Raw genomic sequence first — 130,338 nt, 5'->3', positions numbered from 1 at the left:
AACTTTTAAATCTTGATTTCAAAAGTTTACGTTTGAATGGATTTTATTTAGAATTTGACATTCTTATGCTGGAATATTGCCTAGTTCAAGGATGCATGGCTAACAATGTTAATATTGGTTCCATAACCCTAAATCACTAATAAGGGAAGGAACTATCGTTAAAGCGGTGAATTTCTTACATACAATTAATTTTACTACATATGTAGTACATCGTTTTGACTTAAAAAATTTTAGATTTCACTGGCTCAAAACGATCGTTGGTGAAAGACAGCTAAATACAGTGAATATAACTTGTACAATCATCAGTCACTATATTGATTTTATTTTCTATGTTACGAAGGAGGGATGATCTACTCTGAATCAGAGGCACCACCTACAGAAATAGTATAAGGCTGTATATTGTAAGTATAAAAGGAAGTAATCAATATTTCTTTTACAACTTCGTAATATAAAGCATAAGTACATGCAAAAATCTTTAAGAGGGAATTTCAAGTACAGTCAACATTGTTCATTACATATAAAGATTGTCTTATTATACTGCCTTTCTATATTTTGCAGCTTCGAGGACGTATTACGTTATTCAATGGCAGATTTAAGAAGTGCACCTGGCGCGTGATCCCCTAAAGCTGTCAAACGCAAGATAAATCTTGTTTTAATGAAAAGAAATGAATTATAGGGTAAAAGGCTTTATGTGAATATTCTTGAAAGGCGGGAGCTAATTTTGGGCTCTTGATTCCTATGACCTTAAAATATTCGTAGTTTTATGGATTCTGATCATTAATTATGACAAGAAATAGACGTAGAAATGTCTACTTGAAAGAATCCATTGTCCTACTCAATCTCTAGAATCCAAAAGCTTCCAAGACCCCCTGCATAATCACCTGGTGCCCTGTGAGCCCCCTTTTAAATTCCAATACTGGATCCAACCCTGGTACATTTACTTTTATATCATTTTAAGAACTATTGGTTTCTACTGAAATAAGGGTAAGGACACTTATAGACCTCGAAGTACATAAATCAAAATTCATGCATTCATATCAGTTCGTAATAATTGAAATTAAAACAAAATTGCAATGCAAACTCACCTGCATCTGATGACTGAGAGATCGGGATTTTTCGGCACCAGATGTTTGTCTACGGAAGGGAAACCACTGATTAAATAGCGTTAACATGCAACTATTAACTTAAAGGAAGAGAAAATATACTCGTGACCTACTTTTTCTTTAACGAATCGGCGAAGATTCGGCTTCTGTGAGCTGTTATCCTGCACGTTTACTCTCACAATGAAAAAAGACAATTGAAATCAGCTCTACATCATCATTTATAGCATAGTATAAAAGTGGATATTTCAGATACGCCCATGGATTGCAGAAAGTATAAAGAGTATTAATTTTATGCATGTCACGGACACTGAAAGTTAATGTAAATATTGAGTATGAGTGAAGATAACGTACAGTGAGTAACGATTTAAAAAAAAATCTACAAACAATAGAAATTTGTGAAAAGGGCATAAAACATAAACGGAAATTCCTGAGGTTGGATCAGGTACCTAGGAGGAGTTATCTACCCTGTGACCGATCACATCCCCATGAATCTTACGTATTGATCAGGTACACGGAACATTCCTTAGTCAAATTTAGTATAAAACAAAGGCCTAACTCTTGGTATGAAACAAGTCAGCCAAAATACTACCAAATGAAAGGTTATCTTTGCTACATGTAACAAGGTTAATATAATAACCAAAGAATTTACGAAATGCTGACTTTAAACGGGGTTGTTGAAATCCCTGTAACATCAACTTATCTGTTTATAGTTTGTATCTGTGTAAAATTGATTGTACTCAGAGAATGCTCACAGGACTCGACTTAAGGTTTGTTCGCTTGTTCGGTACCAGTGAAAATTTTTCACGACGTGACTATTGCTGTGCAGTTGTCTTTTTGGTGATTTCTCTGTGAAGAATTATTTTTTTAAAGTTGAAAGTGGATAACCAAAATCCTTGTGTCAAATTTTATCTGAAATTGAATATCAAAGCATGCAGTGCGTCAATAGTGAACTGCGATTCCGATCGTAGTATTGACGATCCTGGTACTCAAACTGTTACTATAAAGGCAGTACTTTCGATTTTAGTTGCATGCATGGATCTAAGAGAATTTGGGGTTTAGAAAGAAAGTTGTAACAAAAGAAAACAAGGATAATAAAAAAAAAAGATTAGATAAAAATGGCATATAAGCCTTTGACGTATTTTGTTGTTGTTGACATTTCTAATAATTGTACATATACCACTTCTTATGACCGGTCGCCCGCGTGGCGCAGTGGTTAGAGCGTTCGCTCTAGAATCGCGGAGTTAGGACTTAATCCTTACGCCGCGGGTTCGAATCCCACTGTGGGACGTGGAGACCGGTCCTTCGGATGAGACCGTATAAATCGAGGTCCCGTGTCGCAGTAGGTGCTAGCACGAAAAAGATCCCTCACTGCTTAATGGCCCTAAGTGCCGAGTATAGGTCAAAATTTGCAACTCTCCACCAGCAAGTGGTGGCGTCTCCATATGAGTGAAAAATTCTCGAGAGGGAAGTTAAACAATAAACAAACATACAAACAAAAACCTAGGACCGAATAATACAGTTTAGTTCATAATATGAAACATGTCAGAAACTCCTAAAAAGTTTCAGTTAATGTTTTATAGACCTTTCTTTGATTTAATACAATATTTTTCAAGTTGTAAAATAATTTTTTATTGAAACATTTTCGGACAAAAAAAAAGTTATGTTTGGACAAGTAAATTTCCAAGTTCAAATGACATGTAAGAAAAAAGCTAATGTAGAGTCCTATCGAATAAATTGACAGACGTTAACATCGTATGCAGGTGATAGCGGAATATTACCGCATAAATTAGGAAAGTTGACAATGGAAAAGTTGAAGTAATCTCGTTTGTGATACAATTTAGTTGTTGTTAGTCGTTTATAGTCAGTAAAACATCAAAATACTTGTATGAAACAGATGTAGCTGATTCTGTGGTGTCTTTTATTTAAAGTTCACTGGCATATATCGAGTTTACATATGAACGGATCCGGAAGTAAATTGTTAAATGATAAAACGTCGTCAGTATATCTGATTGTCGAGTTGAAAGCCATTTCAGATTTATTTCTTTTTATTTCGCTGAGGAGCATTTTTTTAATAAATTAAAGTCTGTCTCTTCATTAAATACTCAGAACTAGAATTTCTGTCATTTTTCGACAGAATACAAGTTCTTTACCTACCTGAGTAATGAATTCACAAGCACAGTTTACAGCGGTCGCCACTTTTGAATATTGTTATGTTGTACAGCTTTTAATTTTACAACTAAAATTTTACAAATTACAACTTAATTGGTACAGTCATGTAATGTTATGACATTCACAATACAAACCTTCAGAATTATTACACTGACAATTTTACCTAGCGGAAACCATAACATTCTTTTGTGTGATATGAAATCTAGATACATAAAACAATTGCGACTTGAAACGATAAGGTTCTATGAGTCCTTCGATAATTAATTTATTTGTAAAACAATGGCATCTTAACAATCCTACATATGTAATCTTAAGACCGCGGAACATTAACTGGCACAATTGGAAATATGCAGCTTACGTCATTTCCATCTGTTACAGTCAAATTAAAGCATTTAATGATCGACAATGAAATGGGCGGGTACAATTCCACAAATGATTGAAATTCTAGTTTGAAGTTCATTTTCAATCCACCTGAGCTGTTTTCAAACGTAAAGTGTGAATGTATGATCCAAAAGACAAATAATTTCAGTTCCCAAATTCATGCTGTTTGAAATTCATATTTATATGAGTTTTTTAGCGTATAATTTTCAGGACACGTAAAAGTATAGAAGGCAGAGATTATTTTTTCAGGGGACGGCCATTTGATTCTGGAAAGGGGAGGCTGTTAAAAATTGTGAAGTCAGATCATGCCTTCACATGACAATATATATTCTAGGATAGTGTGGTGGTCTTGAAGGTACTGGGCACGAATTGCCCTGCTACCTCCAACCACGTGGTACACGACACGCACCTGCTGTGACGTGTACCTATCCTCGCTCTCTTTTTCTGTTATCTGCTGCAGAGTGCAGACGTGTCTCTGTCAGCTCCGTCATTATTGTATTTGTAGTTATTATATAGTATATAGCGGGCACTAATAAATCGCGTATTTTATCATAGTGTTGTCTCTATTCCGCCATCACCGTACTTAGGTAATAAGTAGCATATAGTAGAGAAACGCTATAATGACAAGCGCTTTTTTTTTTGTTTTGGCTTCACTGAAAAATGTTTGACAAACAAAAACAGGGAGGGGTTGTCCAAACTTAAAGAAAACTAACTTTCTTATTTATTTCCAAGATAGTTCAGCACCCCACCCCCCAACACACACATACACATACCAAACAGAAATAAAAAGTTTGTCCCTTTATATTTCTTTAAAAAAAAAAACTGTGTCAGAATAATGTGTATTGGCTACTAATGATATAAATCGTAAAAAGTAAACATGAATTCGTTACAGAACATAATTTCTTTCTGTTCTAATTGTGATCAAATTAAAAAAAACTGTTGATTGACTGAAAAGGAAAGTCATTTAAAGGGACTTTACAATGAGTCGGAAGTCTGCTGTGTAAATTTTTTTTCATGATACTCAAGTTGTGAAGTACATGTATCTTTGGCTTGCATTAATTTTTTTAATGATACTCAAACTGTTAAGCTTCTTCCGTTTACCCACAAATTTTACAAAAGATATTAAATTAATATGTAACAATTTTTACACACAACATTATCATTTAAAATTAAAAGTGCATGTAATATTTTGTCAGAGAACGCGAACCTAGTTTCTACATGTTTTTTGCTATTTTGTCATATTTTACTTAGAGCTAATAAAAAAATAATAATTAAGTATGAAGAAAAATGTCATTTATATCCTCATACATTAAATTTTTTTTCTTTCTTTTCTGGACGTATTAAGCAAAAGAATAATGATTATGCAATTGTGACATTTTAAGCTTCTTCTCGGTAACAACTGGGCCATTTCAAGCAATTTGTATATTGCATTATAGGTTCAAAAGATCCCCCATTTTTTTCGAATTTAAATAGTCCCAGCCTTTTTGAAGCCTGAGGGTATGAACCAAAACCATCAAAATAAATGTAATGTTCAAAATTTTTTTTACTGGACTTCAAGCAGGTAGACTGATTCTCCTAATGATCAAGATGTAAACAATTCTTGATATTTGAGACTAGAAATCTTCTTTCGATACTTAGATGAATGTGAACAAAGTGGGCTCCTCTAGGAAATTTCCTTCACTGAAGTTTTGTCATCAGTTAAAACGGGTCAAGTCTTCTTGGATTAAGAGCACTTACATAAAAACTAGACGACCTTAGCTTAAGGTCATGAGATATCCAAAATCCGATGAAATTAAAGTGAGTTCTTATCATATCTTCCTGTAATATTGTGTTGTTTTTGAAAAGTGAATTTGTTACATGGTAACATAGAGTATATTTATTTTAGGAGAATTATTTTGCTTTCATTTTATTTACGTTGAATTTAATTATTATGTATGGTTACATAAAAGATGACTTTTGACTGGAACATTTGTGTAAAAAAGATATGAGTTTTTGCAATAATAAAGTCTGTGCAAACCGCCTTACAATTTCTAAAACATATGACTCTATTGAGTATCTTATACCCTTAAGATCAATGCTTCTGAAATACAAATCATGGTTAAAACACATTTTTGTACAGTGAACAACATATTGCACATTTATTTGTCATGTTAGAATAATTGGAATATTTTTTTTTTATAATTCTCTTTTAAGCTGCAGGACTCATATTCGATTCTTTTATGAGAAATATTTATAAAAACTTTTCAATTAGCTATTACATGTAGAAAAAATAATCACGATTAAAATTCATATGTTATATTATTATTATTTGTTGTTGTTTAGGTTCTTAATGATTTAAACAAGAGGGAATACACATACAGGTATTTTCAAACTAATGATTTAAACATGCAGAGAAAAAAGAGATATATAATTATATTTATGTCCTCTAATGCTAGGCAAGCTCACCGCAGCTAGTTTTTGCTAAATTTGTAAAAATCAAATAAAACACAATCATAGAGATGAATTATGTCATTTATTTAAAGGACGGTATAAATGTAAACAATTTAACACACAAGAAGGGGATCAGACTCACAAGCTCTGATTGTAAGTTACGTAAAATATGATAATGTCTGATCCCCCGAAAAACGAGTAGAATAAAGTACATATAAAACAAGACAAACAAAACATCACAAGAAAAAGTTAGCAAAAAGATGGCACATCAAAACAAAATGGGCCAAGTACCTATAAGAAAACAATCAAAACTTCGTAGGAAAAAAAAAAGAACATTAAGATGGCATATTAAAACAAAATGGCACATATAATATATTAATCATTAAAAGAGGGGTATGATTGAAGGGGTGGTGGTGGGTCTTCAAATTAGACGTGCCTCGTGTAAACGGTGGTCAGCGTGCGGGTATCAAAATACAACTGACTCGCTAAGCCGACCACGTGACGTTATACCATCCTTGGCTAGGCGAAATTAATTAGTACATTGGCCAAGGCGTGGATCTAAAAAAAATTTACAATAAAGGAAGTTTACAAGCATTTAAGTCTTATAGAATCCTCTACATAAATACCCGCATTAAATACATAAATACAATTATTATTCTAATAATTGTTGTTTTATGTCTTCTAATGCTAGGCAAGCTCACCGCAGCTAGTTTTTGCTAAATTTGTAAAAATCAAATAAAACACAATCATAGAGATGAATTATGTCATTTATTTTAATGACGGTATAAATGTAAACAATTTAACACACAAGAAGGGGATCAGACTCACAAGCTCTGATTGTAAGTTACGTAAAATATGATAATGTCTGATCCCCCGAAAAACGAGTAGAAAAAAGTACATATAAAACAAGACAAACAAAACATCACAAGAAAAAGTTAGCAAAGAGATGGCACATCAAAACAAAATGGGCCACAAGATGTGATATGCAAGTCACAACAATGCAAGATGTGAAATGCAGATCGCATCCGTGCCATCCAAGGTGAGCTTGAGCACAATGAAATTACATTATTCATATCCAATAACAATTCTGTACGGAAGCAGTTAATCACTGGCCTATCCATTTAATGCATCCGAAATAATTTATGAACACAATCCAAAACAACAAAAAGATAAACTGTATACTAAAATCTACCTTCTGTTATTCCATGGACAATAGTTATATACACGACTATGAGCCATAAATATCAATAAGAATATTACATTAACAGTAGCTAGACTAAGTATATATATATATATATATATATATAAATATATAAAAAGTGTTAAATGAGCCAGCAAGCAAGCTAAGTAAGGGAGATGCTAACAATCTTCGACAGCAGCTGTTCACTGACCTGTCTCCACCACTATAGGTCTTACTGGGAGTAGAACAAATAACAGCAGTTAAACACTGGTCTGTATTTGAATTGGGAGTAGAACAAAACAGCAGTTAAACACTGGTCTGTATTTGAATTGGGAGTAGAACAAAACAGCAGTTAAACACTAGTCTGTATTTGAATTGGGAGTAGAACAAAACAGCAGTTAAACACTGACCTGCATTTGAACTACCTACTAGTACTGACTATTCATTGGGAGTAGAACAAAACAGCAGTTAAACACTGACCTGCATTTGAACTACCTACTAGTACTGACTATTCATTGGGAGTAGAACAAAACAGCAGTTAAACACTGGCCTGTATTTGAACTGGGAATAGAACAGTTACATGTAAACACTAGTCTGTATTTCCACTACCTACTAGCAATTGACTGTTCATAGCGAGCAGAACAAGTCATCTGTTGAACACTGACCTGCATTAAAAACTACTAGTACCTACTAGCACTTGCCTGTCATTGGGAATAGAACAAACAGCGGTTAAACACTGACCAGCATTGAACTAACTACTAGCATCTGACTGTTCATTGGGAGTAAAACAAAAGAACAGTTGAACACTGATCCGCATATAAACTACACGTCAATTACCTAATATATGTATATTTATATAAGAAAGAAAAAAAAAACACGAATATCATAGTTAAAGTGATGAAAACCCAATAGATCTATGCAACACATTAGAACTGCAGCACCTAAAATGATTGATACAGATTTCAAATTTACTATGAGTGGCCGGGCTTAAACAAAATGTGCTTGCGAACCAACCTTGCAAGTTATATAGAAAAATGAGAAATGTTATGCGAGTGACATTGGGGCTGTCTATGCATCGAAGGTATTACTAAAATTTCATGAATTTAAGAACGCTTTATACCAGGTATCATTGTCCTAGTGATTGGTAATGGCATAGTTTTGAGAAAGTCATATTTCGGGGAATATGAGAGTGATGCAATGCTTATCGCATGTATGATTTTCCAAATGGATATTTGTTAAAACGAGGACAATTTCATGCGGGAAAATTTATTTAAAAATAAGAAATAAAATAATAAACAGATAAATAAAATAAAATTAAAATAAATAAATAAATAACCACTAAATAAGAAATACCAGAATTGTCCAACTCATAAAGTTACTTGTAATTTAAAGATGTAAACCCGAAACTAATACAATATAAACCATTTCAAGTTTTTACAGACCAACTTGTTCCAAATGGTAGGTGACCTCCATAATGCCTGCATAACTGCTCTTTCACTGTAGAACCGAGAAGGTATTAATCACAAATTTAACAGCATGCTATGAAATGCACTGTCCTGTAGAATCTTGCCATAAGGAATCTATTCCTTCAATTACAAATATGTGTTACGATGCTGTTAATATGTTGTTAAATAGAATCAGCATGATTTTCAGCAAAGAAAAAGGTATGAAAGACTCTAATTATTATATTATTTGAATTCTGTAAACAACGCCCTTGTGAAACACTGAAATCATGGAAATGGGGATGACAAAATTACATTAGTAAATCCCTTAGCAGAAAAATTGGCATTCAAATGCACGTTCATATCCTGAGGATGTTCAGAAATCTTTATATCATTACCATAGACATTATGAGAGCGTAGTTAATAAATAGGGATTTAAGAATCTAAAATTGTTTAAGCTATCGACTGAGATAATTTAAATTGCAAGTTACATAACCCTTAGGTTCATCTTCAAATGTTCTGTAGTCTCCCGCGTGGCGCAGTGGTTAGAGCATCTGCTCTAGGGTCGCGAAGTAAGGAGCTGATCCTTACGTTGCGGGTTCGAATCCCACTGCCGGACGCAGAGACCGGTCCTTCATACGAGACCGCATAAACCGAGGTCCCGTGTCGCAGTAGGTGCCGGCACGGAAAAGACCCCTCACTGCTCAATGGGCCCCATGCAGTGCCAAGGATAGGTCAAAATTTGTAGTCCTCCACCGGCAAGTGGTGGCGTCTCCATATGAGTGAAAAATTCTCGAGAGAGACGTTAAACAACAATCAATTAAATGTTCTTTATGGTGATTTATTGTTTAAGGGATAGGGACCTTTGTTTAATGATACGATTCAAAACTGGCATTTCCGGAGATACATGTACTAGAACCGAATTTCATTTTCCTAATTTGTAACTTCTTGAGGCAATATCAAAATTAAGAATACTTCTTTTTCTTTCTTACTGAATAAGCTTACACAGTAAATTTTATCTGTTGGAAGATATTGTCCCTTTTCAAAATATACATCATTAAGATGTAAAAGCAATTTAATTACATTGAAGTCTTGATTGCTGATGTCTAATGAAATTAAATTAACTTGTTCTTACTAAATATGCTAGGGGTCGTTTGTGAGAGAACAAAGTAGGTGCTGATCCACATAGTTTTACTCCTTCGGTCACCGTTGAACCGATAGATAATTGGACCTGCGTGTGCTTGCTGGGTGTGCTTGCTGACTCACCTATAAGAAATTGACTCTAGTGATCTGACTGGTATGGATGCTCTGACAACCAACAGTGGTGGGACATCTTTATTCGCTGGTTTAGGACATTATCCAACGGTGGCAACACTACTGCAATTTAGCTTGTAGATGCGGATCTTATGCAGTTTGTTGGATAAAACCTGTTGATGAGTCAATATTTTTTAAACAGTTCAGTAAAACAATAAACATATGATTTATTGCCATTAAATTCATGGCACACAACTCTGCTAGGCTCTCTGGGCTATGAATAATATAGCCATGTTCCCTCTACACTGGGGCTGCTAGCATGTGGCAAAGTTGCTCATTGGTAAGGATGGTTAGACTCTTTCTTATGTTTGTGTGTTCTCGCAAGTTCTTCAGAAGGTATCTGCTACTTAAAAATTAAAATTATATGAATATTTTTCCAAGTCTAAGGTGTCATATAACAAGAGGCCCAAGGGCCTTAACGGTCACCTGAGTATAATGCAACAATTTCGAAGTTAAGCCCTATAAAGCAAGAGAAGTAGGAAGATCAGGATCAACAAAATAATTAGTCTAGTATTCAGTATCAACTCATGAATTAAGTTCTAATCTGTCCCCCACTTAACACCATCACCATGCAGACTATTGACAAACTATTAGTGCTTCTGTACTATTTTTAAACCCATATTAAGACCTCTAGCATTGACCTCTCTTATGGTCTTTGAAGAACTTTTAATAAGATAAGTTATTTTTGTCTCATTTTTATTTATCTATTACTTACAGGTCTACCTGATTATTAAAACTAAGAAAGTACTTTTTTAATTATACAATAAACATTCCTGCATAATTATCTCATTCTATTAACCTTTCAAATACATTATTTACAGTGGTTAATTATCAAAGGTGAATGGAAAAGGGGAATAAATTCTCTCAGTAGAATACAAATTAATAGAGCCCTGTCCAGGATCAGAATGCTTAGACGAATGGTCCAGATGTTTGAAAATCTGGTAGAAATACACTTACTCATATCATTTAAACTTTTCCTCAGTTTGCTTCCGATATACCCAGAAGCAGAGAAGAATTTCACAGGTACAATGCATTTTCACTACAGATTCAACAAAGCCTTACCCTAACATCAGAACCCAAGACCAAGGGTCAAGAAATTTACAAATTTGGAAGAGTTACCCTCATCATCATAACTATGGACTTCAAAGAATTAACACTTCTCCACTATATTATCAGAAGCCCCCCCCCCCCATCGTTATGCCAGAACCCCTGACCCTAGGACCACAAGATTTAAAAATTCTCTTCAAAGCTCCCATTTTCATCATAGCTAAGCAATTTATTTATCAGCTCAACACTAGGAGCAGACAGGATTAATTAATGATTAATTAATAGAATTAATGCTTTTTCACTATATAATCAATAGACCCCCCCCTCCTCAAGAACCCTAAAAACTGAGGCCATATATTTAAAAATTTTGGAAGAGGCATCCTTGTCTATCATAATCATGTAATCATGCACTTAGTTTGTTTAAATAATCTCCAGTAGCAGAGAATAAGATTTTCAAAGAATCAATGCATTTTCACTATATAATCAATAGAGCCCCACCCTAACACCAGAGCCCCTGACCCTGGGGCCATGAAATTCACAATTTTTGAAAAGGCATCCTTATACATCATAATCATGCACTTAGTTTGTTTAAATAGTCTCCAGTAGCAGAGAAGAAGATTTTCAAAGAATCAATGCATTTTCACTATATAATCAATAGAGCCCCGCTCTAACACCAGAACCCCTGACCCTGGGGCCATGAATTTCACAATTTTGGAAGAGGCACTCTTTCTCATCATAACTATGTACTTAGTGACTTTATTTAATACCCAGGAGCAGAGAAGAAGATTTTCAAAGAATTAAAGCATTTTCACTATATAATCAATAGAGCCCCACCCTAACACCAGAACCCCTGACCCAGGGGCCATGGCTTTCACAATTCTGGAAGAGGCCCACCTCATCATAACTATGTACTTAGTTTATCACCTTAATGCCCAGGAGCAGAGGAGAAGATTTTCAAAGAAATAATGCATTTTCACTATATAGTTGATAGAGCCCCGCCCTAACACCAGAACCCCTGACCCTGGGGCCATGAATTTCACAATTTTGGAAAAGGTACTCTTGCTCATTATAACTATGTACTTAGTTACTTTATTAAATATCCAGAAGCAGAGAAGAAGATTTTCAATGAATTAATGCATTTTCACTATATAATCAATAGAGCCCCGCCCTAACACCAGAACCCCTGACCCTGGGGCCATGAATTTCACAGTTTTGAAAAGGCACTTTTGCTCATCATACCTATGTACTTAGTTCCTTTATTTAATACCCAGGAGCAGAGAAGAAGATTTTCAAAGAATTAATGCATTTTCACTATATAATCTATAGAGCCCCGCCCTAACACCAGAACCCCTGACCCTGGGGCCATGAATTTCACAGTTTTGAAAAGGCACTTTTGCTCATCATACCTATGTACTTAGTTCCTTTATTTAATACCCAGGAGCAGAGAAGAAGATTTTCAAAGAATTAATGCATTTTCACTATATAATCTATAGAGCCACGCCCTAACACCAGAACCCCTGACCCTGGGGCCATGAATTTCACAATTTTGTAAGAGGCACTCTTGCTCATCATAACTATGTACTTAGTTCCTTTATTTAATACCCAGGAGCAGAGAAGAAGATTTTCAAAGAATTAATGGATTTTCACTATATAATCAATAGAGCCCCGCCCTAACACCAGAGCCCCTGACCCTGGGGCCATGAATTTCAGAATTTTGTAAGAGGCACTCTTGCTCATCATAACTATGTACTTAGTTCCTTTATTTAATACCCAGGAGCAGAGAAGAAGATTTTCAAAGAATTAATGGATTTTCACTTAGTCTATATAATCAATAGAGCCCCGCCCTAACACCAGAACCCCTGACCCTGGGGCCATGAATTTCACAATATTGGAAGAGGCACTCTTGCTCATCATAACTATGTACTTAGTAACTTTATTTAATACCCAGGAGCAGAGAAGAAGATTTTCAAAGAAATAATGCACTTTCACTATATGATCTATATAGCCCCAACCCTGGGGCTAGAACCCCTGACCCTGGGGCCATGAATTTCACAATTTTGGTAGAGGGCTCAATGCTTATCACAATGATGCCAACAGTTTGACTGCTTGATGTCCAGGAGAAAAGAAGAAGATTTTTAAAGATTGCATTATTTTTGGTGGTTTTAGCCCCACCCCTCAGGCCCCTGGGGGGCAGGGACCATGAAATTCACAATTTTTGTTCCCCTTCACCTATAGATGCTATATACCAAATTTGGTTGAAATTGGTTGAGCGGTTCTAGAGAAGAAGTTAAAAATGTTCAAAAGTTAACGCACGACGGACGACGCACGATGCACGACGACGGACGAAAACAGATAGCAATAGGTCACCTGAGTGACTCAGGTGACCTAAAAAGAGGACGCCACAAACCAACAACTGAGTAGTAAACAAACATCTACATCATCATGATCATCAAAATAAATGCAACAGCATTGAACAAAAAGAGTAAACTTCCTATCTTAGACTAACCTTGTTAGCAAAATATTAAAAACATATTGATAATAATAAATTATTAAAACAATGAGAGGATCTGCTTTGACTAAATTGGCAGAGCTCTACCCATTTGACCAATAGAAAATTAAATAAATATTGATAAATCAGAGGTAATCTATTTACTCCATTACAAAAGAATAGAATGTCACCCGTGTTAAAGTAACCCACTATTTGGAACACATACTTTGTAGCAAATGGGGGAAATATCATTATACTCTACTTAATATAAACTTTAATCACCATGAAATGAATTGTTACCACATAAAGAGGTAATAGAGCATATAAACTTTAAACCAAACCAGTAAAAATATGGATAGCTTCGACCCATATGCCAACATATACACTCCGTACAAAACCATGAACAATACGGGTAACTCTGACCCATAGGTACGTAAAAACTCTAAACTAGATAAAATCATGCTACATAAGACGCAAATTATGTCGTTATGTTTAAAAACAATAGATAACTATGACTCCTTGGTATACATATAAATTTACAAATATAGCACCAAGAAACTCTTTTAACGTTAGTACGCCAAAGCATCACCTATTAAAACAATTGATCATGGTAAATTCCATTCATCTGACCACAGTTAAAATAACTTGATAAACAAACTCCAACTCAAAACGTCCAGAACGACCTAAACTCCGTTACTGGTACAAAGAAACACTAAACCCTGTACTTATTTTAAACATGTGGATAGGTACATAAAAACTATGAACCCAGATTCCCACACAATAAGTACAATTCAGGCCTAAACTCTGTACTATTGCTTAACAACGTGAGTAGGCACAAATATACTTTGTACCCAGACTCCCACATAATAAGTACGTATATACGGCCTAAACTCTGTACTATTGCTAAACAACGTAGGTAGGTACAGATATACTTTGTACCCAGACTCCCACACAAGAAGTACATATATACGGCCTAAACTCTGTACTATTGCTAAACAACGTGGGTAGGTACAGATATACTTTGTACCCAGACTCCCACACAATAAGTACATATATATACGGCCTACTCTGTACTATTGCTAAACAACGTGGGTAGGTACAGATAAACTTTGTACCCAGACTCCCACACAATAAGTACAAATAAGGCCTAAACTGTATTATCGTTAACAACGCGGGTAGGTTCATATATACACTTTGTACCTCTACTTCCACACGATAAGTACAGAAGGCCTAAACTCTATATCACGTATCAATAATAAACAAACTGGAATAAAAACTCTCTACCATAGTTCTCTACAAATTCTGTACCAAGATTAAACACTATGAGAAACTTTGATTCATATGGTACATATAGATCTGTATAACCATGTCTAAATGAATAATTACAACATAAGACGGAAACCATTGTCATTATGATAACCGAACAATAGAGCAATTTCTGTTTTATAAAATACTTTCCACAAAACTGCCTGCGTAATTATTAATATTTGGAAAATATTAAATGCTTGGCACAGAAATTCATATCCTTGCCTTTACTCGATAGCATTGGCTGACAAACTTTATCTATATGACCTTAATATTCATAGCTTAATCCAAGTATAAGCAACCCACTGTGCAATAAAATGGAATGTTATACTGGCCTTAATAATTAAGACGACTGCATTCCTTATACATCGAAGAAACTTCCGCAAGGGCTGGTCGTGCGAGGGGGTGCAGCACAGATGTCCACCATCTGGACCTGATAGCTCAAGTTCTTCCTGAAACCTTAGTGGCACCAAAACTGAATCCCTGATAAAGACTAGGTCAAGGTCTCCAGCTGCGTATTCGTTTTCACATCAACGCCATCCCGCAGACACTGGCAATTATTATCAAAACTCCTTGCCAAACAACTCCGTGTCGTCATTGATATTAATGTGTCCGGTTAAAGTCGTTCAATTATCAAATTCACTTATATTATTTCAAAATCTGGAGCAAAACTACGTTTGCCGGAAAAATTAAAATAACCACAGAATATTATCACGCGCCCTATGTGGGAATCTCCGTCCATCAAATTTCTGAAAGAGTGCCAGTCCGAAACACAACACAATATTAATCAAGTCCAATCATCAGAAAAATATACACCACATGGGTATTGAAATATCTGTACATACATGTCTGTATGATCCGCGCACATCTACCACCAATACTATCGGTCAAATAAACGATAAAATACACTCAAACAGTACAAACTGTGCCAGTACTCGACAGTATTTTGCTTTTCTTTTAACGTCAGGTACTCGACAGAATGAGAAAGCACGCCTCCTGGATGACTATAACGATCACAAAAAGTTGTAATGTCTTCAAATTAGACGTGCCTCGTGTAAACGGTGGTCAGCGTGCGGGTATCAAAATACAACTGACTCGCTAAGCTGACCACGTGACGTTATACCATCCTTGGCTAGGCGAAATTAATTAGTACATTGGCCAAGGCGTGGATCTAAAAAAATTTTACAATAAAGGAAGTTTACAAGCATTTAAGTCTTATAGAATCCTCTACATAAATACCCGCATTAAATACATAAATACAATTATTATTCTGATAATTGTTGTTTGAGTTTTCATATATTTCATAGGCAAAATAATGGTCTGTCAATTATCAAAATTGTTTTTCAAAAACATTTTGTCCTGCAACAACTTCATTGATATTCCGAAACCAAATGCTTCAATGCAGAATAGCACAGTTTGTTTCATGAAATGTGTCAATACACAGATTCAGCTAAATCCAGTTCTTCAAATGGCAGTTGGGTGCCACAGTTTAATGAGAGAGATATAGTTATTTGAATTTTCTTATTCATTGAATTTAGTTGCATGTGTAATTCTTCTTCAAGTTTGAAGTCATCCTCTTGATTCTGTTTTGCATTTAAATATTATCAGTGATATATTTTGAATCGTTGAACAAAGAAATTTGAAAGAATATTTATCTCTTTCGTATATTTATTTAGGCAATTAAATGGCTATTTTTTTTTTTTTTTTTTTTTTTTTTTTTTGGCTTTTATTGTATTTTTTTCATATTATGATAATAATAATAAACATGTAACATGCAATGTAAACTTACAGTTATATCAATCAGTATCATAAAAAACTGTATATCTCCCACAAATCATGAAATACATGTAACTTATACCATCTACTTGTATATATAAAATACATGGTTACTGTCTTGAAATATAAGCGATATTTGGGCGAGGGTAAGAAAACGTGATAGAGGGCGAGGCTTGCCGAGCCCTCTATCACGTTTTCGACCCGAGCCCAAATATCGCTTATATTTCAAGACAGTCTCCGTGTATTTTGTTTATCCTGCAACATATTTTTACATGACCTCCAAAACGAGCTATTTTCAACCGATTTAGGTACATCTCTACAGTTGAAACTAAGATGCCATGGCGTAAACATTGCAATATTCATGACGTCACAATGCTTTTAGAACGTCGGAATACATGCAGAGGCTTTATTAGGGCATTGACCGAATAAAGCTTTGGTTTATTAGGTTACCTTTATTAGGTCAATACAAAAGGTAGTTGCAGGATAAAAATAGATACATGTATTACATGTTCATTATTATGTCCAAATAAATAGATTAAAGCGATTGTTACTTTCTGATTAAGACTTTAAGTCTAATTTGATCACATAGTTCTATAAATAATGCAATTATAACTGTGAGTTTAGAGAAAATGATTACAATGCATCTACTGTTGGTTGCTATATCTAAATTACTATTAAAGAAATACAGAAATTTCTTAGTAAGCAATTTCTTTTCCAAAAAAAAAAAAAAAAAAAAAAAAAATTAAAAGGGCATGGAAACTTTATCATTTTTTAATAAAATCCAAATTCGATACAAATACTGAATACATGTATTTATAGAACTTAGACAGCCAGCAGAATACTGTAATTAAAGAAACAATGTATCACCTATCCCCTGTGTACCCAATACAATTTTTCGACAGTTTAACTTATCTAATTGAAGAATATATATGTTAATCATTCCATCATTTAAAAAGTTAAATTTCATTTTTAAAATTAGATTGCAAGAAATGGGTCAGTACAATTCTATGTCGGAAATGGCGAAACATTTTTCAAAGTATAATTCGATTTTTCGTCTGTTTATTTAGACGATGCCGTCGAGCCGAGTTTTCAATCACTCAGTTTGAAAAAATGGTGTTTGGATTAATCATGAATATGTTGAAAATTCTCGAATTTTGAAAATAACAATTTAAATGTAAATCTTTCCTATAATACTACACCAAAATGACGGCAGATAAAGGACAAATTAACACGATGGTAAAATGAACAGACCCGACAGCTAGAGATAACCTTGGAAACAGTATCAGGTCATTTAAATATTCCTTTTCCAATGAATAACCTTCACAAGACAATCACAATGATAAAACTTTCTTTTGTTTGTTGCTTCAGGACATACGCAACATAGTTCGAACTTAATTGTATTTTTCCCTGGAGTTGAAGAGTTCCAATACTTAAAGGAACTATGTGGTACATTTAAATGTCTACATGTAAATGTGCTATTGTACCTTCTTTTAAAACAAGTTTGGACAAACAAAACATCTAGATTATACGTTTAGTAATTTTTGTATATTTTTCTTTGAATTATACAAGAATTTTCATCAATTGATATTTAAATTAAGAATATCTTGAAAAATTATCAGTAGGTAAGGTACGTTGCGTATGTCCTTAACGTCCCTCACGAGAATTTTTCACTCATATGGAGACAACACCACTTGCCGGTGGAGGGCTGCAAATTTAGACCTATACTCGGCACTCAGGGCTATTGAGCAGTGAGAGATCTTTTTCGTGCCAGCATCTATTGCGATACGGGACCTCGATTTATACGGCCTCATCCGAAGGACCGGGGTCTCCACGTCTCGCAGTGGGACTCGAAACGGCCACGTAAGGATCAACTCCTTACTCCGCGACTCTAGAGCAGACGCTCTAGACTTACCACTGCGCCAAGCGGCTGACTTTACTCTCAAAAACTGGTAGCAGTTGTAGAGAAAAATAAAAATTACAACAAATACAAATGACAATGCGCATTGCGTGGCAGAATTTATCAGGAGAGCGAACTCATTTGATATGATAATGTTTCGATTCTTTTTCTTCACCGGTACTCAACACATGTCCAGAAATTTAAAAAAAAAAAAAACGAAAAATGGAGCGACGATTGACTGGGTTGACAATTTTGTCGAATGTTTTGCAAAGCTGGTTTTGATGTCCAAACAAATTTTCATCTGGAAGAAATGTTGGTTTGTGGAATGTCTTCAGATGAAATAAAACAGAAGAAATGGCTGCCCTCGGTGTCACTTCTGTTTCCAGACTGTGAAAGTAATGATAAAAATAATTTACATGTATCACAAGAATAACAATGCTCTTGACATATTTTCATTGACTTAAATGATTAATGCCATTTTATGTATTTCAGAGACACACCATCCAAGCGGTGGAAGGCCTGTTTTCCACGCAAGTTCCGTCGTTCAGAACACTTTCATGTGGTAAACAACAACTTCCCCCACCGCTTTTTTTTTTTAATTAATGTCTGATGAATCATGCAATACTGGCAAAAATTATGTAGATTTTTTTGACTAAGATTCAATTTTTTTGTGTACATATTAAAAGTCAAAATATGTTTCCGACTGAATACTTTTTGTAAGCAAATTGAACGTGCTTGCACTGGTTGAAACTTATTTTACTATAGTTGAATACGCTCCTGGAACATTTTTTGACCATGAGACAAGGACATGCCCCCTTTGTCCGAAAGGTCAATATCAACCAAACACTTGACAGGACTCGTGCATAGAATATGTCCGAAATCTCAAACAATGCGAAATAAAGGAGCACAGAATTTGAAAGAATACATACATGTAGGTACACTCAAATATTTCTAAATAAGTTTGAAAGTTTTTTGGGAGGTATAAGATTTGATATAAAATAAATCACATTTATCACTTTATTTTGTTTCAACCGTGTTTTAGATGTCATCTGTCAAAGGTGACTTGCTTTGAGCTTACCTTTTCAGAAAAATATATCTTAATTTGGATTTTATACATGAATTTAAAGCTAACATGACATGGCATACGCCATTTTCGATATTACTATCTACGATATCAGCACCGGGGTATACTCTTCGCATTCGTTACACCTGACTGCTTCATTGTCACAGGTATCGGCGTGGAATGGCGACCCGTGTTCGTGCTGGTTATCTTGCATTACCTTTGTTTACATTTTCTTGCAGTTTCGTGTATTTGTTTGTATACTGCACTGAGCTGTGCAACTGTTGTAAGTCCCTTTTGTATCTTACTTTCCTGCATTAGAAGTAAAAAAGTTATTTTTTTTGTCTCTACCGAGTGCCATATAGCATACGTTCGTCTACACCGGTGACGATTGATTACACTGACCAGTGACTAAGTGAGCGGCTCTTTATGAATAGGGGCCCTCAGATATAGCGAGAGTCCAATCGAATATGGCGGACAAATTTCTTTTACGAATCGTGTTCAGCTTTAATTTTCTACAGAGGAATGTGACCCTGGGAGTTGGTCTCTAGATGACACTCCAGCATGTTCTTTGTGCTTGGAGGGATACTACAGTGAGACATATGGTCAAGACCAATGTATAATGTGTCCAAATTCCCGGACTACACACCACGAGGGATCAAAGACATCAACCGATTGTAAAGCTAAAATTAAACGGCATTCTAATTGAATTTACAATTTCGAAATTTACAACTTCAGTATTTTATTTTTTCTGTCTTAGTATAAATGTTCCGTACACTGATACTCTTTTCATGGGTTGTAGATTTTGATATTGCCTTATTGCATAATACAAGCAAAATAACAAAAGAATTTGCTGTTTCCAAAACGGTCAAGGAATTTGTTTTGAAAATGTGGATAAATGTTACTGATGACAAAGCTCTATTATTAACTCTGGATAGTCAAAAACTTATCAATAAACTTCGAGATGGTACTGGATAAGAACCCTGCATGTATAGTATTTACTGGCTATTTGGACATTAGCAAATTGAAATCCCCCAAATAGCAACTATTTCCCGAGGCGCAGCCGAGAAAAACACTGTACATGTAGTTGCTGTCGAGGGGGACAATAAACTTCCTATTGTGCGAAAAGTCAGTAAATAAGTTTTTTAATTATTCCGAAGCAGACTCTAATTGTGTCATTCACAATCCGGATAAAATCAGAAGAGTTACGAGATGAAATGCAAGGGAAATGGATCCGGAAAGTTGTCGGTGAATTGACAATAGTTCGATGACAATACCACCATGGGCAAATATCACAAAACTATTCCACGGTAGGGGATGTTTACAAAAAAATGTTTACAAAAAAAAAAGCAGGTTTATTTTTCATACCTTTATTTTAACCCTTATTATAATCATATTTTTTATTACTGTTTTTATTTTATTCCCTATTTGAAAACAGAAGGTCAAGTTAAATAAAATCAATACAAGTTTCTTCTCTTGTCGAAAAACATCATTTTTTCTCTCTGATATACGTGTACCAGTCTGGTAACTATTTTTTTTCTCTAAAAGACTGTATCTTTTACAATTGATGTGTCATATAAATTTACCGATATATCACATATAGACTAATGCAGCAGCTGCAGTAGTCTCGCTTTCGACAGAATCTCGTACTCGAGATAATGACATTGTCCGACAAACCGGCCTTGAGAATTAACCTTGCGAGTTATCATTAGGATATATTCGATTGAATAAAAGAGTAAAGTTTATACCTACTTAGTATGTCAAGTTTTCTTCTCTTTGCCATTTGTCAGCAATTGACATCTGTAGCGTAGCGCATGACAAAATCCCTTATGGTGTGTAAATTCTAAAACACAATAATATGATTTTTCTAATATTGGTCTTCCTATCATCAAAGAAATTGTTATGATAATAATTATTCTGATTCTACACACAAGCACTCCGAGGTCGATATAAGATGCTGTAGTTTTTCATTGAAAATATCTATACAGTTTTTGGAGACCAGAATCATGCAACATCTTAAGCTTGAGTCAAAATCATTATGATGTACTAAAATGTTGTAGATGTCAAGCAGATCAAAATTAACATATTTATCAATTTTGGTTTACAAAAGTGTTGTTACGCATCTGCAAATTTTGAGATTAATTAAATAATTAATTGATAAGTCATTCTACAACCGATTGAAAAATTGATTTGAGTCTAAGTCCGTTTTATTAACTTGGGCCCTCTGCCAACAATATGTTGGAATCCCCATGGGAACTAACTGTGCCCCATTATAAGCAGATCTGTTTTTGTTCATATGAAGTAGATTTTATTCCAAAACTTCTACGTGAAAAAAAGTTTCTTGCTATGGCCTTCGATTCTACCTAATTATAAATTAATCGACAGGGACGGGGTTATTGAAATGAGTACTTGTAATTTACTGTATTTAAATACATTTTTTTTTCAAAGTAATTGAAAGTATCAGTGATTGAGTTTGCTTTCAATTACAAGTAATTGAATGTATTTAAATATATTGAAAAAATGTCATGTATTTTTCAATTACATTTTGATTACATTTCAAATACTTTATTTTTCAAGTTACATATTTTTAAAAAAAAAATGCTTTTAAAAATTATCATGATGCAAAGCAGTACCGTTTGGCATGAATTGTGTTTATTCAATAATTAAATGCATCTAGAATTATGTTTATACGGCATAAACACACTGCCTAGGGCAATAGGAAAGGTCAAATTTAATAATGTTGCTGCTTTAAAATATTCATGTATTTGTTGTTCAATTTTTTTGGAAATAAAACTAAAGTAATTGATAGGTATTTATCTACATTCTTCAAAGTAATCGAGAGAAATTAATTACATTTGTTAAAATCAATTAATTGTAATAATTACAAGTAATTGACAAAATTATCAAATGATGTATTTGAATGTATTTAATTACATTTCAAAGTAATCGACCCCAACCCTGTTTATCGACGACGTTTTATTATAAAATAATAAGCACTTTCATTACCTATGTTGCTTTGATATATCATATTGAACTTAAAATAAAAGACACCACAGAGTCTGACAAATCTGTTCAATAATTGAAAGCATTGATGACAATCGGACAACTAAACTTTATGACAAACGTGATGAATTCAACTTTTCTATTTAACGTCCCTTACTTATGTAGCAATTTACATGTACCATTATCACCTGCACATGGAGTTTGCATGTTTAACGTTCGAACAACTTCTAAAAAGAGGCAGGCTACATAAGGATAAAATACATAGTACAAAGGTTCAAAGTCATTTTGTTTATGATATCTTTTTATGTATATATAGAAAATTTTAATGCATTATGCTTTTAATTATTGGTCGGATGTACCGTAGAGAAGTTACTTTTAGAAATAAGTATGTCTAAATTTTTAAAAATCTCTAATCGTATGAGAGTAGCAGGCAAACTGTTTGTATGAATGATATATAGAAACTATCTTTGAAAAGTCAATATACAATATTACCACTTATACGAGCCTGGTCTCGGATAAGTGAGTTTATTTCAGTAACCCTAGTAATATTTATCTATTCCGTATAAGTTACGTACATTCGGATAAATATAGATTTTCACCCTTAGTCACAAGCTATCATTCCGGATAATTGAGGTCCATTCGTATATAGTCTAATAGTAAGTTCTCTTCTACCTCCTTTCTCAAAGAATCGATTAAACGGTAAGGTCATGGAAAATTTTTGGGAGTTAAATTGTGGCAATGTTTTAAATTTTACCCACCCACCCTCCTCTTGTTTTTAGAACAAATACTGCTGCTTTTTGTTATGTCATTGTAGCTGAAGACTGCTTGCTTCGTCCAGCTTCCACAAAAGCCTATGTCGCGGTGGTGGATTATGTGTGTTCGCATATTCCGTAAGGACAGCTTGCTTGGTCCAGCACCTACATCAGCCTACGTGGCGATGGTGAATTTTGTGTGTTTGCGTATTCCGTAAATACAGCCTGATTGATCCAGCGTCCACATCAGCCTATGTGAAGGTGGTGAAATCTGTGCGTTTGCGTATTCCGTGATGACTGCCTGCTGGGTACAGCGTCCACTTCAACCGATGTCGCGGTGGTAATTCTGTGTGTTTGCGTATTCCGTCGCACCTCAACGCAACTGGAGGAGTGCAACACATATTCTTACGCTCATTCCATTGTTTATCCTATTGCACATGTAAATTGAAATTCAGGATTTGAATTTGTGCATTGGCTTGTAATTGACAAGCAGTTGACTTGATTGATATTGAATTGATTGATTGATTGAATTTGATTGATTGATAATTGAATTGGTGACGTTCATGCACTTGTGACCTACCCAGTGCATGATCCGCCCGATTTGGGTCGTCACATTTGTTGTATTGATTGTTGATTGTGGGGCAGCCCTGTGGTAGCCCCAGCAAATTGATCACCGCGGCCAGAAGCGCCAAATTAAACAAGCAAAATAATATCTGTTGTTTGTTTGATTAATAGGGAATCTGCAATAAACAATGAGATAATAGCAAAATCTATCTTTCAGTTTGTTAGAATAATGCCACATGATTCAAAAGTCTCGGTGTTTGATAGAGTTTCAGCTGGTCATACTGTAGCCTGATACTGAAAAGGTAAGGAAAGAGAGCAACGATGATATATATTGTATATAGAATTAAAAGGACTACCATAAGCATTGGGTTAGCCATGTTTATACTGCCAATTCATCTCAGTTTCATTATTTTTTCGTATATTAAACGAGTTTCACAACATGTGCTCTTTTCCATTGTTATTGTCCTTTGTTAAACGTTCTTTCTCGGACACTCTGATAAACAAGGCGTTTGTTCTCACTCTGTTTATATTTTTCTTACCTACATCTCTAAGGGGTGTTATATTTTAACAATGCTAATGACCATCCGCACAAGATTCGTCATGATGACGATAATTGATACACGAACATATTTTTTGTTCCTATAGCACATATAATCTTTTTGTCCTGTTAGTCTCTTGACGTCCGAGGCACTTTGACTTTTTTTTCCACGGTCGTAGGAATGTCACGATATTAGTCAAAACGTTTGTCTGTATCTAGAAAATTACTTTTAATTTTACCCAGATTTTCAAATATCGCATATCAAAATGTAGTGATTTTCTCGAGGAATTTCTTTTTCTTTTAAGGAATTGAGTAAGAATATATAGATCCATTTAAAATATTTTGTTCTGAAATCAGCTTGTTCATAAAATTTTAAAGTCATATCATAATACAAGATGTGTTCCAGTCAGAGATCAATGTAAAGATTTGTTTCAGTCAGTGATCAATAAAGAATTAAGGGAGCGGACATTAAAAAGCAATAACGTTACCGAACGTCATAATAAATCACCGCTAACTGTGCCGGGTACATATATTATCTTTTATCTCATACGTGCGGTGGATACTACCCGTAGGATAAATCTATGCTTTATCAACGGGTATGTGCTTTATCAATAGTACTTCAGGTTTCGACATAATCACTCGGCCTCGCTTCAAGAATTAGATGTAAATTTATCGAAACTTCTAATTGTGAAAGTTCTGTGTTATCAAATGAATGCTAATAAGCAAAAATTTTCGTTAAAACAAGAACAAGATGCGTTTGTGAAACACTGATGCCCCCGTATGGCAGCTTATGGCGGAGGTTAAAGTTTCTCAAATGCAAGTCTAAATCCAGGCCAAAAGATAAAAAATGTTGGTACCCAAAGAAAGGTCTTGTGTCGAGGAATATACCTCTGAAATTTGAAAGCCCTAGCTGCAACAAAGTTATGGCAAAGGTTAAAGTTTTTTAAAGGAAAAAAAACGTCAAGGTCAAGGTCAAAGTTGTCGGTATCCACAAGAAGGTCTTGTCACAAGGATTACATATGTGACGTATGAAAGCCCTAGCACCAACCATTCAAAAAGTTATGGCCAATGTTAAGGTTTTCAAAAGTAGGTCAATCTCCTATGTCAAGGTCAAAGGGTCAAAGTGGTTGGTATCCAAAGGAAGGTCTTGTCACAAGGATTACATATGTGAAGTATGAAAGCCATAGCACCAATCATTCAAAAGGTACATGTATGGCCAAGGTTAAAGTTTTTCAAAGGTAGGTCAACCTTCTAGGTCATGGTCAAAAGGTCAAAGTGCTTGGTATCCAAAGGAAGGTCTTGTCAAAAGAATAACATATGTGAAGTATAAAAGCCCTAGCTCCAACCGTTCAAAAGTTATGGTCAAGGTTAAAGTTTTTCAAAAGTAGGTCAAACTCCTAGGTCAAGGGGTCAAAGAGGTTGAAATCCAAAGGAAGGTCTTGTCCATCTTCGCTAGCCAAGGGTTTCTGATACGCTACTCTCCTCATAAGCCCTTGGCATACGGTGTTAAAAAAAGTTGGGATTTTTTTCTCAAGTTGTGATTGGAGTTGATCGACATCGTTCGACCAATCAGAAGTTGTTTTTTGTAAATGACGATATTTGCGTTCTGGAAATATCTTGACTCTTTAATATCGGGAATGAAAAACGCAAGTAAACAACGATCCGTAAGATAACATGCCATTCTATGAATAGCTATATGGTGTCATCCAATATCTTAAGCTACGTGCAAAATATGTGATTAAGAATCTATACTGAATATGTAGATTTGCATTTTAACATGTTTAAATAACAATTAACATAACTTAATACCTTCTTGTTAATTATTCTTTAAAAATATTCTGTTTTTAAATACGCTTTTTATTTCTGTCGATGACGCAATCTGTGCGAACCTGGTAAGAATCGTGATCACGTGACGAAAACAATCCCGTCTTTTGTCAGCACCGTATGCCAAGGCTTTATGAGGAGAGTAGCGTATCAGAAACCTTTGGCTAGCGAAGATGGGTCTTGTCACAAAGAATACACATGTGAAGTTTGAAACCCCAAGCTCCAACTATTCAAAAGTTATGGCCAAGGTTAAAGTTTTTCAAAAGTAGGTCAAACTCCAAGGTCAAAAGGTCAAAGTTGTTGGTATCCAAAGGAAGGTCTTGTCACAAGAATACACATGTGAAGTTTGAAACCCCAAGCACCAACTGTTCAGAAGTTATGGCCAAGGTTAAAGTCTTATAAAATTTTGCAAAAGTGGGTCAAACTCCAAGGTCAAGGTCAAATATGATGGTACCCAAAGAGAGGTCTTGTCACAAGAAATACACATGTGAAATATGAAAGTCATAGCTCCAATCAATCAAAAGTTATGGGCAAGGTTAAAGTTGACAACAGACAGAAAACAGACAGACAGGACAAAAACAATATACCCCCGGGATCTTTCGATCCGGGGGCATAAAAGCAACTCATTACACTTCAGTGAAATGTCAAAATTTATCAACGTACTTGCTACAGCGATGGATGATTTTACCCCCCCCCCCCCAAAAAAAAAAACCCACACACACAGGACACGTTAGACCTAGCAGTTAAGTTGTAGATGGAATATTCCTTTGAACATGCAGGAAAGACTAGCTACTTTCAACAATGCTTTCTTACATTATACTACCTATGTAACTTACCATGGATCTATAAGTAGCCTAGCTAGAACTGCCGTACACAGAATGATTTCAGAGGACAAATCATGATGATTCTTGGTCCTTATTTACAAGACTGTAGTACTTCCAGTCAAAAGTTTGTATGAAATAAATCTTCAACAGACTGTCACATATGTTTTTAAAAGATTCCAAGATTTCATATTCTGTACAGTCATGATCTACAAACAGGCCTAACTTTCTTTGCATGTCAATGTCAACAGTGCGACGTCATCAATTTTCACGTCATCGATTTGCGTTGAAATCATTCAATGTTTCACAGGCATTATCTCAAAGTTTGTTAAAACCGAAAATTATGTAAGATAAATAGAACTTCTGTGTGTGTTTTGATATTTGCTTTCTCCATCTAGTTGTAATGGTGTATATTCGCTTGGCAAGCCTCGCGAATATATATATATATATATATATATATATATATATATATATATATATATATATATATATATATATATATATATATATGCATTCAACTCGTTGGATAAAGCAAATATCAAAACACATAATGTAATAATGTAAATATTCTCTATTTGTACTTCAACTGGCAAATAATCAAAGTATCAAGCTAAAACTACCAAGACTTCTGAGACTTTCGTTGTTTTAAGATTCTTATATATAATTTGGGATTACAGTCTACATACATGTAGTGTGAATCATATCGCTTCAGTCTACCAACTTTCTGATAATTCCTCGTATATACATTGTCATCTTCGCTAGCCAAGGGCTTCTGATACGCTACTCTCCTCATAAGTCCTTGGCATACGGTGTTAAAAAAAGTTGGGATTTTTAGGTCACCTGAGTCACTCAGGTGACCTATTGCTATCCGTTCTCGTCCGTCGGTGTGCGTCGTGCGTCGTGTGTTAACATTTGAACATTTTTAGCTTCTTCTCTGAAACCGCTTAACCAATTTCAACCAAATTTGGCATATAGCATCTATGGGTGAAGGGAACAAAAATTGTGAATTTCATGGTCCCTGCCCCCCTGGGGCCTGAGGCGTGGGGCTAAAACCACCAAAAATAATGCAATCTTTAAAAATCTTCTTCTTTACTCCAGGACATCAAGCAGTCAAACTGTTGGCATCATTGTAATAAGCAGTGAGCCTTCTACCAAAATTGTGAAATTCATGGCCCCAGGGTCAGGGGTTCTGGCCCCAGGGTGGGGCTATATAGATCATATAGTGAAAGTGCATTATTTCTTTGAAAATCTTCTTCTCTGTTCCTGGGTATTAAATAAAGTAACTAAGTACATAGTTATGAAGAGCAAGAGTGCCTCTTCCAAAATTGTGAAATTCATGGCCCCAGGGTCAGGGGTTCTGGTGTTAGGGCGGGGCTCTATTGATTATGTAGTGAAAATGCATTAATTCTTTGAAAATCTTCTTCTGTGCTCCTGGATATTAAATAAAGTAACTAAGTACATAGTTATGATGAGCAAGAGTGCCTCTTCAAAAATTGTGAAATTCATGGCCCCTGGGTCAGGGGTTTTGGCCCCAGGGTGGGGCTATATAGATCATATAGTGAAAGTGCATTAATTCTTTGAAAATCTTCTTCTCTGCTCCTGGGTATTAAATAAAGTAATTAAGTACATAGTTATAAATAGCAAGAGTGCCTCTTCCAAAATTGTGAAATTCATGGCCCCAGGGTCAGGGGTTCTGGTGTTAGGGCGGGGCTCTATTGATTATATAGTGAAAATGCATTAATTCTTTGAAAATCTTCTTCTGTGCTCCTGGATATTAAATAAAGTAACTAAGTACATAGTTATGATGAGCAAGAGTGCCTCTTCCGAAATTGTGAAATTCATGGCCCCTGGGTCAGGGGTTCTGGCCTCAGGGTGGAGCTATATAGATCATATAGTGAAAGTGCATTAATTCTTTTAAAATCCTCTTCTCTGCTCCTGGGTATTAAATAAAGTAACTAAGTACATAGTTATGAAGAGCAAGAGTGCCTCTTCCAAATTGAGAAATTCATGGCCCCAGGGTAAGGGGTTCTTGTGTAAGGGCGGGGCTCTATTGATTATGTAGTAAAAATGCATTAATTCTTTGAAAATCTTCTTCTCTGCTCCTGGGAATTGAATAAAGTAACTAGGTACATAGTTATGATGAGCAAGAGTGCTTCTACAAAAATTGTGAAATTCATGGCCCCAGGGTCAGGGGTTCTAGTGTTAGGGTGGGGCTCTATTGATTATCTAGAGAAAATGCATTAATTCTTTGAAAATCTTCTTCTCTGCTCCTGGGTATTAAATAAAGTAACTTAGTACATAGTTATGATGAGCAAAAGTGCCTTTTCGAAAATTTTGAATTTCATGGCTCCAGGGTCAGGGATTCTGGTGTTAGGGCGGGGCTCTATTGATTATATAGTGAAAATGCATTGATTCTTTGAAAATCGTCTTCTCTGCTACTGGAGATTATTTAAACAAACTAAGTGCATGGTTATGATGCATAAAGATGCCTTTTCAAAAATTGTGAATTTCATGGCCCCAGGGACAGGGGTTCTGGTGTTAGGACGAGACTCTTTTGATTATATAGTGAAAATGCATTGATTCTTTGAAAATCTTCTTCTCTGCTACTGGAGATTATTTAAACAAACTAAGTGCATGATTATGATAGGCAAGGATGCCTCTTCCAAAATTTTCAAATATATGGCCTCAGTTTTTGGGGTTCTTGAGGAAGGAGGGGGGGGGGGGGCTCTATTGATTATATAGTGAAAAAGCATTGATTCTGTTAATTAATAATTAATTAATCCTGTCTGCTCCTTAGCGTTGAGCTGATAAATAAATTGCTTAGCTATGATGAAAATGTGAGCTTCGAACAGAATTTTTAAATCTTGTGGTCCTAGGGTCAGGGGTTCTGGCATAACTGGGGGGGGGGGGGGCTTTTGATAATATAGTGGAAAAGTGTTAATTCTTTGAAGTCCATAGGTATGATGATGAGGGTAACTCTTCCAAATTTGTAAATTTCTTGACCCTTGGTCTTGGGTTCTGGTGTTAGGGTAAGGCTTTGTTGAATCTGTAGTGAAAATGCATTGTACCTGTGAAATTCTTCTCTGCTTCTTGGGATATTGGAAGAAAACTGAGTAAAAGTTTAAATGATATAAGTAAGCGTATTTCTACCAGATTTTTGAACATCTGGACCATTTGTCTAAGTATTCTAGTCCTGGGCAGGGCTCTATTAATTTGTATTCTACTGAGAGAAGTTATTCCCCTTTTCCATTCACCATTGATAATTAATCACTGTAAATAATGTATTTGAAAGGTTAATAGAATAAGATAATTATGCAAGAATGTTAATCATATAATTCAAAAAGTATTTTCTTAGTTTTAATAATCAGGTTGACCTGTAAGTAATAGATAAATAAAAATGAGACAAAAATAACTTATCTTATTAAAAGTTCTTCAAAGACCATAAGAGAGGTCAATGCTAGAGCTCTTAATATGGGTTTAAAAATAGTACTGAAGCACTAATAGTTTGTTAATAGTCTGCATGGTGATAGTGTTAAGTGGGGGACAGATTAGAACTTAATTTATGAGTTGATACTGAATACTAGACTAATTATTTTGTTGATCCTGATCTTCCTACTTCTCTTGCTTTAGGGCAACAAAGCTTCATCTATTAGTGTATTTAACTTCCAAATTGTTGTATTATACTCAGGTGACCGTTAAGGCCCTTGGGCCTCTTGTTTTCTCAAGTTGTGATTGGAGATGATCGACATCGTTCGACTAATCAGCAATTGTTTTTTGTAAATGACGATATTTGCGTTCGGGATATATCTTGACTCTTTAATATCGGGAATGTAAAACGCAAGTAAACAATGATCCGTAAGATAACATGCCATTCTATGAATAGCAATATGGTGTCATCCTGTTTCTAAAGCAACGTGCAAAATATGATACTGAAGATGTAGATTTGCATTTTTACATGTTTAAATAACAAATTAACATAACTCAATACCTTCTTGTTAATTATTCTTTAAAAACAATTTTTTTTAAATACGCTTTTTATTTCTGTCGATGACGCAATCTGTGCGTACCTGGTAAGAATCATGATCACGTGACAAAAACAATCCCGTCTTTTGTCACCACCGTATGCCAAGGGTTTAAGAGGAGAGTAGCGTATCCGAAACCCTTGGCTAGCGAAGATGATACATTGTATGTAAATGATTTTTCCCAATTCTGTTATAATTAATTACAAAGATTGTACATTGCTTCAAGGCTTTGAAATTTATTGAACAGTATTCTGGGGGTAAATCACACTGTGTTTTTTAATCATTAAATGAGTTTGAATACAGTACAGATTTTACCTTATATAATAAATTAGTTGAGTACAACATTAAACATGCCAAACAGAAACAAAGGAAAGAATAATTCTGTTGGTCTTGCAGATGATGTATCAGTTTTTATCATCATTTGTGCGATCTTACTCCAAGTCCCATTGTTTTCCTTTGGTTTTATTCCAAGAATATCACACATTATCTGATACAGTTCCACATTAGCTATCGGCTTGCTCACAAAATTCTTCCTGAATGCTGCAATGAGAATAAATTAAAACAAAATCATACTAATAAATGATCAGAATGCTTCAAAACAGGAGTGAACACTTGTACAAAGTATAAGAAAAGCTTTTTTCTCAAAATTAAAAAATAAACGTGTTGGTTTCAGTGGCGGATCCAGGATTCTTGAAAAGGGGGGGGGGGGGGAGGGCAGTTTGGGGTCGGGGTAGGGGCCCACAGCCACACCAAAACAAAAAATTGATTTATTAAATCTTTTGTAACTTTTGGACACAATAGGGGGACTCAGGCCCCCTGGCTCCCCCTCTAAATCCACCAATGGGTTTTAACTTAACTTACCCGGTCCTGTTGCTCTAAATATGGCTCTCATATCCGGATCAGTATTGTCATATCCGTGCATCCCTATGGATGTTGTTCCAGGTTTAAAATAACCCTTGTTTAACGATAGAAATTCAATTTTCACTTTCTTGGTGTAATAAAAGGAGAAAAAAATGCAAAACAAAAACATATATTTCCATTATAATTCTTAAAGCTATATAACCAGAGACCCTACTGGCTTGACCATTTATTGTAATTTCCACAAGAAATTATAAATTTTTAAATATATCAAGTATTATATAATATGTACTTTATTGGTCCTAGTTTTACATGTATTCCTGAAAAGTGACATTGTTTATTTCTTTTCAATTTACAAAAAAGTATCAATGCAAAAAACACTGAAAATTTTGACTATTTAAGGGTTATTCCTCTCTACCACATCTACAAAAACAAAACTTGATAAATAGGCTATAATATTTTTTTTATCCTAATAAAGCATACATTTGTATGAAATCGAAATGCAATTTACAGATGTTCATGTAACTTGTTTGTTAAAAGCAACCGAGAACTGTAAAACGATTAAATAAATATCATATTTTTTTTATTTTCATTTTTGTTTTTTGTTCGTTTTTTGTTTGTTTGTTTGGATTTTGTTGTTGTTGTTGTTGTTTTGTTGTTTTGTTTGTTTGTTGTTGTTTTTTTTCTTGTGATCATCTTCTGTCACGACGTACTACTTTGCTTTGAATTTGCAGCTTGCAAGAACTTTTCATGTTATAATCTTTTCTTCATTAGAGATTAAAGACGTTTGGCATATCGCTCTATAATTTAAATCACTGTAATTAAGTAAAATAAAAACGAAACTTTGGAAATTGTGAAAGAATTTAGCAGTATATCTTTATCAACAATATTGATACGAGTTATTGAAACTTAAAACTGATCAGATTTATGCATCTTAATGTCGTATGCAAATGTTATAAATTAAACAAGGATCAGACCAAATCTATTGCAGAATTTTAAGTCTTGTTGCTAATAACCATGTTTTAATCAATTTGTAACTGCCAATAGCAGTTTGAAAGAATTATAGAGATTATAGACTATTTTCAGTAACCCAGCAGTAACAGTTATCATTGTGTTAAAACATGGTTAGAGGAGTTTTATACATAGATTCTCCCCTTGAATGAAGCTTAAATGAAAAAAAATAAACCAGGAAATTCCGAAAACATAATTATCAAAAAGATGCTCAAATACGGACAGCTAGATAGATGACCAAATGGATTGATCGATGGACTACGGACACTTCACCATTGCATGTTCTCCCTGACCAGTACAGATACACATGTGTAATACATACTGCGCATTCGTTACATTTCCATGGTGCCACTATCGCTGTTCCACTATCGGCTTCTATCACAATTGGTGCTGTGCGTGGATGGTTTTTGAGACGATAACGGTCAGGAATTAATTCCTTTTTGTAAACTGTTACATTGGGCTTGTTAGCTGTTACTAAATCGTTGTAAACCTTGAATTTTAGTGAAATTATGCTCAAATCAACCAGTAATCAGAAAAAAATCAGTTCTTGGCAATAAATTATTAATATGTTACTGAATAAATGAAAATAATACATGTAAGTACAATGCAATACACTGTACATACTCTATTTTTATCAAAATCTAGTGACATGATGTTTTAGGAGAAATAAGATTCGGCTTTGATGTACGTCCTAATAATTACAACAAAAAAAACTTATTCCAAGTATACATTAATTTGTCTCCATTACATACTCCGTTAAACTTATCTATGATTTAAGGAACTTTTTCTCAATTGCACTTGTAGGATTTTCTACACGGTTGTTGTTTTGAACAAATCATTAAAACATTTCAAGATTTCAAGTGATTGGCCGCTCTCTCTTTTACCAGGTTTTTTCACATTTATTGAATAGCTTTTTATTGCAATGCTTCAATTTCAAAATACTTCGCAACTGAAAAGAATAATCATTATGTTACAAGTAAAGACGTATGGAAAGTAAAGTATCAATGTATAAAAGGATCATTTTCTATATAAAAGTTTTGATAAAATTGGCTCTATAAATAAAAATTTTTCCAGAGTAAACTCTACATTTTTACTTTTAATTTTAGAAAAATCATTTCTACTTTTCAATATACTGAAATAAAAATAAATCAATAAAAATCTAAGATTCATGTGTTTAAACTTGTGAGAAACAAGTGACTAAGCAGTGATTTTTTAAGGCCGATTTGGGGCCGAAATTCGGCCCCCGTCCCAATTAAAAATATGCCTGTATTTTCCCAAAATGTAGTGGAAGTTTTCCCAAAGAAAAACAAAATATGTGATCAAATTGAGTTTGTTTATTGCATGTTTTTCAGTGAAGTTCAAGCAGGTTTTGTTGTTCAGTCATGTTGGATTTCTTCATAATTAGATAATTCACAACACTATTGTTCTTGATGCAAGTAATTAGATAATTCATACCAAAAATAGTCTTGATTTGATATAACAATTGTTTGTTAAAGTAATACAAAGACAAAAACAAAGCTTTTTGACGATGCTTTTTAAGTGACTGGGTTTTCTGGGAGATTCCCAATTTAGCCTAATTGACGCTGAAATTCCCAAATCTGAGGGCCCCAGCCCCCATTCCCAAAGTACTGAAAAAAACACTGCTAAGTTAACTTGAGTGTATTACTTGTAGACATTGGGTCTTACTCATTCTACTCCGAGAGAAAGACCATTTTCTATTTTAATATATAGTGCATGCAAGTCATTCATGGATAACAAAATATTTGGTATAGTCCAACCCACACTTTGCAAAAGTTGTGTCCCTTTGCGGGGTCAATCAAAAGGTCATGAAGGGAAAGAATCAACATTTCTCCTCTTTATGCTTCCAAACATTTGGGCGTGCTCTGTTGAAACCACTGTGTTTAATTTTTTTATCTTTCAATGCATGGGTAGTCCCATCTTGGGGCAATCAGTACACAAAATGCAAAGCTTTTTACCAGTCAAATAACAAAGTTACAAACCTGAAAATTACAAAGGCTACATTGAAGATACTATGGGTTTTCCCCTAAGATGCCGGCCAAGGAACATAACTTTCGAAAAGTGTGGATTCAACTATTGTCAGGTATATAACAACACACTGTTTATATTATTATTAATTTTTGATATTCATAATGTAGAATAACGTAGTCTCAGTGATTTCATAACAATTCTTGAAATTTGCTTTTAATTTAAATTCCTGCAATTCCCAAAAAAAAGACTTTAGTTAATAAATCATAATACCTTCTCAAGCTTTCCATTCATTGGCCAGATACTGACATAGGGTACCTCAGACAAAATAACCTTAATATCCTGTAAGTCCAACACATCAGTTATGTTTACCATCTTTGTGATATTGGTCATCCCATGATCAGAAAAAATCATTATGTTGGCGTCATTTTGTAAATTAAGTGACGTCAGTCGTTGCCTAAAGCTCTGTAAACTGTTATCAATGTCTTGCAATAAAGTTGTTAAATTTTGAGAATCAACACCAAATTTATGTCCATAGTGGTCAGGGGCTTCCAGGTATATTCCTGTAATTTTAATTTTATACAACATTATACAAAGATCACATTCATACATGTTTTTTTTTTTAATAGAATTTTATTAATACAGTCCTACAAGTTCAGAAACTTGAAAATATTTATTGAATCATTATTTACCAAAAAAAAAAAAAAAAAAAGGTTTTCTATGTTTCTTTTTTTTTAATCTCTTTGGGTGATTATGTATTATATTTATGAATATTTTGTGGTGTATTTATTTTTCAATAATCATAAATTTATAAGGTATCAATTATGAAAAATGCAAATCGTAATGAAGTTGAGTTCATGTAATCAGCCTATTCTTATTGTAGCCTAGTATGAGGGCGTTCGCTTTGTGATCGGGCGACCCTGGTCCTATTCTTGTGCGCCATGCCATATACCTAAGATGTAAACATAGGCAGTGACTATTCCTTCGCCAAACGCACGGCATAAGAAGTGAGAATTGCGCCAGGTCTTTCTGATGAGGCCTTAAAAACCGAGATCCCGTGTCACGGTAGGCGTTTGCACGATAAAGAACCCTCACTGCTCAATGTCCCTGAGTGCCGATTAAAAGCCTAAATTTGAAGCTCTACACTGGTACATGGTGAAGTCTCTGAAAATTCTGGAATGGGACCTAAAACATCATTTAATCCGATTTTCTTACCTATAAGATCCGCTGTGTCGTTATGTAAGAGTTTTAAAGTTTCTTGCAGAGAATACTCAAATTCAGGTATAAGAGATAACTTGTAATCAACACAAAGTGTTGGTTTTCTGCCCCTTATTGTCACCTCACAGCCTGGCCAGTAGAAGAAATAAGATTTCTTTCCCTTAATTGAAAAAGAAAACATAAGGAATACATGTATATTTTTTACGAGTTTATCTTCGCAACAACTTTAAAAGATAGAGGGAGAGGAAGCGAGACAGAAAGTGATATACATGTATGTATCTTAATTACGATAAATTTTATACAATTCTTTTACATGTAAGAGCAGTTTTATAATAACAGCAGTACGAACTAAAGATGTTTCAATACTGTTATATTATGTAAACATGCAGTACATTTATTTGCATGCATGTCCTTAATTTCAATAGAAACTACTTTTAACTATTCAATTCATTGCTAAAGAATCGAGTTATATTTAAGAGTTGCTAGAATTTGTGTTCTGATTACATGTACTTACTGTATCCACATGCAGCACCAGGACAAAAATCAAATCATGTATGTATCCTCAATAAAAAATTAAATGCAAGTTTGATCAATTTGCTTAATATTGTTGAAATGAGTCTGCTTCCATACTGATCGCTCATCTAGAAATTGCACATGTAGGACACATGCAGCATCTGAGAGACCCTTTCGATATTAACGCATTTTTATGGTCTGTGTAAGATAAAAAAAACAAGATGTGTTTGTAAAACACTGATGCCCCCGTAAGGCAACTCATATCAAAGGTTAAACTTTCTCAAATGCAAATCAAATATGTTGGTACCCAAAGTAAGATCTAGTCTCGAGCAATATACCTGTGAAATACGAAAACCCTAGCAGCAACCATTAAATAGATGTGGAAAGTTTTTCAAACGTAAGACAAACATCAAGGTCAAGTTCAAATGGTCAAAATTAATGAAGGAAAGGTCTTCTCACAAGAAATACACATGTGAAATATGAAAGCCCTAGCACCAACCGTTCAAAAGTTATATCCAAGGTTAAAGTGTTTCAGAAGTAGGTCAAATTCCAAGGTCAAAAGTCAAAGTTGTTGGTATCCAAAGTAATTATAAGGTCTTATCACAAGGATTACGTATGTGAAGTATGAAAGCCCTAGCAACAATTATTCAAAAGTAATGGCCAAGGTTAAAGTTTTCCAAAAGTAGGTCAAAATCCAAGTTCAAGGTCAAAGGGTCAAAGATGTTGGTATCAAAAGGAAGGTCTTGTCACAAGGATTGCACACAAGAAGTATGAAAGCCCTAGCACTAACCGTTCAAAAGTTTTGGCCAAGGTTAAAGTTTTTAAAAAGTAGGTCAAATTCCAAGGTCAAGGTCAAAGCGTCTAATTTTTTTGGTATTTAAAGGAAGGTCTTGTCACCAGGATTACACATGTGACGTATGAAAGCCCTAGCACCAATTGTTCGAAAAGTCATGGCCAAGGTTAACGTTTTTTTTTCAAAAGTAGGTCAAACTCCAAGGTCAAAGTCATGGGGTCAAAGTCGTTGGTATCCGAAGGAAGGTCTTGTCACAAGGTATACCAATGTGAAGTTTGAAAGCTCTAGCACCAACTATTCAAAAGTTATGGCCAAGATTAAAGTCTGAAAAAAAAATTGCAAAAGTGGGTCAAACTCCAAGGTCAAGGTCAAAAGGTCAAATTTTATGGTACCCAAAGACATGTCTTGTCACAAGGAATACACAGGTGAAATATAAAAGACATAGCTCCAACCAATCAAAAAATATGGGCAAAGTTACAGTTTTTGCGGACAGACAGCTAGACAGACAGACGGACGGACAGGGCAAAAACTATATGCCCCCGAATCTTCAATTACGGGGGTATAAATATTCTAACAACTTTTCAATTTCAAACACTCTAGATCTCTATATCTTTCATTCTTGGTGATAACATCATAACGAGGCCTATCAATATACCTTGCAAGACTTGCAACAACGTCGGTATTGACTCGCTCGATAAAACAACATTTTGTCATCCAACCAAATATAGGCTATGTTCAGAATAATAAACATGACGAATGCAAACTTGTATAGGACTACAGACACTTGAAAATATTTACCACAATTTTTCTAGAAAATATACGCCATATCGAATACTTTATATTACATTTTATACAAACATCCTTAAAGGCATTATCATTGATGGAAGTTTGGTCGACATGGAGATTATGAGAATTAATCCTCTAAAAATGAGAAAGTAAAAAAATATATATGTCAAGTACAGCGTCTGATACCACTTTGCACACATGAATCTTTTGAATAATTTTTCTATGACGTTAATCAGTAACCAATAAAGTAATATAAAAGTAAAGCAAAGGACAAGTCTACATAAGAATCCCTACCATTATGACTTACGTGGCCTGGGGTAGAGGTTAAAATCTCGAAACCTTATTACATGTCTATATCACGAAACATATATGACAGAATCTGATGGACCCATTCTTATGCTGGCAAAATGTGTTTGGGTGGATACTTATCTCTATACATTTACAATGCATGTATTGCATTAAGGGAGGGAGATATGAAGATTTATTCAACGAAGTAAAATCATATTCCCCGAGGGGAATAAATCATTTCTTGGCTATATTAATTTCATGTTTCCCTAACTACAATAATCCTATACCAATTTTTGCCAAAATTGAAAAAAAATAATAATAATAATAAAATAATAATTACAATACAAACTTTTGAATTCTACACCGCCCTAAAATCTAAAAATTAAAATAATTCCAGACTGACTGCGAATTTAATCTAATTAGAATTTTGTTTTGATAGCTTTATTTCAAACCTCTTTTTCAGCAGTGATCCAAACAGGTTCTGCATCGTCCCACCAAATAGAGAGATTCTGGTCTGGATTTACACCAATTAGAAAATTCTTGTCATTGGTAACATCATGCATAAAATTTCCTACCATACCATGGGATTCACAATGTAATCCTGTTTCATAAGATAGGGAAAAACAAGATGTGTTTGTGAAACACTGATGCCCCCGTATGGCAACTTATAGCAAAGGTTAAATTTTCTCAAACGCAAATCAAATATGTTGCTACCCAAAGTAAGGTCTCGTCTCGAGAAATATACCTGTGAAATATGAAAGCCCTGGCAGCAACCATTGAATAGATATGGAAAAAGTTAAAGTTTTTCAAAAGTAAGTCAAACATGAAGGTCAAGGTCAAATGGTCAAAATTAATGGTGCCCAAGGAGAGGCCTTCTCACAAGAAAGACAAATGTGAAATATGAAAGCCGTAGCACAAATCGTTCAAAAGTTATGGCAAAGTTTTTCAAAAATAGGTCAAAATCCAAGGTCAAGATCAAAGGGTCAAAGTTGTTGGTATCCAAAGGAAGGTCTTGTCACAAGGATTACAAATGTGAAGTATGAAACCTGTAGCACCAATTGCAACCATTCAAAAAATATGGCCAAGGTAAAAGTTTTTCAAAAATAAGTCAAAATCCAAGATCAAGGTCAAAGGGTCAAAGTTGTTGGTATCCAAAGGAAGGTCTTGTCACAAGGATTACAAATTTGAAGTATGAAAGCTGTAGCACCAACCATTCAAAAAATATGGCCAATTTTAAAGTTTTTCAAAAGTAGGTCAAACTCCAAGGTCAAAGGGTCAAAGTTGTTGGTATCCAAAAGAAGGTCTTGTCACAAGGATTACATATATGAAGTATAAAAGCGCTAGCACAAACCATTCAAAAATTACGGCCAATGTTAAAGTTTTTGCAAAGCCGGGTCAAACTCCAAGGTCAAAGGGTCAAAGTTGTTTGTATCCAGATGAAGGTCTTGTCATAAGGATTACGTATGAGAAATATGAAAGCCCTAGCACCAACCATTCAAAAGTTATGGCCAAGGTTAACGTTTTCCAAAAGTAGGTCAAACTCCAAGGTCAAAGGGTCAAAGTAATTGATATCCAAAGGTGGTCTTGTCACAAGGATTACATATGTGAAGTATGAAAGCCCTAGCACCAACCGTTCAAAAGTTATGGTTAATGTTTAATTTTTGGAAAACTGAGTCAACCTCCAAAGTCAAGATCAAAGGGTCAAAGTTGTTGGTACATTGTATCCAAAGGAAGGTCTTGTCACAAGGATTACATATGTGAAGTATGAAAGCTCTAGCACAAACTGTTTAAAATTTATGGCCAATGTTAAAGTTTGGTAAACTTTTGCAAAACTGGGTCAAACTCCAAGGTCAAGGTCAATAGGTCAAATATGGTGGTACTCAAAGAAAGGTCTTGTCACAAGGAATACACATGTGAAATATGAAAGTTATAGCTCAAACCAATCAAAAGTTATGGACAATGTTAAAGTTTTTGCGGACAAACAGACAGAAAGGGCAAAAACTATATACCCCCGAATCTTCGATACGGGAGCATAAAAAGGAACATATTTATATATGTAAAATTTCAAATTCATTAACCAAAAATGAAATTTCACGGAAAAAATATCCAGGTAATTTTGAAAAAAAAAAGACTATATCCATTTGAAAGAACTATACTAAGTAACGTTGTAAGAACTAAACAGAATAATTTACCTGTCATGATGGAGTAATAATTTGGGTAAGATAAAGTAGGATAGTCTGACAACATGTACTCCGCCTTCACGCCTTCTTTCGCCATATTAGCAAAACCAGGCAGATTCACGTGGTCAAAATAATCCCATCGAAATCCGTCCATGAGGATAACAACAAGTTTAGAACATGTAGCAAAGTAAAATGTCGAAATGATGAGGAATACTTTTGTAGTACAATACATCATGTGTCCACAAAGTAAAACCTGGAGAAATGTGAAAAGAAACAATTGAAAGTAGTGAAAAATTGGTACATGTATTTTCCCGGCAAACTACATGCAGAAATCCGTCTCTTAGAAATCAGTAAAGAACTGCTCATAAGACTTTCAATTACTGGGAATTGATATCAAACATACGCCTTACCTTCTGTCAAAACTAGAACGGGGCCATCTGTCAGCGAAATAAAAATCAAAATACTCATCTTTGTACAGTTGAATTAAGCACAGTTTTTCCTTATCTATGGCACAATCGCTGACTAAAATCAGTGTTGTTCTAGAATATACATCGTTATAATTATAGTATTATTAAAATGACAAGATGGATCTTATTTACTTACCTTTTCGTAATAACTGGTTTTACTGCACGTGAAAAGTGTGAATGAGTTAACTTTATTTGGAAAACGCACTCCGATACTTGTTTCAGGTCAATGAGCATCGTAAATAACACTTCCATACATTGAAATAAAGTATGTGTTTATCTTTGTCTCTAGACATGTGTGAACAAATAAAATTAGGCCATTCCAAGTTTTTTCTATGTTTAGCGTCCACCCATCTTTCAAATACCTACCTACCTATTCGCAAAAAAACACACAAACCAAAGAGTAAAACACAAGTCTTTATAGTCATAAAAATGATGTCATCCAAAGGATTTGATTCAGTTTATCTATTTTTCTATATCTATTCTATAGAAACATCTATTCTTCAGCAAAATCAAGGTTTTAAATGCTTACAATATTCCAAATTTGACATATTGTAGACAAATACTTAGATTAATTCACAGAACTCAGTGATTTCAACCAGAATAAACAATTTCAGGACTCCTGATTTTGTTTGTTTTTTCTGATATGGGATGTCAAAAACCAAGGCGCACGCGGACGCTAAACATAGAAAAAACTTGGAATGGCCTTGTGTAAGGCCATTTTTAAAAAAAATCTTTATTTGCCCTCTCCCAACCGACTGGCTAAAAATGGCCCGACTCAATTTATTTTCTAACCTCCAGGAAATGATTTTTTTCTCTTTTCATTCCTGAATTTTCTCATCCCGTCAACAAGTTTTTTTTTTAAATCTTCTGGATTTTTTTCCCCACCAACCTACCTACCGAATTTCTTTTTACCCCGAGTCGGGATAGGGCTAACAGATGGCCTAATCTCTTCCAGTTTTTTACCTCTTCGGTTTCTTTTTTTATGCCCCCGTAATCGAAGATTCGGGGGCATATAGTTTTTGTGCTGTCCGTCCCTCTGTCTAGCTGTCTGTCTGTCTGTTTGTCCGGAAAAAACTTTAACCTTGCCCATAACTTTTGATTGGTTGGAGCTATGGCTTTCATATTTCACATGTATATTTCTTGTGACAAGACCTATCTTTGGGTACCATCATATTTGACCTTTTGACCTTGACCTTGGAGTTTGACCCACTTTTGCAAAATTTTATGAGACTATAACCTTGGCCATAACTTTTGAACAGTTGGTGCTTGGGCTTTCAAACTTCAACTGTGTAAACCTTGTGACAAGATCATTCTTTGGATACCAACAACTTTGACTCTTTGGCCTTGACCTCAGAGTTTGACCTACTTTTTAAAAAACTTTAACCTTAGACATAACTTTTGAACACTTGGATCTATGGCTTTCATACTTCACATGTGTATTCCTTAAGACAAGACCTTCCTTTGGATACCAACAACTTTGACCTTTTGACCTTGCAGTTTCACCTAGTTTAATTTTGAAAAATTTTACCCTTTCCCATAACTTTTGATTGGTTGGAGCTATGGCTTTCATATTTCACATGTGTATTTCTTTTGACAAGACCTATCTTCGGGTACCATCATATTTGACATTTTGACCTTGACCTTGGAGTTTGACCCACTATTGCAAAATTTTATGAGACTTTAACCTTGGCCATAACTTTTGAACAGTTGGTACTTGGGCTTTCAAACTTCACATGTGTTTATCTTGTGATTAGACCTTTCTTTGAATACCAACAACTTTGACCTTGACCTTGGAGTTCAACCTACTTTTGAAAAACTTTAACCTTGGCCATAACATTTGAATGTTTAGTTCTAGGGCTTTCTCATTTCATGAACATGTGTATCACTTGTGACAAGACCTTCCCTTGGGAACCATTTGACCTTTACTTTGACGTTTTACTTACTTTTAAAAAACTTGAACCTTCGCGATAACCTTTCAACAGTTAGGGCTAGGGCTTTCGTATTTCACAAGTATATTCCTTGGGACAAGGCCTTTCTTTGGGTACCAACATTTTTTATCTCTTGACCTGGAGTTTGACTTGCATTTGAGAAACTTTAACCTTCGCCATAAGCTGCCATACGGGGGCATCAGTATTTCACAAACACATCTTTTTTTTTCTCTTTTTTTACTTCCTTGTTTAACTGTTTAAGGCGCGATTCAGGGTGTAGCAACGGTTTTAAAAGCGAAGACTTCTTACGAAGTTTTAATAGTAAACTATACAATTTATGATGTTTATTTACATATGTATATTTTTTTAGATTTGAGGCTAGAGATATTCTTTTATTTTTAATTTTAAGTACAAATATGTAACCAAAAATAAAGAAAACAAAAAATTCTAAATAGTCCAACGCAATGCAAGAAATCGTCTTTTAATGCGGTTCTTGCAACAAAGAAATTAGATGAAACTTGAAGACAAGTATTTATAGACCATGTCTCATGTGTATGGTGTGGGTAGTCAAATAAACTGACGAAGGATGATACATTTCTAATCATAGACGAAAAGATGTTTAATATTGTATTTGTGTCTGGCACTGTCCGGAATGCATGATTATGATGTCTTGCATGCAAGTACAGAGACATGAGTACTTTACAACAATATTTCCGAGAAGTGGTGTAAATCAGATGTAGATACTTAAAAAACTCCAAGGAACTGCTCTGAAATCACAAAATTTTACGAAAATCAATAATATTCAAATGTACGACTGTTCAACACTTCATTAAACCATTCCCACAATAAATTAAAGTCCAGGCTTTTTTTTTACAATATAGACAGCCGCTTTTTCAATAACGATGGAACTCGTAAATATACTTACCTTGTCATTGGTCATTTGCAAAATTATAATTGTTAAAAAAACATTCTGATTGTACACACAAGTCCTCTGAAGTAGATATTAAAAATATGTGTGTGATGAGTTTCTATCTGAGTAGTTTTTGGAGATCAGGTCTTCTAACAATCTGTCAGAATTTCCATGGGTACTGATTGCGCCGGTTATTAGCCGAACTATTTTTGCATTCATATGAAGCAGAATTTATTCAAAAACGTATACATGAAAAGAAGACACTTGCTGTGGCCTTCAACGACGTCTTATCAATTAACAATACTTACTTCAATTCATATGTCGACTCGATACTTGTATATCCAAGTGAATTTAAAATAAAAGATACCATAGAGTCTGAGGCATCTGTTTCATATTTGGATATTTAATAGAAAAAGACGTTAGTGGTAACCTAACAACAAAACTTTTTTAACATGTTGACTTCAACTTTTCTATCCCCGACTTCCCTTACTTATGTAGTAATATACCTAATCACCTGCTTATCGGGTTTATATATCTCCCAGTTGATTTGTCACGCAAGGGCATGCTCCACGTACGAACAATTTATAAAATGGGGCAAGCTATTGACAAACAAGTTGATGAAACAAAGATAAAGTCTTCATTTCGCAAGTTCTATGGTAGATACAATGACCTCGTCAGCAAATACAATCTATCACTAAGTCGAATGTTGACTGACGTTTTCGTACTAATTGTTAGACCATTATTCAAACACTGGATTGTCTACGAATTTTTCCGTTATTTCCCGATCATGACAATAAGCACACGGCGGGTGTGACCGCTCGACAGGGGATGCTTATTCCTCCATAATTCCTGATCCCACCTCTAATTTTTTTTAGAGGTCCATGTTTACTCTGCTCCGGATTTGTATTGTTTCAATTGACTTTTGAACTTGATTACTGTTAATCATCTTTATATTTCATACATAAAAGAAATATGCATAACTAAGAGATGATTACGGAGAAGGGTAACATGTACAGTTACAAATGAAGAGATGAATTCCCATCAAATGACTATAGTATGCAAATGAGCTTTCGACACAACTGAGAATCCTCCATTTACACATTGCAACCTTATAAATGGGAAAAACACTGCACCAAAATTTCATAGCAGAGAATATTTGTGTAGTAAAGATAAGTCATGGGCGGATTCAGGATTTTTTTTTCCAAAATGGGGGGGGGGGGGAGTTTCCACACAAACTCAAGGAAATATCAGACTCGGAAATTTTTGGATAAGGCAAAAAAAAAAAAAAAAGCAAACAACTTGCTAAAACCTGAAAAAACTTATTTGTTGCGTGGGGTTGTGTTAGGAAAAATCACTTTCCTGAGTCAATTTTCTTCAGATACAGACCATTTTACGAGGGTTTGTGTTTCCTATTGGGATCCAAGGTCATTCTTTTGGTTAGTTTACATAGAAATTTAATAGCTGAAAATCGCAGGCGCGGGGAGTCAAAACCCCATCTAGTTTCAATTTTGGACACATCGGCTTCATATAGTATACAAATCTTATTCTAGTAACTTGATATATTGCTTGGCACAAGTGCTTTTGTATATGTAAAATAGAGGGTTACTGACCTTGTGACTTTGGAATTGACTTACTTTTCAAAATACATGAAGTTCATCAATTTAATATGCACAATATTTTCCATAATGCAAGAAAACATGTCACATTCTATAAAGAAATCGCCTTTATAGACAAAGCATTGATGAAGCAAGAAGATTCTTGACAATAAATGAATCAATGTTTCCGATGGTTGCTATGGAATCGTATCTCCATTTCAATGTAACATTCTCATCGTACATACTAAATCACTAAAGTATACGTAGAATCACGATGTTTTTTCTTTCTTTTCATACACATGCATGAAATATAATACACGTATAATATACTGTCTACTATATATAAAAAAAAGTCGAAAACACCTTTAAGTAATTTTATTTTTTAGGAAACGTGCGTTCCTAGGAACACTAAATAGTACACGTAGTTTAAACTTTGAATTTGGCGCACTTTAAACACTTTGGAACTCTCTAGTCGAAGAAGTTTAAATTGTTTTAATTAGGCTAATTAATGATCAATCAAAATGTAAAAATAACGGTATAATTATATTCTCTTCGTTCGTATTCCTTTTGATGATTGCTTTTATTTTAATTTTATTATAAGAAGGTTCAAGAACACACTCCACGTTTTTGACAGTATTATTTTTAATTAATTCCTTGTCAACAGCCTTCAAGATCAGGTATGTATAGAAAGTTATTTAGAGGTCATTTAACACGATTCAAAATAAGTGACAATTAATGAAGGTTTATCGAAGTTGTTATTAGAGATAAATTCTTAGCATTGTTTTTTAAAAGTAGATTGTGATGTACAGTTCATTTATGATTTCAGTAACTAACATTTCATGCATTAACTCCAACGGAAAAAACCTGGACAATTATTATTTACTGAGTGGAGTGGAGTATAGGCATGGTCATGGGCTTGTGGAATTATGTAGTACAGTGTATAATTATAGTTTCGGAGATAAAAATATAAATTTGTAAATTACCAGATTTTACAAGTTAGTTTTAGTCTTCCACTGTTTTACTTCAATTTCACAAAAGTTAACATTTTATCAAGCAATTTCACCTGCTTCATGTACCTTTTCCATATAGAGAACACTTTCACAATAGTTTAGATAACAATTTTTATTTATTTTGTGTGTGTGCGCGCGCGCGCGCGTGTGTGTGCGTGAAATACAGTTCATGTTTGGAGTTTTTTTTTAAGTTGAAAAAATCAGTTGGCTCTGACATCTTTCTCTGTAATTTTCTTCCACATAAATACAAAGTTAAGCACAATTCTAAATCGAAGGTCTTTAAATATGTAGTATATGTACATGTACATGTATATAACGATGCAGTTTTCTTATATCACACAATAGTGCCATTAGCTGGGCAAGAAATAGGACACTTGTTTTGTACTAAAGCAACTCTTAATCGTCTTAAAGTTTGAAAATTTGAATTAAATGATATGTAATTTACTGTAATTTACCATCTTTCAGCAAATAGTGAATTACTTTATCCAAATAAAAGTCGCATTCATGAACATTTTTATTCTGTACGATTAGTCTTGCCACTTATTGCCTAGGCCCCTTTATCAATTTTTACCTTGATCTCTTCGTCCTATAAAACTTATCATTGAAATTTGCTTGACCTAAACAAATATTGGAATGTTAAACTTGTCAGTTAACAACAGGATAGTAATTCCACCGACGGACATATCAACAAATGGTGAGTAGCATAGCCAGAGCGCATGAGTTTGGCATCGTTTTTCCAAAGAAGGATCTTAATACCATTGTATACAAAATACCGAAAAATGTTGGTGTTTGACTACCTCTCCTTTTATAAATATAGAGCTAAATAACTACGCATATATCAAGTTGATTTGATGTACATGTACATATGTGTTTCGGTTTGGACTAAATGTCAGCATGATGATAATTTTGTTAAAGTGGCACAGCACTACAGGTTTTTTTTTTATTTCAAGCTTTATTACTTGAAATGTTGCAAAAGCATTTGAAATAATGGAGACAAAAATTCCGAGTGCGCATTTAAATATATCGTAATGCATGTTTATCAGGACCAGGTAACGGAACATATGCTCACTACACATTTTAAATATGCAGCCCTGCATGTGTTTACATTAACATCATTCATCAAACGTGTAAATATAATGTATAACCATATTCGATACTTTTTTTAAACTACCTATTGTTATCAAACAAATAGTCTTTCACAGCTTTTCATCACTTTATGTAGACTCAAAGACAATTTTTTCACATACAGATTAAGATATTATATGAGACTTGTACATGTGAGGTAATAATGCAACACACAGAATAATCTAATGCCTATATATAGGAATCTTGGGGCATCAAATACTCATGTACATAACAAAGAGAAATACTTACCCACTCATGAATTCAACATGAATGTGTACAATATGTTTGTGCACATACGCAAGAGGTCCAAGGACCTTAACGGTCACATGATAATTGTTCTATCTCACGTATACGTATATGAATCTGTATTCATATGCATGTACGTATCAAGGTATGAGAGGAATCTCGATCTCGATGTGTGAAATATTTGGTAACATTTCAGAGGTTTCGTGTTTGGTTTTAACCTCGTTTATTGGGAAATAGGATATATAGTAATATTTTAAACATATCTAACACATGTCATGGTGCTCTACACCTATCTTTTTACGGGAAATTTAAGGTTCATAAACCCTCTGCTCACTCATATAAAATGTTTCTTTGACTCTTATGATTTTCCAAAAGAAATGCATTTGTTAAGTAAAACACAAAAAATTGACCAAAAAAAGACACTTCAACTTGACAAATTTATAAAGGAATATATTTGTGTCATTAAGAGTTATCTCTCTCATGAGAGTATCGATGAACCTTAAAAAAAAAGCTTTCAAATAAAATAAGGAAAACAAGTATGTATTTTCAAAAATAAAAAAAAATGTAACAGTTCAAAAATATTTTTCAGACCCCTTCCTTCTCTCTCTCTCTCTCAATATCAGGCTATTGTTTAATTCTCTGAATCTCTCTTTCAATATCAGGATATTTTATTGTTTCATTCTTGGATTAAACTTTGCCGGTAAAAACATATCCTCAGAGATCAAACATTTTAAGTGACTGAAAGTTTGTCTCCCTCAGACAGACATTTAGTGGTTTAACAAACCGTAGGACGGGGAAAGGGCGAGGCAGGAAAAAAGCAGAAATGACAAAGTGACCTAAACAAATTAAACTTTATCAACAAAATGTGCAGAAATTGACCAAACCTAAAAACCTATAACTGGGATGGGGTGGAGGTTCTGAGTTTCTTTTTTCCACAAAACATAATTCTGGGTAAGATTTGTCCACAGTGCAACAAAAATGGGGGGGGGGTTTCACTGAGAATTTCCATCCCCAGCTTCTTTTTTATAATCCTCTACATCATTTGATATCGCGTATTTAACATTCGTAGTTCTCAATAGAAGCTTTGGATAGCTGGGATTTTTGATTTTGATGAATACCTATGAAATTAAAATGATTACTGCTACATGTGTAAATTTTCTGCGGCAATTATGTGTTCAAAAGCAAATTATATAAATTCATTATTTTGTTTACATTGTAGAGAATTTTAAAAATGAACAGCCATAATCATGGGACGAAGCATTGGTCAGCATTATTTTCCTTCTTTATTTTGATTGGTTCAAACGTTTCGGGATCACGTCTACTTGTAATCTTACTCGACGGATTCAGATGGGACTACCTAGAACAAGATGGTCAAATGTTGCCTGGTTTCAATAGTATTTTTAAGCAAGGAGTGAAGGCCGAATACATGGTGCCAGTGTATCCAACACTGTCTTATCCTAATTATTACTCCATTATGACGGGTGAGGGTTCTATTACCTTGATTGTTTGTTATTAAGATAAAGACATCTCAACAATTTTTCGAAATCCTTAAAGTGCATTAATCTATTTCTAATACAGGTTAGTTAATTTACCCACCCACCCATTTGGGGGGGCAGGGAGGATCTTAAAATGTTTTATGTAAAGGTGTTCATAGTGAAGACCATGGATATGTATCCAATTTTATGTTCGATGAAAAACATGGACGAAACCTGTTCATGGACGATGGGTTGTTTCATCAGGAAAAGCACAATGCACACTGGTGGGATGATGCCGAACCTCTGTGGGTGACGGCAGAAAACCAGGTTAGTACATAAAACTGTGTCAAGTACATGTACATTACATTATTACATTGCATCAAGTACATTATTTTCCAAATAAAAATATCATAAAGGTTCTACTGAATAGATCTCAGGCATTAATCAGTATTAAACTTTTAATATATTTAATTTAATTTTTTTAAACGTTGGAATCAACCATGTGCTACATGTAGTTCTTCAGCCAGTTACATTAATTTTTATCGCTTATTTTCCTGCATATAAATCTCATTAAAGTTATAGCAATTTTGGTATTTATTCCTAAATTTTCAGTACATATTCTAAATTTCCAATGATTTTAATTTTCAGGGTAAAAAGACTTATTTCTTTTACTGGAGAGAGTGCGATGTTGCTATAAGGGGAGTTAAGCCAACCTTTTGCATACCAAGAAGAAGTATAACTGGAATTCCGGAAATGCAGTTTTCCATCAATGAATCACTTAATCTCTTACAAAATCACACTGCAGATTTAATAGGTATGTGTTGTGCTTACCTCTACCAACAAAAATGAAAGTAAACTATTGTTTTGTGCAAGTGCTCAAATACACTAAGTCTTTTATTTTCTGCGTCCAAGAAAATATAAATTTGCGTGTTAATCAAGATATTTTGTCATGTAATTAACATTGCACAATTGTTTTCCTTCAAATTCTTCTTATTGATTCTATTTCATGCAAAATGATACATCAAAGTGCCAGTTTAGTAAACCATTATGAATAATTCATTAAAATAGATTTAAAAGAAAACAAGTAGTAAAAAATGTTAATACAATCTTACAATATCTTATTAAAAATGTCAATTTTGCATGCAGTTTACACAAAGTGTGCCCAAATATTTTCATATCATGCTTAATAAATTCAATTGTTTTCACTGTTACACATGATTTTACAAGATGAGCATTCAATTCGTAGATATGCATGCATGTAGTTGCATCTATATCACTTAACTTGTGTTTAGTTTAACCACATAAAGAAATTTTTAAAAATGATTTCTGCACTAGGTATATACATTGAAGTAGTGGACCATTATGGACACAGATACGGTGTCGGTTCCAAAGAGCTGAAAGAGATAATCAAAGAAGTTGACCGAGAAATTTACACACTCAAAGAACAAATGACATCATTAGGATTAGATGACGTCAGTCTTATGATATTTTCTGATCATGGAATGGCGAACATTAAAGAAACAGTAGATTTGAGCGATAAAATTGATATGAATGATATATCTGTATTAATCCCAGAAGGAGCGAATATCAAAATCTGGCCTAAGGATGGGGCTATTGATAAGGTAAGAGATTTTTATTATTACTAAAATTCCTATTTCATTCTCATACAGAGCTATAAAATAATACCCTGTATATAAATCTTAGCATCTTCGCTAGCCAAGGGATTTCGGTCCACTCCGCTCCCCATAGTTTATGGGGAGCGGAGTGGACCTGAAACCCATGGCTAGCAAAGATGAAATCTTAGATGATTGTCGCATTCATATTGATGCAGAAATACATTCAAACAATTCTTTCAGTGTCGATTCCTTTTTTCTGGATGCATGTATTATTTTAGAATAGAGATGTATTGAAGATAAGTTCAGAATAATCCAAAAATGAGATAAATTACATGTATGTGCCTATCAATGTTATAATTAGTATAATTTGTTTTTGTTTTTTTACTTTTGCTAGTCAAAATATACACGAGCTTTCTGAAAAAAAAAATATAATGGAACAAGAACATTAACTTTTTGCAACCACAGTAAACCATTTGTTACTCAAAAGTTTGACTGTAAAAAAAGCTGAATATATATCTATTTAATGAAGTTCTGGGAACATACCCGTATTATTACACAGACGGACAAAAGGGACAGAATATGGACAAGACCCAGTCGATATGTGGTGTGGCATCAGAAATAACTGACATAGTTTTAATCAGGTTTACGATGCTCTTCAAGCGGTAGCTGAAGGGGAAAAAATCACTGTATACAGAAAGGACAATATTCCAGAACGTTACAACCTTAAAAGACATTATCGAGTGTCACCAATATTCATAGAGGCGGATGATGGTGTGTACATCACCTTGCCCTGTAAATGTATACGCTGCTCACCTTGTGTAAGTTGCACAGCTCTAAATCCTGATGTGTAAATTCACAGCTTGTTAGACTGAAACACTGTACGTGTATATTTGTATTTCTACAGTTATAATTTGTTAATCTTAAACTTTAATCTTGAAGATTATATCGTGTATTTCTTGACTTTTTATATTTCGGTGGAAATACAACATACAATTTTCATTCAAACAAATTGTTTGACGCGATTACCCTCCATATATATTGTAATATGAATCTACAAGAACATCATCATTATGCTATTTTTACGGTATTGTGTTCAACACAATGATACTTCACTATAATTCAATGACTGAATAACATTATGCATATTTTACAGTTTATGGATTTAATCAATTTGTATTCAATGACTACATGTATAAAGTTTAAATTTTGGAAATATGATATCAATGTTTCAATCATTTTGTTGTAGACTATACCTTTTGCTAACATTGTTAAATATGAGGGGACTGGGGAAATGAGAGGGATGCATGGCTATGACAACACTGATGCCGATATGCGAGCGATATTTTTGGCCTCTGGACCAGGTAACTGTACATGTGCATGTATAAACCTGTAGCATGTTTATCTGTACGATATATTATTTTCGGGTATAACTGCAAATGTATATCAAAACTATTTTAATCCAAAAAAATCACTTTTATGACAATTCCTCTGCATGTCTCAGGCGTTAAATGAAAATAATTTTAATATCATGGAAAGTAAGCTACAATGTATATTTAAAATATGTACCAAATTTATTATAAATTTACAATATGTGAAAATTTAAGCTGAAGAACTGTAGCGTTATGGTTTTATATTTTAGTCTTTGATCAAGACTAAAATATAAAACCATAACGCTACAGTTCTGCAGCTAGTCGAAATTAATTGTAGTTATATTGATCATGCATACTAGGTATTATGATTGGTATTTAAGGAGGGATTCTTGTCTGGTTTCTGACTAGATGAAATATTCAAAGTATATTTGGTTATATGTCTTATATAATTAGATGTAAGAGATTTAGAAGATCATATTTTTCTTTCCTCATCGAAATTGTACAACTTTAAATTGAAATGGTAAACTGAGTTTGAAATCTAGCAGTGACTATCTTTTTGGCGGAAAGGCGGCGTATGAAAATATCTCCTTTTCCGCTTCTCAAAATTACTAATAGAACAATGAATTTAGTTTAAAATTTTAAACAATCAAAGACTAAAAGAAAATTTCAAATGTAAGTAAAATTAAAAATAATGGACTGAAGTTTTAAAATAAATCAAATTAATATGATTTTCCAAACAAACTACAATTTTGTTAACTTTTAAAAGCGTCCGATCCAAGCACAGATTTGAGCCAAAAATCAGTAAAAAATGTTTTTTCTCTCTTAGTAAACGGTCAAAACTCTTTGTTTTTGTATCAATTTGTATCTTTATATGACTACTTTACCATATGTGAAAATAAGAAAAAATTAAATATACGAAGCATATAAAAATAACTAATATAGCCTACAAATCTAAGAAAAATAGAGGAAATTCGGATTAGCCAATATCTATTTTAGTTAAATTATTTATGTCAATTTGGTAGTATCATTTGATAGACCCTATAATGGTAATATCTTTTTATGCAAAAAGAAAAACATTTAATCTTTTGAAATAGAAGTAGGCATTGCATGATTGGCAACAGTATTTTTTATTCCTAAGGTCAAGGTAAAAGGTAATGACCTTGCTTTTAAAATAAAACGGTCAAATCTAATCTAATTGATACCATTACTTAATAATAATGTCGTCTTGAATCTATGAAAATTTCATTAATTTTTAAATACAAGAAATGTGAGAAGAATCCCTCCTTAATTCTCTAAATCTTGAACATGATATTGAGCTTTATATTTGAATCATAATTTTTAGAAACTGTTGTAAAAACTGAACTGATTTTTAGCTCACCTGAGCTGAAATTCAAGTGAGCTTTTCTGATCACATTTTGTCTGGCGTCCGTCTAGCTGTCTGTCTGTCTGGCTGTCCGTCCGTAAAACTTTTCACATTTTCGACCTCTTCTCAAGAACCACTGGACCAATTTTGACCAAACTTGCCACAAAGCATTCTTGGGTGAAGGGGATTCAAGTTTGTTCAAATAAAGGACCATGCCCCATTTCAAGGGAAGATAATTAAGAATTAGTGAAAATTAGGTGTCATCTTTCAAAAATCTTCTTCTCAAGAACCATTAACCCAGAAAAGTTGAAACTTATGTGAAACCTTCATGATATAGTGTAGATTCAATTTTGTTCAAATCATGACCCCGGTGGGTAGGGTGGGGCCACAATAGGGGATCAAAAGTTTACATAGGAATACATAGGAAATTTTTTTTAAAAAAAATCTTCTCAAGAACAACAAAGCTGTGATCAGTCATATTGATATGGAAGCATCATCAGGTAGTGTAGATTCAAAATTGCTCAAATCGTGACCCCTGAGGGTAGGGTGGGGCCAAAATGGGGGATCAAAGTTTTACATAGGAATATATAGGGAAAATGTTTAAAAATCTTCTCAAGACCAGCAAAGCCATTATTAGTCATTTTGATATGGAAGCATACTCAGGTAGTGTAGATTCAAGTTTGTTCAAATCATGACCCCCATGGGGCCACAATGGGGGATCAAAGTTTTACATAGGAATATATAGGAAAAATTTCAAAAATCTTCTCAAGACCAGCAAAGCCATTATTAATCATTTTGATATGGAAGCATTCTCAGGTAGTGTAGATTCAAGTTCGTTCAAATGATGATCCCTGGGGGTATGGTGGGGCCACAATGGGGGATCAAAGATTTACAAAAGAATATATGAAAAAATCTTTTCCTCTAGAACAGCAAAGCCATGATTAGTCATATTGATAAAGGAGCATACTCAGGTAGTGTAGGTTCAAGTTTGTTCAAATCATGATCCCCAGGGGTAGCATGGGGCCACAATGGGGGATCAAAGTTTTACGTAGGAATATACAGGAAAAAATCTTCTTCTCAGGAACAGAAAAGCCATGTTTAGTCTTATTGATATTGAAGCATCCTCAGGTAGTAAAGATTCAAGTTTGTTCAAATGATGACCCTTGGGGGTAGGATGGGGCCACAATGGGGGGTCAAAGTTTTACATGGGAATATTTAGGCAAAAATTTTCTTCTCAAGAACAGAAAAGCCATGTTTAGTCTTGTTGATATGGAAGCATCCTCAGGTAGTGTAGATTCAAGTTTGTACAAATGATGACCACTGGGGATAGGGAGGGGCCACAATGGGGGATCAAATTTTTGCAAATGAATACACAAGAAAAAATCTTATGCCCAAGAATAGCAAAGCCCTTTGTTATACTGATATGGAAGCATTCTCAGGTAGTTTTAAATTCAAGTCTCCCCCACCCCCTCCATTTTCAATACTGAACTGATTTGTGCTTTTTCCTAGCCAATTTGCTCAGGTGAGCGATGTTGCCCATGGGCCTCTTGTTACACCAATCAATTCTTTTTCAGAGTTTAAGAAAAATTATACCAGCAAGCCATTCTATAATGTAGAATTATACCAGTTGATGTGCAAGATTCTTCAAGTTAATCCAAATCATCATAATGGTACGTGGTCAAATGTATCACCAATGTTGTCACAGCAAGACACATTGCCTTATGGTTCTATAACTGATGAATTGTGATAGTTTAAAACATACTTTACTAAATTAATGCAGCTGTGATACTGTTCAGAATGTATTTGACTTCAAATGATTGATCAAATTTTTGTCTTGGTATTTTTAATGGCTGGCTAGATCACACTGTCTGTGCTTGCTTGAAGTAGTTGCTATGTTGATTTAACAGTTCCAACTCAAATAATATTGAAAGAATTACGATTAAAACAAATAACAATTATTCTCTTTTTTATTGTTTAACAGAATAAGGGATTATTAAACAGTTCAGGATGATAAGCATTCGGCACCCCTATGTGTCATAATTTGAACTTGAATCCTGAATCTTGCATATACATATATATATATATATATACCGAGTACACCCGATAGACCGGACGCAATTCATAGCGCTCCGGATTTCTTTGTTCACAACTGTTTATAAACTCCAAATTAAACATGTAACCTTTTAAATATTTAGTGTTTGGTAGTTTAGTATTAGTGCTAGTTGTTTTTGCTTCTCTATTTCCTTTGTTTTTATGACTTCTTAACTTTTTTCTTTGTCCTGAGGAAGGGACAGGTTGTCCCAAAAATTTGACAATTATTATTGTTCGTGTCGTTGGTCATTTTTAGTGCTTTATATAAATTTCCATCCGTGACCTTGTATCTACTTAGTAGATCCGACACTTAGGATATACAGTGTTGTTGGTTTTTAGTGCTTTATATATATATATGACTTAACATGACTTTGAATATCTGAGGAAGACTATATGGTCTATATATGACTATATTTTACCTATAAATTCTTTCGTAAAAATTTGATTGGCCATTGAGGCCCAAATTCTCTACCCGGGGGTCATGATTTAATTAAACAAATTACAATTAAAGTAAAACAAAACAGATTTAAACACACATATAAAACATTTTTTCTTAGTATTCAGATATGTTAGGATTGTTACACGGCCTGACGAGGGTGCAGTTTGTGCGCCCGTGCAACCGTGTATTAACCCACTTGTTGCATGGATCTTGGTTTCTTGATTGAATTTATTGAGTAGGATTGCTAGAGCCTCTGGGTAGGTAAACACTAACCCATTATAAAATGATGAATCTAATGATTAATCAATTTACAATTCCCATTCAAAACGACCCGTGCTGGCATTGGTGTTATTCCACTAGCAATGAAGTGGAAATTTTGCAGTCAGTAGTAAGAGTAGAACCATGCAACAGCAACAACCACTGATATACTAGGGTAGATGTGTGTAATAAATAAGAAAATACACGTATTCACTGAATGTTTTTATGCTTTTACACATTATTCTGAGGATGAGGTAATAAAAAAATGAAATGTTCATGAATAACTGATGAAAAGGAGAGCCTTTTCACTGACAAACGCTATATACATGGTATAAAAACGATAAATATCAGACTAATTATCAAAAGGAAGGTTAAATGGAACTTCGGAGGGCGGGTTGATCTTATTGTTACGAAGAGTATGTAAATAAAAATTAAAAAAATTACTATCAAATTCCACGTTCACTTGATGAACTTCTACATCCTTGATAAAAAGTAGCTGACATGCATTGTTTTATTTTTGATGCGCCACATATTCTACAAATCAACAATGGTGTTACAGTATTTAATTTCAGCTACTGTGCCTGGAAAACCATGCTTAAATGATAACAAGATGCAATCGAATATTCTCACGTGCAGTTCAGATGGATGACAATTAAATGAATGCATAATATTTTATTCCGATTCAAGCTGTAGGCAGAGGACAATCTACTTTGCATCTTCAGAGCAGAGGATGAAAACGAATAGCAATTTATATTTGGCACAAAATACGGTGTTCTTCGTAGAACACTTTATCGGAATCAGTTTTAACTACTAGTATCGGCTGTAAATTTTCTAGTGGATGGAGACATCAATTAAGAAAGTGAAATTATTGTTATAATATATTATGTTAAATAATATAATATATTTATATTGTTCTACAGCTATAATTTGTTGGAGATGGACAAGACTTCACAAAAAAGAAAAAAAAAAAACAAAACAAAAAAACACTGATCGATGGGCGTTTTTTTTTAACTTGTCCTATATACCGTATTCACCGAGATATTTGAACCTCCCTGATTATTTTTTAATATATATACTGATATTAATTTCCAGTTCCAATATCCTAATAAAGAATGTTTAAGTATGACAACTTGTTTATCAGATTCTTTAATTATTTTAGCTATTTCCCCTTAATTTGATAACTATCATGTTTGATGTGAAAATTGAAAAATTATTAATTTTTCATATCCGAACACCTCCAAAGTCTTTTGAGGCGTAATGATCTATTACTCTCCCATTATTCATTTACGGTGAATTCAACGAAGGATCTATAATAACGTGACTTCCATTTCTTTTAAATCAGACTTTGATTATAATTCTTCAGTGTATATTCATTATCACTCAGAAGTACATGTATTGGGAATTGACGCATGGAACTGATTTCTCCTACGCATCTAATTACAAAAGCTATTCTGTATTAACAATTTTTACTTTAATTATCATGATGACTATGTTGAACACGCCAGAAAGCAAGTTCATGGCATATCTTGTAATTATGCGTTGACACATCATAGTGTGCATTTATTGATATTTTAAGCTCTAATTAGTATGTGTGAGCAGATTTTTTTACCTATCTTACTTTTTTCAATATTTTGTGGTGTTATCTTTACGTGAATATAAAGTTTAAAACACATTTATTAAAAGAAGGGAAATATCTCAGTTATTTTTCAGAAAATTAAGTTGGCAATATTTGATGTTTCTTGAAAAAAAAAAATATTTAAAGGCTTATAAACCTTTTGTTAAATTATGTTGTTTTGATAGAAACAAGTGTAAGCACCACAGTTCTCATTTTCAATTGAATAAGCATATAAGTTTACTTTGCTTATAATCTTTGACGCAAAGATTTTATTGGAATAAATACCAATATGCAAAGGCTCGTAGCAACGGTTTTTAAAAAGGGGATCTTATCAAAAAACTGACATAAAAAACAATAATTTGACAAGACAAAAAAAATTATTAACTGTCAAATCTTGGAATTTTCCAGTGCTCGACTTAACACGGCAAAAGATTTGGGGAGGGGGGACCAGCATCTAAAGGATAATTTGCTATAGCAAAATACTATACTCAGAATATAGTGAAGCCCCCCCCCCCTCCCCCCGTGTTATACGGGCCTGATTCAAACGGAATTTATTTATCGATAGCGTCATATACATTTTGACTTTTTAAAGTTAACTTTGTGTAAAGTTTTCTTGTTGGGTTGGTTGGTTGTTTAACGTCTCTTCTAGGTAATTTAAAACCTGTACTCGGTACTTTATACGGCCTTTGAGCACTAAAGGATCTTTTTCGTGCCAGCACCTACTGCTACATGGGACCTCGGTCTATGAGGTTTCATCCGAAGAACTGGTATTCACGTCGTACAATGGATTCGAACCCGCGTCGTAAGGATCAACTACTATAGAGCAAATCTTACCACTGCACAACGTGGGAGACTCCATTTGGAGTGAAACTACAGGAAATTAAATAGGAAAAGAAGACGAATCTGACATATGCTGTAGTCTTATATGTCAAATCTGTATTCATAATTCCAATATTCATGTTGTTAGCAAGAGCATCACTCAGAATTTCAAGGTTGCTGACAAAATATTTATCTTGTTACTTGGACTATTTAAAGAAGCTAATGTAAGCCCATGGTTAGATTATTCAAATGTAGAATACAAGCTGGTGTGTGTGATTCTGGATGTTGCCCAGCATTGGCTCTTTAAGTCGCCACGTGTATCGGACGATTATAATTTCGATCCAACCCGTCCATTCCTAAAACTGAAATTTGCTAACAAAGAAATAGATGCTGTGACCATTAGTAACATTCTTAATCATAAAAAAGTTCAGTTTTGCATTTCACGCTATTTGAAGTTTTGATAGCCATTGGTGTCGGAAGCAAATTGAAAGTGGGGGGCTAATTGAAAGAAAAAAAATTCGAACCTGAAAAAACTTGACAAGCAAAAAAAAAAAAAAAAAAAATAAAAATAAAAAGAAAATTAGTAATTGTCTAGATGCGAAAATCCTATTTCGGGGGTGGGGGGGGGGGGGGGACAAACTTCTTTCAGTACCATTTTTTTTCCCAAATCCTAGTACTTACCCTTCTTTGACTACACTGCAACCTGTGCCTCTTGAAGGTGGGGGGGGGGGGGAACCTACGCTCCAATGTTCAATGCCTATATTATGTCTATCTTTGCAAAAACAAGTGGGGGTCAAAGCCCCCCCCCCCCCCGGTTCCGACGCCTATCATAGCAAATATAACTTAACAATGGGTCGGGTTTTTTTTACTACAAATTGTTAGACCTTTGTTTTTATACTAAATTTGACTGTGTGTCTATATTCCATCTACCTGATCAGTACACAGGGCTCACAGCGGGTGTGACCAGTCGACAGTGGATGCTAGGCACCTAATCCCATCTCTGTGTTTTCCGGGGGATCCATGTTTTATTCCCTGATTACAGATTTGTATTTGTAGGTTTTTTTTTTAGATAGATCACACGGACATTCCGTCCTATGGCTGATATTGGTGTCTCGGGCTGATACATGCCGAGATATATAGAAAATGGCATATATTATTCCCATGTTAATGTACATGTATATGAGGGTACATGAGATTTGCACTGGTTAAGTGTACAGTACACCATGTACATTGTCATATCCAAAGACCATGCCTTACTCTTCTATAACAGATTAATTGTGATATGTCAAGAACATTAAATTGTTTTACATGTACATGTACTAGACTGTTCTTCCAAAATAAATGAATTTGGATTTAAATGAATGTCTTTTGCAGTTGCAGGACGGAAAAACTTAATTTTTTTGTCATATTTACAATACTATAACCAATGCCAAAATATAGCCTTTGTCACATTCTCTGAGATTCTTTAACAATATTTTATATTTTCAGTATTTATTGTTAACAGGAAAAAGCTAGTTTAGCATAACAAGTAGTATAACAAATATTTTTTCTAAAAAAAAAAATATGTTTGAAGTATTAATAGTTCGTCATTATGTGACGTCATTCCAGATTGATTAATGAGAACTCTCAATTCAAGCTTTTGCATTGGTCGGTACACATCGCATGCTTAACTGGTCCTCTAACTTATCTGGTCCTCTAAGCTTTAGCTGCATCTGATATATCCGAATCTTTATTCTTTTTCATTAAACAACAAGCTGATATGATGCCAATTAACTAAAAAGAAAATAAATAATGATTATATTTTGCTGATTTTTAATATCCATAAAAACATTTGCTAAAGTATAGCTAAGGAAATCGTTTAATAATTTAATTATAAATTGTTTCTAGTCGTTTAGAAATAAAAGTATTTCATGCTACTCTACATTTTTAGTGGTAAAAAATGTATATTTTATAATATATACATGTACCTCTAATGCGCCGACGCCTGCTGCTATTCCTATAAGAATGTACAGATAAGCCTCAAACTTTGACTGTAATTGATCGTAGCATCCCTGAAGCAAAATCATTCGAAAATTGTTTCTTAATTTTTTTTTTCTCTGAAGTTAATAAATTTATCAACTACCAGGTCATCAATTGAAAAAATTAAACATAATGAAGCACAAAACGAAAGTTCGTTGTATTTCTCACATGTGTGGTTACTAAAAACTTACATGTATGATTATAATTAAACTTCATATGTAGTGCAAATTTTACCTGGTTGTAATATGAGTTGGCCGCATTGATTGGACACTGGTTATTTGTCATGGAATTGTAAAATGTGACGGGATCGGACGGGAATGCGTCCTTGTTGGTGAACTCACAGCAAGTCGGCGGTATTACTGCCGTGGCTGTGGTATAGCTTCCTCCGGACTGATAGACATAAGTCGTATTCCAGTTCGTTGCAGTGGAATTAAATTCCAAGCCGGACTCAATTCCACAACATTCCAGCTACATGTAGATCGCACCGATATAATACAAATACACAGAATTACTAAAATACATGTATGTAGTGTTAAAGGAAATGTTAAATCTATAACCGTAGTTTAATTCATAAAAAATTGTCTATATTTATATTTTATTCGTTCTCCTGAATATGCTACACTTACAATGATGAATGCTAGATCTAAAGCCAAGCTGATGGCATCAGAGGTGTCATATGGTCCTTTGTATCTCGTTTCCAACAAGGTATTAAGGTTGCTTTTGGCGTATTTGTCAAACTGCATATAATATAAAAAAGAAAAATTCCATTAAAAATGTATTTAAAAAGAGATTTTTAATAAAATATTCTTATTTTCTACTTTGAAACTGTACTTACATCACTTTTGTAAACGACTGCCAAGATACATGCCGATGCCTCCACAGCGAAAATCAATCCCACGATAATTGAATACTGAAAGTGTTATTATTATACAAAAATATATATCTAGTGATTAAACACAATGAATTAAAAAAAAAAAATTAAAAAAACAACAACAACAACAAAATTCTTTTTTTTTCTCAAGAATTTCCTAACTTAAGTATTAATAGTTAAAGTTCCAAAGTAAATATATTTCCTTACAAAAATGTTACATGTACATGACCTTTGTTGAGAATTAGTCAATTTAATATTATGATATTACGCTGATAGCTAACAGGAAACAAAATGAAAATGGTTATTTTTTTGTAACATATAAGGAATTCTTTGCATAGTACTACTAGCATACATTTTTGTCACCACAATTGTTTCTATAAACATTAAGTATACCACGTTTTCTAGATGCGTCATGGTAGTCGACCCAAAATGTTACAGACACAAAAGAAATGATTCTTAAATTTTGAAAACATGTGAAGAAAAGAGTTAGGAAGAACACAACACGTGTCTATAATGTACTTTATGTTCTTGAAACATACCACAAGAAGCATGCATTTGTTTTTCATGATGGCACCACAGCATCCTAAGAAAGCCACGAAAAAGATGAACCCCCCTCCGGCAATGAGGGCATAAGCAGCTGATTCTAGAAGGGAGGGTACATCTAGACTGCTTGTATCCACACTGCGGGTCAGGACCAAAATTTCATTCTTATCCACCAGGACAAAAATTCCTAAGCCGAGGCATGCTCCTCCAAAAAGCTTTAATGAAATCATATTTTGTTATAACAAGAGTTTAATGGATTGCATCAAGTTTCAAAATTCTCGAACTTCAATATCAAAGCTTATAATATTTTACCGTTGTTTTATTTTCATTGAAGGGAAAAGTTAAAGGAATATGATACGTAAAATCGTTTTCCTGTGTATGATTTCATTAAATAAAGTGTATTTACCAGAAATATCATGTTGAAAACAACAAGAAAAAACTTCGAACAGCAATCACCACAGCCCATGTTCTTTTTCTATCTGCATAAAGTCAAATACATGTATAAATATTAAAGCGTATATAGATACAAAAGAAAATTCACATGTTAGGAAAATTCTTGACAGAAAGGGTCAGTGATTTAAACTTATCATTCACTTGGTAAACATAAGTCGTTAATAAACTTTAACAACAGTATTATAAACGAATCAGTCTATCCATACATTAGTTTCAAAATAAATATTACCTTGGGTTTCAATATTAAAGACAATTTCAAGTTATTATGAAATCACACTCTAAGTTCAACAAACAAGAAATTATTAAGACTTTTAAGAATAAAAAGGATGTTTTAAACGTCTATGGAAAACCCTTTAATCCATATGTTAATAACTACTCTCGGCCCATAAATTCTTTTTATTTATTTTAAATTGACAGTACATGTACATGTAATATATTTTATGTAAATTCTATCTGATTTAATAATAATTGTTCAATCAGTTTTACGAAAATTTCATCCCTATCTCCCGTCTTCTTCAATTATTAATATTCAACCATAACTGATTATGATTCATCAAAATCATAAAAGATACTAATTATGCGGTCGTAATTAACCTACCTTAATTTCCTCGAGCCACCTCTATACTGTCCCACAGTTAAACCGTAAAGTTTTCAGTGTATAATTTTTGGTATGTGTCGTAAAGGATTAAGGAAGACAATACTGTAGGTACGTAGGAAGCGCCTTTAAAGGGCTAATAGATATAATGGTACTTAACTGGGTGTATCAATATTTTTAGAAAGATTTACAATGTTGAATTTTTTTTCTAGTAATACCTGATAGGTAACAGTGAGCCAGTTTTATTGTCAGGTCATTTAAAATTTTTTTTCGATTGTGACTGAGAGCTTAAAGCGAAGAGTGTAACACAATGCAAAGTCATGTATTTAATCTACATGTAGTTCATAAATTCATTTTTTTTCTAATGCTCCTTTAATGAGTGTTTATAATGTTAATTTATATATACGAGGATTGATCCAAAAATAATGTGACAACTGGTATAATTCTCAAAAAATCGAAAAATATCAACAAAAATTCATATACATGTACTTATACCTTTATCTTTTTATTTTTGCCTTTAAATTTCATTCAGATATATGCGATACTTTTTAAAACATTAAAATAAACACATCTTTATAGGTTTTGTCTATCGCCACAGTCAAGAATGATACCGAACGTTGTTATGACGTTACTTTTCGGCACTCATTTTCGTCATCCATAAATCTTTTAATTCTCTAACATATACATTTAATTATTTTATGTACACTCCCAACTTGTGCTAAATCGTCTAGTTTTGAGCTACATGTATTTCAAAAAAAAAAAAAAAAAAAAAAAATTTAACTTTGCACAGTGCATGCATTCTGTTGTGAATACACATAGAACTAGCGAAGCGGCGGGTTTAAGAAAGTGAAAGGTTATCTTCCATGCATGTTCTTCTTCCAAGCATCTGTCCATCCTTTGACTTCTTTTTACACTGGTATTTTTGCAACTTTTGTATCTATATAATATTAATTATTTCACTTAATTTGGACGTCAAGTCTGGCGTTATGTAAGGTATCAACCTTGTCAACATTTCCATTGACGAAGAAGAATTCAAAGTGATTGGACGATCAGTCAACCTTTATTGTCACTTGAGGCTGACGTTACATATGATCTACGCAAAAGTAATAGATACAGAAATAATATTTGGATAAAGTTGAAATCGTTTTAAAACTACAACTTTAAACATGTGAGAGGTTATGAAGATTTCGCGGATAAAAAGAAAACCAGAGCCGAAATGTAACGTCATAAGGACAACGGTAACATTTTTGCCATGCGGCATATACAAACTTTATTTTTATATGCATATAACTGAATGAAAAAAGGCAATAGTCAAAATAGAAAGGGTATTAATATGTAAAATTTTATTGATAACATTTGATTATTAAAGATTGTAAAACAATTAAATCTGTGACTTTACTTTTGCATCAACCCACGTGTATGCGACATGCATACATTGTGTTTTTAAATACTCGGGACGTTTTTTTTCCGCATGGTATTATACATGTAATTAAGTACAGACGATACAAACAAAAAAATAGATGTGTAGACTGGTATATATTTTTTGGACCTATTTTGGTTGGAAATGTTTCAAATAATAAATTTCTAGATTATTAAGAAGTTGTAAACTTTCTATGATGTTCAAAATTTTACCTTTCTGCAACAGTCCGTATAAATCTATACAATTTTTTGTCACTTGAATCCTATTGTGAAACTTTGATTGAAAACAAACTAAAGTCTATGCGGTTAAACTTATTCATCTTATTTATATAAATATGACTAAAATTGTTATTTTTTTTCAATAATTTTCATAAAAGTTTGTTTGTATCACCTGTCCTTAATTTACGCTATATACACTCTGTCTGTCACTTTTCGTGGAAATTTGTAACAGGGCACATGTACTTAAAGTGCGATCAAGGCGAAAAATTGCAATCCAGGAAATCCGCTTATCAATTTAGTGATTTTTAAAATGCTCCATGTTGCATATAAATTGAAGTTGAAACAAAAAATTGGATTAAAATTAGATACTTCTTCTCTATTCTCCCAAAAGAACACGCAAATATATTTGCCGACTAGCCCAGGAAGCATATCAAGGAGCTGGAAGTTTATTACAGTACATTCGACAACTATAACACATATTAAATAACAATACAAATGTATATATGAATAACACATAACATGGTGTATAACTGATGTGAAACTTGATTGACCAGGATAAGAACCAGAGATAAAAAAAAAAAAAAAACTTAAGGTTTTTGGAGAAAAAAACCCCTCTGGAAACCTTTGCCCTATAATATACAATAGACTCTAAAAAAAATCTTAAACAAGTACCTAGTATATAATTAAAATTATATTTTAATAATCAAGTTTGATGTGTCATCTTTGGAAGACGGGCTATAGAACTAATTTCTCGTGCTATTCGAACACTTCTCATAGACTCAAAGCACGTGACTCCAATTTCATTGGATAACTTATTTCCGAATCTATGTGACAATTATTTTCTGCTAATCTCCGTACCGCGCAAAATACATGTATTAATTATAATCTTTAAACTGAGATGGAGATATTACCCCGACCGGCATCCTCGAACTTTTTTTTAATCTTTTGACCAATCTACGGTTATGAGCTATGCAGCGGGCAGGTGCCCCTCTTATTTTAAGTTTCAAGAAAGAACCCACAACTCTCTCTTAGAATATTTATAAAACTGTCTTGAAACCCTTTATTAAAAACATATTTTTTAAAGAATCTTCTTATTGCACTTAAGGACGTAATTTGAACTTTATTGTCTTTTTCCCTGGAGTTGAAGAGTTCCAAATACTTAAAGGAACTGTGTGCTACATTTTACTTTGTTCAACCCTCAAGTGAACACCATTATATGATACCATTTGAAATAACCGCCAGAAACACATGCCTTGACCAATTTCTTTGATTTTTGTCTCAGTTATTAGTTGAATTAATACAATTTATAGCAGCAACAAATTGCGGGAAAATGTCTCGCTTAATTGGAATTGTGATGTCACAAATTTACATCATAATATTGCTAAAAAACTGCCGTTGAATAAAAATGGATTTACCAAAAGAGCGAGCTACCCTCATTTTAAAACTATATTACCAAACCCAGTCTCCAGTTACTGTTATAAGAATATTAAGAAGAGATTTTCCAAAAGAAAAACGAGTTACTAAGCAGCAAATATTAAGAATAGTAAGAAAGCTTGAGCAAACAGGATCTATTCAAGACAAGAGACGGAGCAATGGAGGCAGACCAAAGTCAGTGAGGATTTCAGAGATAATTCAACAGGTGCAACAAGTCATAGAGGAAACGCCACAAAAATCTGTGAGGAAAGTTTTAAGTGATGTGAGTAACGCTATGTCATCTAGCCGATCCAGTGTTCACAGAATTTTAAGATTTGACCTACACTTAAGCCTTATAGAATATCTGTAATGCAGCACCTTAAGCAAAGTGACATTGACAGCCGTCTTACTTTTGCGAAATGGATGAAGGAGCATGACGATATAGTCAATGACATTTTGTTTTCCGATGAAGCTCATTTCTACTTAAACGGGATAGTAAACAAGAGAAGTTCTCGATACTGGGGTAGCAAAAAACCAAATCTTTATCCGGAGAAACCTGTTCATGGAGAAAAATAACTGTTTGGGCTGCCATGAGCTCTAAAGGGATAATTGGGCCTATTTCTTTTGAAGATGAAGAAGGAGAATCTCAGACTGTTAACAGTACTCGTTATCTGGAACTTTTGAAGAAGTTTCTACCATGTTTAATTCGAAGGGGTTTTAATCCTAAAGAAGACATGGTTCCAACAGGACGGAGCTTCGCCTCACACAACTCGAAATGTTACGGACTGGCTACACGAAGAATTGAATGGAAAGTTCATCTCTTTCAAAACTGCACACATTTGACCTCTTCATTCCCCAGATCTAAGTCCTCTAGATTTCTTTTTATGGGGATACCTAAAAGACAATGTGTACAAACCAGAGCTTGAATCCTTAGCAGACTTAGAATGTGCATTTTCGGAGGGAAACCCGGAAGATAACCAACGAGACATGTGCTGCTGTCGTACGGAATCTTATGCAACGTCTCAAATCGACACTACCCAGAAAGGACGTCACGTGGAGCACAAAAAACTGTATCATAGTTCAAACTGTCCTAATTTCGTTTTCTTTTTAATGCCTATCGAATTATGTAAATGACAAGAGGTCCAAGGGCCTTGAATCGCTCTACATAAACTGTACAACCTATCACATCTATTTGAAGCCTCTAAGTATCCTGTATATTTAGATAAAGCCTTGAAATTCCAAAGGTAGGTCATCATGACCTATATTTTAGATGAAACACTCTGAGAACTCAAGAAGATTCTAAGCCAATTAGTACCTGAGAGTTGGTCACGGTGACCTACTTATCACATGTCATTCTCTGAGGACCCAAGATGCAACTAAGTTTGATGATTCTAAGCCAATTAATACCTAAAATATTTTTAAAATTATAACCATAAAATTTCAAAGGTAGGTCACAGTGACCTACTTTTCAGATGACATACTTTGAGGACCCAAGATGCATCAACTGACAAATTAAAGTTTGATGATTCTAAGCCAATAAGTACCTGATATATTTAAATAAAGCCATAAAATTTCAAAAATAGGTCACAGTGACCTCCTTTTCAGTCGACTAACTCTGTCACCCATCTTCTTTAAAAAAGAAAGTTAGGAAAGTTATCGTGGAAATAGATAGTTTGATCTGTTACGAAATCTTCGCATTCATTTGATGTACCGGCTTCCTATGAAATAGGAAAGGGAATAATTTTCCCGATGCTGCGGACTCAAGATGCATCAACTGACAAACTTTGATGATTCTAAGCCAATTAGTACCTGAAATATCTAATTGAAGCCATAAATTTTCAAAAGTAGGACATGGTGATCTACTTTTCAGTCGACCTACTCCGAAGACCCAAGATGCATCAACTGCCAAAGTTTGATGATTCTTATGCAGTAAGTACCCGAAATATTTAATTATAGTCATATAAATTGAAAAGTAGGTCATGGTGACCTACTTTTCAGTCGACCTACTCCGAGGACCCAAGATATATCAACTGACAAATTTTGATGATCTTAAGCCAAATAGTACCCTAAGATATTAAATACAGCCATAAAATTTCAAAAGTAGGTCATGGTGACCTACTTATTAGTTGTCGTACTCCGAGGACCCAAAATGAATCAACTGACAAAGTTTGATGATTCTAAACCAATTAGTTCCTGAATATTTAATTAAAGCCATAAATTTTCAAAAGTAGGTCAAGGTGACCTACTTTTCAGTCGACTTACTCCAAAGACCCAAGATGCATCAACTGACAAAGTTTGATGATTATAAGCCAATAAGTACCCGAAATATTTAATTATAGTCATATAAATTGAAAAGTAGGTCAAGGTGACCTACTTTTCAGTCGACCTACTTCGAGGACGCAAGATATATCAACTGACAAATTCTGATGATTCTAAGCCAAATAGTACCCGAAAATATTAAATACAGCCATAAAATTTTAAAATTAGGTCACAGTGACCTACTTCTCAGTTGTTGTACTCCGAGGACCCAAGATGCATCAACTGACAAAGTTTAATGATTCTAAGCCAATTAGTAATATTTAATTAAAGTCATAAATTTTCAAAAGTAGGTCACGGTGACCTACTTTTCAGTTGACCTACTCCGAAGACCCAAGATGCACCAACTGACAAAGTTTGATGATTCTAAGCCAATTAGTAATATTTAATTAAAGCCATAAATTTTTAAATGCACAATGTAGGTCACGGTGACCTACTTTTCAATTTACGTTTTTTGAGGACCCAAAATACATCAACTTACAAAGTTTTATGATCATAGGCCTTAAAATGTCCAAATTATGGCTCTAAAACGCTTTTAAGTCGAATGCCTGCAAAGTTCAAAAGGTAGGCCACTGTACTAGTATGTTTTATGACCCCAAGATGCATAATCTTACAAGATTTAATGATTCTAAACCTCTCAGTATTCAAATAAATGACCTTAATTGTTTTGAAAAAGATGAGTCATAAAATTAAAAAAGTAGGTCAAGGTGACCTACTTTTTAGTTGTTGTACTCCGAGGAACCAAGATACATCAACTGACAAAAGTTGAGGACCATAGTCCTTAAATTGTTCAAAATATGCCTCTAAATATCATTTTGAAAAAGAATGGCCGCAAAATAAAAAAAAGTAGGTCACCGTGACCTACTTTTGAGTCAACATGATATGAGGTCCTTAGATACATCAACTGACAAGACTTGATGATCCTAGTCCTAATAGTAAGCAAAACGTCAACATTTTAATAAAAAGTAATTTTTGGTCAACTTTGAAGTAACCTTGACACCACGCCCTTTGTCCCAGGGTAAATGCCCGTGCAAATTTTAATCTACAACATATCCTCATCCTATTGTGTAAGTTTGGTGATAATCTGCCCAGTCTGAGTGGTTCTTGAGAAGAAGATTTTTTACATGTAGTGACCAGTACTTTTGTTTCTATTTTCCTAATTATCTCCCCTTGTTTAAGGGTCACAACCCTAGTTTTAGTATAAACAGGAGCCCTTGGGCTAAGGATACCCTGACAGATTTGACAAGGGGTTCTTGAGTTATGGCCCATATTTTAAAATGTTTACGCACACCGCACAAATGGCCATAGCATCAGCTCTTTGAGCCTTTGGCTCAGAAGAGCTAAAAATGGACAATATACATCTGGTTTACAATGTATTTGTTTTAATTCAATATTCATTAAACTGTGTTTTATTCAAACAAGAAATGGTATCATATATTCTGTATATCGTTCTGCATTTGAATTTTATATAATGATTTTTATTTTCAGATAAACATTCAGTACCAATATAAAAGCAACATTTTGTAAATAAAAAAATAACCATGAACAATTTCTCCAATAAACAACTTAATTTTTTAAACTCAAATTACATTTTAAAATGATACTTTATAACTTTATTATTTCAAATTAGCATCTCGTTATACCAATCAAATATGTAATTGGTACAATATTAAATCAAATCAGAATTTCGAATCACACTCATTGGAAGTGTATGTTGTGAAACGGAGATTTTTTTAACATCCAAGATGCACTGAAAATTAATTCAAACTTATCATTTACAATGATAGTAAATAATAAACAAAAAGCATTAACAATCGATATACATAACAAAAAGCATCCATCTGTATTCATTTAAATCCTTTATTCAAAATAAAAATATATTACACATAAAAATATTTGAATTGTGACAGCCATGGTTTAAAACTGTATAAATCTCAAATCAAGTTGCACATGGTTTTGCTGTTAAAATACACATTTCTTCAATACATTTATGATTTTAGTTTAGTATAAAATAAAGCTACCTGGAGATAAGCTGACATGTTGTACTCTTGAAAGCTTATATTTCTTTTTATCAACAACTGTTATGTTGCTTACAGTTACAAAGGTACTCTGAGCAATTTCTAAATAAATAAAGATAACTATGGACATTCTAGATAACAGCATGTCTTTGTGGAATGTGGATTTTTAGAAAAATGTAAAAAAAGTAAATATACATATCCAAATATGACAATGTGAGGATAAATTATATTCAATATGATGTGAAAAAAACTTGGTTATAATTTAATGTACTTAAGTACACACTGTTTTGCTTGGCAATGGCATCTTCATATTGCAATATACCCCTGATGATCCGTGAAATAGATTTTTAAAAGCTCTTTCAAACAATTATTATATAATTATTTTTTCTTATAAATCACACGTAATTAATGTCACTTACACACTTAGGGATTTAGAGTTGTACAAAATGATGGTGATTATGAACATACAAGTAAAACATATACAGAAAAATATTTAAATATAAATCATAATTATGAAGAGCCAATCTTAAAAGCTCATATCACAGATCCAACTTCGATCCATGTTTCTACGTCTTTCTGCTCTACAGCATAAGGTCAAACGTCACTTCCTCTCTGCACGGTCGTGCGCATCTGTATGCGCATTCATATGTGTAATTTTCCATTTCTTCATCCAAGGACCTTGAATTGTGGTGTCAAATTCTTCATCAACTATCACCTGTTCAAAAAGAATCAGTTATAGTTAGAAAGTTAACAACACAGTTCAGATTTTTAGAAGTTTTGTCTTTCAATAGTCTGTGAGAATTGTTTGTAGTCTGTTCAAATATAAGGCTTTTGTGTATATTATTATATTATATTATATATATTACATGAATGTTTACCATGGACTTTTGCTACAGTTTCACTAATAAATTATATTGTATGCATTTACTTTTGTAACATGTATCTTTAAGTTAGTTCTCTATTTCCTTCAAGCCCATACCAAACTTAAAAAAGAAGTTTCTTGATTTATTGTAACACTTATCTCAAAATTTAAAAAAAAATCATTATACCAGATCTTTCATTTTACTTCCTAGTCGGTCTGTAGCATATTTGATAATGTTGTTTGAGATTCAAAACTTCAACGTCTTGAAGACTACACTCTCTTTAAAACTCAGCAAAATTAATACTTGTTTGTTTGTTTGTTTGTTTTTAATCTTCGAAAATTTTTCACTCATATTGTGACGCCACCACTTGGTGGTGGAGGGCTGCAAATTTAGACCTGTACTCGGCACTGACGGCCATTGAGCAGTGAGGGATCTTTTTCGTGTCAGCACCTACAGTGACACTGGGCCTCAGTTGATACGGTCTCATCCGAAGGACCGGTCTCCACGTCACAGAGTGGATTCAAACCCGTGACGTAAGGATCAACTCCTTACTCCGCGACTTCATAGCAAACGCTCAACCACTGAGCCACGCGGGCGACAAATCAATTGAGCAAATGTGTACTAACATCAACAAAGCCTTCTACGGATTTCTTTTGTTCAATGGTTCTGTCCACGGACTCGAATTTCTCCCAGTCTCGCTCAACGTTTTTGCCGTCTTTGCGCAGAACAAGTCCGTCCTTTAGGTTAAACAACCCATATGGCTGGTCAGGTCGCTGCCATCGGAGATCAAGTGCCCACCGAATTTGATTAGAAATGTTAGGAAGACTGAAATATGAATACAGAAGCTTAGAAATAAAGAATTCGTCAACTTATACATAAATATCAATATAGTTAATTATATAAATTATTACTGTATGCGTGTACTTTTGATATTTAGTTTGATTTCTTGATCCTGTTAATTGCAGATATCAGTTTTCCTGAGAAACACAAATTTGTAGCATCATGACTTTTTTAAGTCTCTCATTTTCAATGAAAACAGTTTGCAAGTCCCATTCATTGATTTACCTTTGATGTGCGTATATATTATAAAGCATTAATGAAACAATTTCCCTTACTTTGAAATCGTGTTTCGTTTAATTCGTAAGCAATTTTCCTTTTTTGAAATCGTGTTTCGTTTAATTCATGCTTTTCAGTTTCTCAACTACGCGTTTTTTTGCAAACAAAACTGACTTTCAACCTACGTATATTACTTACCTACGATGAGGAGTCAGGTTATTAAACAGAAGCATCCCTCCGTATGGCACCGGACATGTAATGACGTCATTCTCCAAGTCCACTCCTTAATTTAACAAAATATCAGTCAAAATTAATTACTTTTTTTTCCTGGTACAAGAGTTGAGATCGACATTAACACGATTTTCCACCCTTTACAGTCAGAAAAATATTTCTTTATTTGTTTCCTACGACTCAGAATGACATACGTTGTCAACGCTGGACTAATTAAATTCCTAGCAGTACACTATATATTTTCCGTAAATCATTGTGTCCGCGAACTCTTCTAACAACCCTCGTATATTAAAAAATAATTAGGGAGGTACAAATATCGTACACAAAAAGTTTTTTTTCACGTGCAAGACGGCTAGAAGTCTCTTTTTCTTCCCAATTACATTTCATATTATAGAAGATACTGATAGACAAGTATATATATATATATCTATTTTAGGTGCATAAATAATTCTATTGTTACAACGTACTGGTTCTTCAAAATATGGGCCAAGATCTTCAATATAATGAACGCTGATAAACACTGGCATTCACATTTAAATAAATCATAATCTAAACAGATGACATCTGGTGATCTTTCACTACACACAGCATCCAATTCTTTATTTCTCTAAGAAACATTGTGAAATAATAATAATCATCATCGTAATAATAATAATAATAAAAAACACCGTCTAAATTTATTTTACATGTATTTCAAATTCCAAAAGCGTAAACATTTTTTTTTAAAATGTGTGAAAAATCACGAATTAATCCATCCTTTTTTTTATTTAAAAAAATCTATATGTGTGAAGAGAGTGATCGATCATTAAACTAACGTAGGCAACTTTAAGAATTATCAAAAACACAAGAGTTTAAAAAAATCGATTTCTAAATAAGAAAAATTAGCATTGTAAACACTGTAAAACTTTTTTTGGTTAAATATCATTGACTTTGCTTTTTTCCCCATTACTTTTTAAAATGGATCTACTAGAGTCCCAATGTGAAAAGAATTGATAACTTTCGATTAAATTTTTACTGCACGTATCAAATTTCACAAACCTAGCGTTTTCTGCATTTCTTCCTCTTCAAGCATAACATACCAGGTGTTTCCCCAGCAACACTGATGCGTTGCTACTTTCCCAGAGCGGTGACCCCTTTTAGCCACCTTAAGAACAAGGTAAACACCATTAATTTTGCTAATAAATATGACAAATAATATGGCTGAAATATTGCCGACTCGGCGTTAAACAATAATAATCAATCACAATAAAATCCGGAAAGATGTGTCAAATCAATGCTGAGAATTTTATGATCCTGATGATTTTTTTTTTTTTTACATCTCGAGTTATTCTCCCACCACCTCATGTACATCTTTAATTACTTTTTACATTATAGTTCATCTGTTATAAAAGAAATTAGATTTTTTTTTATTTACAAGCATAAAAATCAGATTATAAGGTATGTCAGCAAAAATTAATTTGTGTCTTCTTGTATCTTTATGACCAAAGAGAGAATCTTCAATCAAAGAATGAACTTAATACGAATGTTCAATATGAAATTCATAAAAATGTTTTTAAAACATTTCCTTGTGAATGTTACAGAAAATCAGAAGCTAGCATGTTGTTTTGCAATCATATTATTTAAGAATTTTATGCATATTTCAATAGTTTACTACAATTCAATTACTCCTAAACATACTTGCATTCCTCCATTGAAATCATCGGTATTAAGTAAAGGTATCCAGGCCGTGGGTATCATAACTTTGTATGACTGATTGTCAAAATATCCACTATCTAGAATTCCAAAAAAAAAAATCAGCTTGAAAGTGAGAATGCAATGTAGATTAAAATATATTAACAGAAATATATATATACTTAATGACAATGTAAGCATGATCACAGAGGTTGTACATGTTTACCTACATGTATACTTGTAAATGTGTATCGAGCTTTCAGATACAAAAAATCAACACAACAGTGATAAAGAGCTCTTATAGGTGTGAAGGTTCTTTTTGTGTTTCTGAAAATCTCTACATTTTTTGAATAAACCACCAACCAAGCTAACTTTTTTTAATTATATGATTGAATAATTCCCATCTCTCTGATTGGCTGAGATCCAACATTGTAGAAAAAAAAATACGTTATGTTCACCTGCACGTAACCTTCCAGGTGAACATTATAAGGATTTATTTTTCCTTCATGGGACTTCAAATAGATTGGGAAATTCCAAACTGAAAACAAATAGTTTTGGAAAGTTATTTCACTAGCACCCTACTTCAACACAATTAACATAACATTCAGGCGCAAAGAATGGGTGGGGATGCAGGGGGTATGTCCCCTTCCACACACTTTTTTCTTCGCATAAATTTTTACATTTACTTTAGTATTTCATTGAAAGGGTGCCCCTTCAATTAATCCACCCTAACATCCCCTTACCCCCCCCACCCCCACCCCAATTAATAAAATTTGGAATTTGTAGAAATTTCTTCGAGGGGCAGTGGGCTACTGAAAGATTTTTTTCTGATGTTTTCAATTTTTTTTTCTTATAATGTCTCCCATTAGAAAATTTATCCTACTTGTACTGTTTGATATTTATTTTTTCTACACCGCACTTTAACCAGATTAAATAATTCCAATAAATTAGAACTGGTTATATTTATTTTATACCCGCTTCTCTCATGGCGTTTGGTTACAGCTTCAGCAAATGTCTAGACAAGACAGTATGGATTGTTTTACGAGTTTGTATCATTTTATTTTGAATTATACAATAAAACAATTACTGTACAGCTGTTTTTTTCAGTCAATACGATGATTTTTCCACCGTCGAAGTATATACATGTAGTATTCACCTCACACGTTGAATATTGTACTCCTCAGGTATCTAAATCATCGTATTGACCTCAAAACAGCAATAATCATATAATATCCTCTATATCTACAGATGGCTGACCTTGATGCCAGGGTACGATAGTTGCATTATTTTTCGGTGTCTTCGTCCTCAGATTCCACACCGGTGACGTTGCAATATCTGGTCCAATCAGTTGCTCGATGACATTTAATAATCTATCATTTGACCAGAGGTCTCTGAAAGCCTGGAATTAAAATCAATTATTTGGACAGTTTGTGATACAAATTAAGGTCTAGTTTATCAGAAACTAACCTTATTAGAGAGACGGCAGGACTTGCAAATAGACAAGATGCAGACATTGATTGTTGTTGTAAAAGGTTCTAAGCAATGGATATCTTTTACCAATAGTAACCTAAGTATGTAATCATGAAATTGTAGATGCAGAAAGAAATTGTGGTATTTCTGGTATGGAAAAACCAGCTACATAATTAATGCATTTTTACTACATATTCAACAGAGCCCTGTTCTAACACCAGAACCCCTGACCCTGGGGGCATGAATTTTACAATTTTTGGAAAAGCCCCCCTTGCTCATTATAACCATGAAAGTACATGAAGTTGTCTGCATAATGCTCAGGAGCAGAAAAAGATTTTCAGAGTATTAATGCATTTTCACTACATGTTCATCAATCATTAATAGAACCTCTACCTAACACCAAGATTCCTCACCAAGATATACAAATTTGGAAGAGGCATCCTTGCTCATCATAACCTTGCACTTAGTTTGTCTGCATAATTCCGATGAGCAAAGAAGATTTTCATATCTTTAAATGCATTTTCTCTATATAATCAATAGAGCCCCACCCTAACTCAAGAACATCTAACCCAGGTGCCATGGATTTCACAATTTTGTTTGAGGGCTTGAAATGCTTATTATAATCATTCCAGCAGTTTGACTTCTTGATGCCCAGGAGTAAATAAGATTTTAAAAGATTGAGCTAGTTTTTTATGGCTTTGGTCCCATCCCTCAGGCCCTTGGAAGGCAGAGACCATGAAATTTATCATTTTTATTACCCTTTGCCCATAGATGCTACATGTACATACCAAAACTGGTTGAGATTTGTTCAGCGGTTCCAGAGAAGAAACTGAAAATGTTCAAATGTGAACGCTTGACTGACGACGTACGATGGTCGACACGTTATAGGACAAAAATAAATAGCAATTCAAACGTTACCTGAATGACTCAGGTGACCTAAAATATGTGATATTCTCAAGAATAACAGGACCACAAAGTCTCAAATTCATAAGTAAGCATCTTCATATTCTGTTTTATAAATTTTAGTGTTCAATCTATGACCCAAGAGTAGGGACAGGTTTATACAGTGGGTCTAAATTCAAATTTAGAAAATATATGTTTGGGTAAAATCTGAGAAAATCCTCTAAAGAAATACGGGACTACAAATGGTTTTGTATGCAATTAATTTATGCAACTCACTCATGCTGACTTACTTAACAAGAAACTTCTTTTATGTCTGTATACAGCTTACTGTACTTAATCCACTCGTATGTCGACATGTAACTCATTTATGTAAACATGCAATTCTTTTATGTTGCCATGCAAGTCAGCTTGCAAGAATGTCTATAGCTGAACTTATAAATAAGCTGCATGTTATCCAAAGCAAGTTAAATTATTTGAATAGTTTCATGTAATTTGCATAAATTAGGTACATGTACATGCAAGCATAAATAAGTTGCATATTGGCATAAATTAGCTGTATCGTGTTTTAGATGTCCCAATGGGATTTATTTGATATTTCATAAAAATTTCACTACTTTTCATCCCATCACGCGACTTAGTAACAACCACGTGATCTATTAAGTCCATCAGCTTTTGTTACAAGTGTATTGGATTTTGTTACTCGATCTGTAGTTACTGGTGTCAAAACAATTAAGACTTCTGCGTCATGGAAAAGCTTTCGTTTCAAAATTTTCGTCAGTATTTACTAATAAAAGTACATATATTATAGTACACATGACAAATCTTCTGGTACAACTTTTGTTATTGTCGACGACAAACATTTTGTCGTCAATATATTTTGCAACTGATTGTTAAATACATGTATATGCAATCATAATATTACAGATTGATAAGTCGCTTAACGATTCCATACCTGTGGGAGCTTGCCCATCTTGTGTAAAAGAATGTTGGCTCCTGGAAATTCTGCCTCTATTTTCGTAAGTCGTTCAAAAAATCCGCATTCTTTATACAATTCTACAAGGAAATTGAATTAGTCAGTAAAAAAAATAAATAGGTGTCAAATTGTTGATGTAAGGCCTGTGTTACAGACAGACTCACAGCTTGCCTTATTAGTCTTTCTGTACTTTTAAGGTGGGGGCGGGGCTGGGTGGTTACCCAAATTACCTAAAAGATCCCCCTAAAGATATGAAATTTGCTTTTTCTAGCCATAATTTATAATTATTTAGTAAAGAAAAACCATGTTCCAGCTATAATATTTAAGCAAGTTCTTATACTTTTATACAAATCTGCACCTTTCCAGGAGGTTCAATAGTCTAAAAATGGCCATGGCCATCCATCCTTCTTAAATGAACTAGAGGTACTGTGAGCACTAAGCGTACAAAATGATACCCCCGCCTCCCATATAATATGATTATAATGGCAAAGACCATGTTTAGCTACGGGAGATCCGAAGTAAGTCATTTAGTGTCCGATCAAAAAATAAAATAGGGGGTGCACAATGGCAATATGAAATAAAGATTCTGTGAAAGTATCATTAAATTTTATTCCGTGGTATAGGAGGAGTTGCGGATAAGAGATGGATATCCCTCAATATTATAGAAAGAATGGCAGTGTCTATGTTTTGCTATAATTATTGGAAACCCGAAATATTTGTCCAATCAAAAAATAAAATAGGAGGTACACAATGGTACTATGTAATAAAGATTCTGTGAGAGTCTCATTAAATTTCAATCATTGGTATAAGAGAAGTTGCCGATAAGAGATGGGTACCCCAAAGCGTAACGGACGGACGTACAGCATGACGGACGAACGGATACCCCCTTCGCTATATACCCCCACTTTTCAAGCGGGGGTATAAAAATAGATGTGTTTGTAAGTAATGTTTGGTTGATCTTGTTTATTCTCATTTTTTACACATTATTCTTGCTGGAAAAGGAGGGGGTTCTTCTCATTTAAAACAATTATAAAAATTGAACATACCTTGTATACATATTTAAGACAAACATGCATTCTAATACATTGCAAATCCATCTCTTTATATGTTGTTCTTTGATTTGGTAAGCAAAGAAGAATAAAAATCAAAACTATATACAAAACTGTCTGTACGATCCCTAGTGGTGTATTTATTGTATTATCTTATCAATCCTTACAGACTTACTTTTAATCTTGCCAGCATCATAAAGTTTTTTAGCAAGTCCATCTACCAAATCATTAATAGCTTCTCTCACTGGATCCAATTCCTTTTCAGTGTCGAAAAAATCCTCTACCAGAATATAACCCTACAAAGAAAACACATAGCATATACATTTCTTTGAACGAAGCTGCTGCAGACAGTGGCTATGTATCAAAATCTTCATTTGGCCATATTTGGAGTTTTTTTGCATTAGAATTTAAAATTTCATATTTTTAATTATCAAATAATTAAATGTTTTTTTTTTTTTTTAAATACAGTAGAATCTTTAAGTATTCAAAAATATATAAGAAAGTTAAATAACCGATTCATTAAATATTAATTTGATGTACATAAGAAATTTTAATCATGAAATGTTAGTTTGATACACGTACATGTACGAGTGTATATATAAGATAGTAATTTTTGCAAATCATGAAAACTTAATTTGATATGTATGATAAATTGACGATTATAATTTGATAAATATGTGTAAGAAAATACATGTGCATAAAAGCAAGTACTGTGCAAATAAAACAGTCAAAAATCTCCCCTCTTTGTATTAAAAAAAACCTTTATGAGAAATGGCTCAGATAACGGATCGAGGTTCAAGAAATTATTACAGAATAGACATCACTTTTCCATTGATTACCCGCTACTTTACAATATCTGATGTTGCGATTTGGCCTATATTAATTATACAAGAATATATATCTTATGCAGTTTAACATAACTTAGTGGATTGTAAGTACACGGTTTAGGAATGGTTGTACTTCATGTCTGATTTACTTTCAGCCTAACCTATTTTAAGGTTTGAGCTAGTACATTATTTTAGAAGTATATAGCGCAGTTTTACGTTCACTAGAAAATTAAACGTTATGGATTACCGTCAATGTACTGATCATAGCTCAGTACCGTACAAATTACAAAACGCAGGAGGGGGGGTGCTCCCCAGATAATTTTCAAACAAATAACTATCATTCAATAGAAAACGAACTTTATCAACGGTTATGCCCCCTCATTAACAACGTCTGGTGATTTTTTTTTTTTTTTTTTTTTTTTTTTGTCAGCGTGTGTCAAAGAATCCCCCTTACTGAAATGTCTTCCTTGTACTTAGTAGTAGCAAACCTGTAGTATATATACTCGTATTAAGTACATGTATATTTTTTGACAAGGACAGATTCGCATAAGGTATCACTTAAACCCTATCAGAGGGGGCGGGGCATTTTGAAGTCACAAAGGTAAAAATAGTAGTCGCTAAGAAGACCCCATCCTTAGAGTACGAAAACATCACGAAAACTTTACAACGGTACATCTATAATAATGGTCAGAAGATTTAAAATCTCAGGTGAACAAAACAAACTGTGACGCATTTACTTTACAGGACATTCACTTCTCTGTATTATATCACTTAATGTGAAACAAACGTATCTTATTTCAGGGAAATTATACTTTTATTTTTAGGTCAAGAATGAGACATTCCTCATATTGTCTCAAATATTATATAGTAAATAATACTTAATGTGTACCATGAGTAAAAAAAGTCGGGAATTTAACTCTATTCATTTTATGAATAAGGTTATGTTACTGATGTAGCTTACTTGTATTTCCACGTACATTTGTGTGTGTACACGTATGTTCCGTATTATTAAATGTAGTACTTTAAATCCATATCACCGAAAAGTATTATATATACCGTAAATTATATACATATGCATGTACAAGGAAAGAACCACACCCTTATGAGTCCCTGGGAAGCCATATGCATTGGATAGAGAATGGAATATTTAAAATTAGTGGAAACCTTGGTTTGAACATATTTTATTGTAGTTTTTAATTACAAAGGGATTGGGCACAAGTTCTAAAAACTTATTAAGCCCTCTCCCTACATGTAAATGACAAAAATTAAATTAAATTAAATTAGGTCACAGTTAAATATGTACATTCAAAATATTCAATATTAGTGTTACAAAATTTACAAATCAATGCATTTTAAGAAATCATACATATAATTTTGCATATACATGTATATATAAATAAATATATTTATAATAATACTAATACTAACATGTAAATCTGCCAGAATGTTTAATAAAAGTTTGAACAATACAGAAAAGACGTTCATTCTCCACAGCACTCAATGAATCTATCCCCCATAATAAAACATGTGTATCTAAAATGTGAATTTTATCAAATAATAAAAATTTATCAAGAAATTCCTTTCTGGCTTCTTTATATTTTGGACATATAAAAAAATAATGATACGAATCTTCTTTTTTGCCACATGAGCATAAAGGACTTGAGATTAAATTACATCTGTAGAGGTCAATATTTAATGCACAATTATGTCGAAGTCTGGTCTGGAGAACATTCAGTCGCCTGTTACCATATTCAACGTATGACGGTGGGGCAGATTTTTTAATACTTATTTTAGATTTAAAATTTGACAACAGTTGTAAGTTTCTATTTTCAAGTGGTAATGAGTTCCATTCATTAACTACAGTAGGAATAAACGATGACTTATAAGTCTGTAATCTACATTTTGGAATATCATAATTTTCAGAATTTCTAGTAGAATAGCTAGATGTATTGCATCGCATATTGGGAAGTATGTCCATTAGATAATCTGGTACTAAATTATTATGCATTTTAAAAAATGTCTTTAATCTTGCTGTCTGTCTTCTACAACTAAGTGGTTCCCATCCCGTTTCGAAGTAAAGTGAATCTTTAGAGGCTATAGTTGTTAAACCTGTGACAATTCGTGCAGCATAAAGTTGCAATTTTTCTAGTTTATCGTTATCATTGTTTTGACAGCAGCCCCATACCACAGAAGCATATTCAAGTTGTGGTCTTATAAATGACGTATACATAAGGGAGAGAGATTTTCGATTCATTTTAAATTGTAATTTTTTTAATAGAGCCAATTTTCTGTAGGCACTAGCCAGTAAATTTTCAATATGTGATGACCAACTAGCATCATGAGAAAATAATACTCCAAGGTGTTTGTGCTCAGTGACAAAGTCCAATTGACATTGTTGAAAGAGAAGCTTAGGATATTCGATGTTTTTCTTTGTACTGAAAATTATTGCTTTAGTTTTAGAGGGGTTGAATTTCATTAACCATTTTTTTGACCAAAGTTCCAGTGCATTAAGATCTTGATTAAGATTTCTTTCAATAATTTTCATATTTTGAGATGAATGCTGCAAAGAATTGTCATCTGCAAATAGTCTACATAAAGTGATCATATTATCAGCAACATCATTCACATAGATTAAAAACAAAAGTGGCCCTAATACTGAGCCCTGAGGAACACCAGCAAACAAAGGTTTAGGTGATGATAACAAATTACGATACAAAATTCTTTGATACCTACATTCTAAATAGCTTTCTATCCATTTATACAAATTTCCATTTATCCCATATGTTTTAAGTTTGAACAAGATACCTTTATGCCAGACACGATCAAATGCTTTTGATAGGTCACAAAATATCAAACAACAAAATTTACCATCATCAATAGATTTAACAATATTATCATATGTTTCAATTAACTGATATACAGTAGAGTGACCAGGTAAGAAACCAGCCTGATATTTATAAAAAAGATTATTATCATGAATATAATTGTAAATATACTTAAAAACAACTCGTTCCATGATTTTCCCTACACAGCTCAGCAACGAAACTGGTCTATAGTTTGACATTAAAGAAGGATCTTCTTTTTTAAAAAGAGGAAGTACGTTAGCTAGTTTCCATTCTGAGGGGAAAATACATTCATTTAACGATCGATTAAACAACAAACAAAGCGGTTTGGCAATAGAAAACTTTGCAGATTTTAACATCTTGTGACTAATGTTGTCAGGACCAATGGCCTTGTTTGTAGGGAGTATTGATATAATATCAATTATTTCTTGTTTACTAATGCATACATTACTAATTTCATTATAACAAACATAATATGTATCAGGTAATTCTGACCCACTGTCATCAACACATGATACAGAAGTAAAATAGTTATTAAGTACATCTATTTTCTCTTCATTGGAATAGGCAATATTTGTGTCACCAGTATCTGTTGTATATTGTAATGGTGGAATATCAGAGGAAACTTTAGTTTTAAAAACATCCTTCAATAATTTCCAGTAAAGTTTCGAGTTGTTTTGGAAACCTTGTTGCACATATACATGACATAGCCAATCAATTTACTTATATAAATTTCAAACTATTCCGAAATTGAAATTATTGTCTTCTGGGTCATTCAGTAACACTGTGCGTTCTAGCCTAGCTGAGGTGGATTGAAAATGAATTTCAAACTAGAATTTCAATCCAATGTTTTCTCGGACGTCCGTGCCGAATTGTTCCCGCCCGTTCCAATGTCTATCATTAAATGTTTTGATTGTAACGGATGGAAATGACGTAAGCTGCAAATTTCCAATTTTGTCAGTTAATGTTCCGCGGTCTTATCTTATTAAGGGGGTCGATTCATTGGGTGCTACAGAGAATGGACTTCTCTTTTCTTTTGTTCAAAAATTTATTATACATTCTGGTAGATTTCCTTGTTAGCATTAATTAATATATCAGTACATGTATATGTTCAAAGTTAAATGTATCTAGTACATGCATATTTATCTGCAAAATGCATCGATTTGTAAATTTTTGCAAATATTGCATACTTTAAAAGCTTAATTTTTAACTGTGACAATTTCAATTTGTAATTTACATTTAGGGAGAGGGCTTAATAAGTTTTCAGAACTTGTGTCCAATCCCTTTGTAATTATAAATGTCAATAAACTATGTTCAAATCAAAACAAAAATATATAATAAATAAGTGAATAAATAATAATGAAAGAATTTTGCGATCTTTATTATTATTTTTATTCATTTATTAAATTAATGTATCTATTTACTAAATTTCGTCGTCTTCTTTTGTCTGGGTTGATCTGACACCCTTACAAAACTACCGTATACGGTTTCATCGAATTTATCTGAATTAAGGATACTCATTTATTTAATAAACTAGCTTGAATTATTTACATCTGCGCAGCAGATGCAAGTTTCTATGATCAAGACTGTAAGTTATGATTTCAAGTCTCTCGACCTATGATAATTATAGACGGAGATATCAAGTGCGCGTCTAAGTACCAGTGTACCAATTCAATAGATTTTAATGGTCATAAGCTGATATTAAAGTTGAAGGACCTTCAGATCAACACACTAACTGTGCATCGACTTCATATAGAAAAATGGGGACACTTGTACAATTTGTTATAAACAAATTGTATCTACATGTCGGATTATGCTTAGTTAGTAAATTATAATTATTTAAAAAGATGAGAAGTGCCTTTTTTGTGTTTTTTTTTATTATCGAACTCCAGATACTCTATTCCAGGGATGGGGTCAATTACTTTAAAAAGTAATTAATTAAATTACAATTACTTTGACTTTTTCTTCAATTAAATTACAATTAAATTACAGGCTTTCTAAGACATGTAATTAATTAAATTACAATTACTTTGCAAAAGTAATTAATTAAATTACAAATTACATTTTTAATTTTTTTGAAAATTTTAATAATCCTTGTCAATGAATATACAAAACATCATTTATTTGTATATAAGCTCAGCCTCTGCACAAACAGTACAAGAAATAATATGCTACATGTATAGGCATTGTGTATCATTCTGGTTTAATTTATAACATTTATTTACAAAACAATAAGAATCTCTTAAAGAACTATCCGAGATCAGTTTGATGCAGTTTCCACCACACAAAACCTACATGTACACAAATTGCATGGCTTATGATATTTGATTAAAAGTGAGAATTTTAACAGAGTGAAATGAGTTGCAACTGTAACCCCTCAAATTAAATATTTCCTTTGAAGGTAACCTGAACATCCTAAATTGCTATTTATGTTGAACAATTTTACTTCATAAATCAGAATTGTACAGATAGAAAATTCATTCATAAAAATCTGTTTTTATGTTAAAATAATTATCAAATTGAAAGTTTTTCTTTTCTAAAGCTAGCGGAGCATTTTAAATTGAAATGATTATCTCCATTGGCTTTGTCTTCAAAATCATGGAATGAATACATGTATCTCTTTAGAGGAGTTGATTTGTTTTGATTGCAATTTAAAGCTGTGATCTGGAGGGCAATTATCTCTTCTCAACAAAAGAGAACTTAATTAATGACACACACCTTCTTTATCTTTATTATTGATCAAACAACAAAGATTGAAATATAATAAATGTGTGTTTCATAGCTGAATAGACCTAAGAAGGGTGGTTCAAAATTCATATTTATAAACATAGATTAAAAAATTCAAAATTTACATACATTGTATATAATGATTAGAAAGAAACTAGTTTATTATTATCAAGCCAATCATTTAATTATTTTTTGTAAACATTAACCTAAGATTTTGTATAATTGAAGGATTTAGGATATGTTTAACAAAAAATTAAAAACCAGTAAAATGGGGAGGTAGTGGTGACGATATATCATGAATGTGTATTATATAAAGTAATTGAAATTACATGGTATTTTTTCAGTGTAATTAATTAAATTACAATTACAAGTAATTGAAAAAATGTTCAATTACAAATTACTTCCAATTACTTCAAAAAATGTAATTAATTACAGTCAATTACAATTACTTTTTTCAATTACCCCATCCCTGCTCTATTCCTTCAGTAGACTATTCTACATTTAAGTATAATTAGATCTATCTACAATGACAAAGTGCTTATCCGGACTATTTCAAGTTCATTTTGATACAAGTATTGGTTAATATTAACATGTAATATTGATTTCTAGAATATTACTTTCGCCAGTATAGATTACAAAAACTTACAGAATAGTTCCAAAAAACGTGCGAGAATCAAATACATATGTACACTACATGTGCTTACTGTGAATCACTGATACTAAAATTATTTCACTACCAGGCTACCATATATGCATGTATGTAATAACCGGACTATATTGTCGTTACTAAATTTTTTTACGCAACCTCCAATATATCTATTAGGCAATTATGAAATATTTTACTGTTATATTTGCTCATCATATCTGTATCCATTTATGGTGTGTGAAGTAAAAAAAAAACGATAATACTGAAACATACCTCCTCAAAAAATTGTTTGATAAGGTGATCGGGAAGTTGCCCAGGTTTTTTGTCTTTCGGTTGAGGTGGCATGGCCTCGATGTTGAAACATTCGGGATGTTTCTCACTTGTCATCCCTGGAAATTCAAATTCTGTAGACTCCATGTCTGATTAATATTTGTGTTTCAATGGAGGTACGAACGCCGACACACACAAACACAGCTGGGGTTACAAAAGGGCAGATAACTCTTATCTTTGTTTATGCAGGTCAAGGTAAGGCAACAAATACAGGTAATAATACAATTTGATTAGTTTCAATACGAAAATCATGGTATCTCCTTTTTTTTTTAAAAAATGCATTTTTATGTATATATGTAAGAACATAGTATATTACTTTCTGTTCAAGAAATACATTTTTTTTTAATTCATAGTAATAGAGAAAAGTTCCGTTGATTTTATTGGTTCTTTTTTTTTAACGAAATAACAAAATTTTATAAAATCAACGTTTCATTTAAAGCACCTGTCTAGCACCTGTTGATCAATGTTTAGAAATTACTGCTATATTTTTGTAGCAATATATGTAATTTATACGCCAATAAAGATACTACTTCTAGATATACATTATAAAAGTACTGAACATTTTTAAACATGATTAAATTATAGTTCTGATCAATAATGAAATTAACATTAAGAAGATAGCAGATCCCTAATAATTATATCATAAGATATAAGCAACTGTACTTTAACATGTTGGATTCACAGATGTTAAAAGTATGAATTTGAAGTGTTTTTATAACGAATGTATATTTAATAAATGATATTTACTGTGAGAACTATTTTTTGGCATCGTCGAATTTTTTTTAATAAACTATCCTGACTGCTAAATTCCGATCGTTCTTCTAAGATCAAATATTATTAACTAATTTTTTTTTTTTTTTTTTTTTTTTTTTTTTAAAAAAGATGTACATACCCAGGCATTTTTTCGTAAAATGAATCGGAAATTAATAGAGGAATATATGAGTATTATTATTATTTTTAAAAATATTCTATATGTTTCATTCTATTTGGAAAAGAAAAGGGGAAAAAATCGTCGATATATAATCAGATTTACAAGTGCAATTAGACTTCTGACTTTCGTTTCAGATTTGGTCTGTGAATTTTCCCACCAATTATTATTTCCCCTCGGCCTGATCTGTAGGAATATTACATGTATTAAATTCTCGCCCAGTAAATTCAATCCCTGTCAGAAATATTTTGCAGGGAATGTTCAAATCCCGAAGGACATTATATTGTTTTTATACAACATGTACAAGGAGTTAAATTGACTTAATTTTTAATTTACCCAACAATATTTTTCCCTATGCGATATTTTTATGAGTTTATTTTTCATGACAGGTGATATTTACCTGTAATAACCAACACTTTTTGAACTATGTGGGCGATAGTCTACCTTAAGATGTTCGTCATTTTTACGTATTACCTAAAGTGATTGGCGGGAACCAATTTGCCGCCTGGGAGGTGGTAAATTTAACCGACACAGCGTTAGTCATTTTCCCTCACGTTTTTCACGTTTTGGCTTGATTCTACTCCAATTAATATAATCTAAGTAGACTTGCTCAAGTCTCTATGTTTTAAATTTAACTATGAGGGAGAGCAGAGGACAACAAGACAAAAATGAACAAAGAATTATTTAAATAATAAAAAAAAAAAGAAACAGAGAGACTTGAGCAAGTCTATAATTTAAGGACATTGGCAAGTCAGGGTTTTCCGGAGAAAAAAGGTTTAATACATGGGTTTTTTCGCTTATAAAATAGTGATTGAGAGTGATCTCCCGTGTAGAATTCTCTAAGCGGTGAAAACCAATAAAGCGTATGTTACAGAGGTAAACATAAGCACGTGTACCTCCTTCAAGGGGTAGAATCATCTATACAGCAAGAAAGAAAAGCTATAATGGCTTTGTTGTACATTGTATTCAGGGACAAAGAGCCAGCAGGTCATTATTTACCATAGTTATGCTCAGTTTGCTGGAAAGGGCAAAGATGTGACATATGCTGAAAGGTAGGTCGACCATGCCGACTGAGAACAGTTCTTAGGTCATGTGAAGGAATCGGCATTTAGTAACTACGAATAAAAGTCAAAAATAAATCCATGGCAATATTTTTATGACAGTGAGTTTCAATTCAGTCAATTACATGATAAAACAATCAACCAGTCTCTTGACCAATTTTAGCTGTTAAGGGACGCAACTCAAAAATAATCGATCGGTGCCGGTATATCCATGTCTTGTTTCTAAATATACATTTTTAGCCAAAATATCTAGAAGTCATAGGAAATGAAGATACAATAATGTATATAATACAAAAACTGTATGAAATAAATGGGTTTTGAAGAAATATTATGGTGAAAAATTATGTAGGTCCCTTTTATCAACATTTTACATAGGAAATGCATTAAGAATTGTGAAAACACTAATTTGACAAAATCTAAAAAAGAATGATGGATTGGTAGGTAAAACGATCCAGAATATAGCCAGTTTAGTACATTTAAACCTACTCAAAAGTTCTTGAAAAATTCTATACAATAACCAGGAACCTTGCCAATGTCCTTAAGTACCGTCTCTAGATCTGTTGATAAATATGCTGAAAGATTTTTATTTTCATCTTTATGTCCTAAGATTCATATTCACATGATATTCATACAGAAGGAATGGTTAGGGGATCTTGGAATGAGCATATATAAAGCGTTCCACTTATAAGTTCTATTAATGTTAGTACATGTTAGTGTTCATGGTACACTGAATTTACATTTTCTATTGATATCTATATCATTCCACTACCTTTTAAAATTATTGATTAAGATTTAATTAGTCAATGTAAGGCTACTTTGAAACCATTTTCAAACCTGTTATGTAATCTTTATTTACGGATCTTACCATTCACTTTTGTCAAATATGTTAGGTTTTAAACATGCCGTTAAATAAAGTCAAAATCATTCAACCATTCTTCCGGATTTTCACTCAAATACCATCTCCTCTCTTTTTTAGCAACCCACTTTATCCCTTCTTTTCTTATTTTTAAAAGCCTCTCTAACACACTGCAGTCTGCCTTAAACCTTCTCTCAATTGCAACCCAACTTATTCACTTTCGGTTCAAAGCAATTTCCTCAAAACATCATCTGATTGTATTCAACCCTCATGATGTTTGTTCGAATTTGCAGTATATATGAGATTCTCTCAGATTTGGGAATTCGTATACAGGATTTACCCCAACAAACTTTATTTTCGTACTTTGAAGTTTCAGAAATTAAAAGCAAGCAATTTTTTTTTATAAGTCACCTGCCTTATGTTTTTTTTTCTTTTCTTTTTTTTTTCAGACAAATAACCACATTTAAGTAGTTGGCAGTTACTGATAATATTAAAATTTATATTATTTCATTGAATATTTTCAAATTGACCGAATCTATCATATAATGCCAATGCCATTGAGGAACAAAGCTCTGAAAAAGGCTCATTCAGATTTAACCACTATAAAGGCAGGGAAAAACGATGATAGGAAGAAAAGACTTGAGGAATAAAATTTTATTAAAAAAAAAATATAATGTTAACATTCTTAACCATTTTTTTTACCATCGAATATAAGCTTAAAGGGTTACATGTATTAGCGATGAACACAGGAAATATACGAGATTAGAAGGATGACAATCATTATAATGTGTCCTTGGAATTCATAAAACAAGTTTTTTGCCGTATCCTCAATTGTGTTATCTTAAAACTAATTAGGATGAAATAAAGGTATGCCACGTATTCATTTTCAACCTCTTTTGTTCAATTTGACCGTTTGACACCAGAGAATAATGGTTGTTTTGTCACAACAGATAATGTGACAAATATGTTATATTTATAAAAGTTTAACAAATTAGTTATACCTGTGAAGATTATTCTGGATTACATAATCATTATCATCCATTTGATGTAAACCTACTCTATGAGCAAGAGGTTGAATTGTTTACACGCACTTCCTAGCACATCATTAGGACTTCGGAGAAGGAAAATTAATATACAAAACAAAGACATTGTTTGAAACACATCTATATCATTATGTTAGGTATTCCTGACAGTGTTTTGAATTACGTCATTTGTAAAACCGTAGGATGTTTGTTAATAGTATAACATTGTACTGCATTTCCCTAATGACGTCCATTAAAAGTACATTAGACTGAAATGTTTTAATTAATTAATGCTGAAATACTGCCGACTTAGCGTAAATCATCAATCAATCAATCAATTATTTATTTTGAACAAGATCCAAAAGCCATAAAACGAACACTTCTCATACATGTACTTTATATTACTGCTTATTGTATTGTACATATGTACTTAATTTGTTCAATATATATTATTGTATACTATAAATGAGTGGAACTGTGGGACTAAGGAACACTTGACCAGGGGTTTCACCCCCCAATTTAGGCTCACTGAGAGTCTTAAATTTTGTGATATATGTTATTATATGTTATTTTTGTAAACTGATGGGCTGTATTGCCCAAAGTTATATCCTGAATAAACAAATTATTATACAGATTGCTTAAGACCATAGGCAGAAAAAAATATTGATATCCGGTTCATTTATTTCTAATAGATAAGTTTTTACATTGAAAGCTCATACGTGGCCTTAGAAACGCTTCTGACCTGAGACTGTGTCATGATCTTGACCCAAATTTGTACAAGTTCAAAGTTACATACATACAATGTATATGTACTTACAAAAGATGTATGTTTCTTAAGGTAGTCCGATCCCCAGGTTCTGAAAATCAGCTTTTCAGTAATTGAAAATGCTCACAAAAATGTCTTGGATTTCGCAGAACAACGTGTATTTACCCCAGGTATTTCTTCAAAATTCATCAGTAAAGTTAATCAAATTATAAAGGGAAAATTATCAAATCTCAAATATATTTTTACCAAAAATTTTTTAGTAAATGCGAATAAAAGCACCAGCTATGGATTTTCTGATTGAAAACTGATCAACAAATATATTTTTGGATTAAAAATTATTGGTATCCAGGCATTTGGAGAAAATTAAATGTTTTGCACACTTATACAGTATTTTAGTTCTATTTATTTCAATTGTTATAAAATACATAGTGTAAAACGTGTGTATTATCATTGCAAGACATCCCAGATCACTTCTAATTTCATATCATGCTCATAAGCATTGGGAACTAATGCTAGATTAGAGGAAATTTGATTTCTCTAAAAATGAATTTATTTTTGTACTTTTGTGGGGTATAATGTCAACTTTTCATAATATTATTTCTAAGACTTCAAAGAACCTTAAATCATATTGAGATGCATAAAATGAAAATTGTTGCAAGAAAATATTTCAATTTCAAGCTTCATTTTGAGACTTTTTAAATTAAATAATAGATTCAAGACTTATCGTTCCTATCTGAGGTTCGGGTATCCTTAAGCTTGTCCACATCTTGTATAATTATATAATAACAGAGAAACATTGGAAGCTCGTACTTGGCACAATGATTGCCTAATTATTGCCTTAAGTCGGTGCTTGAACTTGATCCAAGTAATTTCTATTGGGCGAGTTCTAGGTCACTGGCAAAAAAGAGCAATATTATTATTAATATGTTTTCGGTGCATAACATTTTAATGGCTTTTGTTTATGACCTTAGAATGTGTCATATCTTTAACCCTATGTCATTAATCCAAGTTAATGTCACTACCATAAAAGGTATAAAATTTACATGTTCATAAGTCTGTAAGAGAGAGACTTTGCATGCATAATTTTTTTTTTAAATTGTAGCGGGGGGTGGGGTGGGGGTGGGGGATGCTTCATTTTCTGACCTAACTATATACATGCAGAAAATAAGTAAACATTAATACGGGATCTAAACATGGCACCATTGCATAAAGTTATATTCAAAGTTTAACAATTATTATACATGTGTATTTAAGGAGGCTTGATCCTGCTATCAAAACAATGAGAATTTTTTATCATGTATAATCTACATTATACATGATATTTTTGGATTAAAAATTATTGGTATCCAGGCATTTGGAGAAAATTAAATGTTTTGCACACTTATATGTATTTTAGTTCTATTTATTTCAATTGTTATAAAATACATAGTGTAAAACGTGTGTATTATCATTGCAAGACATCCCAGATCACTTCTAATTTCATATCATGCTCATAAGCATTGGGAACTAATGGTTAAACTTTCTCAAATGCAAATCAAATATGTTGGTACTGAAATAAAGGTCTTGTCTCGAGGGATACATCTGTGAAATATGAAAACCCTAGAAGCAACCATTGAATAGATATAGAAAAGGTTAAAGTTTTTCAAAAGTAGGTCAAACATCAAGGTCAAGTTCAAATGATCAAAATTAATGGTGCTCAAGGACAGGCCTTCTCACAAGAAATACACAGGTAAAATGTGAAAGCCCTAGCACCAACCATTCAAAAGTCATATCCAAGGTTAAAGTCTTTCAAAAGTAGGTCAAATTCCAAGGTCAAAGGGTCAAAGTTGTTGGTATCCAAAGTAAGGTCTTGTCACAAGGATTACATATGTAAAGTATGAAAGCCCTAGCACCAATTATTCAAAAGTTTTGGCCAAGGTCAAAGTTTTCCAAAAGTAGGTCAAACTCAACGGTCAATGGGTCAAAGTTGGTAAAACAAAAGTGTTGTCACAACAATTACATATGTGAAGGATAAAAGCACTAGCACCAACTATTCAAAAGTTATGGCCAAGGTTTAAGTATTGCAAAAGTAGGTCAAACTCCAAGGTCAAGGTTAAAGGGTAAAATATGTTGGTATCCAAAGGAAGGTCTTGTCACAAGGATTATATATGTAAATTATGAAAGCCCTAGCACCAACCGCTCAAAAGTTATGGCCAAGGTTAAAGTTTTGCAAAAGTAGGTCAAACTCTAAGGTCTAAGGGTCAAAGTTGTTGGTATCTAATGGAAGGCGTTGTCACAAGTATTACATATGTGAAGTATGAAAGCCCTAGCACTAACCATTCAAAAGCTATGGCCAAGGTTAAGTTTTTTAATGTAGGTCAAACTCCAAGGTCAAGGTCAAAGTGTCAAAGTTTTTTTTTGTATTGAAAGGAAGGTCTTGTCACAAGGATTACACATGTGAAGTATGAAAGCCCTAGCACCAATTGTTCAAAAGTTATGACCAAGGTTAACGTTTTTTCAAAAGTAGGTTAAACTCCTATGTCAAGTTCAAAGGGTCAAAGTTTTTTTTTTGTATTAAAAGGAAGGTCTTGTCACAAGGATTACACATGTGAAATATGAAAACACTAGAACTAATATTCAAAAGTTATGGCCAAGGTTAAAGTTTTTCAAAAGTAGGTCAAACTCCTAGGTCAAGGTCAAAGTGGTTGGTATTCAAAGAAAGGTCTTGTCTCAAGGTGTACTCATGTGAAGTTTGAAAGCCCTAGCACCAATCATTCAAAAGTTATGGCCAAGGTTAAAGTTTGAAAAAATTTTGCAAAAGTGGGTCAAACTCCAAGGTCAAAAGGTCAAATTTTATGGTACCCAAAGAAAGGTCTTGTCACAAGGAATACACATGTGAAATATTAAAGCCATAGCTCCAACCAATCAAAAGTTATGGGCAAGGTTAAAGTTTTTGCGGACAAACAGACAGACAGACAGACAGACAGACGGACGGACAGGGCAAAAACTAAATGCCCCCGAATCTTCGATTACGGGGGCATAAAAATCATAATATACTTATATACTGAGTAACCTTGTCCGTTATTTATCTACCCTGCTTTTTAATTGTAGGATCGCACATTAAGTGTTGCCGATAGCCAAAATGTTTGGCATGATCGTGTTTTGTTATAAGCATTGTATCTTCATGTCAGATTATGCTTAGTTAGTAAAGTATATACAGGTTAAAAGTTTTGTGGCCCCGGAGTAAAGAACAATTTAAAACATTTTGCCATGGATTTAGGGTTATAGAATTGGAGGGATAGAAAAGTAATATAGACCAATTCTACAAATGGATTGATTTCTTAGTGCTAGAATCAGAGAGTGCGATAACTTGGTCATGAAAAAGCCATTGAATGCAATAGTGTCTTGGAGTTTTGGTAGAACTAACAATTTACAGTTGACAATTTTCGATAAAGCAATTATAACACTTTCAAAATCACTCATTCGCTCAACACTAACTAAGGGTTTATATGGTCAAGAAATTCGGAACCTAATGAGGAAATATTCGTTTCAAGGCTGATGAGAGAAGACAAGTTCGTATATAGTTTTGCAATAAAATATTTTTATTACTTGACATTAAGTCAACGTGAAATTAATTGAACATCCATGTACATATAACAGGTTAACTATGCATTTTACAATATGATCTGCGATTTCCTAAACTCTGAATGATTGACGTTATTATTTTTGGAAAAAATGTAACATTATACCGAATATACAAGCACAGTGTATAACACTGAAAACTGGTCTATAGTTATTATTCCCTCGCAACAGAGTTGAAGATGATATAGTAACACAATTGCGTGTTTGTGGGTGGGTTAGTTTGTCGTGTGCGAAACAGAAGTGGCAAAATTTGCACGATCGAATGTTGCCTTGATATAATAATTATGTATATTTTCAATTTATTCATCTATTGTCTGATCTTCTCATATTCCAATCACACAAATAAAACTGAACGAGGGGATACTAGAATCCAACATACAGTATTTTGCTTTTCCAATTGTAAATTATAACCGAGTTGTGTGCAATCGGGTTTTAGTTAAGGACCCTCTATACACCACTGCAAAAAGTTTTTTGGATATTAAGAAAATTAAACTGTATAAATGTGTAAATATTGAGCTTATCTATTGAATTTTCAATATATGGTACGCGGCATTTACTCCCAAGAAAACGTTCAAAGACAACAGAGTATCAATGAACAGAAATCACTGTTGTTTACTTCAGTAGAGGAAATACATGCAAATAAACATCTTCGCTAGCCAAGGGTTTCTGATACGCTACTCTCCTCATAAGCCCTTGACATACGGTGTTAAAAAAAGTTGGGATTTTTTTCTCAAGTTGTGATTGGAGTTGATCGACATCGTTCGACGAATCAGATATAATTGTTTTTTGTAAATGACGATATTTGCGTTCGGGATATATCTTGACTCTTTAATATCGGGAATGAAAAACGCAAGTAAACAACGATCCGTAAGATAACATGCCATTCTATGAATAGCAATATGGTGTCATCCAATATCTTAAGCTACGTGCAAAATATGTGATTAAGAATCTATACTGAAGATGTAGATTTGCATTTTAACATGTTAACAAATTAACATAACTCAATACCTTCTAGTTATTTATTCTTTAAAAACATTATGTTTTTAAATACGCTTTTTATTTCTGTCGATGACGCAATCAGTGCGAACCTGGTAAGAATCGTGATCACGTGACGAAAACAGTCCCGTCTTTTGTCAACACCATATGCCAAGGGTTTATGGGGAGAGTAGCGTATCAGAAACCTTTGGCTAGCGAAGATGGCAAATAAAGTGTTCAGTTAATTCATAATTGCCTTTTAAAATGTTCAGAATACTTGAATTGATCACAAATTGAATAAGTCACTGAAGATATCAATTTATTTGAATTCATATCTAAGGACAGTTCTCTCTGACTGCATGCAGAAAAATACCACAGAATCAGAACTCTTCAGTCTGCAATGTACATGTAGAGAGGGGTCTTCTCTATTCTCCCAAAAGAACACGCAAATATATTTGCCGACTAGCCCAAGAAGCATATCAGGGAGCCGGAAGTTTATTATAGTACATTCGACAACTATAATACACATTATATAACAATACAAATGTATACATTTAATAACACAAAAAATGCTTATAACTGATGTGAAACTTGATTGGCCAGGGTGAAAACCAGAGATAAAAAACTTAAGGTTTTTGGAAAAAAAAACCCTCTGCAAACCTTTGCCCTATAATATACAATAGACTCTAAAAATAATCCTAAACAAGTACCTAACATATAATTAAAATTATATTTTAATAAAGTTTGATGTGTCTTCTTTCGAAGACGGGCTAGAACTAATTTCTCCTGCTATTCGAACACTTCTCATAGATTCATACCACGTGACTTTAAACTCTAATTTCATTGGATAACTTATTTCCGAATCTATAAGACAATTATTTTCCGCTAATCTCCGTACCGCGGAAAATATTAATTCTTAACATCATATTTAGCTGCGTAGCTTGAATTACCTACGTACAGTGAAGTCGTAATTACAGGTTTACTTATCCACGATTGTCGGTATTTTTTAAGCATAAAAACATTTAATTCTTAACTGCGCTTGTCGTATGTATTTTATGCAATATTGTTTAAGTTGAAGCACAGAAAAATCAATAAATACACTGATCAAGAATTGATTTTTCTGTCTGTAATCAGCATTACAGAATTTTGAAAATCAAAATTTATATAATTTAACATTTTTGTTCACTGCAGCAAGACAAAAGTTGTAGTTAAACATTAAAATAGCTACAAAGTATGGCACTTGCATTCAGTTATATCTCAGAAATGTTTCATAAGGATCACTGCTCAAATAAATTTACACTAATTAATAAATCAAACTGTAGCAGCGGTCCACATACCTCATGACATGAGACATCAAAACTCAACATGCTCAATATTCAAAACGTAGTTTTTATTTACTTATTTACTTTTAGTATTCGCCAAGGAAAATATAAAAAGTAAAATTGTGTTTCCCTTGCAAAAAAATAAATAAATAAAAATAAAATAAAATTATCACCTCGCAACGAAGTTGGAGATAATATAGTAACGCTTGTGTTTGTGTGTTTTAGGGTGTGTGTGTGAGTGTGTGTGTTTTGGGGGAAGGGGGAGGGGGGTGCGTAACAAAAGTTTAGCAAGTTAAAAATTCCTATCAGGATTAATATGCTCTTTTGATACAGGATGCTCCGCTTTGCGGTGCCCTTCTTGTCATCACCCTATCAATTTTGATTGTTGAGCATAATGATTTTATACTTCAAGATGTAAAATCCGATTTTCTTACTACTCTTCATCGGTGTAGTCTATGTCTGCACGAATGCTAAAATAATTATTATTTACTTGTTTTTGTATAATACGATTATTTAGCAACATGTACTCTACTCCAGAAAATCAATGATCACCTCATCCTTATAGTCCTCAAGCAGCAACTATTGGAGTTGCAAAATCTTTTTTCGACATAAATTGGTTGGCAGACCAAAAATAATGTAGATTTTTGCAATGTATTAACAAACAGCATCGTTGAAGAATGGTTTTACTTACGGATTCTGTTTGCTATCTGTATTCTACATTTCAAAGATTAATTAATATCACAATATTTCTCTCTTAGAATTTTCTATGACAATCATTTTAGGTATGTTTCTTTCCATAGACAACACATTTATCAACTGGAATTCAATTCGGCAAATCTTTTTTTTTTATTTCATATTTCACCTTTTAGTTTGGAATATGGTGACCATTCCCTTCTCATCAGATACATTGGACTAGTTAATTATGTAATTCTGTATATGCATGTAACATGTATAGACATTAACCCCTTGAAGTGCGAAATATGATGCGAATTATAAATTTAATCCGCCCTCTTTGATAGGCGTGGCCTAACACTCTTTTATTATAAGATCCTTGATGCCAAAGACCTTCGCATACTTGTAGTTTAGATCGAACCATGCAGAGTTCAGGCTTACTCTGGATTGTATCTCTCACCTGCTTCCTAATTGCCTTAGGTGAGTATGAAATGGACTTAGTATCGAATTGAATTTCTTGCTTAGTGATACAGTTTGATTAGATTAAGTTTATAGATTGTAGGTTTATAGGTAGAATGCAACAGATTAAAAACATTTGGTTTTGAATTTACTTTTCTATGATAAATAAGTAGGAATAAGATGTGTTACCTTTTGATAAATACTTTCTTGGATAAATAAATTTTTGGAGCAGTCTGTATTAACTACTAGTAATTATCTGTAAATGACACGTAAGAATTTTCTTCTGAATCGATACTTTGTGCTATTTTAAGGAAACCCTAATTAATATTTCTCACAGAATTCTAATTTAATCATTGCCTGTACTGACTTTAGGTACACGAAGATTATTTGTCTTTTTATTGGAGGAATTGCTATGCGCCTTGAAACCGGAATCGTTTAATGATACATGTAACTACATTAAGATTTAGAAAATATAGCAATTCAAATTGTCATTGCCATTTTTGAACCTGTATAAAAAATTCAATATAGAGATTACAGTACAGTATACAATTAATTTGAAAAAGGTTATTTCATTTAGATACCAGAAAGAGATTGAGTCAAAATTATTATTCAAACATTTGTGTGTGTGTGCTCAAATCGTATATAAATTGAAAATATTTTCTTTGGAAAGATATTAAATTTCTTTGGAAATATATTAAATTTCGAATTTCTAAGGGCATTGATCCAGCTTCATTAGTACCTTCAAGTCTCAAGGTATATTATTTCTGTGCAAAGTGTTTTATACGTATTTACATTGTATTTATATATATTGATATAATTTCTTATACACGTAATTATCAATTTATTCGTGAAAATGAATAAGACATGAAATAAGTAAAAGCAATTGCCTCTTGGTGGTAATGTAAGGGATTTCATGCCAGGTTGGACAAACTCACAGCTTGCAGAATTGTTAATGCCCGATATTTCACTATAGATTATAAGGTACTATACATATATTATAAAACAAACTAGGGGAGAAGGGAAAAAGGATTTGACAGAGAAGTTTAAAGACAAAAAACGCTATAGTTTTTTCGTAATTTGTTTGTTGTTTTTTTTTAACGTGTATATTTACAAAGACTATTATTTCGCTCAGGATCCCTTGCAGAGGCATGTCCAAAGCAAGAACCCTGTCCGAGAAGATGTCCATTTAGGTACAAGAAGGACGCAAATGGATGCAGAACTTGTCAATGTAAGTATCGAGAAGATTTGCAAGGTATAAAGGTTTTCTTGCTTATGAGAAAAGATAAATGACAAATTATATTTATTGAATGGCAATTCATCGTTATAATTACCATAGTGCAGTGCAGTGCTGGTTTTTAAAAACAATAATAACAACATCGATCTAATGGCTAACATTAACGCAGATTTGAATCTATTTGTTGAAGGTCTTTATTAATTACTGGTTTATTATGCACTTCTGTATTATATGAGCTTCCATATATATTCTGCCGGATATCCAAGTAATATTAAATACAATCCTGTTTTTAGGCTGTCCTGTCTTGCGCTGTCCATTTTGCTGGAGGGGATATATTATAGGCAAGGAGGAGAACCAGTGTATGTCATGTCATTGTAAATGGGGACTTTGAAGAATTGTCCGCCATCCCATACACCAAATTATCAACGTCGTCTCACTTTCCGTGAAAATTCCGTTCATACACTTTTCAATTTGCATTGCAGGGCTTTTTAATGCCACTGATATAAATTTTGAAAGGAAACCACATGTATGTTTGATTTATATTTATTTGAATCAAGCTTAAAGAGGCTGGGGGTTGTGGCCATTTTTAGACTATATTGATCTCCTTTAGAAGAAGAGCTCCATATGAAGATATAGAAAATGATCAAATTTTAAAACTAAAATTTTTGAAATTTTTCTTTGCCAAATGATAGTTGACAGCTTAAGATATCATATCTAAAAAATTAAGTTAAATCTGGTGGTTAATTTGTGGTTAATTTGTTGACCCCCAGCCTCCTTAAGCAGATTTTTATTGTAGAAAAATAATGCATTTTGTATTATGGTTAGAGATATATGTACAAAGAATCAAAAATAAAATTCTTTGAGCATTTATGTAATTTATCAATAAAACTTTTTAATACTCAGAGTCGCTTGCTTTTTGAGGGTACAGATGAAAACATTATTTTCCGGTTATGGAATTTATGTATTTGAATTCTCCAATTTGGGGCTTTCTTGGCATTACGACCTTGAGGTAACACTTCAAAAAGTCTTTCCTTCAAGCTGGCCATTCTTGTAGTCTTAGAATAATACATACATACAATCATGAATTAAATGAGGGTGCATCTCAAAAAAAAAAAAAAAAAAAAAAAAAAAAAAAAAAAAAAAACTGAGACTCGTTTATTGTATCAATGGTCCATCTATTCCATCCAAAATATTATCCAGACAATAACTTGAAAACCCTTTAATATTTAGACTTAAAACTTGGAATATATATAGTTCTAAGAAGAGATTAAGACAAGCTGTACTGCAACAGAATTTTTGCGCCATTCATTCATTTCTTGAATCAATGTTACACGCACACCTTGAGCCCTATGTATTGATCAGGAAGACGGAAAATTCTGTGGTCAAAGGCCTAATAATTGGTATGAAACAAGTCAGTCAAAATACAACCCAATGACAGGTTATATTTGTTAACAAGGTCATTATAAAAACCATAGAATTTACAAAATGCCGAATTAAAACGAGGTTGTTGAAATCCCTGTAACATCAACTTATCTGTCAGTAGCCTACCTCGGTTAAAAAATTGATTGTACTCGGAGCATGCTCTTGAGTACCGAATAAGTTGGAAGATGCAAGCACCGTATACACATGATAGCGGGATATTACTATATAAATAAGGAAAGCTGACAATGGAAAAATTTGAAGTCATCTTGTTTATCATACAATTTAGTTGTTATTTAGACCTTATCGTCTACAGTCAGTAAAACATCCAAATATGAAACAGATGTGGAAGACTCTGCTGTCTTTTATTTCAAGTTCTAAGATGCATTGCATTAAAGTTTTGACCTTGGCCCGTTAAATGTATATTAAACTGTTTAAAATGTATGACATATCTCTTTTATCTAAGACCAAAAGTTTATAAATCATACAAATTTAAATCTTGCTATAACTAAAACACAGATGGACAATTTTAACTTGAGAACTCTTTAATATCAATAGGGCGTTTAACTTTGAATAGGATTAGATGAGATGCACCTATTTTTTTTAACCTTTACCTATTGCTTAAATCAAGGTCAAATGTAAAAAAACAACAACACATAAACCAATGGGATAAACAAAATATGCACTGCTTAATTCTTTTTTTCCTTCATCAATTTCTCTTTTAGATTGAATTCGAATTCAAAACTTTCTCCAGGCTACAACTTACTGACCCTAACTGACTCTTATATAATAAAGTCAATTTAAAAGAAAATACGTCTATGAAATATCTTGAGCCTTTTGAGATATAACCTTCAATCCTGGAACATGGAAAGATAGTATGCACTAAACATTTTTTGTTTTGCCTTGGCCTATTTCTTCAATTAAGGTCGCATTATAAATATCCAAGCCATAACTTAGAACCCTTTAACATTACGACTTAAAGGTTGAAAAATGGAACGATGAAAGCAAGAAATAATGCGCTAGACAAACGTATTTTGACCTTGAAACATTTCTTTAACCAAATATAAAAAAAAATATTTAAATTTCAAAAGTAAAAAAAAAAAAAAAAAAAAAAAAAAAAAAAAACATAACTTGAAAAACCTTTGACATCAGGACTTAAACTTGGTAAGGGACATTTAAGAAAATGTTTAGAATCTGAGGATTCTTTGACACTAGGACATCAAACTTAGAATACGGAAACAAGACCCAGAGATTAAAGAGGTTCGTTCCTGAGCTTTTGAGCCGATTTTTGTCTTGACCTCTATTTAGAAAAAATCTGCATAATGTTCTAGTTTTTACAATAAATTTGGATTCTACAATGCTAATTTAACTACATTCAATTAAAACCCATCATTAAATTCCATACCGAAAGCATTAAGCGAGTAACCAGTATACATGTATTTTGTGGCGGAAGGATTTCTAGAAGGAAATAATCATTTTTCTATTTGGAAGTATTTACAGTATTGTTAAGTTTGGATTTCTATTTTTTACATGCAGCCTGCACACAGAGTTAATTTGTACAGTGAAATATTTTATGCTGGTCCTAAATTATATATAAAATTAACTGTCATGAATTCTATCATCATATTTCACATACGTATATCAAAATAATATATTGTGAAAGTCCAGCGAAAAATATAGCCCAATTTAAGCTTAAAATTAACACTTTTTAATAATATTTGAATATTAACATCATTCACAGACCCCCACTTTTAATTTTCTTTTCTGAATATATAAGATAATTTTAACCTTTCTGCTTAAATTCAGTAAAATGTCATTACTTTCAAATGATTTTATTGCTTGTTAAATTTTTAATCCCAGAAAAATGACATTTTTTGAGTGCAGGAAGGTCAAATAATTGACTATTAAAAGTAATTTGAAAATTTTTTGTTGTAACAAATTTTAATGTGACTATTCAAGATGAAAAAAGACTTGTGTTTGGTCCCATAATTTACTTGGATAAACATGTTAGAGGAAAAATTTTGAAAAATTGCTTTATGTGTTAGATGTAATTACAGTGCAAAAATGTCATATTAAATGCTCCGTAGCGCCAAAGAAACGCATTAACCCCAATTTTTTTGTTTTGATTTTTAATTAAGCTATGTGTGTTGATATACTTGATAAAAATGATAACAGGATTCAACCTCCTTAAAATGAGATGCACTACACCAAAATGTATGACCTTGAATCATTTATTAGATCAAGATTAAATAACAAAATATCAAGGTCATAACTTTAGAACCCTTTGACATTTAGATTTAATTTGAAACTTTGAATATAGTCTAGATTAAGTTGGATTGCACAGAACCCTAATTCTTTACAATGACCCATTGCTTTTATCAAGGTCAAAAAATATAGGCCATAAATTAAGAACAATTCAAACATACAACTATAAAATATATTTTATCTCATAAATATATATTCTATCTTATTTTCTGACACAAATAGGGAATAATTCAAGATATATAGCCAAGTTTAATTTAAATACTTTCATGTGTTTTAATTATGAAATATTGGACTACAAATATTGCATTCTTTCTTTACTAATTGATGTTGCTAACTCTTTATATATTTTTGTGTTCTGTGGTTTTAAGTTTTAATTTTACTGCAGTCAGAAGTGCAACAAAACTGTTTTATAGTTATCAATGATCTTCATCTATCTTTACTAAAAATAAATTGAAAAAAAAATGTTTGATAATTTTTGATGTTCAAAACATTATGACCATCAACTAATTACAGACATTTTACAGTCAATTCAGAAAATAGTTTTCATCACTTAACACGCATTTTTCAATGCAATGTATATGTATTACACATTGCAACTAATCATGTCTTGAAGTCTTGAAAGTATGATTGATTGATGGATTGTATGTTGTTTAACGTCCATTTCTTTCTACTCATATAGTGACGTCACAAAATACCGGTGGAGGGCTTCAGATTTAGACCTTAACTCGGCACTCAGGGCCATTGCACAGTGAGTATTCCTCATCGTGCCAACGCCCACCACGACACGCGGCCTCGGTTTTGAAGGTCTCATCCGAAAGACCCGGAACTTTCACTTCAAGGTGCCGAGCGCTTGGCGAAGGAACAGTTTCTACTTATTCTTTGTCGACTTATGTCAGTCGCGGCCGTGATTCGAACACACGACCTTCCGATCACCGAGCGAGCGCTGTACCGTCTGGGCTACCGTTAAGGTTTGAAAGTATGAAAAACATGCCGTAAATGATAAAAAATATCAAAGCGACGAACTGATTTTCAATCTAAGAATGGGTTATTGTATGCCATAAATTTTTAAAACAATGTTAAATAAAATACTTATCAGATGTAAAGAGTGCAACACAATTATATAAAATAGGGTCACTTCAAAATCTATTTATTTTTTTTTTTTTTGTAAAAAAAAAAAATTGTATATCAAATTCTTTTTTAGTATAGATTTAATTATAAAGAATTGACTTAATGGACAAAAAAGTAAATTGGGGGAAATTTATTGTTTCATATTTCTTTCATATTAAACCAGATTTGAAAATATAATGTAAAATAACAATCAAAAAGCCATTTTTCCACATATACAAGAGAAGAAACTCAATCAATGTTTAGATCTTTTAGGATGTAGTGATGTTTTCTTTTTTCAAATAAAGTTTTAAGCATAAAAGTTTTGGCTTTTTTATTCAATTTTTCATTCTATTGCAGCGTCGGGAATTTTCTAGAACGCATTTACAATTTGATGATATAAGTGAAAAATATGTTATGGGTAGTTGAATTTTTTCAAGAAAAATCAATTTGGTGTCTTTTTTTTTTTTTTAAATTCATCCTTAAAATTTGTCGCGAATAGAAAAATAATTGGTTCACAGTAAATGAAAAAGCACACCAATATAGTGCAGATTCAATATTGTTCATGTCATGACCCCTGTTGGTAGGGTGGGGATAAAATTGAAGATTTAATTGCGGATAGGAAATTAAAAAAAAAAAGAGTATCAGGGTCATACTACAACATAATTTAATATTTAAATATTACCAAGTTTTATGTACTTGTATTCGAGACTGAGTTCTTTTTTTATCAGACTGTGAATCTTAGGATTGGGATGGGACTAATATGCAGATAAAATTTTACATAATGCATGTATAATATATATATATATATATATAGAGAGAGAGAGAGAGAGAAAATAACTTGTCCAACACAAGAAAGTCAAAATGAAATTGAAACATCAAAGATAAGTGTTGCACGAATTCAAGTTTGGTAAGGTCATAACTCCTAGGATCTAGGTCATAACTCCTAGGATCAAGTTCGGGGCCAAACATATGGGCTCAAACATTTTCATGGGATTATGAGGAATAAATGCTTTAAAAATGTGAAGATGAAGAACAGCAGGCCAATGTTACTCGGGTGAGCGCTGTTTCCAAAGTGCCTCTTGTTTTGCTGGGGGGGGGGGGGTGATTTTATTATGTTGTTTTCTTTTTTTTCGTTTTTAGGTTAGTTTGCTTTTTTATATGAGTTTGTAAAATGAAGCATTTGAGTATAGAGGCACCGAAGTGATACATTTATTATAATCTCATTTGTGGTAATATTTGTAGTTTGTTCCAACTCTATTCAATTTATACTAGTTACGTCATAAACGATCATTAGGACACTAACACATTGTATAAAAGATTTCGCAGGTAAGCCTATTAAAATCATAAATATCCTGGATACTGTACATGACTAATTATTTTCATCTTGTTTATACTCCTGATTAAGATTTTGTTCCAACTCTATGCAGTGTCAAATGAAACCATTTACACCCCAAACTATCATTAGGACACACAAATTTGTATTCAACGTATGGCAGGTGCGCCTTTTAAAGTAGAGTACTATCTAAAGTTTTTTTCGTCTTGATTATATAATATCATTTTCATATTTTGAATAAAACGCATATATACACATCGAGTTTTACCTGTAATATAGTCGATTTTCCTTCTAAAATGAGTTCTTCAACGTTAACGATTTAGAGAAAACCTAATCCCTTTACTTTAGAAAGAACTAGGAGAATGAATTAACGGGCATTTTATAATTTGTTCAATGTATATATTTCTTAATCAGGTATCATCTTTTCAGGGTTGGTTTATTAATTGCTAATTCCTCAGCTTACAAAAAACTGACATCGTGTAAAATCAAAATGAGAAACATTCAAATTTCAGCAATTTTGATATATTGGTAAAAGGACATTAACATCTTAATTCCAGTTTGAGGGAATTACAAAGAAAAATTTAGCATTTTCAATTTTCTGATCTGCATTTATTTTTTGTTGAAATGTATTTTAATTAGCCCAAGTGTATATCTTTGCATTTATTAAGACTACTTTTCTACATTCTATAATACAGGGAATTGTTGGCTACGAAGTATGAATGTAGGCCTTTGTCAACTATATATGTATAATGTAACGCGATGCGGGGAATGACTGATTGAATAGTCTCTCACAGTCGCACTACCCAACTTCATAGGTTCTTATAATTCAGGCATTGTCCAACCTCATAATCTTTCAATGCAAGCATTGACTGACTCATTGTCTTTCAATGTAGCCATTGACTGACTCCATGCCACTGGTGTATCAATACAGGTATTGGCCGACTGCATAATTTTTCAATGCAGGCATTGGCCGATTTCGTAGTCTTTCAATGCAAACATTGGCCGATTGCAGTCTTTCAATGCAGGTACTGGCCGACCCCAAGGTGTTATCAGTGCAGGCATTGCCTGACTCCGCTGTCTTTCAATACAGGCATTAGTTGACCACAGTCTTTCATGTAGCCACTGACCGACTCTATAGTAATGGCCGACTGCACAGTCTTTCAAGCATACATGCATTGTCCGATCTAATAGTTTTTAAGTGCAAGTATTGGCTGACTGCACAAGTTTTTCAACGCAAATAGTCGGTAGAGCGCTCGCTCCGTGATCGGAAGGTCGTGTTTTCGAATCACGGCCGCGACTGATCTAAGTCAATAAAAAATAGGTGGCAACTGTTCCTCGCCAAGCGCTCAGCAGTTTGAAGTGAAAGTTGCAGGTCCTTCGGATGAGATCTTAAAAAAAAAAATCGAGACCCCGTGTCACGGTAGGCGTTGGCACGATAATGAATCCTCACTGCTCAATGGCCCTGAGTGCCGAGTAAAGATCTAAATTTGAAGCCCTTCACCGGTATATGGTGGCGTCTCTATATGAGTAAAAATTCTCTAACAGGACGTTAAACTACAATCAATCCATCAAACAATGTTAACATTGACCGACTCCATGGTGTATCAATGCAGGAATTGGCGGCAATGGTCGACTCCAGTCTTTCAATGCAGGGACAACTACAGTCTCTTTATCTTACACGTAAGTATTGACAGACTCCATCCTTGAAACAAGGATTAAGTGATGGGAAATCTAGAAGAAACCATACAGTTTTTTAATGCAACTTGCTTACTTAAATTACATGAACAGTTTTTATCGAAATTCCTTTATTTTGTAATATTTACATTTTATGAACGATGGGTTAATAAAAGTTTATTCACTGTATATGGATAGCTCGACCCATAATTAATTTAAACTCGAAACAGTACCACGTTTTGGTCTCCGAATTTCATATCATAACCAGCCATTTATAGTATCACACTGACCTGTTCTTACGACCTTTTTTTGACATGTCCATGGTAATACTCGAGGGAAGGCAATTATAGAGATTTCTAGCTCAGCTTTGAAGCTAAAGCAAACTGCTTGGGTAATTAAATGCTTATATGATTATTTTCCGCACTTCTCTGTGCCGTAATAAACGGCTAGTGCACACGCTCTCTGAAGTGCGTATTTGTGATTTATGGCATGTGAAATAAAAAAAAAATTACAAAGTAGTTTTATTAGCCGATTTCATTGAGAGAATGAACAAGGTTCTTGTTTCTCCGAAAGCAGATCTATTTTCTGAAGCGAAGCCGATTTTTTATTCATTCTAATATTTCAGCATTATTTCCATATTTCTTCTTATTATTTATTCAATGTCTGCACCTTATAACTTATCTACATCATACATATTTGTTATACTGAGTTAATCAGAATCTGATTACAGTAACTAGGGGGTACTACTCGTACGTGTTCGTCTTGCGTTTTGTGTCGATAGTTAAGTTTTGAACATTTAAGCCTCTTCTCTTAACTGGCTGAACAATTTTAACAAGATGTGTTTGTGAAACACTGATGCTCCCGTATGGCAGCTAATGGCGAAGGTTAAAGTTTCTCAAATGCAAGTCAAAACCAAGGCCAAAAGATAAAAAAATGTTGGCACCTAAAGAAAGGTCTTGTCTCGTGGAATAAACCTGTGAAATTTGAAAGCCCGAGCTGCAACTGTTCAAAAGTTATGGCGAAGGTTAAAGTTTTTTAAAAGTAAGTAAAACGTCAAGGTCAAGGTCAAAGTGGTTGGTATCCAAAGGAAGGTATTGTCACAAGGATTACATATGTAAAGTATAAAAGCCCCAACACCAACTACTCAAAAGTTACACAGTGTCTAACCGACATACTAAAATAAGCGGAAGTTCTTGCGTATCGAAGCGTGTAAACAAACCCAGAGAAGAACAAGTACCTGTTAAATTGCAAGGTGAGTATGATTATTGACATACAAACATGATGAATTAGCGTAATTATTATTCTGCATATTCCGCTGAACAAGTGTCAATTGTCTGTATTAAAATTGTATGAATATATAAGGAGAAATTTAAAAAACGCACTCGTTTGCTCACTTATTTACACATGCATGTAACGTTTGTACGTTGTTTATATTCCACAATAGATATAATTATTTCTCTAAATGGCAAATATTGAAAATTATGATACAGAAAAATGTCATGTATGCTTCGGAGTTTTATATTTAAATGTTGAGGTTTGAAATTACACAATTTAAAACACCTCTGTCATTGTAATCACTGTATGCGTCGTTTCAAACGAGATTGTTCGAATTGTATTGTTCGTTCCTAAAGTAACGCAAGTTGTACTGGTATGTATTTAAACAAACAGGAGATCCACAAGTCTTGACAGTCATCTGGGTACCATAGTCCATACATACATTTAACCTTACAGTCAGGGTGTTTCATACTTTCATTTAAACTTAATTTTGGCGTCTAAATTTGAGAAGAATTAACAATATTAATAGTTTTCAATAAAAGTTAAAAAAAAAAAAAAAAAAAAAAAAAAAAAAAAAAAAAAAACAACCAAACAAACAGACAATAACAAAACACACACAAATAAATAAAAATAAAAACAGAAAAACATAAAATATTTAAAAAAAAAAAAAAAAGAAAAGAAAAACACCCCCCCTCCGCCAAAAAAAAAAACAAAACAAAACAAAAATAAAACTGTAAACACAGGACGGACGTCGACAGACGAGAACCAAAATGTCGTAGGTAAAAATGAGTAACTCAGGTGACTTACATGTATTTTTAAAATGTTTTATTAACAATGTTTTGATAAAACAAATTCACGATTTTTATTATTTTTTATTTCTTAAGGATGGATGGCTGTATATTAGAGGCAGTTGAGGAGACATCAGAAGTAGAACCATGCAACATTGTAATATGTGCTTATACAGCACTAAAAGAAAACATGATATCAAAAGGCATAAACGCACCAGGCATGATATAAACTCACAGACTACTGCTGTTTGTTCTGGAAAAGTGCTATATATAAATATATTTTCGATCAATGTGGGAAAATATACACGTCGCAACAAGGTTTAACGCTGTATAAACTTGCTCCGTTGATTAGGTCATCAAATTGTAAACTTTATATTGAATGTTGTTTTTTTTTTTTGACTTGATTTGGAATAAAAATTTGTCTTGGTGTTTCATTTTATTTGGAATAATTTTGTCTTGTTATTCGTTGTGCTGTCATGATCATTTTTCAGAACTGATACCAAATTTCAATGACAGTAGTGTTAAAAAAATTAATTTTTTTACCGATTTCACTGAAAGTGGGGGATATTAATTTGGGTCTGTCTGTCAGTCCGTCTGTCCACCTTTCTGTCTGCAATGCCCTGTGGCCAATGGAAGACCCGGCCCTATTGATTTTGTTATGTAAAATTTTATTGCAAATACTCAAAGGCTTCTCGAGATATCGCGCGGAAACGAAAGTGTTACAGACAGACAGAAAGACGGACGGACTGACGGACGGACAGGCAAAGCCAAATTAATGTCCTCCACTGAAAGCGGGGGACAAAAATAGGTATTGGAATTCACTTGTACCTCAATACATGATAGAAATTTATCTGCCGATGAAGTCATTTATTTTTTTTTTATTGTAAGATAAACCCTGTACTAAGTTCATTAGTTATAAATTTATTATAGACGTTATAAAGAGTTCAAATTATGACAAAATTTTTATATTATTATATTTATGGAATGTTTTTAAGTTTAGTGTGAATTATTGGTGTGTAAATCACACAGACGTGTCACGTAGGCATATTTCATGAAGCGCGCTAGCGCTTCATGCATGAAAAATATGCCTACGTGCAAGTCTGTGTGATTTACACACCAATAATTCACACTAAGCTTAAAAACATTCCTTATATTTACATTTTACAAGTTTAAAAGCACCAATAATATACTCAATATTTGAATTTCTTGCTGCCCTATATCGTTACATTTTTATTTACGTCTCTGTAGCTTCATTGTGATGTCACTTTAGCGCGAGTTTTACCGTGTATATTTCTACGCGTGAGTATACACAAAAAACGACTTTCAAATCAATTGCACAGTTGGCTTAGTAGAAAAACACACCAAATGTAAATAGTATAACGTTCAACGCATTATATGTAAGTATAATATTTTATTATATGATTGAATAATTCCCATCTCTCTGATTGGCTGAAATCCAACAATGTTAGAAAAATACTATGTTATATTGACCAGCACATGACCTTCCAGGTCAATACAAGGAATTCTTTATTCTATATTGGAACAAAAATAGATAGGGGAATTCCAAATTGATGCAAATAGTTTTGGAAAGTTATTTCACTTGCACCTGACTTCCACTCATATGAACATAGCATTAAGGCACATAACTTCTTGGGTGAGGTTTCGGGGGGGGGGGGGGGTGCAGGAGGCCTGCCCCTCTCCCTACCTTTTGAGAATGGAAAGTTTTAAATTTTAATTTTAATGATAGAAAATTTCAATGAAACCTTCCCTCCTATCTTTTATGGATCTTTACATCCCACCAAATAAAATTTTGAGCTGGGAGAATTCTTTACCTTAGGGGGTAGGGGGTGGAGGGGCTAGTCAAAGATTTGTTTTCAGGTAAGTTGTCATTGTCATTTTTTTCCCTTTCAATGCCCCCTTTTTCAAAATTAATCCTATATATATATGTCTGACATTTATTTTTTTCTACATTGCACCTAAACTAGAATTGAAAATTCCAAAATAATACAACTGGTTTTTAACCCCATTTCTCTCATTATGTTCAGTTAGTACTTCAGTAGATGTGAACAAGTAAGATGGCATGGATTGCTTAATGAGTGTGTGTCATTTAATCATTGAATCATATAATAAAACAATTATTGCTGTTTTTTCGGTCAATACGATGATTTAGCCACCTTCGAAGTACAATATTCACCTCGCCTAAAAACCAGCAATAATTGTATAATATTGAAGAAAATATTGCATACACGCAAGGGATGTTGAATAGTAACTTTTGTAAAAGGTAACGCTTGTTATCAAAATATCAGATTGTTGCCTATTTTTTCCTAAATTTTGGATTTATTCAGTTTGAAAATCAGTTACACACAGAGCCATACAGCTATCCAGCCTGAGATATAGGAAGGTTCAGTTTAAATATTGTTTGCAATTTGCACATAGAAAAAAAAGGTAACGCTTGTTAATTATACATGTAAATCTTATAACAGTTGAAAGAATCAGATTGATAACCGCCTTTTGGACAATAAAACAACCATACAGTAAAAGAATGAATAATACCTATAATATAGTAATGTTAAATTGAAAACTATAATTAATGAATTATCGTTTCTACCTAAATTCTTATCGGAGGATAAGTTATTGTAAACGCTTAATTGTGAATGCTTTCTAAGCGACCAGATTTTATAAATCTTTTATAAGAAAGAAATTGAAAAATGATGTTTACTTTTGTCTCTGTAAATAGGGGGTTGAATTATGTTAATGATTCTTTTGTATTCAGTTTTCTTATACAAGCTTCTATATCGAAAAAAAGGTCTAATCCACGCCCGTGGGAAGCAATTTCAGTTTGTTGGGGGGGGGGGCTATACATTTTCAGTTGGGGGGGCGGGGCACTATCAACTACCAAAATTCCTTCTGAAGCAAAAAAAAGAAAGAAGTTTTTATTGAGGGGACACAAGCATAAAGTAGCTATGTTTTCTATAGTAATCTATATATCGGCAAAATTAAAAAAAAAAAAAAAAAAAAAGGTCATCAGACGTTTTTATTGAGGGGACACAAGCAAATAGTAGCTATGATTTCTATAGTAATCTTTATATCGGCAAAATTAAGTGCCCCCCCCCCCCCCGGTTCCTACGGCCATGTTATCGCAAAACATGTCTAATTTTATCCCATTTCCCCAAGAGAAAATAGTCTAAACACAAGCGACAATGATATTTCAATTTGGAGTCAGGCAAATGAGAATGACTTTGTGACAATGATTTTGGTGAAATTTCTTGTTTCAAAGTGGCAGTAGTAACATATAAAAAGAAGGTATGGAAGCATTATATCATATATCGAGAACTGAAAGAAAAAATAGAATTTATTTCAGAAATTTTCAATTAAGAACGCACCTAATTTACCAACGACTCGTACAATGAAAATACTGTCCCGCACAACGACACATACAGTAAATATTGAACGACGGATACAGTCGCATTTTGATTAAAGCAGTAAAATTAAGGATATTCTAATTATAATTAGGAATAAATAACGTTTCAATACCCCAATACTTATATTTCTCATTATTTGATACAATTCTTATCGAAAATGGGATGAACGCCAATGCCATAATATATCTTTTTAAGTCTTTGCACAACTACACTGCACTGCGTTTTGCATTGCGTTAAAAAACAAAGCTGCATTTTGACAAAATTGTGTTTCCTAGAGAACGTTTCATCATATATCTATGCGTTTTAATGCACAACACATTTAAATACTTAACATGTCTTCGAATAATTGCCGTCTTAATTTCATAATCCCATGACTGCATCATGTTGTCAACCAAGAAACGCAACAACTTCCGGTTTTTTTAGTATGTGGGTTAGATACTGTGGTTATGGCCAAAGTTAAAGTTTTACAAAAGTAGTCCAAACTCCTATGTCAAGGTCAAAGTGGTTGGTATCAAAAGGGAGGTGTTGTCACAAGGATTACATATGTGAAGTACGAAAGCCCTAGCATTAACCATTCAAAAGTTATTACCAAGGTTAAAGTTTTTCAAAAGTAGGTCAAAATCCTAGGTCAAAAGGTCAAAGTGGTTGGTATCCAAAAAAAGGTCTTGTCACAAGAATTACATATGTGAAGTATGAAAGCACTAGCTCCAACCATTCAAAAGTTATGGCCAAGGTTAAAGTTTTTCAAAAGTAGGTCAAACTCCTAGGTCAACGTCAAAGGATCAAAGAGGTTGATATCCAGAGGAAGGTCTTGTCACAGGGAATACACATGTGAAGTTTGAAACCCCAAGCACCAACTGTTCAAAAGTTATGGCCAAGGTTAAAGTTTTTCAAAAGTAGGTAAAACTCCAAGTTCAAAGGGTCAAAGAGGTTGGTTTCCAAAGGAAGGCCTTGTCACAAAGAATACACATGTGAAGTTTGAAACCCCAAGCACCAATTGTTCAGAAGTTATGGCCAAGGTTAAAGTATCATAAAATTTTGCAAAAGTGGGTCAAACTCCAAGGTCAAGGTCAAATATGATGGTACCCAAAGAAAGGTCTTGTCACAAGGAATACACATGTGAAATATGAAAGTCATAGCTCCAACCAATTAAAAGTTATGGGCAAGGTAAAAGTTGATAACAGACAGACAAACAGACAGACAGGACAAAAACAATATACCCCCGGGATCTTTCGATCCAGGGGCATAACAATTTTAGTACATACATGTAGTTTATATAGAACTTGATTTCGTAGTTGAAGAAGTGTAGAGTTGTTGTATAAAGGAAATTTCACATTTCATGGAGGACATGAACTCGTTGGTTTCTTCATACCATGAAAACAACGAAAATCTAACCCCTACATTTATTAGTGTTTTAACAGTATACAATTTCGCAGAAATCTTTTCATGTTTTATTAATTAAGGAAAGTGCTGATTTTAAAGAAGTAAGTTATAGTATATGTATGTTTCCACGAAAGACAACCCTCGTACAGTGCAAGTTATCTATGGAGAATGTTATGTTACAATACAGGCACAAATTAGAACCGGAAAGTATATTTACTGTCATATTTATCAGATATTAAATTAATCGCGAACAGTTCTGAATGACAGAAACTTGTAAGGAGAGAAGAATACGAAGAACGCATTGCAATATCGAATTAATAATTTTTGATATTAATCAGTAAATGAGTTGCATCAACAATATTATTACTCATCATTCAAGTATAAGCTCGCTTGTTGTGAATTTTATGCCATCCAACAACAAATTCACAACAAACGAGTTTATTGGTCTGTAGAAATGACTATAAAGGGTTAGGAGGTGGATGAAATATATGGAGATAACGAACAGTATTCAAGCTCAAAAGTCTATTAAACATTACAAAATAGGATCAGAGCAAACACGGACCACCAAAACATCAGAGGTGGGATCAGGTGCCAAGGAGGAGTGAGTATCCTCTGCCAACCGGTCCCCTCCACCGCGTGCTCCTTGTCATGATCGGGAAATAAATCCTTAGAAAGGGAACTATGACTATAAGTTGGATTACCAATTGTAGAGTTAAATCCAAGTTCCTCTTAAATACATTTAAAATAATGAGCCTTACAAACAAAGACAATGTTGTTACCTGCTTTGTCAGCAGGGACCAGTACGTACTGATCATGTAATCTATCTAATTCTTTTTTCACTTCTGGATTATTGAATACAGAAGGATAGATGGTTCGGGGTTCCCTACATTTAGGACCTTTAAAAATTAGTGATCTAAGGTCCTCATTATTAACTATTATATTTACGTCACCAGTCACTTGTCCAGCAGGACTATAGTTATAGGTTGAAGAAGAACATGAACACGATGGAGGATTATGTTTCAGCTATTCGATATCCAGGCCCTGTAAAGTTTTCTTGTAGTTAAAAAGTTTGGAAGCAATAGTCGATGTATATTTGTAGGAAATACAAGGTGTAGTCTTTAACTTGAAATATGGTTGAATACAAGACTGGACCCTTTTGTGATTAAGAATATTACTTATATTAACCGCGTCATTATGCGTACTTACAACTGACTCATATAAAATATACAGGTTGATTATAGAATATGTCTAGAATTAAGAAATGAAATAAAGGTTGTTGATTGACGAATGCTGGAAAGTGGCGAATACATCCCCAAAGTGCGCAGAAAATCTTGCGCCTTAAATTGCACAATATTTGCATTATTGGATCTATAGCGTTATGGTCAAATACACTAAAATATAAAACCATAACGCTACAGTTCTGCAGCTACCTATGAACCACTAGTTACTTTTTTACCGAATTTCTTTGAGAGCGTAATCTACAATCATTATGCGTACTTACAACTGACTCATTTTTTTCTTATTGTCAGCAATACCCAAAAAATCCAAACTATTCCTAATAATGTCTTGATTATAACATTATTATGATTATAACATATTACGTTATAATAGCGTTATGTATTATATAGATGGTTTCATTAGAACAACTATAATAAGTCGACCCACATTTATTTAGAAAACAATATATAATAATAAAAATCTAACAGGAAGTGGCTTTCAACATCCAATTTTCAGAATCTGTAAAAATAAAAAATAAAATCAATTCTTCTTATTCTCAAGCAATAGAAATATTTTTGGCAAAGTTTAAATTTCTGATTGGTTGCTAATGAAAGGAGAAAAGTATTACAATTATGATACTTTAAAATAAATAATTATAAATATCCTAAAAGGTACATTTTGTTGGCTTTCAGTGAGAGGGACATTCTCCATCGGATACCACTTCAACTTTGCTGTAAAAGAGAAGGAAAAAAGTTGAATTGTACAGCACAAACTTAATGAACTGGTATAACTTTTTTGAAATCGTGGTAGTAATATACAATCATGTATGTTAAGTGTTCTAATTTCTAATTTCCAGAAAGTAATTAACTTAAAACGTTGGGTTATTTTTGAATTGATTATAAACCCCTACGTACAGATTATCGAGAGGTATTTGTTTGGAAAATGAGAAGATTATAGACGTAACTTAGACGCAGCATGTAGTTTAAGGTGTACGTCATTAAGCGTGTTAATGAGAAAATATGATATGTGCCCAATGGATAAGTTTGACTATAATGGCCACAGATCTATAGTGTCTCATTAAGATAACATGATTTGACGGACAAAATTAATACGTATTGATAAAAACACATATATCGGTCCGCAATGACTTCCACTATAACTCTCATTCATATCAGCTTTACAACTTCATATTCGTTTTATTCATCTGTTATGTCTTTTTAAGTCATCTGAGTTTACTTAGGTGAACCTATTGCTATCTGTTTTTGTCCGTCGTTCGTTAACATTTAAACATTTTCAACTTTTTTTCTGGAACCACTGAACGAGTTTCAACCAATTTTGGCATATAGCATCTATGAGTGAAGGGGAGTATTCTGAGGAAAAAGTTCTAAAATTCATGGCCCCTGCCCCTGAGGGGTGGGGTTAAAACCATCAAAGTTAATACAATCTTTAAAAATCTTGATTGTAATAAGCATTGAGCCCTCTACCAAAATCGTGAAATTCATGTCCCAAGAGTGAGGGGTTCTGGTGCTTGGGCGGGGCTAGCTCTGTTGAATATGGTGAAAATGCATTATTTCTTAAAAATCTTCTCCTCTGCTCCTGGGTATTAAGCATACAAACTAAATGTCTAATTATGATGATGAAGGATGTCTCTTCCAAAATTGTAAATTTGGGGTTCTAATGATTATATACTGAAAATGAATTAATGCTTTGGACGTCTGCTGCTTGGTATAAAGCAAACTGAATGCATTAGTTATGATGAGCAAGGGCGCCTTGCTCTTTTATATAGTGTAATGTGGAAGATTAATTTTAGATCTGGAGATTACTATGGCTGTAAAATTGGAAATTTTCGTAGTGAATTTATGCAGATTCAGAAACGTCGAGAAGAACCTTTAACAAGTGTGATATTGGTAATAACCTCATGAAGTGTTTAACTACATTACATCTTCATAAAAATATCTCTGAAATAGAAAATCAATGATATTTTTCTCAAACAACAAATATACAGGGTTAGTATATTAAAATCATTGAAAACTTTTAACCTTTTTTCACTGTTTTCATAAAAAAAATAAGGTCAAGAGTTTCCACAATATATACAATACCCTGCAAGAAATGTTTTTCGTTAAATAAGCTCAGCGCTAGAGGAAAGGGTCGGATACAAAATCAAAGTATATCATTTGCTTACTTTCAAAAAGCAAGATCACATTGAATCCAAAATTGATAGTTGTTAAGTTGAACACTTACAAACAGTTGGCAACACATTGGGTTCCATACGTTTTGCCGTCTTCTCCACAGACTGGTTTATACTGATAAGGACAGTTACATGAGTCTGGACACCTTCCTTTAGATTCAATTTTAACACCGCTGTAAAGAGATAAAATACAGTAAAAAAAACTAGGCTTTAGAAATATATTCTTGAATACATACATTTTATCAGTATGTGTAATGGAATCTTGGGGGAATTTATTGCCATGTTAAGTTACTCATTTAATTCTGCAGTGTTATTACATGTATAAAAAATAAATCCAATGCTATATCTTGTAAATACTTTAATATATCTTTAGACCATTTAGTTATAATATGCAAAAATACTTTGGGAAGTACAACTGTAGAATAAATAAAGTACATACGCGCACTTGGCATTGCAGGGATTGTCATAAGTCTCGCCATCTGAGCCACATACGGGGTCGTAGTTGTGTGGGCAGGTGCAGGACTTTCTACAAACCCCCGTGTACTTTTTTTGTACTTTCCTGAATCAAAAAATTAATAATGATATAACATATACATGTATATAAATGTACTACAATTGTAGTCTTCATTGTTTATTTTTTAAACATTTCTGTTACACGCGATGATACAGTATATTATAACTTGAACCATATATGGTTTTGCTTTATTCGATTTACAATTTAAAGCTGCGTGCGATACATAAAGAATATTTTTTCTAGATACAAAAATCAGCTTATTTTGAAAAGGTTTGTATGTTAAAATTTAATTGTAAATAATTGCAGATTTTATATTGAAGGAATCATGCCTATTTGTTTAATTCATAATTATGACAAATTAAAACTCTTGGTCCTGTTTTAACTTTATCATCTCACATGTTGCAAGTTTTACAGTCCAAATGTCAATTGCAAAGATTTCTCAATTTTTTACCTAGTGTTAAATTTAAATAAAAACAAAAAATGAATAACAAGGCAGTGCATCCAATCTCAATTTCATTTTTATAAATTTCTATGTTCCATACTGCAATTTTAATTCGAAACGGTTCTTTAATTATGACCTGGATTGTTTTTCACTTTTCATTTGATCAAGAGCAAAAATTTTAATGCTGAGGATCTCCATTCAGTCTCTCCATGTATGTTTAGATAAAAGTCCAATGTTTCCGAGTGTTTTCAAGTCAAAGTCTGAATTTTTTAAAAAATTTTACTTGGTTCCAAAGTAGTCAAAGTTGTGTACACATTTTATTTAAATTTTATCTTAATTTAAAAAAATGGGTCAAGTTAAAAAATAAAATGGTGTTGTGCATCACATCCTCATCACATCTTTCCATTTCAACGTTTGTAATCTTAATATTTAAGAGCCATTCTCTGTAATGACTTTAACTTTTATATAGGAGCTGTGGCACGCATAGTCTCAGAATTTCTCCAAACTCTCTATGATAAAAGTCTTTGATACCGTAAACTCAAATCAGGCAAAAATTGGTTGCTACGTGTCATGGTTACCATAGCAACATGTCCTAAAGTTTGAAAAATGGCATTTTTCAACATGTTCAGAGTCCCACAGTTAACGTTTGCAGCAAAGCAAACAAGTGGCAATGACTGTTTCTAAAACTTCAAGGCCTTATGTCTTAAATGCATGATAAAAATGTTTGGTAAATCAAGTATTACATACGTTACTATGGAAACAAAGTATTTAAAAGTAATAATTTTGTTCATTTAATTTTATAAAGTCATACACTTAAGAATAAAAAAAAATTATAGATTAAAATGCAAGCAAATAACAGACAAGAGGTCCTTGTAACATATACCAAGGACGAAATATGATATTTCTTATATGTTGGCAATGGTTGCCATGGTTTTAATACCACAAAGTTAGTTTAAATTTACTTTCTTAGTGTTTTAATCTTATACTATCTTTTTAAAAAGCATATTTCTATATAACTGATGATCAATTTTTAAAGGCACTGGTGTGACCCTAATTTTCACATTTCAAAAAATTCAAATTCAATTCTTTAAATAGAGCGTTGCTATGGAAATTAGCCGAAAAAATATGCATAAAAATCTGAAAAATGTTTTGTTTCCTTGGATACGTACCCTTGTATGTAGATTCCCAAAACTTTTTTCATTGATATCTATGAACAACTAACCTGACTTTCAATTTTGACTACCAACCAATCTCTAACTGGATGCAAAAAGCTGGCACATAGGATTTAATTTTGATATAAAATTAACAAAATCGAGCATTTTCCCTTCTTGGTAACCATAGCAATAGTGTTGTATTTTTCAACAAACTTTATCAATATATAATATTCAACTTTAGTTCTACCAGATAAGTACTATTCAAGGTGAGTAAAATAATATGTTTCTTGATTAAAAGGTAAGTAAATTCCTAAAGCATCACTTTAAACAGCTGGTACATTGTTTCCATGGTTACACTGCAAAGTAACAATTAATCCCAATATTTCTTATGATGTTGGTGTTGCAATGTCCTAAGGATGTTTATGTGCCAGTCATGAATTTCATTGTTTTTCCTCAAGATAGTAGCATTAACCCAATCTTAGCAACAGATTTTGCATGGTTACACTGTGTTACCATGGCAACCATGAAAGTTATTTTTAGAATAATATTGCCAATACCTAATTACTTAAGGTCAAATATTTTTATTGTTTTTCTTTGGTTGTTGATTGAGTTTGATCATGTAACATCTATCATTAGTGAATATTGAGAACTTTTCAGCATTTTTCAGCATCTAAAATGTATTTCAAATGTACCCATTGTTACCACTTACTTAGAGATAAATTCTAAATAGTTTCTTTATAGCATAAGTGACAACAAGGTGTCATGTTTTTGTGAGAATAGTTTGTTTGTTTTTCTTAGTCTTTATTTAGGCTTAATAAAGATTCAAAGTAGCTGAAAATCTCAATTTTTCAACTTTTCTGGCTGTTACCATGGCAACCAAGACACATAGCAACGAAATTTTATTTGATATACGTTTTTGGTGTCAAGTTGTAACAATGGGCAAAGTTTCATCAAAATCGGTGACCATGTGTGGCAAAGAAGTTTAAGTGGTTACAGAGAATCGCTATTAATAATTTTCAAGTTATGGTCTGAACATTATTTAAAGGAAGGAGAAACTTAAAGATGAAAACAGACAAAAACAATACGTCCCCTTGGAAGAGGAAATTTAATCAATTTGTAGCTTCCTGTATTAGAGGAAGTTCTGGGAGGGTAAAAAAAATTGGCTTTCTTGAGTATTCAGAGTATACCCCCGTACATTCACTTTACAAATATAAATGACGGGAGGTGTCTGTATTTTTTAAGAACTTTAATAAGTGTATAAGAATGTAAAGGTTTCATAAGCAGTACAATATCTATAAGAAAAAACTGAATATTCTTTAACAGGATATATAGAAAAAGAAATTTTATATAGATCGATTACAGAGGTTTTGCCATAATTATACAAGACAAATTGCAACATTATGTTTTAATGAATGCAAGTTTAAGGTTAAAGTTATTGTCCTTTCGATGAAAAAAAAATGACATAGATTCTTACAGGAATAAACCTTTGATATGAATATACTCACGCACAGTCGGCTTCACACTGATTGATATAGGTCTTGTTATCTGAGCCACAGATAGGAGAATAATAAGCCGAGCAAGTGCACTGGGCCCGACAAGGACCTTGGTATGAAACTTCCACACCACTAAAATCATAAAAGTAAAAAAAAAATTGTGTATGTCTGACAAGAGCTACGTGACGTCAATGCAAATCTCTCAGGGAAAATTTTCAAGGAAAAATTCTGTTTTTCTTTTTTTTTTTTTTGTTTTTTTTTTTTTGTTTGTTTGTTTGTTTGTTTGTTTTTTTTTTTGTTTTTTTTGTTTTTGTTTTTTGAAATGCTCGAGAATTTGTTTGTGAATGTGTACCATTGAATAAGATGACTTACTATTCACATTCAGCACTGCATCTGCTGGAATACGTTTTCCCGTCTTTTGCACAAACAGGGGCATATGTCGAGATACAGCGACATATTTTAACCTTACATTTACCAGTGTGTAAAACTGAAACACCTCTGTAAAGAGATGTAATGTTCATTAATAAATCAGAAGCAACAACAGATAGATGTTTACACTAGATTTTCTAAGGAGGCTAAAGCAATGAGGTATTTAAAAAAAAGATAGCGAGATGTATTATTCATTAGCCAATTTTCAAATGGAAAGTATCGAAACGCCTAGTGTTCGTTTGGTAGATTGTTTTAATTAGATTTTTAGAAAGGTAGACGCCTTCATCTGATATAGTGTAAGCAATATGAAAAAGAGTAACTTTTAATTTTCATTTCGTTAAGGAAGGGTATTTCTAATTGATAGTTTGATTTAAGTACATGTAGATAAATCATCAAATAGAAGTAATTAAAATAGAAGACCCGAGAAAAGAGAAAAATTTTAAGAGCCCACACTTACACACATCTCGCCTGACATTCATTGTCATAGTTTCTGCCGTTCTTTCCACATACGGGTTCGTAAGTCTCGGAACAATAGCAGCGTCTCGTAACTTGATGCCATGTACCTTGTGAACATGGGCCATCATGAATCTTATATACAAATCTATAAAGATAAATCTAGTCATTAATTCTTAATAGGATTTTAATATATGTACACATTTTAATGTACATTGTACAAGTTGATGATAGAATGCAGTAATTATTATTTTTTCAATAATCTTCAAAGTAACATTCTTTTTTTTTTGTTAAACAGTTAATTAAGAAAATTAAACCATAACAAATTTAATTGATACCAGCTTGCTTCTACCTGTGTAAGTAATGATATGCACGTGCCAGAGAAGAGTAAAGTTAAGGATCTAAAACAGTATCAAACATTCTCTGACGACAGGTACCAATTTTGGTAATTGTGACTTTTTTCTTAAACAAAAATCGTTCTTTCTTTAATACATCCTAAAGTTTATTACCGATGACGCTGTTTTATATAATCCTTTATACAGATCTTCGAAAAGTTTTCATATCTATTTTTGAATTCAGAATTTTTTTTACCTATCATGATCTATAGTTGATTCGTATTCTAAAGGCACGTGAATCTACAAGCAGTTTGATTTAGAGAGCTGCTAAGTTTAACAGTAAATTGATGGATCGGCGTTCATTTCAGCACTTAAAAGTCAACCAATGTCACGATTATTTGTAACTTGAATCGAAAATATCAAACGAAGTTTTGTCCATAATACATTGTTGTGGTGATTTACACTTTTTTTTTCAAACGAAATTTGCTTAACATTAGATATAAAGAGTGCATTTATTTACTGAAATGGTTTAATAAATTAAAAAAAATTGTAAATGAATAATTAAAACAATTTTTTTTATTAATAAGTTGTCATGAATTATTAATTTTTAATTTTTACTAGTATGGAATGACAGTGTTATAAGCAAATAGATAGATACTAAATTGTTCTACAATAAAATAAAAGAATGGATAAATCTTATTATTAAAACAATGATATTTTTCTTCTTCATGCAAATCCAGTATAAAATTTTTATAGATTTTAAATTGAAGGGGGAAATCTATCTAATAAGATGTTATATCTCCTAAGAAATTCAAGTCGGAATTGAAAATGAATACATGTATTAAGTATACGATAGAGCTTTAGAAAACTTCAAGGAGAGATATGAAATTATATTTGTATGTATTATAAAATATCACCGAAATTATTTTGATAAACATAATATTTTTTTCTTTATTTATTATTCAAAACCCATTATGTATATGTAGTTTTAATCATACATTTTTTTTGTCCTCAATTTTCTCAATTGACTTGTATTTAATTTTTTTTCACACCAATGTTATACATAATTAATTTTTAATAAAAAAAACTTTTTTAAAGATTTATTTTTTTATTTAGTCATAATAATAAGATATTTTACTTACGGTTTACAGCTTATTTCACACGGATTTTTGTATGTGTTGCCGTCATTTCCACACACTGGTTCAGAGGTACCGGGGCATTTACAGAGAGTGCTAGGGGGTGGAGGAGGTGGAGGGGGCTGGGTCCGTCGTAGAAATCTTGCAGAGACAGTTGCAAAGACAACTGTGTAAACTAACACGTTCCAATATGTGAACTGCATGACTGAAAAAATATAACCAAATTGACATGAAATTTGAAAAAGTCATGAGAACATTGCCCCCCGAACATCGGTTCAGCACATGTTACATATTGATAGATTTAGCACTTTAGGCTACCATTCCCTCGTAGTTTTTGCGACGTTTTCTTGAATTTTTATGTACTTGTTGACAATAAATTGAGATATAATTATTAATGACATTATTATGCGTAAAAAATCGTTTGAAGACCAGGTGTTCAAGAAATATCTTAAGGAGGGTAAAACATAAGATTAAAAAAACAAGATTTACAACAGAAATTATTGTATTTCATTTTCTATTCTTTGAAGTAACATATGTCCTTCAGAGGTGTTCAACGAAACAAATTAAATATGTATATATAATTTATTCTTCGATATCTCTTCTACTACAAACATACATGTACATTGTTGTAAAAGAAAAATCTTTGTAAATGAATCATATTAAAAGTTTGACAATGATAAGAAAAATTTATGTTGATTATCAACAAATTACAATTTAATTTATATCGAGTAAATTAACCCTAAAAATTAGGAAGACAAGTAAATCTCGAAGTTAATGGACTTGATAACAAAACTTTTCCAATCAGTTGTACAGGACCAGTGAATGAAGAGTAAAATTGTTTAAATAAAATTATTTCTGATTTGTGATAAATAATATATGTAATTCATAGGAAAAATTACATGTACTTTTCAACTTTTCTCGAACATATTTTAATAAGAGAGTTAACAATTTTTGTAAATATAATTATGAAATATACTAAAAAAAAAAAAGCAACAACAATCATATAGTTTTGCATCTAGAAAGCAAAATATAGAAACTTACCTAAAATAAATAAAACAAAATACAAATATAAACGACACTGATTAAAAATCTCCAAATATTATAATTGGAAAATATCGACACTCTCTTTATATAGAGCTGTTAAAATGATGGATGTTCTGTTGCTTTCTATCGCTTGTCGGACGTTTCACTGATTTATATAACATGTATGGTGTTACATTAGGGAAATAGTCACCTTGAGCAAAATATTTCGGCATGATCATATAAACTATATTCAAATATTATTATATATAGATATTTAAAACAAATAACTAATTGCATATCTACTAAAGATTTCCAAATTGTTGTGTTTTAATTCCTTTTAAATATTTCTCAAATTTCTAAATTACTAAAATTCTAAAATTTAGTGCTATGTATGTGAACAACCACCGCCATCTCAGTATTGTGTTTTTAATTTTTGGGGGGTCTGGACAACTTATAAGCAGGCACATGCCTGTAATATTTTGGTAATCGTGAAAAATAGAATATAAATTTTAAGAGTTTTATTTTGAAAAAAAAAAACGCAGATAGAAAGGTGTTAAAAGTATCAATACGGAGAATGCAATATATTGATTAGGACATTAACTGGCTCCCATTTCAATAACACTTAATTGCATCTGAAACAGAATATAAAAATTTTATATAACAATTTTAAATATACAGTTCCTTAAACAATGACAACGAAATAACTGATTTGCCAAGCTAAAGTAATCTTTTGGTAGCCTTATATCTACATATCATTTTTCGTTATTTTTCCCTTGTTGGTCTAATATTATTCCCAGGGCTTTGCTCCAATGGAGTAGGTACTTGTTTTAGTATTTGGAAATGTTCAAATTAAAAATGCATTGAGTTTATGTAAGAAAGTAGATGACGAATTTTATCCAATTAATAATATATCCCAATACGTTTCCATACTTATTTTTGAAATGAATATGACTAACAGGCGACGATGGTAATCCGTCACTTTATCTTTACTAATCAAGTCTGACTTCCTTTTGAAAGATTTAGCATCAAAAGGCTATTGATACTTCTAAAGGACACTGTGTATTTAAAGTGTCTGTTATTCCATAACACGTACTGATTATTGTTAGGGAAGGTATTACACGCTATTGTGTTTTTTTTCTGCGACTTTTTGCGTCACCTTTTTCTCCTAAGAGATTATTGTCCAATGTATACATGTATCTCTTTATTGCCTACTAAATAAAAGGAAATACCACTATTCTTCTCCCTGTGGAAAAGAATTTGAAGTGATGCATCGTTTTGTCAGACTATTTCAACAAGGCCTGGCAATTCTGAAATATATAGAAAGAATAATTGCATTTGGGTTTGAAAAACGTCAAGTATTTGCTGTAATTAAAGTTTGCTTAAGAAAAGGTAAAGTTGACGAACAATGATCACTCTCATAAACTTGTTATATTTTAAAATCAACTTCAAAGTACTTGTTTATTGCATTGAAATGCTTTTTAAAAGTAATTTTGCAGATGACCAACCACAAATTGAAAATTTTCGACATCCACTTCAATTGAAGAAGCAGTTGTCTATGGTTTCAAAAAGTCAGGTTTTTAATTTATCGTGTGAAATAGTTATATAAAGTGTAGAAATGTCATATGTACTGATTTTGAAGAAAAAAGTTATTTCAAATTTTTCTATATTCTTGATAGCTTATGAGAAACCCTATTTGATTTCCACCACTTGTTGAATATGTTATATCCATATTTCATATCTCCATATGTCATTGTAGCACATACGTCATAAGTTTCTCCTACATAGCAGTTAATATTTTGTAAAGAGTAAAGATACACATGGGCTTGCTAAAACGTTCTCTTGACCTGTTAATGTCTCTTTGTAAGGATTTTATGAAGTTTTTAAATCCAGTAAAGTTGTCTGAAATGTTTAAGAATTTAAAAATGAAACGTGATTTTGAGAAATTTTATCATTTGAAAAAGAAACTGTGAGTATAGTTTGGATTACCAGAAAATACAGTGAAATAATAAACCTTACAAGGACAATTTTGTTTTTATCAGCTGGAATGACAACATATTGTTCATATAGTTCTTTTGAAAACGGAAGGATAGATGGTGCGCATATTGCCTTTCATTTTCAAATACGATATTTAAATACACAACTAATTAAACTCTATCAATTCTGACAAAGTATTGAAGTCTTCCCCTTTATATTGAGTTCATTGTGTGGCATACTCCTTGACGGAAATCTTAATAGATATAAAGTTCTATAGTGATTTTAAAGATTGGGGCTCGTTAAATCTTGGACCGTTTTTATGGCCGTCATGCAGGTCATAAAAATTTACCAAATGCAAGATGATATCACAGTTCTTCCCCTTGTGGCAAAGACTTTGAAGTAAAATATCGTCTTGAGGCCAAACTAGACAACCCTAACAAAAAAAAAAAAAAAAAAAAAAAAAAAAAAAAAACCACTACAGTAACCTATAGTTAATTATAATTTACTAAAGTTAACTATAATATTTCAGTTGAATGCAGTACAGTTTATTTTAGATTTTATTTTTAGGGATTCTTTTTGAAACCTCGTTTTTTTCAATGACAGCTACTGGCTAAATATTTCTAAAATAAATATGGTTTGTTTTTCATTTTACTGGGTCTTTTTTACATTAGTAAATCACATTATATTGATAGCATTAAGTGCAACAAACAAGATGTATATAATTATCATCTTATAAGTTATATACAACGATATAAAGTGATTTAGATTGATAACCATTATTGTAAATCAAAGTTTTCACAGTTATCACTATAGTTGACTAAAGACTTCATCGTGTCAAAGTTATCACAATAGTTAACTACAGTATTTTTTGTAAGGGAAGGCGTAGCAATTCAAGAGGATATAATAAGAATAATTATATTTGAATTGATTATGATCACGTACATGCAGATACATTGTAATCGCACTAAATTCTAACGCTTGGCTAATTAAGGGACCATTACATTATTTCAACAAAATTGTATCTCCATTTCGAGGGGATGTCTAAGATAGGGACTTTAGAATTTATATTTATTTAAAAATTGTAGCCTACTCAGAAAGTCTTGCTGATTTTTAATTTTTATGTAGAGAGATTCAAAAGAGAAGAAACCAGAAATAATTCTAAAGAGACAATTTAATTATCCTTTTAAAAATAGTTGATAAATTTAGAGGTTTTATTTGCGTTTAGCCATGCGGATGTATACGATATTCAGACTCACAAGAAACCTTACGTCAACACTTCAAGCATACTTTAATCTTGGTAGTTTTCCATGGTTTGAAAATTTTAACGAAGGCAAGTCAAACAAGATTTAAAGAAAACTTCGATATGTTTTGTGTTTGTTTTATCAAACTCGTTGAAATTGTTTATATTCTTCGAAAAGCCTTCCGAATAAATACAAAATTTCAACTCGTTTAATAAAGAATTAAATTTCCTACAATATAATAGATAACCTCTCCTTATACGAAATATAGAAGCTTTTGAGTGGACCAAAACTCTTTAGAAAAATAATTGATCACACTTGAATTAACGTTTTGATGATGTCATATATTTCTCATCAAGTGTTTTTTGGAGAAAGACCAGAATATATTTTTACTTGGGTAAGTATAATTGTTTATCCTCTCTTTGAAATTAACACATCAATTCATATTTATTAAAAACAAGCATTCTGAGAGTATTGCATTAGCAATACTAGTCCCCTACCGGCAAGTGTAATCTGGTTCCCGTTAAGAATTGAAAATGCCATAATTCCGTCAAAAATAAACGAAGTGGGACGAAATGAATGCAAACTTGATCTACAAATAATCAAGGTAAAGTCACATACCAAAAATCAGCTCAATATCTGAAAGCATTTGGAAGAAAATTGCGGAAAACCCGTAAAAATTGAAAAGGTCGTAATTCCGTCAAAAATCAATGAAGCAGAACGAAATGCAAACTTGATCTGTAACTCATCAAGATACACTCACATACCAAAAATCAGCTCAATATCTGCAAGCGTTTAAGAAAAAAGTGCGGAAAACCAAGTGGGACAGACTGACAGACAGACAGAGGGACAGACAGACAGACGGACAGACAGACAGACAAACAGACTCAGAGGAAACCTATAGTCCCCTCCGGTTTCACCGGTAGGGGACTAATAACAGATCTAAAATGTATCACTTTAGCACTTGGTGTAGGTGAATTAGATCGAACAATTTGACTTATTCTTTGGTGGTCCAACACAGCTTGCGACTCTGTTTGATGATTTATGGCCATGAACCACAAGGTTTCTTATCCTGATGTTCATCTCGTCGATCTAGGACTGACAGAATGATTAAATGTGTCTCACTTTATACACAAAAAATATAAAAATAACGATGCAACCAGGTAGACTGATAGAAAATGAATTATGCTTGCAACCGTGCTACATGCACTGAAAATCTATCAATTACATGTATTGAAACGATAAATATGGAAACAATTTTTCATTGCATTTAGCGTAATGTACCAATTTTTTCAGAAATAAAAAAAAATCGTTTTTTTTTTCTCCAATGTTCATCTTATTCATCTATTGCAGAAATAAACAAAAGAATAAGTGAAGTGCAATATGAATTTTATTCACATTTAACCAGGTAAATCCATTTACTGATAAAGTTAAAAATGGAAGAAGAAAGTACAATACATGTATAACATTAATATTAAACTTAAATGCCAAACAGCAAAAATATTTATCATTCTGAGTGAACTTTATGCATCATGCACATCAAAGACTTTATGATTATCAAAGTGATATTTTTGTTTAAAATCATTAATATTTAAAAGTGCAGGTGACAAAGTTTTGGTAAAAGAGAACAGAAAATTTTGATCCTGCATTCTCAAAAATGTTTTTGCTTAACCTATTTTTTTTCTCTGAGGCATAAAGTTCCATACATACTATGGTTATTTTTTTTTATGTTTTGTAACTGTTATACAAATGTACGAACAGCTATATAATTAATATATTGCAGTATCTTGCCCATAAAAATGTCATCATTTTGACAAATCTGTTAAATATAGATTAAACAATGAATGCCAACACTTGTAATAACATCAATTCATTGACACGTTGCAATGTGATGTATAACTTCTGGGATTTTACCTTTTTTCCTTTTCTCATTTGTAATAAAAGACAGGTATTGATCTGATTGGAGGAATTTACTCAAAAGTCGGTTTAAAAGATAAATTAGACCTTCCGAATAGGTTTAGTCTACCATTTACTTTATTGATATACATATATTAAACCGTTAAAAACGTACAAGTTCACTTAATGGTGAATTCAAGGCATTATACATAATATAGACTTGCAAAAATGTACTTTTTCAAAAATAGCTATATGAAGATAATGAACAATATTCAAGCTTATAAGACCATTCAAACAATACAAATTAGGAGCAGAGCAAACACGAACCTCTTAAACATCAGAGGAGGAATCAGGTGCCATGGAGGAGTGAGCATCCACTGCCGACCGGTCACACCCGCTGTCTGCTCCTTGTCACGATCGGGAAATAACGGAAAAATCCCTATACATTTTGTAAATAATGGCCCAACAATTAGTATGCAAAAAATCGGTCAGCATTTGACTCAATGATAGATTGTATTTGCTGACAAGGTAATTGCATCGACCATAGAACTTGCCAAATACTGACTTTAAACGAGACTGTTGATATTTTTGTTTCATCAAATTGTTTGTCAATAGATTGCCTCGTTTAGGAATTATTCGTACGTAGAGAATGCTCTTTTGGTATCGAATCAACTGAGAGACATAAACTCCATATGCAGGTGGTAAGGGTATATTGCTACATAAGAAAAGTTG

General features: G+C 32.9%; 5 protein-coding genes across 7 annotated transcripts; 2 read left to right on the top strand and 3 right to left on the bottom strand.

Annotated features, from left to right (window-relative positions):
* Positions 1–31,336: 31,336 nt before the first annotated feature.
* On the bottom strand, positions 31,337–48,085 carry LOC133172408 (glycerophosphocholine cholinephosphodiesterase ENPP6-like). 3 transcript variants are annotated; one of them, XM_061307285.1, is made up of 8 exons: positions 48,034–48,085; positions 40,762–41,002; positions 39,022–39,170; positions 36,187–36,349; positions 35,245–35,534; positions 33,308–33,475; positions 31,978–32,071; positions 31,337–31,656 (listed from the first exon to the last, which is right to left on the bottom strand). In XM_061307285.1, exons 2-8 carry the CDS (start codon positions 40,982–40,984, stop codon positions 31,445–31,447), a joined length of 1,299 nt encoding a protein of 432 aa, XP_061163269.1. In that variant the 5' UTR covers positions 40,985–41,002; positions 48,034–48,085; the 3' UTR covers positions 31,337–31,444. The 3 variants fall into 3 exon arrangements, with proteins under 3 accessions (XP_061163269.1, XP_061163270.1, XP_061163271.1); XM_061307286.1 differs by lacking the exon at positions 48,034–48,085 and adding an exon at positions 41,353–41,452; XM_061307287.1 differs by lacking the exon at positions 48,034–48,085 and adding an exon at positions 41,160–41,215.
* Positions 48,086–49,261: 1,176 nt separating this feature from the next.
* Positions 49,262–55,781, top strand: LOC133204762 (glycerophosphocholine cholinephosphodiesterase ENPP6-like). The gene is made up of 7 exons (XM_061340505.1): positions 49,262–49,511; positions 49,675–49,832; positions 50,154–50,319; positions 50,841–51,127; positions 51,763–51,939; positions 52,368–52,482; positions 55,429–55,781. Exons 1-7 carry the CDS (start codon positions 49,262–49,264, stop codon positions 55,599–55,601), a joined length of 1,326 nt encoding a protein of 441 aa, XP_061196489.1. The 3' UTR covers positions 55,602–55,781.
* Positions 55,782–60,600: 4,819 nt separating this feature from the next.
* LOC133172409 (uncharacterized) lies at positions 60,601–86,663 on the bottom strand. Its single transcript, XM_061307288.1, has 14 exons — positions 86,475–86,663; positions 79,334–79,454; positions 78,089–78,189; positions 76,021–76,162; positions 74,770–74,864; positions 74,131–74,236; positions 73,060–73,144; positions 72,432–72,630; positions 62,506–62,724; positions 61,931–62,005; positions 61,722–61,832; positions 61,330–61,563; positions 61,044–61,127; positions 60,601–60,849 (listed from the first exon to the last, which is right to left on the bottom strand). Exons 1-14 carry the CDS (start codon positions 86,616–86,618, stop codon positions 60,772–60,774), a joined length of 1,794 nt encoding a protein of 597 aa, XP_061163272.1. The 5' UTR covers positions 86,619–86,663; the 3' UTR covers positions 60,601–60,771.
* Positions 86,664–98,135: 11,472 nt separating this feature from the next.
* On the top strand, positions 98,136–100,323 carry LOC133171797 (therostasin-like). The gene is made up of 3 exons (XM_061306601.1): positions 98,136–98,234; positions 99,346–99,441; positions 99,741–100,323. The coding sequence occupies exons 1-3, from the start codon at positions 98,177–98,179 to the stop codon at positions 99,836–99,838; spliced, it is 252 nt and encodes an 83-aa protein (XP_061162585.1). The 5' UTR covers positions 98,136–98,176; the 3' UTR covers positions 99,839–100,323.
* A 15,491-nt stretch (positions 100,324–115,814) lies between these two features.
* Positions 115,815–124,596, bottom strand: LOC133206430 (serine protease inhibitor dipetalogastin-like). Its single transcript, XM_061342412.1, has 9 exons — positions 124,517–124,596; positions 123,482–123,680; positions 122,009–122,152; positions 121,495–121,620; positions 121,135–121,254; positions 117,959–118,078; positions 117,573–117,692; positions 116,007–116,062; positions 115,815–115,850 (listed from the first exon to the last, which is right to left on the bottom strand). The coding sequence occupies exons 2-8, from the start codon at positions 123,676–123,678 to the stop codon at positions 116,020–116,022; spliced, it is 870 nt and encodes a 289-aa protein (XP_061198396.1). The 5' UTR covers positions 123,679–123,680; positions 124,517–124,596; the 3' UTR covers positions 115,815–115,850; positions 116,007–116,019.
* Positions 124,597–130,338: the final 5,742 nt, after the last annotated feature.

This window comes from Saccostrea echinata, unplaced genomic scaffold, assembly GCF_033153115.1.
Source record: "Saccostrea echinata isolate AGI-Se365-2 ecotype Australia unplaced genomic scaffold, CSIRO_AGI_Sech_v1 ptg000054l, whole genome shotgun sequence".
Classification (NCBI taxonomy): Eukaryota; Metazoa; Mollusca; class Bivalvia; order Ostreida; family Ostreidae; genus Saccostrea; species Saccostrea echinata.
The sequence above is the reverse complement of the archived record's forward strand: the minus strand, read 5'-3'. Positions and strand labels throughout refer to the sequence as shown.

Bases quoted from the DNA above. Each gene is read 5' to 3' on its own strand.
- LOC133172408 (XM_061307285.1), bottom strand. From the start codon at position 40,984: ATGATGTATTGTACTACAAAAGTATTCCTCATCATTTCGACATTTTAC. The intron at 39,171-40,761 runs GTAAATTATTCT...CTTATGAAACAG, and splicing joins TTATTACTCCATCATGACAG to GATTACATTGTGAATCCCAT. The intron at 31,657-31,977 runs GTAAGTTAAGTT...TTCTCATTGCAG, and splicing joins ATTTAGAGCAACAGGACCGG to CATTCAGGAAGAATTTTGTG.
- LOC133204762 (XM_061340505.1), top strand. From the start codon at position 49,262: ATGAACAGCCATAATCATGGGACGAAGCATTGGTCAGCATTATTTTCC. The intron at 50,320-50,840 runs GTATGTGTTGTG...TTTCTGCACTAG, and splicing joins TCACACTGCAGATTTAATAG to GTATATACATTGAAGTAGTG. The intron at 51,128-51,762 runs GTAAGAGATTTT...AGTTTTAATCAG, and splicing joins AGGATGGGGCTATTGATAAG to GTTTACGATGCTCTTCAAGC.
- LOC133172409 (XM_061307288.1), bottom strand. From the start codon at position 86,618: ATGGAGTCTACAGAATTTGAATTTCCAGGGATGACAAGTGAGAAACAT. The intron at 79,455-86,474 runs GTATGTTTCAGT...TTTTCTTTGTAG, and splicing joins TCAAACAATTTTTTGAGGAG to GGTTATATTCTGGTAGAGGA. The intron at 60,850-61,043 runs GTACATGTATAT...TTTTCTTTTTAG, and splicing joins CAGGCGTCGGCGCATTAGAG to TTAATTGGCATCATATCAGC.
- LOC133171797 (XM_061306601.1), top strand. From the start codon at position 98,177: ATGCAGAGTTCAGGCTTACTCTGGATTGTATCTCTCACCTGCTTCCTA. The intron at 98,235-99,345 runs GTGAGTATGAAA...TATTTCGCTCAG, and splicing joins CTGCTTCCTAATTGCCTTAG to GATCCCTTGCAGAGGCATGT. The intron at 99,442-99,740 runs GTAAGTATCGAG...TCCTGTTTTTAG, and splicing joins TGGATGCAGAACTTGTCAAT to GCTGTCCTGTCTTGCGCTGT.
- LOC133206430 (XM_061342412.1), bottom strand. From the start codon at position 123,678: ATGCAGTTCACATATTGGAACGTGTTAGTTTACACAGTTGTCTTTGCA. The intron at 121,255-121,494 runs GTAAGTCATCTT...TTATGATTTTAG, and splicing joins TGCAGTGCTGAATGTGAATA to TGGTGTGGAAGTTTCATACC. The intron at 118,079-121,134 runs GTGAGTATATTC...TTTTTGATTCAG, and splicing joins CAGTGTGAAGCCGACTGTGC to GAAAGTACAAAAAAAGTACA.